Consider the following 144,179-nt stretch of genomic DNA (forward strand, 5'->3'; position numbering starts at 1 on the left):
GGAGCGGCCTGACGAGCCAAATGGCAGGCTCCCATGCTCGCCCACAGCCCCTATTGTTGTGGGGCCTCCGGGGACAACACGGGCCGGCATACCTGCAGGGTGGAGAGCTGGCAACTTCTACGGAAGGGTCCTGCTCACAGCGGCACTTGACATGTGCCCTTCAGTAATCGAAAGTGCCGTCACGGGCCTCACGTCACACAGACCCAGGGCCTCTTCGAACAATTACGTCTGCTATCGATGGGAGCGACTCTGCAGCTCTGCAGGCAGGTTACAAACCCCAATAACCCCACCGAGAGGGGGAAGACGTCACTGCGGCCCCGGTGGCCGTTTAGGGGAAGGAAGGATTGGCGAATAAGTAGGATCGTGAGAGGATGTCGGGTGAAGTGGCGGAGCTGCAGCGCTACGCAGCCATCTTGGTCGGTAGCCTGGCCACGCTCTCCAATTTATTACTGTTTGACCACTGCATAAATAGTTACACATTGCCCCTAAGTACAGCCTGGCTACTTTTGTGCAGGCTACCTGGGGGATAAATTGAGGTTTAGTTAGTGACTTTTGTGGTTCACCCTGACAAGGATTGTGTTTATTATTTTAATAGGGTTTCCACCCCTCTCAACTAATAACCCATTTTTTTTACACCAACTATACCCCTCAAAACCTCCAACCTCCTGCTTTTCCATGTCCCTTGCATTTGTAGAGCCGGAGGTCATGCATTTTCTTACCTGACTCCCAATGCCTGGTCAACCTCTAGTTACACATCAGATTTACCACCTCCATACAAGAAAATTGCAAGGAGGTGAAAAGCTGGCTGACTCCTCTCACCCCCCTTCTGACACCCCTTTAGTGATATGTACAACATACAAATCTCCTCAACATAACATAACATAACAACTGAGTAAATAGTGACATGTGTTATTTGCATGGCCAGCAGCCAAATATGACAAAATGTCTGCTATTTAGCCAGCGGCCAGGTAAATAATGACGTTTTTTCACTGTTTGCATTACTGCTGCCAAATGGTACATAATGCCAGCTATTTCACCAGCAGCCGGATAAGATAATGCTTAATGTTTTCTATGTAGCCACTGGCAGAATGAATAGTAACAAGCATTGGCATAGCCAGTAGGTGTCGCATTTGGGACCTTATAAGTTTAGCCATGCATTTTTGACATTGCAAATAACAATGCCTTATATTTTTGTTTTCATTTTTAAAACAAATAAAAAGCATTGTCACTTACAATGCCAATAGCATATACTTGCGTAAATACGAGACCTATTGCACTGCAAATGCTTGTTAAACATTGCCCTGGGCCTGGTTAGCAGAGCCCAGGATACAGTTAGATTCAGTTACCACCAATATCATTCAGCAGACAAGATTTGCTATGCATTCAGTCTTGCATTTGAAAAAGTTAGAGCTATTGGCATTGTAAATGAAAACGCCTTTTTACTCGTTTTTTTTTTGTTTGAAAGCATTTAACACTGCTGTTCTGTAACCTGGTCAATGAAAGTAATTTGTTATAAAAGACACATATACGTCTGCTGCTCTGATGACCTCCTTGCACAGATAGGCACTTTCCCTGACCACTTCTACAGACGAAGAAAAAAGCTTACATCAACACAACATTTAATCAGAGAGTTTTGTTTACTGACTTCAACTATGTCAGTTCTGGTGGGTTTTGTGCATTTTTATGTATATTAAGTTATCTGCTGCTTAGCATAAAATGCATTCCTCTGCAAAGCACATTTAAAGTGGAATTCATCAGCATGTAGGCGCTACAGAATCACAACTGAAAGTTGCAGTTGCAGGAATTATCACAGGGTGGTGGGACGGTGCAGATACTCAAACCTAGTTAACAAAGATAAAAATGTATCCGCTACTCCTAATGCCACACCCACGTACATTCACTTCCCATGTGCCTCAATAGCCGGCAGTGCAGTGCAGTGTTGCTCTTACTGTTTTAAGGCCATTAAGTCCCCGCTCATGGTTTGGCACAGTTTAATTTACTTGCACACAAGCTACACCACCACCAACAAAAATAGCTCAGTGAGTTGAATGCATTGGGTTGTCACCCTTGGTTCAGCAAGAGTTTTATTTACTGACTTTATCTATGCCAGTTCTGGTGGTTATTGCACATTTCAACCTAAAAATGGTCCCCTTGGGAGGCAGAAAGGGACTAGATGTGATAATCAAGGGATGTGGTCTGACGCTAAATGTCCAGAGCTGGAGTTCGAAACCCAGCTAGCCCTATCCGACCAAAGATTGATCTTGGGCAAATTGGTAAACATCCACAATCTGTACAAAACTAATGGTTGCGCTTTTGGCAGAATGTGCTATACAGGCTAAAGGAATCATCTATTTAAGCCACCCAAATATTCAATATTGCTGACTGGTGGAGGGGGACATATAGTTGTGAAACTGTTTGAAATGCAAATCCCAGGAGCAGGGGGCCAGTCACAGATGCAGTGTATTTCACATCACTGGCAGCATTCTAGCTTCAGGGGGGAGGGGGCAGGTGGTAAAGCATGCAGATCAGGAACGTATTAAGCAGGAGAGACTAAAGCCCTTTGGGTTTCGGATCTGCAAGTATGTTGGTTGTGGCTTGTGTTAATGCACACCACAAATTCTCCCAAAAGCGTGCATAGTGTGCTGCATATGAACATTTTACACCAAAACATGCTAATACTACTTTTCAACAAAAATGATCTACGGTGATAAAAGTCGACACGCAAGATGGTACGGAAGAAGTAGACATGGACAGACAGCTGGGCATTGCTGTCGAACCCCAAGCTCCTTGAGGCACGCTACAGATCTAGGTAGCCACAATAAAGCTACCTGCCTCATGCATAGCCCCAGCCCCCAGTCACAAGTTCCAACAACGCTAAATGACGAAGTAGGGGTGGGTGGTAATAGAAAGGAAGGAGGCAGCTTTGGCTTTCGCCCAATAATGAATGTTGAAGTGGGAGCAAGACAGCTAAAATTTCTTAGGCCAAAAATCACACAACATATATTGCAGTGACTAAACAGAATCCCTTGCATTTGATGCCTAGCGGGAGATCCTTCCGGCAGGGGTAGTAACAATTCCAAAACCCAGCGGTCATGAAAGGCAGAAAGGGGGCGACACTTTGGAATCGGACATTTAAGGACAGCCCCTCACTGAAGCAAGAAAAAGCTTTTCCATGGAGGTGAACATGGGCGTGTCAACAGTGATTAAAGCGTGAGAATACATTTTTTTTTTTATTAAACAGCCATTTACCAAAAAATAAGGTCGGATCGAGTACAAAAACCGAGTCTGCACTAAACTTGTAGCTAAATAAGTCTCTAGGGATAATAAACGGCGCTTCAGGGCCCTATTATGTTTGCAATCTTTGATATACTAATGCCAAGAAGTAGAAACAGAGCTGCATGTGGCCTCATGTCACACACGTCTCTTTCAGACAGTCCTGGGACTTTGTATACCATGGTTCTCTGCATCCATGGAACTACATGCCCATACCTCCACATGCAAAAACAAAACTACATGTCCTAGAAAGCAAAGCGCTTCTGGCTTAAAACCAGGAATGGCTGAGCAAGCGTGTCACACGTGGCACGAGGATACCTGGCAGCTGCGTGGGAGGAGCCAGTGGTAAACATAAATCCATTTGTTCAGCATGTAAAACAGGACGTAGCTGTTTGATACACGTAGATAAACCTTATGGGTACATCTGGGTTTCTTTAGTGCTAACGAGAAGCTAGACTAGAGCATCCGTGGTGCCAGGGAGGGGCAGAGAGCTGACCCATCTTACCAATAATGGAGAGCTGTTCACATGTGGCAGAAAACATTAGTGACGCAACTTTTACGGTGCTGCAGAATTGTCTCCTGTTCGTGAGACACAGGGATGTGCATTTTCAAACAGTAATGTACAGCTGAGGAGTGGAAGGTGCCCTCAACACAGCACACGTCTAAAAAAAAAACACAGATTTGCCACAGCGCCATGCACATTATTGGAGAAATGCCCATTACTGGAGCAACACACATTACTGGAGCAACACACATTATCTCCCTAGATCTGATCAAATTAATTTGATTTTAATGTTGTGTTTTCACCCATCTTGAATCACTAAGCATTCCAGGAAAAACTAGACTGGCTTGTGTGCAGCTCCCATAGCCTTTTAGCCAACAGACCAAAAAATATATAATACACTACAAACAAACACATGTGAAAGAGAGGGGCTTAACATACCGGAGTCCTTGATGCCGATCACCAGGTATAGGCCGATGAGATGAGACAGGGAAGGGAGGGCTGGCGAGGGAGCTGGCAAATAGTGTGCTAATGAAAAAAAGTGTGGCCGCCATGGTAAAATAGGAAGCGAGCCATGCGCTATGTTGATCAAAGAAAACACAGCTGTGCACCACCTGAAGCGGCCGCATGCTGCGCCATGCGAGTTACCAAAGCTCAAAGTAAAAAATAAAAAAAAAGCCAACAGAACAAAAATACACTACAAACAAACACATATGAAAGGGAGGGGTTTAACATACCGGAGTCCTCAATGGCAATCACCAGGTGTAGGCCGGAGAGAAGAAACAGGGAAGGGAGGGCCGGCGAGGGAGCTGGCAAGAAGTGTGCTAATGGAAAAAAGTGCGGCTGCCATGGTAAAATAGGAAGCGAGCCATGCGCTGTGTTGATCAAAGAAAACATAGCCGTGCACCACCTGAAGCATCCGTGCGAGTTACCACAGCTCAAAGAAAAAAAAAGCCAACAGAACAAAAATACACTACAAACACATATAAAAGGGAGGGGCTTTTTCAGGATAAACAAGCGCGGCAGGCCGCCAGCAGCAGGGGGAGGAGCGCGCGCACCTCGCCAAGGGGGCGCAATTCACTTGCAGGAGCAAGGGGATGGCGCCACGATAATTGATAACATATGGCGCCAGCCACTCGCTCCTGCAAGGAAATCGCCAAACGTGCACGCGTTGCAATAGAAAGCAATGCAACATGTGCAACGTTTTTGGGGAGGAAAGCTGATCGATGACATGAGGTCCTCTCCTAAGCAGCGCATGAGTGCTGCGTAGGCGAGACCTAAAAACGATCTGCTATTTGCTCGACTAATGGCCAAACAGAGCATTATGTATGCTACTTAGCCACAGGCAGGGTAAATAGTAACGTTTCTTTGGCAGTACATAATCTGTGCTCTATATCCTGGTAAAGACAGCAGTTTTATTTCTATCTGCACAGCTGCCTGCCAAATTGTGCAGAATTTCTACAATGTAGCCAGCGGTGGGGTCAATGGTAACGTGTCACTGCTGTTTGCAAGGCCATTGTTTAAAGAGTAAATACACTGTACTGTTTAGCCAGGGTTCGGGTAAATGGTAAAGAAAATCACCATTTACCCAGTTACCAGTTAAATAGCTGCCCCCTTTCTTTAATTATGTTTCTGTATCATTGTGGGAACACAAGTGTTGTTAAAAGAGAATTTCAAGACCCATTCGTCTGAGCAATCTCTGCTACATTTTATGTTATTTTGTAAATGTTACCAACAATTAGTTTTATGCTGTTTTAAGCATATTCTGAAACCATTTTCCTTCAGCGGCGGCCGCCATGAACAAAGGGTGATGGGGTTGCGCGGGAGGCGTTGCACGGGGGAGGGAATACAATAATTAAAATGAACAACTTTGGCTGCCGTCCGCCTCCAGCGTTGCATCTTCTCACACCGCCTCTCCTCTTCCTGCTCGCCACAGCAGCCCCTGGGACAGACTGCCTGTCCAATCCCCTCACTGATTGGTCTGAGCAGGCAGGAAAGACGCCCTGCTCGGACCAGGGAGTCTGTGGGGTTTCCCCAGCCCGGCTGCTCAATGCAGCTGGGCAGGAGAAAACCTAAATGCACGTGTGTTTTGGACAGCGGAGATAGCTAGCCAAACAAACATGAGCACTTAGGGAGTGGACTGCACATAGCACTCCTCCTCCCCCTCCCATGCCTCGGCCCTGTCCCTCCCAACACCGCTGGCTAAGAGCTGGCAATTGTAAAATAAAACAATGCAAGAACATTATTTTATTTTCATTTGCTGGCTCTGATCCAGGCAGTGGGGTGAGGCTCCTCCGACATTGCAAAGGAGCCGCCACTGTTTGCCTTTAAGAAATGCAGGGATGACTTAACGTATCTTCTTATGTTAGCCAGTCCCGGTGTTTGTTACACTGTTGATTGTTTCCTAAAAATTCCTCTAGGTAGTAGGAAATCGATGGAAGGATAATTATAGATTATGAGTATAGTTCTGGGAACCGCTGTCTGCACAGGAGTGTTGGCTCCTCACTGCTGAGCTAATGCACTTTATCAGAGCAGTCTTTTATTGTATAATCGTCTTAAGTTTTATTAACTGTTTTTATTGTATTTTATTCCTGTAATACATTGTATTGTGCTCATATGATTTTGACACAAATATCGAATAAAGGTTTATTGAATTTAATGAATATATACACTCTTCTGTTTAGCCAGATGGACGGATAAATAGTAACGAAAAATCACTATTAACCGGGTTACCAGTTAAATACTCGCAACCTTTCCTTAATTATGTTTCTGTATGTATCGTTGTGGAAACAAAAGTATTGCTAAAGGAGAATTTGTTTCTTGGGGCGGAGAGGAGGCTGCCTGAGTCATGAAGGACCAATCACTGATGCACAGAAATATTCTTCCGTCGCTAGGTGTGGTTTTGCCTGGCTACATAAACGACCGAAGGCGAGGCTCGTCTCTCCTGACTCAGACCTTGCAGTGAGAAGCTATCCGTCTGGATCACAGCAAGTAAGTTTATCATTTTTCTGCCCAGTTCGGTTTACCGATTAGAAATCGGAGCATGTTATTTGAGTTTAAACACTTTTCAGTTTCGTGGGCGGAGGCTATGTGAGTGCCCGGTCAAAACCATGGGCGTAAAGAAGTGGGCTTCACAGTTGTTACGTTTTCTTAACGGGGTTTGTTCGTCGTGAAGTACTCGAACCGTTATTTTCGATTCAAAAGGCTCTTATTTTAAAGCGGAAAAAGCTATAAAGTATTTTTTTTTTTATAATGGATGCAAACAATCGGAAAAAACTGCTGCTCTTAAACTATGAGTCACAGGAAATGAATGTTTCATTCCGATTAAAAAAAAAAGAAATAAAATGGCCGACTGTGCACTTAATTGGGAGCCTGGTGGTGGAAGACCGCCCTCCAATGGGCCCTCGGAGTTTAGTGTATGTTGGTGATTGCCAGAGTTGCAACGCCGTTGGCATGCAAACCGCTCTGCGGTGTGGGCTGCGGCTGCTCTGGAGCCGCACACTCTCGTCCTCACCTCACCTTCGTCGTCCCCGCCCATTCCCGAGCAGTCCGTTATATAATGACAATGATAGAAGGTCATGGGCTACAGAAACACTTTGAAGAGGGGTGTGGCTTTTTAAGCTTCTCCTTTTTCGCAGTCCTTCGAGACTGGTGTTTCAAGTTCACTGAGTGCAACAAAGCATTACGTGTTTTTTGGCTTCTTGACAGTGTCTACAAAACGATTTCTACATGCACAGCAAACCAAGACCTGCAGCGGAGTTGGAAAACATTTACTCTGGGAACTTTCGCTGTGCACGAGGAGGAGGCGACGCGGGAAGGAGCAAGAGAAGGCGCAAGTCTGTTTTCACTGGTTCATATAGTTTATAGGAGGAACCACCATCACAGGAACTCGTTTTTGGCAGTTCGTAGTGGGGTCAACTCACAATGAGGGGGCCCTCCGGATTGGCTCTTGAATCTGCATCCTGGCTGTAAAGAAGCCTGGGCGTGCCATGAAGATACACGCGGGATCAGGGCAAATCACCAACATATTTTTTTGAAATCTTCTGTAGAGACTCCGACAATCAGTCCAATTTAGACCTGCCTAAGAAGCTAAAGTAACACATGTTTAGTAATGTTGAATCTAGTGGGTCGTCCTGTGGCCATGCCAAGAACCCATTTTTATTGTATCTTTGATTTTATACTATCTTCTAATGAGACCTTGCATTCTCGGTCTATAGTGTAGAACGTACACACACCCTGCAATTAATTTGGGAATGGGTGATGGCATCCGCTTTCCTTCCCTCTGACTTCACATCTGTACACATAGTATACTAGTCAGAAGGGTATCCAGTGAAAGACTGTTATCAGGATCTCAATCTGGGCTCAGGCAAACTGTTTTCAACCCTCTATTACACATGTTTAAGGAGCATAAAAGAGAACCCGTTACTGGAGCAGTTTAATGTATACAGAGCCAGTAACTTCGCTTAAAATACAAAACGAGTTAAATAAGATTACCTCTGACACAGCCTTTCAGAAACCTTCTTAAATGAACCTCCACCCTTTAATCATCAATTAGTATTGTAGCTGGCATTGTTCCATTTTTATATTGCTTTTCCACCTCTTATTAAGTCCTCAAGATGCACTCCTAGTGGGCTACCACTTCAGACCCTTTCTTACAGTGCACATGTAGACGGGTGTTGGTTGCTGTATCATCTAAAGTGTACTTTTTATGTTGTAAGTAAGCAGCCCTAGAGTGTGTTTAAAACATGTTGCAGCTGGATGTAAACACACCCACTCTTAGTGTTATACAAAGGTGAGTTTCATTGTCATTCAACTTAGTGTGTGTCCCCTTTTGTTAATAATCTGAATCCTGATGGCTTTACATTGATGATTCTTTATGCACACGAGATCCACGGTTTGCATGGCAGGACAGGTGGTTTCCCTCTGAAAAGGAGATGGTTGTCAGTCCTGGCACAACCACAGGTGTTCCTCTGGAGGCACTTTTAAGCCAACAGTAACTTGCTTTGAGTCCACCCAAGGTGCAAAAGGAACGCGACCGCTGGAGGTGCAGAACACTACAGAATCTACCTAATAGCAGTAAACGTGTCAAGACCACAGAAGCACATTGAACCCACAGTGCGATAATTACTACATATCTGGGGTGAAACCAGCTTAGTGGTGTGCACTCCATTGTTGCAGCTAAATAGAACACACAAATGCACTTATGCTTATTACTTTTCAATCACTCTGGTAGGCCATTTCAACCTTTCTCCCAATATCTTTCTGATAAGAGTATATCTTAACATATCACCCCCCCCTTCTACATCTCTGTACTTCCTTTTGTTACCTCTCATTCAACTTACCCCTTCTCTTTGTCTATACCAGTTAATGCATTGTTTTTTTTCTTTCAGCGCTGTCATTATGTACACACTTCACCAACTTTCATATAAAAAGGCATTTATAATGGTCACACGTGACCATTGCTATGGACACCCTAAGGAGAAGCTAATGATTTCATAGGAATGAAATCTGAATAAATGTATGACCCATTGACATGCAGCCTTTATACTCCACTCCTGAGCACTCGCCGCTGCCCGGTCATGAACAGCCATACTCGCCCTGATACCTAGAGGTGACTCAATTCACAGTATGCACTACACAAGACTCATATAAGCTATTGATACACAAGAGCAAATATGCATGAAAGAGAAAATGTTAAATATAAACAGGGATCCAATCACTCACATGGGGAAGGTTTATAGAAATGATCATTATTCTGTCTTAAAGAACTATCCTATCATTTCATTAAGTGCAGACTGAGGTCGCACTGGTCTGACTGCCTCCACGTGTGAAAGGGGAACACTTTTTTTCTCTAAGGCAAAGGGCTTAGGTGTTTGACATGACCATTTGGCCCCTCACTGACCTATTCAGTGGCGTAGTTCCTGTGCCAGGCCATGTCTAAACAAATCCTACTATTGCAGATGAAGCCTCAATCATCTGAGGAATAAAATAAAAGCAATAATAATGCCAAAAATAACATAAAATAATTCTGAGATTTACATTGGAGTAAACTAAAATTAATAAAACAAAACTAATGTAAAATCAGTGTTTCTGCGCAGGCGGAAAAGAGAAAGCACAACACAGTTGCTGTTAGAAGCAAAGAAGCTAGTGTGCAGGATCTTCCTGGCACTCTGTGATCAAGGCGGCACCACACACAGCCTCCCCAGCTGGGGAGCCTGCTTTGAAGCACTGTCAGGGGCTGAATAATGTATTTAACCTAATGCAGTTACCACTGCGTTAAGTACATTGTCCGGCCCCTGATTATGCTGCTGCGGCAGGCAAATGCGTAACGAAGCAGAAATGCATGAAGTTTGGATTTGATTACCATGGATAAGGTAATTTGTCCTCCCTGCAAATAATACTACTCCAACCGAATACGTAACCAGGTGTTGCTGTACCTGGATGGCCTAGATGCTGGAAGGCCAAGCTGAATTTCACCGGAAGGAAAATAGGCCAATAATATCACATGCAGATTGGCCTGTAAGTGCAGCCTAGACCCTGCTGAACCCCTCCTATGGCACAGGGGACCATGGAATTCATCCCCTGCCTGCCAAGAGCCGCCTTCTGACACCCTCCCCGCTCACATGGCCCCCCACTTCATTTTGCCCACAGAATGTGGAGTTCGCATGTGGATTTGGACCCAGTTATTGCAGGTCCACTTGTTCCTTTATTCCAGGGCACAACACTTAGAATAGCATGAATTGGGTGCAAGAACGCATGGTAGAAATGCTCATTTCGAACATCTGGTTGCCCCACATCTACATCTGGCCTACTAGCAGGTGGATCCAATGTATATTGTGGTTTTCAGTGAAAAGTTAGCACAATGGGAAAACTTGGTTAGAAGACCATGCTTTTCTTCCATTTCAAAGCAGTTTGTTCCCGTTTCTGAGTAACTTGAGAAGTACTTATGATGTTGAAATCTTGGGAGTTGTGATTTGCTTAACATGAGGTATAATATTCAGGTCAAAGCCTCATCTTATCTACCTGATATGTCGATGTGTTGTTAGAACCTATATCTCGAGGTATTTTGCTTAATGGCTAGTTCCCAAAACTATTGGAGACCAACTACATGTTACTTAAGACTTTGTCCCAGTGTTGGGTGCATCATAACTCCATTTGCCAGATTTCCTGCATACATCATGTTTAAGTTGCAGTCCGCTTCCACTCACGAATGCTGAATGTCTAATTGCAGATTCTGAACATGTAATAAAAAGAGGTCACACTCTGAAAATAAAAAAAGTTCTAATGCCTACTTTAGGTCTTTAATTCCTTTAACCCCTACATGCTTTGCCTTAATAAAAGCGCACACATGGCATGGTGAACAAACGAAAACAAGTTGTGTACACCCACTTGTGTTAAATGCTATTTGTCATGTATAGATTTGCCAACATAGTAGTCATAAAGTACATACACAGATGTTTCTGGCATCTTTGGAGTTGAACACCTCATAGAATAGATATAACTTACCAAGACTTCATTGTTAACTGGTAAGGGTCTACATAATTATCGCCTATTTTAACCTCCCTGTTTTAAGTCCTGAAGAACCTCTTACCATTAACACCCTGGCTAAACAAATGTAGGTTTAATTTTACTCCACAATGTAATAACTTGAAAGGGCCACTGATGCAGACCAATGCTTATAAATGTTAAAAATGCGGTTCTGCACCCATTGTCTCCATGCATTTTTTTTGTGCTTTTTTTTCTACTGCACAGCTTTGCTATCTTTTTGTCATACATGCATGTTGGAAAGTGGGTTATTGGTAGGGGCAAATGTAGGTCTGCCACTGGCAATAAGGCCACTAACACATGATAGGACTCAGCATAGGTCTTAGAAAATTATTCCTTTGCTCAACCCTTGGTAACGTGGCTGCGAGCAGACAGGCTTAACTTCAAAGACAGGTATGTAAAGCATTTAAAAACACCATTTCAGTAAATAATTAAGACACAACACAACATAAAAATCCAACACCAAGTTATAAAAATAGGTAATATTTTTATCTTTTAAATGACACCAAAACGAAAATAATCCACTGTAGGGAACCTGATATATGAATTTTTAAAGATTAGTCACTTTCTAGTGCTTAGAAACCAACAGCGCCCCTTTAAGTCTTTTTGTTTGCTCTGTCAGGGACACCTTTATAAATTGTTCTGAAGAATTCTCACCACTGCAGTGGGCCGCCTTCTTCAGCAAGCGGGGTCCAGTTAGAACACCTTCCTGGCGTTCTGCTTGCAGGTCCCAAAGTATCCAACACACAATCCAAGGTTCTGGAATCTCCAAGAGGGTCCTTGAAAGTGTGAAACTTCAATGCTGCAATCCACTTGAACAAAACCCTTAAATCCACTGTACTCCAGGCTTGGAATTCTTTGTGGGGCTGTCCAGGTGAGCTCTGTTAACCTGTAGCTTGCAGGGAGTTTCCACTCTTGAGTCTTTTGGCAGCAAGGTAATCCACAGGGCTGTAGTTTCAGAGGGTGCAGTCTTCATAGGGCATGCCTTAGAGTTACTTGCACACAGCAAAATCTTCAGCTGGGCACTTCTTGCTTCATTCAGTTTCAAGCAGCAGATCTGGAGGGCTCTGCCCCTCTCAGATACTTATTCAAAATTCTCTGGGTCAAGCACCAGGTCACTGCTGACCAATGAGAGCAGGGCAACTCCTCCTAGTTATGACCACATCCTGTGGAGTGTGTCATTAGTTTGTCCCAGAATGCATCATCCTTCCAAATCCATAATGGCTGATTTTCCAGCAAGGAGGTAAGAGCTGGCTAAACACACCCCCTGGGATATCATGTCCATGGACCATCCCAGTAACATCTGCAAATTCCTTTCTTAAGCCTAGTCCTGACTCTGAATCACAACTGTCATTTAAAACCCAGGCCTCCCCTCTTGCCTTTGAAGAGCGTAGTTTACGACGCCACCTCCTGGCCTGGAATTCCTATAGAACAGATCACTGCCCTCCCAGCAGCCTGGCTAATCCACTTAAATCTGACCAATCAGGGCAGACCACTGAAAGGCTGAATTTGGACTTACAAACAAGAAAGTCTCATAACTTATTGTATGTACACTTTAGGAGAAATTCAACAATATAATATTGTTGGATTTACTACGACCATTCTGGGAAGTCTTTGAATGGTCCGGCTAGTCCTCTCCTATCAATATTTATTAATCAATCACTTCCTACCATGTTAACCTATGGCCCATGTGGTTTGCAATGGGGAAAATGACTTGCGCCACTTTTGTAGCACCAGGGCTTATAAAACCATATTTTATAAGTATTTCCCAAATTTCTACCGGACCCCCACCCCCTGTGCAACTAGGGGAGACTTCAGGGGTTCTGAATCTGCCGAAATATTGCAGATCACCCTTACCCAATTCTTCCAGCATCAAAGTCGAATTTGAGCACCTCTTTAAGACAATGTGGGGAGTGAAATGTAAAATTTCACTTTACCCAGGCTTCTAAACTCATTTTATAAGGGCGCTCCTTATAGATAACTGACCCCCCACCCCTGGGATACCTAGGGGTGACCCTGGGGGTCCCTAATATGCAAAAACATGGTAGGTTTTTAATTTTTAAGGGCCCCTACCCTCAAAGTCGAGTTTGGGCACAATTTAAGGTTTAAAAGCTGTCCAGGCCCCCAGTGCAGCTTTTAAACTGACCTCAGGCTTCAGCACTGCACACATGCTGATGCAGAGAATCTGCTGGCCTCTAAACTGCCAGGCCCCAGGATACTGGAGACTTCCAGGTAGTTTCAATCCCCTGCCCTATCACATACTAGGGGCTTAAGTGGTAGGTCATACCAACTACAGGGGTACCCCACCATACTATAGTGTACCCTAGTGTATGTTGGGTGTCTTAACTGTGTTCTAATGTGTTCCTTTTAGCTTGGCACGGACCCTGGGCCTGGTTAAATAGAGCCCAGGGTCAGTCCGAGTCAGTTACCACCAGTTCCATCAGCAAAAAGTTGGGGGGTGCCCAGGGCACAGGATGACTTAGCAACAATGCACAAACAACATTTAGAGAACATGTATACATGGGCACATTTGCAGAAGCACATCTTTCTGAGATGGCATCAAGGGTCCTCAATTCTCCCTATTTGTTCATATCGTCCCCTAAATTTGGATTTTATTTAACTCTGATCCTATGCTTTCAGCTACTTTCCATTCAAATACATATCTGTGCTATATATATACTCAGGTAGTCCTACATTTCCAATCCAGTGTATTGGAATTAGTTGACTGGCCAGTACCAAACTTAGGGTGTGAATGTATGTCTTTTCTCTTTTCTGGGCTTTCCATTCTGACCCAAATACAATCATCTGTATGGTGATCGTCCACATCTGCTACTCGACATCAAAAAACCACCTATTCCAATATTTCACTGCAAGAGTTAAGGACTGTATCAGGTGTATAGATCTTGCATGACTTTCAACACCTGGCTGTCCTACCTGGAGGGATGAATATTTTTGAGAACCATTAGGTGTATTAACCCATGTGAACACATGTAAACTGTGCACTTTTAAACCTAGCATCACCTAATACTATCTTAACTTGCATACATTCCCCAAGCCACCCTGTTCAACAAGGGACTATGGTAGTCTTTTACCTGTCTCAACTGTCATCATTAATACAAACTGGATATCGCATGTTTGCTGGATAGCCGTCCTCGTACCACTCCCAATGTACAAGACTCAGTTGACTGCTGGGGGAATCCTTGTTACGTTAATTGAGCCACCTCAATTGCTGTACCTCACATTGAGTCTGAGCCTCTTGACATGTAAGAATGATGTTTTCCCTAAGTAGGTTACATATATCCATACATCAACCCTGACCACTACATCACTACAATACTGCTCTGCTTAACTCGTCACCCCCTAGCTCACACTAGGGAATCCAGTACTGGTCTTAAAAAATTCCATAGAGCTCATCTCTCACAGTGAGGGCGTTGCATCCCACACCACAAACAGCTGTTACTGTTAGGAGATTCTCAATGAGCATTCCACCTTTGATGGTGAGGGAAATCCTCTTTAAAAAAGGAATATCCTCCTGTAGTTACATTTCCTCTTTCTATCCTCTTCTACCCAGGTGTTTGAGTGTTACCATTTCCTGTATTAGCCATTTAATGCCTGCATCCTTTCTCTTGGTCGCTTGACTGGGTGCAGCTGACAGTTGGGATTTGTGTATTCCTCCTAGACAGCCACACAATAGAGAGCTTGGGTGCACCTGGATCAGTCATCACTGGCAGGATGGGAGGAAGGAGCTGGACACAGCCCTAGTTGCACTTGAATAGATTGTATCCTGCCTCCACACAAATGGGTGAACACCCCCTGTAGTTAGCCTGGAGCCAGTGAAGGGAAGGCAGGAAACCTGTGCACTTAAAAAGAAAAAGCTTCTTCTGCAAAGAAGGCACCTGGTAAAATATTGAACCTCAGACACCAACTCTTTAGTGCACTTCTGGACCTGTGAAAGACTGCTGTGCTGCTGAAAGGACTGCCACCGGTCAGATGGATTTGACCTTAGCAGAACTCAGGACTTCCAGAGTGAATTCAAAGGCTAGTCTGCTGGCCTCCTGCTTAGAGCCTCAGCGACATGACATAAGTTCACAACCAACCAAATCAGCACCCAGATCCAGGTGGAGTAAGTCCCTGACCCCAAGTGGTGCTTTTCCGGTCCTGAATCCTTGGTATTTCTGGGCTCTTTAGGACCGCAAATGGTCCAGTTGGGGCTGAAACCTGCCACTCGCACACACTGCAAACACGAATTTCTGTCAACCTGACATGGTGCCACAGCATCGATTCCCCTCGCTAGTAGTGCCAGTGCGAAGCTCTGGCCCGCCTGCTCTGGATAATGGGATCTTCATGCTAGAGTGACGACCATCCGCAACCCAATGCCTGATGTTCGCGCTAAATCAATGCCTGTCCGCAATGCTTCTCTAGTCCTCGCCGTTCCCGCTACTGTGAACAGGACTCTTTGCGCTGGACTGAGAAGGTAACATTTTAGCAGGGCTAACCTGGTCCCTATCTGACCTGTGATCCAGCGCAGTTAGCCTGATCTTGTGATTTTATCCTGGTCTTGCACCACGAGTAGCGCTGTGGGCTTTTTGGTGCGTTTTTTTTACCTACATTGTTAAAATTGCTCATCTTCGGTTCTATTGATTGGAGTTTGGTCTTTGTTGGACTTGGCCCTTCTGGCATGTCCACCCCTAAAACTTGGTGTTAGTGATTTTTGGTTTCTGCACACTTTACCATTGTGTCCCAGGGTAAAGTGCATGTAGTAAGGTTGGCCTGCCCTCCCATAGGAATGCATGGGGAATGTATGTGTCCCTGGTAGTTCCTGATGCGTGGGGAGGGCAGGGTCGAGTTTGGTATGTGCGGACTCGTGTGATTAAATGCTGCGCGATGATGTGTGCGGTGTTCATGTGTCTAGTGTGGAAGTGCCACTTCCAGAAGTTGGCATGTCTGTGTAATTTATGTGAGTTGGCTGTCTGGCTTGTGATTGGCTGGAGCTGGCTGGTGAGCCTGGCTCCAGGAGTCAGGATGGGTCTGCCCCGGTGGGGAGTGGAGAGATCTGCATGATTGATGTGAGGGAGGGTGCACCTGGGACCTGAATAGGGCTGGGCTTCCCCCAAAAAATGCTGGCTCCGCCCCTATGGTGCGACTGATGACCCTAGCCTGACTAGTTAATGGTGATAGGGGCTGAGCACACCAGAGTGCTCCAAAACCAGCTGCGACTGGTTTTTCCCCCACCCTGCAGACACAGACAAGGATTTGTATGTTTATAAAGGGGCTGTGACCCCTTAAAGTTCTCTACCTTATCCTTACTTGGAGGGGGGCTGCTGCTGCTGGGCGCCAGGAGGACCGCCACTGGGGACTGCCTCCCTGCCTGGAGGGCCCTGTGAGCTGGCCCCTGGGCCCAGCCTTTGCCCCCCCCCCCCCCCCGCCCCAGCTCCATTTCCTTTCTAGACCTTGTCCCTGGGCGTTTGGGACTCCTTTGACCTGCAGCGCCTGGGAAGTGCTGTTCTCCCCCTCCTGAAATAGCTTGTTGCGCCGCTGGTGCGGTGATCCCTGCCTCAAGGGATTCCCTGGCGTGGGGATCCCCCCCCTTTTTTGAGCTTATTTGTAAGGCAGGTGCCCACCCTGCATTTTGTCGAGCCAGTCGGCCGAGTTTTACGGCACGGGTGCCCACCCCGCTTATTTGCCGACTTTCTACTGCCATCGCGGGAGTCCACCCCGCCAGGGACTTTCTTTAATTGAGGGGGCTTACCCCTCTTTTGCGCCCAGAAAACCAAGAGAATCACTGCCGCCAGCCCGGAGATCGCCTAGAAGGCGCTGTCCCCGCCTCCCTACCAAGGGCCGCGTTGCCATTGGCGGCCCTCAGTAGCAGGAAACAGGAAGCCAGACACCAGACACCCGGACGTGGGCGGGACCGGCCAATTCCTCCTTCCGCTTACCCCGGTCTGGGGAAGCCGAGCAGAGCCTCACCAACCTCCCAAACAGCAGCCCAGGACGCCTGAGACAGGAGACCGGTAAGGAGGGGTCTCGGTGTGGTCTGGGCTGGTTCCTTGAGCGGCCCCACTTGATAGCGGGCAGCTCCTACGTCGAGAGGCACAGTTTGTTTCAGAACTCCAACGACGGGGGCATTTTGTATTTAGAGCCCGGGAGGCTCCTACACCCACATTTTCGGGGGCATTTCGGGTGGTAGAGCAGCCCCGGTTGGCAGCGGGCCGTTCCCCCATCCCCCCAAACCCCCCCCCCCCCCCCAGTGTGGTGGCATTTGTTTAGAGTCCACGAGGCTCCCAGGCTCCCACGTTGTTTTGAGCCCTATTGTTTGTTCAAGAGCCCCAGAAGAACAGCCAGGAGGCACGCTGGTGCCAGGCTCCGTTCTGCAGGTGCCCAGCACTTAGTGGACAGCTACTTCGTTTAGGCTTTGCGCAATCTCCTTTGGCTTCCTGCGCAGCCTGCCCTAACATTTGGACACAGGGCGTTTCAGCCCCTGAGAGGCCAGTTGGCCTGTGGACAAGTTACGTTTTTGCCCCATGTGATCTCTGCGCAATGTGATTAGCTGCTTAATGTGATTTCTGCATCATGTGTAACGCTTTTTGCCCTATATCTCTGAATGTTTGTTTATGCTTAGGATGTTGTTTTTCCTAGTATAGGTTCTACTAGGGAGTTCATGGTTCCCTGCGTGATATTTGCCTAAAGTGTTTAGGATTGCATAGGTGGTACTTGCCTTTTACCAGTGGTTACTGGTTGTGTGCTACATTTGCTATTTGGTGCTACAGTTATTATGTTAATTGTGCTAAGCGTTATTCCTACAAAGTGCTATTTCTACCAAGTGCTAGTTCTAAAAGTGCTTATTCCTGACAGTGGTTCATGTGGCCCTGTCCCATGTATATAATCCCCTGTAAATTCTGCCCTTGCCAGTGGCACAGTGTAAAGCGTGAGTTTATTATCTAATGTGTTTGGTATAATACAAAGGCTATTTTTATATATAACCTTGTGGGGAGCCTGGGATGTTGCTGGTGGGTGCGTGTGCAAATACTTAACTTGCATTGCCTCCGGAGTAAGTCTTACTGCTTGTGTCACGCTACCAAGGGGGTGAGCAGGGGTTATCTTGGCGTGTCACTCCCTTGCCCTGACTAGAGTGGTGGTTTCTGCCTGGTTTTGGCGCCAGCCTTAGCCAACCAGAAATCCCATTTCTAACAATCTTGATCTATTAATTACATTCTACTCAATTTGCCTAAATGTGAGGGCTTTTTCTTGTGGTTTCACTGTATTACTGCCTGGAGTGCTGCATAAATACTTTACACATTGTTACTAAGATAAAACTGACTGCTTTCCTCCAAGCTACCAGAGGGATGAGCACAGGTTAATTTGGGTTTTTTCCTGTCTCACCCTGGCAAGGATTGTAATTGCTGTGTTGCTCTAATTTGAGATTACCTTTAAGAAATGGAAAGACTAGAGGCGTTTAGCAAAACAGGCACAAGTTGGTTTAATTGAATGCAGCGGCTGGCGGAGTCTTGACCAAATGCTTCTGCGAAGTCTTTCGGTGTCAATAGTTTTGACTGGTTTTAGACGCATCTTGTGAGGTACAACTAAAACAATTTCTACATTCTTGAAAAGCATCTGTCGTAAATTAACAAGTTTGGGCATCTAATAGGGACATGGATGGCTCTCGTCCTGTGGTAGAGTATTTGTGGGCCAGAGTGTGTGCGTCCGGAATGAGGGACAAACCATTATTAAGTGCGTGGTGCATGTCACGTCCCTATTATCTGAATGTTTTGATCTACATGTGGTATCTAGCTTTGTGGTTTTGTTTGGGGAATGCGAGCCTTTGGCCAAACATGTTTTAACTGGGCCCGTTGCCATGGACCAGTTTGTGGTGCAACTGTCTGTGGGACCAATCTGGGTTTTCCCTGAGCGTGGGTTTCTTTTTGTGCTAAGACACCCCACCTTTGACCTGTTATTTGATAGGTGTGGATTGCAGGACCTGTCTGACCACGTATCTCTGACTCTGGGTTGATGGGGAGGTCACTTTGGGTAAATCTGAAAATAATGGTGCAAGTTCACCGGACCCCATGAAAATAATATGCTAGTCACTGGTGTCAATTATATGGACATTCTCATTAGTTTGTTTAGTTATCATAGCCTACATTGATATTGTGTTTACAGATATTGTCAGTTATGCATTCCTAGATCATGACTTGCATTGACATCGCTTTTACTGGTAACATTGTCATTTCTACGTTGATTATGGCATACATTAATATAGTTACTGTCAATAGGGCTAAGCCCCATGAAGGGGCTCTAAGGTAATGTTATGACCTACCATCCAGCTTTTACATTGTTTTCACAGCTGTGGTACCAAAGTAATCAAATATTAGGTTTCAAGTGATTGTCTCCTTTGTGAAGCAAATCTGAAACCAATGCTTTTTGGCCTTTTCAGTATTTAGTATATCTCCACGAACGAGCCAATTATTGTAGCTGGGAGGACAAATGATACAGCCCATAGTGTGGAAATGCTTGTCCACCCTCTGGGCATTTGCCACCAAATTCCTTTGAGAGTATAAATTGACCCAGGGTGCTGCCGACACATCTTCTAGTTTGCTGAATATCTGTAGCAGAACTGCAAACCTCATTCCTTTCAGCATGTAAAATAACCAGAGTAGCATTGTTTTATCTCGGTTAACAGATACCAAGCTGGCAGTAACTTCACCCAGCATTTCTTCGATCTTCAGTGACACTGATTTTTATAATCTAGACTATATGGAAGACTATGCATGATATGTATTGCTAGGTATTTAAGGAATTCTCCTTGCCATACCAAACTTAAATTAGCTAGTCCACTGGCTTTTTATGTACAGTGTTCCCAGTGGGCATAAGTTAGACTTCTGCAAACTTGTAACCAAGCCCAAATAATTAGTAAATCTGTGTGGCTGAGTCGAGAGCTGTGGCATTCCCTGCAGCGGATTCTTAATTTGCCAAGGTGTCATTTCATAAGACGACATGCGTGCAACATTTGCAAACTTAACACTTCCTTCATGCATAGTATAACATGGAGTGTAGCCACCAGTGATTCTATTACTAAATCATATCTGGCTGTAGTAGGCACCCAGGCCATATTTCCCGGTCTAGCTTCCACTTCTCAGAGGAATGCATTTAATACTAACCCTGGCACACTGAAGAGTGTAACCGAGTTTAATCAATTTTTAAATAATGGGACAGATGAACTGTTCAAGGGCTGTGACTAGAAACTACCATCCCACTCTACTGAAGGCCTTCTCCAAGTCTAAGAAAGCCAGTGTGTACACTTCATCTGCTGCTTCTGTCAAATGCATTACATTCCCGAGCCTCTGTAAATTTAACATTGTGTGAGATCAAGCCTAGCTGATTTCAGTCATCATTCTTGATGCAGTTGCCTTTCTTAGAACTCAGTAGAATGTGGTAGTGAAGCAGCCCTCCAATATCTCTTAATTTCTTCACCACTGGGAACAGACAGGACATGTATCAGTAAAGTATTTGATATATATCTTTCTGCATTATCGTATCTCCCACGCTAGCATTCACCACATGTTAAATATTTTGTCTAGCGGCTTCACTCTTGGGTAGCCATGATAGCAGTCTACTGGTTTTATCCCTCGCTTTCGATGTGCGGTCTATATGCTGCACAGAAACTTTTCTAGCCTATTATATGCTCCTGGAACCAGGTCTCCTGAACTAGCTCATACAAAATCCTTCAATCCCAAAGTTTGTAGAATCCTATTCACCCAACACCAACAAGATACTTAACCCACTTAGTTGCAAAATAGGATGGCCATATTTGCATGCTGGTCTGACATTAACCCTTCATACAACAGTTCCTCCATGCAGAAAGTCCACATGTATCTACAACTTGTCTGCTCCGTCACTATTCAAGTCGTAGTGGTGAATGGTCAGAGAGGGTCCTTCCAAGATAGTCACAATTCATGCTCTTCACAAGTGACGCACTTGCAGCAGGGGGTAATCTCCTAACACATGGGCGACACCATGACTGCGATATTGTAGTGGAGTATGGGACTTTCACTGCGCTGTGATATATCACGGGGTCTAGGAGACAGTTCAAAGCCCCCAACCACAGGAGAGGTACCAAGTACAGGGAACAGTTTCCAGCGCTTTCTCAAAGGACAGCAGATCTATCTAGTTGGGTGCATACATATTCAGGAGGTCAATTTCCTGGCCATTTAGTTCCCCCATGACAAACTCTGGTCCTCCTTTCCTCTCAACTCTATGCATCCAAATGGGACATTATGTGCAGTTCATATTGTCAGTTGCTGAGACTAATAAAGATGGCCCTAACTTTTCTTACCTAGTTTAATATTTTTATGGGCATCTGTTGTATAAAAGTAATTTCCAACCCTTGCCGCCTCGTATATGAATGACCTCTGTATCTTATGTTAGTCATTCAGCCTCTTTAGATTCCAAATAATAGTACCACTTCATAAGTGCTTGCGTTGCTCAGTACCACACGGGGAAGGAAATAAACAGCCGGACACGATCCTAATATTATCACCACCTCCCTCCGAACTTTGTGTTGTAAAATCAAGCCTTAGGTATTCTACTCTTCCTGACCGAACCTCTCCTTCTCCCTGCCTCAACCCACCCTAGGCAATGAATCTAAGCTGTATCATTACGGAAACCTAAAGGTGGAAAACGGCTTGCTTTTCTTCTTGAGTTAGTTGCTTCCTGGCAGTTCTGAATGGAATGATCTCATGAGGAGCAGTGTCAGTACTTTTACGGGTATTTGTAAAATGCACCCGCAGAGGTATCCTGGTACTGAGCAGCTCTGTTGCAAGCCCTCCCTTGGGTCCATTTGTTGAAAAGCCAGGTCTTCAGCTTCTTGCGGAATTCAAGAAGAGTAGGACGCTCTGTGGAGTTGAAGGTTCTACGCTTTACAATTGGTGTAAGAACACCTGCCTTAATCTGTTTGTCTATGCGTTGGATGTGTGTAAGCAGGAGGCTCTGTGCAGTTTTCTGTGTGGGTGTTGGAAGGACGTAACATTATGAAGGTAGGGGGGCCTACATTATGTAGTGTCTTGAACATGTGTATGTCTGAAGAGTTTCAAATGAGCTTATTAGAACACTGGGTGTCTTAGCATAGTTGTGGTATCTTCCAAGAACTGCATTCTAAAAAGTCAAAAGTTTAGTTTGAAGTCTTGAATGTAAAAGGTAAACACACACAAATTATTGCATAGTAGATAGATTTGCTAAATTCGTTGCAGGTTTATGAAAGCTTTTGTGCACACACTTTCTGAACAGAAATGCAGTAACTCCACATGTTATGAGAGCAAAGTAAAACCAATAAATGCTTATAGATTATTAGAGAGTAGCCCTGAGTCTTTGACAATCAGAGGCACCTAAAACATTGTTCCAAAACAAAATATATACACCAGTAATTACAATGTAATTGTGTAGGTATAGTAAATACATAAACTCAATTACACACATTCTCACATCTGCAGTCTAACATATGGACTACTTGGTGCCTCATCACCAGATATCAGAGTGCACATTTGGGACCATCCACAATATATTATACTTTTGATGGACCTCTGATTCAAGCAGTGACAAATGAAAAAATACATGGATTCTGATGACCGTAAGGGACTGTTCCCGTAGCCTAATATATTTTTGTATTATGTACTGGTCTTTTTTTAAAGAATTGGTGACCTGAGGTTTGTGTGCTAATGCGGTCAATAGCCAGAATTAAAAGGTGCTGCAGTAGGGAGTTAATAGCCCCCTCGATAAAATTAAGAGCAATCTCCGTTCTTTTATGCTTCATGTTTCTTTTCTTGAACTAATACAGTGTGAAAATAAACTCCAGGAGATAATAGAATTTGGCTGCTTCCCCAATCCTACTACATTCATTATGGTTGAAGGCAATTCCATCCAAAAACCCTCTGTTTTCTATGTATCAATTGTTTTAGTTCATTTTATAACTGGTGCAGATTCGTCTTAGAAAACGGCGGCCACATCTTAAAGAAGAATCTCCAGGAATGTAGCCGCATTTCGGCACCTCTGTGTTGAATATTCCATTCAGTGTATGCAGCTCTGTCTCCCCATTATTGGGTTACTACCATTAATTTGATTAGGTGTGATCACATGAATGCCTGAAGACAGACTTGCCCCTGCTCCTTTTTGTGGGAGAAAGTTTGTCCTTAATGAAGGAATAACGTATCATGATTTTCTGTCTCAAGTAGCAGACAGTCAAAGTAAATGATGTACGTTAGGTTTCTCTGACACCACAGAGAAAGGGTCTGAAGAAGCTTTGGGTCCATTCCAACATGGTTCACAGTCTGCATAGTAAATTCACACTGAATGCTGCAACCAGAGGAGCCCACGCTGAGCTGCTTCCAAATGAAGTAGTCAGAACCACAAAGCATGCTTTTTCAATATGAGGAGTAAATTGACATGAAGCACATAGCTACACAGCAATGTGGTTATTTGCTATTGCTAGCCTATTATCTAGAAGATCAAAAAGGAAGGAAATAGTGTTTTTTGTAGTTGTCATTTGTCATTTATGAACACAAGTTCCTTTTCCACATTGTATCGATGCATTACATCTTTGATATCTAAGGCACCACTAAATGCTAAAATGTCAGGTTAGTTAGTGAATTTTGTTCTATTTTGAAATGTGAAAATAAATCATGAGTTTTTACTTTATTTCATACAGACATGAGCATTGTATCTACTTTTCTTCGGGAAGCTTGCTTTCTGGATAGTCATGCAGACATAGTTAAACGTGTAAGTATAATTATTTACATATGTTTACATAAGTTTGTTTTTAGTCCTTGTTTGAAATGAAATATTACGTATGAAAATATTATTATTCAGCAACCTTGATACTCATTGATAAATTGATGCATGATATCTATACTAGCTCCAGTTGTCTAAGTTGGGTTTGGATCATAACTTACACTGAAATAGGACATAGTTACAATGTACTATGAGTGTCTTTCTTCACAGAAAGAAAACGGGTATAAAAATGACGGGACATACAGGGTTTCAGGATGTTCAGGGTTTAGGATTTCTCATTCTGTCTTTAGTATAGAATCTATTAGTCCGACCTTCTTCCCACATGAAGGTCTTCAATGGTTTTTAGTTTTCATAACTAAAGAAATTAAACTATTAATCCAGTCTTCAGTTTTCTCATCTGAAGTTTAATATTTTCTGTTCTAACCTTGCACTTTTTATCTAATGTTTCAATGGATGAGGGCTCTGCCTAACTTTTGTGGCCTTTAAAGGGAGAAGGTGGATCTGTCATTATGGGTATCTGAATTCCATTGTGCCCTCTATCTAACCACCTTTCAATTTCCCAAGGTTGCTACTCTTCTTTTAAGTGAGAAGGTGCAAGTGTGGTGATGGATATTAGAGGGTGATTGGGTCCCACTCTGCCTGAAGGATGGAGTATTATTATATAGGGGAATGAAGGAACTACCCCCTCTACTCAGGTTTCCAATTGGTTGGTGGATGGTTTGGCCCTGCCCTAAATCCTTAGGTTGGCTGACTGTTCACTATAGCCCCAACAGCTTTGAATGGTGCACCTAACTCCTCCTGTTGTGGTGGTAGCCAGCATGGCTGTTTGGTCCAGTGATTTTAACTGCAATCCGTTGTGGCACTGATGGTCTCCTCCCACACTGATTGTCACACTATGATCTTTGTAGACCATGTACATTGGGTATTGGACCCAAGATAGTCAAGCAGTGTGAGTGACCTATACTGACAGCCAGTCTCATGTGGATGTGAGACTTTAGATCACAAACCCTCCCAATATTTCACATCCTTAAAGGGATTGCCTTGTTTAATGACATGTTTAGAAAAACTTGATTGGGAAATGTGTGTGGTGTATTTTGATTAAATACAACCAGGATTATGCTAAAGATGTAGTGACTTGCACAGCTTGTAGAAAAAAAAAATGTTCATTGTAATGGCAAATCCAACCTAGAATATTTGCTTCATTTATAGTGGCAGAAAATTAACAAATATTTGTAAAATAATATAACCAAGGCACTTTGTCTAAGAACCCTATCTCTAGGTGAGAGGTTAGTGGCCCCAAGCTTTAATGTTTGGGATGGGCATGCTCCTAATTAACCTGGGCTGAGCTCAAGACTTAGTTAGACTGGCTTGGGGTGGAGACACTGGGATCAACCATTCAAAAAGTGATACCGATAAATGTCAATGGCCCACACTAAGTTTAGTAAGAAAAATCAATAAAAGTAGCCCAGGTGAACCTTTTTACATGTCCCTTGGAATGTGAAGGATGTGAACATCTTGTCCTCTGAGAAAATGTATTCTGTTGCTTGCATCAGAAGGATTTTCCCTTAAAAAAAAAAATAATGAAGAAAAATCATAATGCGGAGGATGAACTTCCTTTGGGCCCTGAATTAACTGTTCACCCCCCACACACACACACTGGACACCGCTATCGTGCAGCCTAGAAAGGTGGTGGGGTAGTGGGGCAGTAAGCCTACTAGCCACCAGAGAGCAGGGATCTTCCAGATTGAGGTTTTACCCCTAATCTGTCTTCCCAAGTTAGAAAGCCCCCTTATGTGGCATGGAAAGAAGTGGTGTGGTAGCCCACCCGGGCATCTGGCTGGGACCGTGTCCCAGAACTGACCGCAATCTTTCTTCCTTCCCCCTCCTCAGACCACCCTGGGGATAGATTGAGGAGATGTACTCTTTATCTTCCTCAAGAGGCTGAAAGCCGCCTAGACTCCAGGGACACACCCAAACAGGCCCAACAGTCATTTCCTCCCTGGGGCCTAGAGCATCTGAAGCCTCACAATCGGGAAATCTGGATTATTATTTTTTATTTTATGTTTTTATTTATTTTTTCCTTTTATTTTTTTTATTTAATGTTTTGACATAGGAGTTAGCTGAGAGGGGATACATCCAAAGTTCCTCACTTGCACCTGTGAATGGTTGCACTATTCAAGCCACTTGGTCAGCTGTCAAACTGGGAACCCTATGGCCCTTGGACTTTCTGAAACCTAGCGACTCCGATACATTCATGGTGTTGGCTTCTATGGATCCCTCTGTTTCATTACCCAAAATGCTCTGCAGACATTCTACTTTGGGTAGGAACATGCATTTGCCTCACAATTTAGTGAGGGAAAGTTTCAGAATTTGCTCTGATCTCATCAGGAACTGGTGAAACTTAATTATCTACTTGCCACATGTGGGAGGCTGGCTCAGTTTATGGTGCACACTTATTTAAGCAAAGAACCTTGCACTAATCCAGGCAACCATTATGGTGATTTTAGTGGTCTTTGATAACCATTGAAAGCTATCAAAGCGGTACCTGTGGAGAGCAGCCTTTGGGCTTATCTTGAAGGAGTATTAAGCAGCTTGTTTTACCAGGTTACTCATGTAGTGTAAGTTGAACGAAAAAACAGTGGTGTATAAATAAAAATGTCTAGTTTTTACTCAATACTCACTATCTTTGGGTAGGAGATATACCAATGTGTTAAACACAAATACACAATAATACTTCAATAAGGTAAATAGCACAAAATACAGTAGTCTCCAGGGTGATACCAAAGTTGGGACTTGGGCCAGGAGACTCCGAGGAGCTGGGGACATAAGGAACCACCCACGGTAAGTACACAAGAATCCCATGGTGGGTGTATTCAGAGTGGAAACACAGACACATGTTCAATAGAAGTCAACAAGCAAGTCGCGTTTGCAGTTTTGAAGACCCTTCCCAGTGGACCCTGAAGAAAGTCCATGAAGGACGGAAGGTTGGAGAGTCACCCCACTGGTGGATACCCACCGGGGAAGGTGGGAAATGATGTTGGAAACTACCTAAGACCACAGTGGAGGACTTCAGGAAAGATGCTGCTGGAGAAAACTGCAAGAGTCCGGTGGAATCCAAGGGTGGATTCTTGAAGAGGAACCTCTGTAAGCAGAGGGGACAGTCTATGCCACTAAACCTTGACCAGGAGGCATGGAAAAGCAATGCTCACTGATGTTGGACAGTTCAGAAGTGTTGGCGGTGACCTTGTTGCTGCAGCAGTGCTTACCATGTGACAGAGTAAGACTAAGAGCTGTGCATGAGCTGTCCCATGTCAGAAGTTGAGAACCAAGGGGTTGGTGTCCAGCGGGAGTACTGCCAAGCCTTGGCAGCTGCAATGGCGCGGAGAGCAAATAACGATCAAAATCCAAGGTTTTTGACACAAGCAGGTGTGTCAGAGCAGCTCCCGAGAAGCAGGGGAGCCCTCTGAAGCAGTAGAGGACCCACAGGCCAAAAGCAAAGGAGTTGCATGAGGACCTTGGGCAGCTCACCAAGAAGGAAGGCCCATGGTGCAGAGGATGCGGTGAGGAAGCTGTCTTTGGCAAGAAGAGATGCTGGGGCTTCTTGTAGGCCGAAGATCTCTCGAGTGCAGAGACCACAAACCTTTGCAACAGCAAGTCGATGTGGTGCACCAGGGTTTGGTCCCAGCAGTTCCGACAAGCAATACTGGCCATAAAATTGTAAGGAGAGCAAGTCGGGCCTTTGGAGTTGCAGATCCACCACCTGTGTTGCTGAGCCTTTTGAAGTTTGTGGGACATCAGGAGCAGCAGACCTGTCAGCTTCGTTGCAGTGCCTGCAGATGCAGGCGAGTGACTCCTTCCCTCCAAGGGAGATTACTTGGTGGGTCCTTGTTGCCCGCAGGTCTGAAGATCCTGGAAGAAGCAGAGTTAACAAAGGAGACTTTCAGAATAGTGGGACCAGTGCAGCAGGAGCCTTCTTTGACGTGGTCCCGGTTCCAGGTACAGTCTAGCAAAGTCAAAGTGTCCAGACTGTCGAAGAGTGATGTGGTTTCAGGTTGGAGCCATGGTCCACGACGTATCGGAGGACCCGCCCAGAGAGAAGTCCTTAAGTACCCTAAGGGAAGGGTTCGATCAACTCTAGGGTCCCTCCCAGAGGAAGGGCTAGACAGGGGGATGATACTGCCATGCCTTTGTTCAGTTGTGCGCCAGAGAGGGAGCCAAGTCTCCCCTGAACAAGTTCAAAAACCAGTATGCAAGGAGGGCAAATTTGCCCTTCAAAGCATATTAGTGGTGCTGGCAAGTGTCCCAACCCCAGCCAAATACACCAAGTCCTGTCCAGCCAGGATGGTCACATCTCCCTGCAACAGGAAACTTCTTGTTCCTGCTTTCCCCTTCTCGAGCTTGGCTCCGTAGCAGGAGGGCAGAATTGTCTCTGAAATGCAGCAGCGCTAACTTGCTGTCAGACCCTGAAAGGCCGGTACTGGTTGTATGGGGGGGGGGGGTGGGGTACCCTACAGAAGCCCTCCAATATATGGGATCATATGTCCAATACTGGAATCTGTGTTGGGGTATGATTCCAACATATTTGAATCCTAACATGACTGGGACACTTATAACCGAGCACCCTGCCGCCAGGACTGAAAGGCTTGCCGTAAGGGTGACTTATAGGTTTTAAGTGCAATGAGCTCAGATATAAGAAAAGTTGCACAGGCTGCAATGGCAGGTCTGTAGTCAGAATTTGAGTGGCCTCTTAGGTGGCACAATACATGCTGCAGCCCATGGGAAATTCCTGGTGTACCTATACCCTGGGTACCTTGGTACCATATACTAGGGCCTTACAAGTGTTACCCAAGTAGCATTTGTGGATGTACAGAAGTACTTACCATGGTCAATTTCGGGAGAAAGCACAGTGACTGGGGTCCTGATTAGCAGGATCCCAGTCAGACTAGTCAAAACCATACTGACACCAAGCAAAAAGTGTGGGTAACCATGAAAGCAGATACTACTTTCCTACACCGCCTTATACTAAAGGTTTTTTTCTCCCATGGAGTGATGGCCTGGATGTATCCAAACCAATTGATAGTGTAGCCTTGACTCTGCATGGTTGGGAGAGGATACGGCTCCAGTCCTGCATGAAGCCATTCCTCTAGGCTATCAATCACCCAAAATCGTATAGCCAAAAAAAGGTGGTCTAGCTGTTGTATTCAGGCAAAAAATACGACCTCTCCATAAAGAATTGAGGCTCGTCTAACAAGATGGAATACACTCCAACCTATGCATTCTGGGTGACCTTAACATTTGGTTTGATAAACCCAATACGACTCCAATCACCGCACTAGACCCCTTGAACCTGCATCAGATTGTCCACAATCTGACACACACCACTGGACATATCCTAGATGTAATTTTTGCCAATTACCAAACTAGTTACCTTTCAAACTATAACTCCAGTCACATGGTCAAACCACCACTTGCTTGCTTTCCAACATAAAACAACGCTAAGCGACTCACCTAAAACTACCTTACATCCATCCACCTATCGGCTGTGGAACAAACTCAATTTGAAACACTTGGGAACACAACTAACATCTAGTACAAATATGGGAACCGTCAATTCTGTTAAAAATATAAGTGGCTACAGGAAGCTTTTGACATCCTGATACCACACAACAGAACAAAAGAAAAAAAAAGCACCTTGGAGAAACCTAGAAATAAAGACAAAACAACAAACTAGAAAGCTGCAACGTACCTGGCTCAAAACAAACGCCAAACAAGACAAACTTCACCTACAGAAAATTAACAGATTCTACAAGTCTGCAAGTCTGCTATCAAAAAAGCTACGGAAAGGTACTATTCAGACAGAATCCAAAATGCTAAATGTGCAAATAAAGAATTCTATACTCTATGAATTTCGGAAACCCAATTGCCTAGACGGGACTCCTCCTGTTAATCAAGATTTCAGACATACTGGCAAATCATTACATGGACAAAGCAGACACGTTGGACTTTTACTTAAAACAGAAACCATGCACCAGCACTAAACCACAATCCAAGAATGCTCTAATCAAGCCTCTCCATTCCTTCCAACACATCTCGCACGATTAATTTATGGACCTGGTCAAAGCAAGCAGGCCTGCCGGCAGCCCTTCTGACCCCTGTCCGCCACAAAGTATCAAGACCATTCTTTTAACCAGCTCTGCTGCTACTCCATTAAGAAGAATCCTCAACGATTCCTTAACTACTGGAATATTTCTAGAAGAACTCAAGTCATACATACGCCCTTTACTGAAGAAAACCAACTTGGACCCGCTGAACCCTGACCACTACAGTCCCATTACAAATGGACCTTTACTGGGCAAACTGATAGAGCAGCGTTTGCCCGGATGTCGCAATTCATTGAATCATTGAAGAGAATGACATACTTTCAGACTTCCAAACAGGATTCCGTCTGGGAAGAGGCCCTGAATATGCCCTCCTTGCCATCTGGGATGACCTACAGAATACAGTTGACCGCAACAGGGTTGCTGCGCTAGTCCTCTTGGACCTCTCAGCTGCCTTTGACACGGTTGACTATGACACTCTGACAAAGACTTTATATAGCCGGCTTAGAGGGAACTGCTCTATACTGGATCGCGACCTACCGTCAAAACAGAACTAATGTCATCCATACCCCACCTTTCTCGTCCAAACCGTACTCCACAAAAGCAGGGGTCCCTCAAGGTTCAATCATCTCGCCCATGCTTTTCAACATCTACATGAAGTCATTACCAGAACTGATTAATACATTTCACCTCACGTGCTAGAACTATGCAGATGACCTGCAAATACTACAACTGAAATGCCCCAAAGACACTGGAAAATCACCAATTTTCAGCTGTCTCAGAGCCTTGGATCAGTGGATGACTTGGAGCCATCTCAAATTGAATGCTTAAAACTGAAATACTCACGTGTGGCAACTGGAAAAATTACAACCTGCTTGCCGCATGGCCTGATGAACTGGCATCACTGCCTAAAGTATCGAAGGAAGTAAAACCTCGGAATGACCATGGACTCCAAGCTGTCGGTGAATGCCCAAGTGGATAAACTAGAAAGATCAAGCTTTGCTACTATAAAAAACGCTGCAACAAATTTTCCCTTATTTGGGATTTCCACACATGGTCCAGGCTAGCGTCTCCCTTCTGTCCAAACTCAATTACGCCAATAGCCTTTACCATGCATGTATCCCCTTTAACGACCATGAAAAGAATACAACGGATTCAGAACTCGGCTGCCAGACTACTCTTGCATATCAAACCACAAGATCACATCTCCCCTGCCTAGAAAGCCCTGCATTGGTTACCGGTTGCCAGAAGATCGACGTTCAAGCTGCTTTGTATCCCCTACCCAAGCAATACATGGAATAGGACCACTCTTCATCAGGAATAAAATCACCAAACTCATTCAACAAAGGAACCTCCGCTATAAAGGAGCATCTCGCCTCAAAATCCCACAATACAAAAAACCATGGGTGGCACATCCTTCTCTGTTCAAGCAGCCAAACTATGGAACTCTTTACCCCCAACATAAGATCCACCAGCCACCACCTTATCTTCAGAAAACTACTCCAGATTTGGCTCTTCCCCCACATAAGCATCATACACGAACAGAATTTACAGCATATCCCTCTGTATATAAGCATTTGTTTTCATTATAGATGTGTACCTATCTTTGTGTATTACTTTGTATGAACATGTAAAATAATTAAGAGGAAAAAATAATAATTAAAATCTTTGGTCTACATGTACATCCATTTTGCATCTACGTACCTTCGATGTACTTTGATCTGTGTGACTGGTACTTTTTCCTCCTGAAAAAGCATATCCAATGCACTACCCTATTTTTCATCCTGATCCTATATCAATATCTTTAATCTACATATACATACTTCCTTTATGTATCTATATACTTTCAATGTACTTATGGATCTATATATTTATTAATTTAATTCTAATTTAGCATTTCCAAAGCACTACCCTATTTCTCAGCCTATACCTCGCTCAATATATCTTCTAGCCCAACCTTCGACTCATCTCAAACTTCTTTCTACTACTCTTTCCAATGCACTACACCATCTCTCATCCTATACAACTATAAATATATCCACTCATTTATCCCAAACCCCATACCAGTACTAGGATCGCCAAAATAACCCTTTCTAGACTCTCTTACTCTACCCCTCCTTGCATCATCGGACACCTCTTTTTACTATACCGATCCCCTAAAACAAACCTTTCTAAACTCTTCCCTCTGACTCCTCCCCCTCCAACTCCTTTTTACTCATCCAAAAGCCTCCTCCTGCTAAGACTGGGAAAAAAAAGCCTTCTTTTTTTATCCCTCCTCTATCCTTTGCCATCAAAATTAACAGACTAACATGTTCACTTCTCAAATTCCATATTCAACTATACTAATATACTACCCAAATAACTGAATAACATATCTACTACTCTAATTACTTCATATTTATACTATTCTAAATTTCAACACTAATCCTTTATGGGTTCCGGAGTGGCGTGCTACTCGCCAAAAAAGGGATTCAACACCCATCAGGGTTAACCAGTGCTAAATGAATGCAAATCTTTCTTCCCCTTTTATCCATCCGCTATCCTTCTCACTCCAAGTAACAGGCTAATATGTACCACTGAAATTACTTCATATTTCACCATATTAATTCACCACTAATCCTTTATAGGCTTCCTGAATTGTGTGCGTCAACAAGCGCTAAATAAATACAATCCTTTGTCCTCTATCCTTCTGCTATCATTCCAAATGCAAATAACTGACTAACCTATCCACCACTTAAAATGTACTTGTGTGTTTCAATATACTAATTCAACACTAATCCTCTATGGGTCCCGGGGTAGCGTGCTACTCCTCAAAAAAGCGCCTCGACGTCTTGTCATGGGTAGTAAGCGCTATATAAATGCAAATACAATACAATAGTCCCACCATGTTGTCGTGCTTTGAAGGTTTGCACTGGTGTTTTGGAAAATGTGCAAGTTAAGCTCAGGCATTTGCCTTTCTTTAGAAGATTGACCATTTGAGATGGCTGATTCCTCCTTGAAACACTTAAAGAACAGCTGGCTGCTGCATGCATTTCCACCTGTCCTGTTTCTGTCCTGACTTTGTGAAAAGTGATGGAAGTTTACACACAACTGATTGTGAATGATCTCTACTGCACAAAGAGAATCTAGAATGCCGATACATGCACTCAGCATTTAGCCTTCTCTTACATTCCACTCGGAGCAAGCCTGCTCTCTCAATAGGACGGAAGGGCCCTCCTCCCTAATACCTAGACGTCAAGGCTACGTGTGGTGATTGAGCAGTGCCTCCTAGAATCATTTTGCCTTCCAGATTAAGTTGCAGATGTCATCTTGGGACAATGAAACATGCCTCACATCTATGTATACTGGCCACTGAAGCAGACTTGTGCAAATATTTGTGACAGAAGGCATTAGTGCTCCTAAATTTTACCTCTCCAATGTCTTGAGGTCTGCCGTGCCCCTTGCACAACAGGCACTGGCGGTGCATATAGTTAAAGGCTATTTTTTAACTGTAGCGCACCTGCCTGTCTCTGTCTGACGAACCTTCCCTATTAAAGTTGCCACCAGTGGCAAATTTTCTGAAAAGTTTACTTTACTTTGTTCTTCCAGAACAGTTCATTGTTCCTTATTTTCTTCATTACATTTCTTTGCAAGTCAATGCACAGGTGCCCGGTTCTTCTCGTAGTGATTAGTTTTGTTTGGAATACCTCGGACCTTTGTTCGTCCACCCTTCAGTTTTCTTTCCAGATATGTTGGTCCTTCACACCAGCCAATCCTTGTCCAAAATAGTTTCTGCATTTCATACAGGTCAGTCTTTTATTCTTCCATCTTTCTTCCTGCCTCCAGCCTAGAACGAGGAATGTCTGCATAGGCCCATATAGTCTGGAGGGCATTCCTGTGACCAGGAATGTGGTGGCTTACAAGGCTCTTTCCAATGCTGCCTCAGGTGCTGACAGCTGCCGGGCAGGTATGTGGTAATCCTTGCATACTTATGCAAAGCTCTACAGCCTCATGTCTTGTGCACACGGAGGCTGGTACTTTGGCCGAGCTTTGATGTAATATCTGTTTGGTTAATTGGCACAACTTAATCCCAATTGGCACAACTTAATCCCACGTATCGGGGAGGTACTCACTTGGAACTTAAAATGGTGATGAATCTGCAGAAAGATGTATCCATCAGAAGAAAAAGTTGCTTACTGTGAGAAATTGGCCTGATGTATGATCACTATTCTAGCGAGCACCTTGTATCAGTCCAAACAACCCTTATGGTGAGTGGTTGTAAGTCAACCTTATAGACAAGCTATCCTAGGGCTAGCCTGGACCCAAGCAGTCTTAGGTTTAACTCAAGAGGGCATGTGAAGCCAGCTGTTTTACCATATGCAATCCTTTTAATACCAAATGAAAGGACACCACACAAGTTATATATTATAAAAATATATGTATTTATTACTAGAATAATCCTCTGTAGTCTTTATGAGGACAGAGGCACAAGCGTTTAAACAAAGCACAGTTAAACATACAAAAGTTGCACAATTATGGATAGGGCCGATGGCCACTTAAACCATATACTAAAATAGTGGTATAAAAACCACATCATGAACAATGGTAAGGCCTAGGGCCTTGAGAATCGCTGGGGCTACACTGGACTAACTGTAGTTAGGACGGGAGCGGCCCACAGGATGTGGGTGCAGTGTCTAAAGCACACGCGTGCACCAATGCAAAGTCAATGGCACGTAAAAGTTACAAAGTTGCAGATTTGGAAGTCTTCCGACTTGACTAGCACTTAACCACTTTAAATTAGGACACTAGAGGTGTAAACCACTACAGGAGCACCGGAGTACTCGTTACCTCACCCACAGGAAGCGGGTGCATAGGTGTCAAAGTGTGTCGGGTTTCGTCGTGGAGTTCTATGGAGCCTGGAGATGAAGATGCTGCGGGCGGCTAGGAGAGAAGAGTCCGGGTGGATTGAAGATGTAGAGTACCTGAAAGCAGAGTGGACAGAGTCTCGGTCACTAGCCAGTGACCAGGAAGGAACCAGGCAATGTCGGGCACAATCAGGTAGTTGTCGAGAAGCTTGCCTCCGCTGCCACGTGGACCCAGGGGCATCAACGATGACCAGGAGTCGGACACGGACTGTCCCACGAAGGCTCTCGCTGTCAGCCGGTGTCGGCTTCCGGATTGGAGTCAACAGGCCTTGGCAAATGCAACCCACGCAGGAATCGAAGATGGCTTCTGGTTCAGATCAGCAAGATCTGATGGGCTGCTCCTTTTCAGGCGAGCAAGGGCCAGTCTGGAGCAACCAGACCAGTGGTGTAAATTCATATGTTTGTTGTCGTAGAGGCCACTAGCCAATGGGCAAGTGACCGGACAGACGCGTCGCGCAGGAAATGCAAAAGGGCCCCATGCAGCACTCAGTGAGTGTGGAGAGGTGATCTTCGGTGCAAAAGCTGCTCGGGGCTGGGGCTTCTCTGTCCCCAATGCACAGCTTCGAGGGTGCCTCGGGAGCTGCACGGGAAGCACTTCGCAGGCTTTCCAAGATGGCCGGTCTCACGTCGCCTCCACGGGTCTCAGCTTTGCTGTGGATCGGGCTGTTGGATGTCTGGGAATCCGGTTCTTGTCGATCTGTCGCTCGAGCTCCGGCGGGAGCTGCAACAAAGCAAACCATTGGGCGCTTGATGGTGCCTGCTTGCACAGGGTGGTCACTCCTTGACCACCAGGGAGATTCTTCAATCTTCCACGTCGAGTGGGATGTTGAAGGGTCCAGAGTTTTGTTTCAAAGTTTCAGTCCGGATTATCTAAAGTCTATGGACACAGCTCCTACCGTCATTCCAAATCAGGGGGCTGGATTACCTGCTAGGTCCCTCCTATGGGTGGGACCCAGGAAGGGGGTGGTTACACCCTTTTCCCTTTGTCCAGTTTCGCGCCAGAGCTGGGGCTGGAGTGCCCCAGCACCGGTTTGAACTGGGGACACCTCGTGTGCCCCAGGAAGTGTCTCGTTTCACTCGCCCTGCCTGCCTCAATCCACCATCTCCTGTCTGGGGTGGTGTAACACCTCCCTGTGACAGAAAACCTTTTGTCCAGGCCTCCCCTGCCGGAGTTTCGGTCAGCAGCAGGAGGCCAGACTTGTGTCTGTGGCAGCAGCATCCATTTTGTGATGCTGAGGCTCTGGTTAGTTTTAACCGCGCTTAAGTAAAGTAACATGTCTTCTCCCTCTAGAAGGGCGGAATGCTACCCCCGTCGCCGGAACTGGTGAAGGGGTAGTATTCCAAAGTGTATGACACCTTACACGACATGTTTTGATAAAGCCAAACCAAAGTTAGCAATAACCGCGAGGATTATAATGCACTTAAGAGTATATGGTATGGCAATACCCTGGAACAGCTATAAGGACATGGTTCCGAAAGCTGCAGACAGGCTAGAGCACCATCTCACATAAAACCAAGCACTCTGCCTCCAGGATTGTTAAGGCCTGCCATAGGAGTGACTTATAGGTGTATATGTGTCCAGATATAGGTTTAGACATAGGTATACTATATCTAAGCAAGTGTTGATTACACGACCTTGCCCCAGCTGAGTGATCAGCCAGTTGTGTCAGTTTGGATGGCCAGCCTGGGGTGGCAAAAGATATGCTGCAGCCCCTGGTAGGCCTTGGGTGCACCCATGCAATGGGTACCTATAGTACACTGTACATGGGCTGATAAGGTGACTCAATATCCAAATAGCTATGTACCTAGGGTACATAGAGTCCATTTTACAGAGAGCAGATAGCCTGGGGCCCTGATTAGCAGGGTCCCAGGCCAACTAAGTCGAAAACCAGCTAAACACAAGACAAAAAATCTGGGGTAACCATAGTCTGATATCCATCCTCCTACACTTACCTTCAGTAACCGTTTCTGGTAAATACGTGACTCTTCCACTGATTCCTCACAGAGAACTCCTTCTTTCCCAATGAACTAATGCTTTGATTAATGAGATCCCTAGTAAGCAAATTTGTAGTGTTCTGTAGTTTTCAATGTTGTGGCTGTCTTCTCCTCTGTAATCCTTGGTGGTGCACATAAACGGAACAGATGTGAGAACAAATGTTGGTGCCTAATATACTCTAGTGATGTCACGTTTGGAAAGCGGCTAAGCAGCACCTTCTGCTAGTGCTGGTGAGTCGTTGCAGGGAAAGCTATTTTCTGGACCAATCTGACCCTGGATCGAGAATTTATAGGCTGAGTAATATGAAGGAACAATATTACTAGTAGTAACATTGTTTCTGAAGGTAAATACCATTTCTTCTTTTTTTTTTCCTGTCATTTTCAAAAATGTTAACTGTATTTTGGATCTATTGAAACCAGTGGCAACAGCAGAGAACGTTTTCTTAATGACTTGTAATACATGTGCATATCCCCTTCTGCCTCAGATTGTCCCTCAGTTGTGCATGTGATTTAAAGGTATATGAAAATCATCTGTATTTTCTACGTTCTTTGACTGCTCCTACCTCTAATTACACATACAGGTGAAAAGTAAATGTTACACCTTATTCGGTACCCTTTGAAAATCTATGCAAAGGAGAACATTCTGGCAAAGATTCACTTGGTTTTGATATGCTTGAGTATTTTTCAGATTCAACCCGAATGGATCTTGATCAAATGTTTTCTCTCTGTAAATCAACATTGAAAGTAATTTTTTTTTTTTTTTAAGATTGGTCGTTCTGAACATTTATAATAAATGCTTTATCGTTTCAAATGACACAATGGAAGCTTCTGGGTCTTTTATTTGAAGATTACAATCCTAACCTGTGTTTTTGAAAGAAAAGTGACCAGTAAACGTCCAGCGTGTTAGTTCAAACATACTATTTTATTATTTTTTTTTAGGATGATGCCTCAACAGTTAAAACAACCCCTGGCTTCAGTGCTGCTACTGATGCTGCAACTCTGGACAAAGCAATCAAAACTAAAGGTACATTTTGAATGAAGATAAAATCATTTGTAGGTTTTATATGTAATTCTTGCTTGGTATGCCTCTAGACTGCTGTTAAATACTATTTAGACAAAGCCACAAACCCTCCAAAACGTAGATGTACGTGCTTCATGTGTTACTCTGACTCGCAATACACTCAGTGTTTCATACAGTTTCCGCTTATTGACCAGTTATTCACTTTAGTTCTGAATACTATCCATGTGATTTCATTTAACGTCAACGTGAGACTAGTTGTTCCTACAAGCAAGATGATGGCATCTTTAGTTAAGCTCTAAGTGCTGCAATAATGAGGAAATGCACATTTTCTAATCTGAGCATATCATGTGAGAATGTTCAAATGAATTTGGATTTGCTGATCCATTGGTGGATAATCCGACTACAGACCTAGTCGATTTGAGTTCCGCATAGCTGGACTCAAGCTGCAGAAGCACTTTTTTTAGAGAATTTCCCTTAGATCGCTTGCTGATTTTAGGGGATTAGCCTGATTGTAAAGATGCATTGATAATGAAAGTTGAGAACCTACACCATGGCTTTCTAACCTACACGGCTTATAAAATTACAGAACGGGTTCCCATACCAGGCCCGCTTCTTTCTCAATGCAACAAGCCACCTATGTTCAACAGTTATTTGATATTAATTTTAGTTATTTGACTACATTACTCCTTTAAATTCCTTTTGGTGGCTTACTTTTCTGGGGAAGAATATCCTCTCGATTCTAATCCGCTATTTACTAGTTTGAAGCCGTGTCCCTTTGATCTAGAAGGGCATCTTTGTGTTTTGTGATTTTCAAGTGTTAATAGGTTGGCCTCTTTATCTCAGTTGACCTCCTCGATTTCGTGACTGTGGTGCAAGGAGGACCACCTAAGAAGAAATAGCGATGAAGATTTACTGATCACAAACCCACAATCTACAATAATTTTTCTGGGGCAAAATTATCCTATCTGTTATTTAAAAGTGAACCCAATATGGGGATCGTTCTGTGATTATGACTAAAATAGTAGGATAGTCTTCACTAATTGAAATCCTTATGATAAAGCTTGAACACATTTGCTCATTAAAAATGAATGCACATGTTGGGGGCTGGGTGCTGGAACAGCATGCAACCGTCTGTTAGACTAGATGAACAATGTCCTATGCAAAGATACGGAGTATCTCCTGCAACGGTTGCAGGTGGTCCAGAACTCGGCCGCGCGGGCCATTTTTGGCCTTTACAGGCGTGCCAGAGTTTCTGGCCTTTTGCAGTCGCTCCATTGGCTGCCTATCCGGAAGCGGATAGTTTTTAAGGCCTTGACCTTGGCCCACAAGGCTCTTCATGCCTCGGGAGCAAAGTATCTCCAAAGGAGGCTGACCTTCTACCATCCGGCCCGGTCTCTGAGATCTGAATCCATGTCTCTAGCAGTGGTCCCTCGAGTAAAAAGGGCCCGCATTGGAGGTCGCTCTTTTAGGCTGCTGGCGCCACAGCTTTGGAACACTCTGCCTTTGGCATTACGCAGCACCTCCAATTTGTTGTCTTTTAGGAAGGGCCTTAAGACTTGGCTTTTTGCCCTTTAGTATGCTTTTATTCCTTTGCTTGGTCTGTTTTATTTTGCTGTGTTGTGTTTCTGCTACAGGTTTTTCCCAATAAAAGCGCCGGGACACTCTATGGAGTAGCCGCGCGCTATAAAAGACCCAATTAACAGAACATAACGTTCTCATACACAGTTGGGCAGTGCACTGTCTGTGCCTATTCAAACATGCAAAAAGGAAAGAAGGGGTCTGGTAGAGCATTGAATTCCCCCCCCCCCCCCCCACCCTCCCAATGGAGACCAATACTAGTGAGTCATGAAGCCAGCTTGGAAACGCACCATGACAGGAGGGTACTATGCCCCGAGCCATCTTTCGGTTTTGGTGTGTGGAAGAAAGAGTTGCTGTGCACTGTTCCGCTCTGCAAAAGGTAAGGTATCCCAGGTTTTTTACTGGGCCCCATACAATCTGGCTTTAGAGCTTTCCACAGCAAAAGAACTGCATTGGTGGCTGTAGCCAATTCAATCAGACTTTTATTCGATGCCAGCACTTCGGCTATGCTGGTTCTACTCTACCTTTCAGCTGCTTATTGTACTGTCTCACTCTCCTGGTCTGTAGACTCGGATAGCTATCCATGGGAATGCCATGGACTGGCTTAAAGATATTTTGGGTCAAATAGGACCCAGATGGTCTCCGTTGATCCTTTTCAATCTTGAAGCTTGTACATGGAGTTAACCCCCTCCCCCCACCCCGGGCTCTTCCCTAAGCCCTACATTTTTTTACCCTCTATGTGGTGCCCAGATTGTTCAATCCTGTGCCTTTGGCATAATATCATGTGCAGATACCCAAATAATCCTCTCTTGTGGCAAGATCCGTAAACTGCTGAAATGACAACTGTTTACAGCTCAATAGACAAGACCAAGATTCTGCTGAAGTCGCAGGCCTAGTAGTCAGATGATTGGGGGACTTCAGAGCTAGGCTCCGCCCCTTGCCCAAAGAAGGCAGGTAAAAATCTTGGTGTTTTGGTCGAGAATCCATGCGAGAGCAGGTTATGTACGTCTGTGGTACCTGTTTCGGTACTTTGCGCCTGCTTAAAGTGTTACCGAGGCTCCCGTTGAGGTCCAGGAAGACTTATTCAGGCTCTCCTCATGAGTCTCCTTGCCTATGGGGATTCCTTGCACGTAGCTGCTAATGAATTGCTCCTTTCCAAACTGCTCCTTTCCAAACTGCAGGTTATCTAAAACCTGGCTGCGCGCCTGGTCTGTAAGCTTCTCCCTCGCTCCCCATCGGCCTCTACGCTAAAACTATTCACTGGCTTCCGGTGAGAAAATAGTCTTTGTTGAAGCTTCTCTGTCTCATTCACAGGTTGTTGGTTGAGGGCCTGCCCTACCTATGGGAGAAACTCACTCCGTTCTGCCCTAGCAGAAACCTTCGATCAGAGGACAAATTGCTGTTAAGTCCCGATGTGTCTGTACTTCAAGATATGGCACATCCTTTCATATTCGTTCCTGCATAGATTTAGCTAGGTTTCAAAAAAACTTCTGAAGACTTGGTTATTCTTATTCTGATTGGTTGTCTTGTCTTCATTTGGTGGAGCGCAGAGCTATCCCTTCAGGAGTGAGGTGTTGGTGCTATAACAAGTCCAAGTAAAATACAGCACTAATTTGGTTTTAATAAATCTTATCAGACAGCCGATGGCTGAGATGTACCAGCAGTTTCGGTGCGGCCCCTTGGACAGTCACTACTTTATTGTGACTTCAAAAGAGGTCACAAATTTAAGTACTCCAACTACAATTCATGGTAGACCAATGTTTGCCACCAGCTAAAAATGCAAACCAGGCAAGGGCTCCTACATAAAACATGGCTAATCTACAACTCTCAGCAGTCCATTTCCCACAAGTCTGATCACGGCATGCTCCAATCTAGTTGCGAAGAGATGACCTAGTTTAATTTAAGCTTTACAAATGGAAAGGGAGCAGCAAATCTGCATATTGCGATAGCGACACAGATGACACTCGGTAGCAGAGAACACAGACTAAGATGGTGCCAGACTAGAAGACTGCTAGAGCAGTCCCGGTGCAATATATCCAATGCCTTGGGAGAACTAGTATAGGTCTGCACAGACTGCAGTGGACAGCATCAAATGGGAGTTAGCGCTCCTACTGCCCAGGGCGACAAAAATACACCGATTGTGAGGGGTCAGATGCTAAGAGGAAGCATGTAGACTGGTAAAAGCGAACACAAAAAGCCATAGATTGGTAGAGTGGACATTGAGAGTAGAAGGAAACCGAAGTAACAAAGTTTAAATAAACTGAGCGTGAGTACAGGGTGAAAAGGAATACTGCAGGTGGGAGTGTGGTAAAAGTACATCAAGGGAGAGCACAGATTGTGAGAAAAGGAACTGCCATAGAGGGAAATATGATCAAACTGAGAGACAGGCGAAGACTGTGCTTGCAAGGAGAGAGTGATGTGATCAACACAGTGAGCAACCCGATATACCCTTGAGGGCTTGTGTGTAAAGTAATAGAATGGGTAGGAAATGCCTCCAAGGGAGTTTGTTCTGCCTAATTATTTCTGCTTAACAAACTCCCTTGGAGGCATTTCCTACCCATTCTATTGCAATGAGAGAGGCCACAGATTGGGAAGAGAGCACAAATAGCAAAACCATGGTCCGGTGTCACTGGCTGGGAGAGTACACCAATCTGAATAGGAGTGCAGAGAAGTGAGAAGGAACGGTCTGGGAGGGCTGTAGTTTACTGGGTGAACCAGAACCCACCGAGCAAACAATGGACCGACAATGAGTGTGGATATTGAGGATTACTAGTGCTCCCGTTGTGGCAGAGGAAACAGACCTATAACTAACGACACCGATAGTACTCAGTGTTTGGGGGTTGGAGAGGGATACCAAGTTGGAGTATATCCTCCCTGAAACTTTATATCACTAGAAATACTCCCGTCACTTTCCATTTGCGAAAAGCGGAGGTATGTACCCTGTGTTACTGAGTTGCAATTAGGTCCAACTCAGGAGGAACCTATGAGTGTAGTGGACCTATCCAGGGTAGATAGTATACTACTTCGAACTGTGGATGGTTATGCGAACTATAACCCTGTGTAGGGGAAAAACCTTTTGTTGTTAAATTACCCTAACACACCCTAGTGGGGTCATGCTTCATCATCGGGTCACCCCGACCCCTAAAAGTCGGGGTGGGCTCAACCCCAGTGTTGGGTAGCTCTTTAGATAGATGAGGGGGGGGGGGGGGGGGCTTTAAAGATAAAAAAAAAAACCTCAGACCCCTGGTTTCCCTTTTATTCTTGGGTCTAGCTGGGCTAATAAAATTCTAAAAAACGGGTCTTGTGGGATTTTAATGGCCCGAAGACCCTAGTGCCGACATGTTTCAGTCCTGAGGTGGCCGTAAAGGTCCCAGACTTTCTTCAGGGCAAGATGAGAACCCCCCTATATGTGGGGAATAACTGGATGGGCAGTCCCTATCCTAACCGTGATGCGAGGGAAGAGTAGCTTCTCCTCGTGAAATGCACAATAGTTAGTGTCTGCGTGTTGCCAGGCTCCATCCAAATGCGGGGGCTTCGCGATTTATAATAGGACCGGAATGATGCTAGTGGTGGTCTCCATATTGTGGTCTCACCCAGCTCTAACACCTATTCCGGTCTCCGGTCCTCGGCTACTGCACCAAGAGGAAACCGACACCATGCAACAGACCAGGTACAACCATATTTGTAGTGCAAAATAAAGTATTGGTAATGCAGATTATTGGGTTAATCACACCACTTATACTGAAAGAGAATAATTCCTCAAGTCCTACTAAGCTACCTCTCTAGTGCATTCAAAACTTCACAATCTAAAGCATTTTTCATCTGAAAGGTTTTACACTGTACTTCTCTGTATAACACTTGCCCCCACCAGACCCATATCCCAATGAACTGCTTCTGCCAGTTGCTTTTAAACTGAGCAGATCCACAGATGTGACAAAAAAGCCTAGGATCATGTCTTGTTTTGTGGCGATTGAACGAAAGCCATGCCCAGATAAATTGGAGAATCTGTGAAAAGCTGTCTCACTTTGCCAAGTTTCAAATGTAAGCATCTGATGCTCTGCATATATTCCCCATCCTTCCATTCAAGAGCAGCTTTGTAGCCTCATACTGGGATGGCTGTGAATGTCTGCATAGTTTCATCTTCAAAGATACGTTTCTACCTCTGGAAAACAATCTTCTTTTGTGAATCTTCATATGTTGGGTATGACCTGGTTAAGGCTTGTCTCACTCTGCTAGTCTTGGATATACATCCCTGGCTTCATTCCTCACTCCCATGAATCCACCCACCACCTTACAGGGTCCTTGGAACCTGTGTCCGTAAGCCACTTTGTAACCAAGAAGTGCTTTAAATGTCTTTCACTTCTGAAGTGTATGGAGTATTCCCTGATCAGAGCAGCAGCAAAGCATTTGTTTCCTCTGGTCCATTCGTACCCAATTAAAAATAGGTCGAGATTTCCATCACCTTGGAACTCTAACCTGCCTGTAATGTTACCAGGCGCTCTGACTTTGGGACAAAGTCCCAGAAGTTGTAGGGACAGAAGGTGCTCTCTAGACAGTGAGATTCTATGATATTACTTTCATGTGTTCTATACAGCACATTATATACTATGACTTAGAAATGACGTTTGCCCTGCCATTAGGTATATGCAAAAACATACCAACCAGTAGACCATAATCCTGAGCAGAGCATTTTCTCCTAAACTAGAAATCCAGCTCATTGTTTATCAAGGTGAAATGTGTGCTAATTGGCTCAAAGGAATGCCCAAAGGGACTTTTGCATTGGCCAGCGATTCAATGCATGAACAAGTCTACAATGCAATCTCAAGATTTATTCTCGTCCCGAAGAAGTTGGGTTTCATTTGTCTCCCCTCCCTTCTAGTGGTGTGCTGCTTAGCTTTGATATTGACATTGGGAAAGGATATTCTCTGTATGAAGTACTTGTCTATCCAGTAGTTTTAGTGCAATCGAAGAATGTGGTTAAGGGCACGGTGTGCTAGCTCTTGGATCTCACATTAAATACATACTCAAGAAGGACAGAATGCCACAACGTGTCTCTGGCATGACTGCAACATACCTTACTTTGCGAAATGTTCAATTACGAGATGTACATCAACTGGAATGCCTGCTTAAAAGAGCAAGAAGTTCCAAGTTTTGAAGCCTAACCATTTCACCTGAACTTGGCTACATACATTATGGTGGGTGCATCTTTCTCTGTGTAGTTGATAGCAAACCAGACATTTTTTGAGGAACATAAATTCTAACAAAAAAGAATAAACGATGTCATACATTGATTCAAAGTATTAGGGTTAGGTTGGTGGTATTGTACTAGGATGCGGCGCCTCAGGGGACTGTACACCTTTATATTTTTGTTTGCTCTATCTTGGGAACGGTGCTATAAGGAGAAGAGAACCACACTTCCTCTTCTAACATAGGCTATGCCTAAACAACATTTGAACACTCCTTAGCACACGTTACAATATTCAGCACAGATTTGCACATGTGTATTCCACTCATACATAGGTTATGCACAATATAAAAATTTCGAGGTCCTCGTAATTCAGGTTGTTCTGCAGGTGTTGTTTTTTATTTTGATCGATGTTACAGCCAACACGTGTTTCGTCAGTAGGGGATGTAACCCTTGACTATTTCAAGGCTATTTTCTTCAAGTGTTCCTTTTTCTTCCTTGAGGTGATAATTCCAACCCTCGAAGGGGTATCTGTTAGGGGACTTCGGTTATTTGCCACAGTATCGGTGTGCTTTGAGGTTGCTTTCGCCGGTCTTGCTAACGTTTCCTCGAATGTCCCCGCTGCTCCGTGTTAGGTGCAGTAATCTGTCTCCAATGTTTCGCGTGTGCTAAGGAGTGTTCAAATATTGATTCAAAGTAGTTTTATAAATAAATGTCAGTTTGGATTTAAATAATGATAAAATCAATAATACATGTAAATTCAGTGTACTGATTCTGTATATTCATTATTATTCGCTATGGGCGCATAAGACATTTTTGTGGTCTGTGATTACAATGACTCCTTCTTTGATTGTAAAGTAACCTGCCTATCTGGTTACACAGACGCAACACAACCTACAATGCCCTACATTGGGTGCTTCCACTCCAGACACTTTGTAGGTTACTGCCATAAATGTAATTGCCACCTAAGGGAAGACGTCCTGAATAGGCCACCAACTCTATCAAATGCACATGACCTCCGATCTCTCCATCTCTCTCTCTGGCTGCGATGTGCTCCGGCGCATCTGACCTTGTCTCCGAGGCTTCGGATTGGATCAAGCCCACCAACGCATCTGGGAGGAAGAAACACGGTGGCTGAGTCACTGCACTCTACCCCGGGCCTGGCGCACTGTCGCACGGGTCCCCGTGAATCAAGGAACCTGGACTAGTTGGTTGTGCGTCTTTGGGGGGCGCGAGGAGCCCTTTTCTTGTGGCAGGCTACGTGGGACATCGGTTTCAGCTCTTTCTTTCAGCCCTGCCATTCCCCGCCAAGACACGTCAAACCCAGCAGAACACTGCATGCTGGGATTTGCAGTTCCTACCCACTTAGTTTACCTCAGCAGGTGACATTGATCATGGCTGGGGGGAGGAGCTGGACTTTGCACTTACTACAATAGGTGGGGCAGAACTGTGAGAGGCGTTTCCTGTTGACATGCTGGGCGCTGAGGAGGCCATACACGGCCGAAATGCATACGCCCGCCCGCTTCTGCTGCATTAAAGGTTCTCCATTGTTCCCCCCCAAGCGGCCTCAGACTCTTCTTTTTTGAAGTTTTTTGTACATATATATATATATATATATATATATATATATATATATATATATATATATATATATATATATATATATATATATATATATATATATACTCATCTCCATGTTTTTTTAAGTTACTGTTTGTGTTTAGGCAGTTTACATATATTGTTTACATATATTCTCCTGGAGACCGTGAAGGGTGCAGTTTTTCAAGTAATAGCATATAAGCTCAATTTGAGGCCAATCTAAAGTAAACACTTGCTACATTGAAAAATTGAAAAACGGCTGATTTTCATCTAAATGCATTGAAATCTCTTGATTTTTAGATGGACACATCTTCCGTAACTGCACACATTTATTGAATGGTAACATCTGCTAGTGGAATGACATTCACTTTGTGTCTTAAACTCTTACTAAATCAGACTCGCTTATCCTCAACTTTAGTAATTTTTAAGAGACTTCAGAAATGATTTACTCCGGGGAAACTCTCTACTTGGTGCCTATAAAAACTCTGCTTCACTGGGCTAAAGGACCGACTAAGGGTTCCCAAACATTTGATGGCATAACACTACTCTGGTGGGAGCTGATTTAGCCACCAGAAGAGGTAAATTAATCCAAGCCTATTGCATGCCTCACTTACAAATCCTAATGCTGCAACTACCATCTTATCTACACTCCTCCCGTCCCTAAAATGTCTCCAAAGTAAGGAAACTAGTTTTTGAGACCAAATGTTCAACAGTAACTGCCACTTTACCGTCCTACTCTGGGACTGCCCCATGATTATACCGAACTCTTCCCCTGAAGATCTAAGATGTCGAAATAATAGCTGTTCATTTAGAAAAAACCTATAAATGCATACTTTTAAGACTCTGATGTATAATTCCCTTGTCCTCTCAATCCAATGAGGAAAGACTAACACCCATGTTTGTTTCCTCTTGACCTACCTCACCCCTCAATTGCTCCACTATTCTTACCCATCTCTTGCCGACTTAATCTCTCTCAGCTCCAGTCACGATTGTTTGTTTACAGTTAAATCTACAGCTGGGACACTTATCTCATTTTTATCCGTCCCTGTAAAGCACAGATACCCCACTGAGTAAAGTAGTACTATGTAAGAAGCTCAAGTAAACGATAACTGTTGACATCCAAACACATTATAGAAGAGCTGTAGACCCTGCATTGGAGATGCCAGTTATTGTAGATCCGCGTGCGCATGCAATGGAGAACCATGCGGATTCTGACCCAAGGGGACCAAGCATTTCTTAACCATGGAAGGCCAGCACAAGTCCTGCTGAAAATTGGGTGTTCATGAACTCCTTAGTGGCTACTACTTTCAACCAAACCAGGACTGAGTAAAAGAGTGGCATGCGCATGATGCCTCAGGCTGCCCCATGGTGTTGTCCCATGTGTAACCCAGCACACTGAACATGAGCACTTGAGAGGTGCTGTTAATTGGCCAAGCATTGTTCTCAAGGAAATGGTGTTGCAACACTAGTGAATTGTACAAGGCTTGTTTAGGAATACATTAACCTTTAGACAGGCTTGTAAGGACGAATGTGAAAAACCTTCAGTGAAGTGGACCTAAGCCAGTAGGACATGCTCCCTTGTAAGTAGATGAACTAATGTCGTATCCTCTTCTGCATCCAAGCCACATTCCAAAACTCGAGTGGAGAAAAAAACTGCTTGTTAAATCTGCACTTTTTTGTCTGAAGTAGACGTGCATAAAGTATTGTCAACTGCAGAAGTAGTCAGTGAAATTGGAAGATCTAATATACAGAAGAATAATTCCTTATAACTATTTATTTATTCGGGTACAGGTAATCCAACCTTTGAATAGAAACTGATAAAATCGTCAATTTCTATACCTGGAACTTCGCTGCTTTGCCTAATATGTAGCCTAATCTTATAGCTTCGAAATGTGAACATTTAACAAATTCTAACAAGGCAGCAATATTCTAAAAGTGTAAAATAATAAAAAGTATCAAGTACTGTATGATTTCAAATCAAAGCTTGTATTCCATTGACCCATGTATAAGTATTGATGTAATGTTCTTGGTGTTTATCTGGAACCACGCAAATCGGGTACAGTATAGCAAATGGTGGACCATTTCCTTTGACGTTGATCAGGTTCCTCATGGGCAGCAGCAGGGCAGCCTTAAATTAGGCTAAACGGATCCGCTCTAGAGCAAGCTTTCCAAAGATCTACTGAACAGGTACAGCTCAGGGCATTACAGGTGCAATGTTGCATCATTAAAGCATAGGCACAGAGATACAAAACTCTGGCAAGGACCAGGGCGGTGCAGATTTCTATGCACGTTATAGGTAAACCCCAGGCAGCTGTGATGTGCGACATGCAGATAATGACTCCCAACACCTATGCAATTTGTTCATACAAAGAACACTCCTCGCGCGACATTCATTTGCATGCACTTGACATCTCCCCTTGCCTCCGTGCTAACTCTTGCATTAGTAGAAAGGTGAAAAGAGGCAAAGCTGCAGACTCATGGTGGCAGCTTCTGTCCAGGTTAGTTGATTCCTGATCTGGCATGGAAGGCCTTATAGCACTGCCACGCCTTCGATTCCCCAAGCTCCTTAGTCCAGTAAGTCGTCCAGGCTCCCCAATATTGGTCTCCTTTTCTGATGAGCTGTGCCGGGCAGACCGGGGAACAATGCTCCTAGCATCACCTCCCCTTTCTTTTGTGCAATAAGAATAGATCAGAGCTAGATGCCCAGGAAAATACTCTTGCATTAGCCCTTTCCAGCATTCTACTGTTGTCTTAAAGTGTAGACAACACTTCCTGTCTCTGTGACGGACCCTAGTTCAACTAGATGTATGTCCTTGGCTCAGTTCACATCCTAGTGCTCCAACTAGCACTGGTTGAATACATCTCCATACAGTTGCCCTACGCTGGAGCACCATTTCAGACCTGTGTGAAAGTAGCCATCCGTGCTTTTCTTGTGCCCATGCCAGCAGTTGTGCCCCTCTTATATGATGCCAACCACAAGTCCTGCACATTTACCTAAAATCACGTCCTTTTCTGGGATTTTGAGATTTCTTTTCACTATTCGATTAAGGTGCTTGGGGAAACACCTCCTGAAGGTGCAGAAGGCAAAGAATCAAGCCACACCTAAGCCTTATGCTTCTGGTCACTTGCCATCTAACTATGCAGGACTCAACATGCACCGAGTCTCCACAGAAGGATGAGCAGGGGAATACTACGTAGTGTTGGGGAAAAGTGAGATATATTTTTGGTTTTGGACACTAAAATGGAGGGTCAAATTCTTAAAACGGATGGAAATCTGCGATCCCCGGTTACCTACCTTGCATAGTGCAAATTTCAGTCTGTTTACATTTTGCTAAAATGTTCCAGATTTCGCAAGGAAACCCTACTTTCAAGGCATAAACCTGAAAACGTTTTGTTTATTCCAATTAGTTTTGTACGTAAAGACACATGTATTTTAGCATATGTGAAAAAAAGTACATAGCCACAGGTAAACTATTTTCTCCTGAACATTCTCCTTTTCCCAACCAGTTGGCCAAATATTATTTTGATAGCACAATTAATTTAAGATGCATTTGCTGCTACTCGGCCATATGTCTGGCTTAGCGATCATGAAGTTTACAATTTTATGTTGAGCTAAGCAATCCAACTGCTCCTCCGGATGCAGGCTTCTCCTTGAAATGATTGAGAAATTGGTGGCAGGCTTTCACCATAAAGCCACTAAAATGTTTCAAAAGACCCATGTAAGTGATAAGCAATGGCACAGTGAACCAATAATTTAAAGTGTTCTGTACTGACTTTAAGGTGAGATGTACGTTGCTAACTTCAGTGACATGTATACAGATCAGCTGCTATCCAATACGAACTTTTCATTTTGGAAAATACTTTTTTGGCACAAGCAAAAACCTGAATTTCCTGAAATATCTTTTTCCGAGGCAACAGATTTTCATTTCAAGTACCCTTTATTTTTTTTTTATTTTTATTTTTTTTATCCAAACCTGAGCTTGTTCTCATTATTTATACTTAATACTGTTACACGTGGGTAGGTTGTACATTTCATGCCCATGTATCGCAAGGAATGCCAGCAATATCCAACCTAGAACTCTGCCTGGAGCTCATCCCCATGAAAAGAACTCCTAATCTGCCATACATTACCAGCATAACGCCAGTGCCAGTATTGTCGGGTATGGGAGCCATCATGGTAACCATGTTCCACAAATTACCATCAGTGTGTCATAGCAGGCTTTACACCAGGGCTGACGCTACAAACACGTAAATGCTCAGTATTTGTGAAGCATAGACAATTACCTGAGGGTGTCAAGGCGCTGGGGGCCGTTGGAAACATTAAGCAAGCAATTGCCCAGAGTCACATGGTGCTGGGCTGATCTGGCACCGGGGATCGAACCGTGAGATATAAATGTATTTATAGCTGTTTAAGCACATCACTGCAACAGCCAATAATTTACTCCTAACACGATTTACCTACTCATTTACTTCCCAAATGTTTTATCCACTTTCTTCAGGTGTTGATGAAGCAACCATTACTGCTGTCTTGACCAAGAGAAACAACGAAGAGCGGCAACAGATTAAAGCTGCATACCACCAAGCCACTGGAAAGGTAATTGGATATCTTGTATTTCCCCTTTAAATGTAACGTTATTGAAAGCATACTATGTGAAACTTTCCCAAACGTAAGTAATCTTTGCTCATATTGCATTAACGTTTTAAAGTGTTAAGATTTTAAAACCTAAAAATCCCAGTGCTATTAAGCTGCACAACCTCTAATCCGTTTCCTGCATGCTTACGACCTCACTGACCTCTAAAATTACTTGACTCTCACTTGCAATATCCCTATCACCTGTGCATTAACAAGGATATTGATTTGCATTAGTTCAGGGACGCCTTTTTGGGCAGCTCTTGCTCTCTATAAATTGGGTAATTCATTTAATATTTGCCCCCCAGCCACAAAGGCTCCCGCCTTGTATATTGCCTGTATTTTGCGCTGTTCCGTGGGCACGTGCGTCCAAACCGGCACTCACGCTCTCCTTTGTGGAGTGCAGTTCAGTCTGTGCTTTGGAGTGGTGATGGGCTAAAGTAGTGATCGGTAAGAGGGAGGCATTGTTAAAACTACGGATTGACCATCTGGTTTTATAAAGCTTGAAACGGGTCTCCTAAACACAAAGCAAAGTACATAGGAAGGGGTTTACCAAGGGATGCAGGCGCCATAGCTGGTCTATAAACCAATATATTAAAGGGACCGAACAGCGTCATTTGGGCTCTAAGCAGTGATCTTCAACCCCCTTCTGGTCCACAAATATCTAAAGATAAATCTGCATCAATAGGGCATACTTAAAGAAGTAGTCCGTGTCGATAAACGGCGGTTGCAGGCAGCCATTGAGGGGTCTGCACATTGGACCCACTCTGAGCTTCAAGAGGTTTTTTCGTTTCGCCATAGTTGCTTACAATGCATAAAGATCCCCTTTCCCTGATAGCCTCCACTCTCCCCAGAAAATGTTAATAAGGGTAACTAAATGTGAGGCAGTGCCCAATCACCATTTATCCATCAGATCTGCTACAGCCACCGAACGGCCCAAACCCCTTTCTCTGCTGTTTCATCGCCTCTGTTCCACGGTCGTGCGCACCGCACCTATAACTTAAGTGCGCTCGAAGGCGCGCAGAGCCGCGTGTGGGCGTGCAAGGGCGGCGTCGACATGATTTGAATTCCCTTCATGTCTGACTGGGAGGGAGAGACCAGCCCTTGGAGAGCTGCCCAGTGGGGAGTGCCGTGGATTCACAGGCTCTTATTGTGCAGCTGGAGATGAGTGGTCCTCTTAGCAGGGAGTGCCAGAGGCCCTTGCTTGCAGCCCGGCCTGGAACATTTTTTTATTACTAAATGGTAACCTGCCGCAATGCAGAAAATCTATCTGCACGAAAAGCATTGCTTATGTCAGAAGGATAAAAAGAAACTATTTTGAGCCACCTTCTCCAGAGTACTTTTTTACTGGAAGCACGCGCGTGTCTTAGTTTCTTGTTTTTCCTGTAATTGAGGTACCGTTTTGTTTTTGGCCATGTATCTGCATACTTCGTTTTCAGTAGCTGCATACTTGGTTTTCAGCTTTGGATGCATCCGTGGGGAACACTCATTTCACCCCGCCCTTCCCCCACACCCACCGACGCACGCACACCCATTTTTCACCTTATCCATCATGGTTTCCTTCGCCGGCCTTTCACTTGTTCTTTCTGTTCTACTTGGCGCCGGCAGCAGATTGTCAGTTCTCATGTAGTGCGTCAAGACGGCTACTTGAGCGTCTACGTAGCTTTGTGCGACAGGTAATCTGTTGGGCGACACAAGGACTCGTGAAGAAGCCTTTGAGAAGTGAGGTAAAGTGATCACAGCGGTGAGTGCTACGAACTCGACCTGGTGGCCGTGCACTAAACCGCGTGCACAAAGCCACACGGGATTCTATACCTGTCCGGATGTGTCCCATCCAGCCTGGACATGGCAAGAGGAGGCCATTTCCACAGCGCATTGCATGGAATGGCTGTTGTGATATCGCCCTGTGGAACGAGTAACATTGAACGCATCTCTGTTTTAATGTTGACGCCTAAGCCCTCCAATTTAATCTGAACAGTTCCCAGACATTCTATTTGAAAAACAACTGTTCCTGAACGTTTGTGTTGCCACAGGTTTGAAAGGAGTGACGTGTATTTTACCATGAAGTGAGGTAAAGGAGATTCAGCTAAAGATTAAAAAGCCTTCTGTCCAGGGTGCCTGCCACCAGAAAGAAATGTAAATATTTGTAATCGGTTAATTAGCAAATCTGAAGTCTGCTTGGGAGCCAGTATAAGTTTTAATTGATACAATCTGGATTTTTTTTCCATTTTAAAGGGAACCAATAAAGGTTTGCACTATGCACCATCAGCCCGTTGCTAAAAACACTGTGAGGACTATTAATAAATAATCCTTATGCACTTGTTGCAATAGCCTTTGTGCAACCGAGCTTATACTGTATGTAATACAGGTTTTAAACTAATGTCTTAGTTCACTGTGCTTTGTCGCATGCTAGAACCCCTTCGCGTTATAAATATCAAGCACTATTTCCTCAGCACAATGACCGGGATTCAAATCCGGGATTGTCAAGAGTACACCCATAGATAGAGAAGTTCGGTTGGTTAATGCGCTCTCTTATGCTATCAGAAAAGTACGCTTCCCCTAGATGAATCGAAGTTGCATTTATTTTTCATTTAAGTGCTGTGCATTTTGTTTTCTATACAGTTACCTATAGGTCTAATTCAAGCTTCCAGCAAAGTAGTGATTTTACAAAAACAAAGCAATATCTTCCTTCCATTACAATTCTGACACAGATGCTCACAAATCTAAAAGTAGAACATGTGTATGTTATAAGACTATTAGTGACCTCATGGATTGCTGCTGCGTGACGTCACTCGCCAGGCCAGACTGTTTCATGGGAAGCCATTGCTGCTATACTTATATTTTGCAGATTCTTCCATTTTCACCACCAGCATTCTTTCAGACTGCTTGGGGCCACAAACCTTGCAGAAGGAAAAAGGTTGGCCTTTTTACTTTGCCCAACTCTGCAGAACTGAAACGAAGCGGAGGCGCAGTGGAGACCCCATTATAAAGACCACTAAAATGAACCCGGCGCAGCAGTCTATGGTCCAGATGTCTGCACAGTACTGGAGGTGGGAGACCTTGTCAAAGGCTGTGTGTCTGGGTAGTGGTCTGCCTCCTGGGCTGTGCTGCTCTTCCTCGCCTCAATCAAAAGGAGACAAAGAACTAATCGACCTCCTAGTCACCACAGCGGTCAAGACGATCCTAAATAACTGGAAGGACACTGGGGAAGCCTCTTTCAAAAGGTTGGTTCAACTGGATCACCTATCTACGGGGGGCTGACGCCATAACCTCAAACCAAACAGCTACATCCCACAAACCAAACCGCTACATCCCACACGAGCAGAAATGTCTGTACACTGTACCTTGTAAATACCTCAAAAGTATTTGAAAATAAAAAAGACGGATCTGACCAGCCAGCCACAAAGCTACAGATCACCGGTATGGGGCTCACCGAAGCAAATGAGTGATGCACCCCATGTCCAACAGATGTTGTGAGAGGCAAAGAAGATAAGAAGGGTTGGTTTAGGAGTTCTCACAGCCGTGATCCGCCATAAACACCAGCAGGGTAGTGAAAGTTCACCAGAGCAATGCAGGTGGGTGGAATCAAAATGTGTGTTGGCCCTTGTTCATCACTGAGGTCACATGGATACACATATAAGTTCCTAGGCCTGGGGGCTGCTGGAGCATAACATGGTCAACAACCACTTACCCAAGACCAGAGACCATGTCAACTGCTCTGACCATACCATCTCTCCTGACTGGTGAGTACCTCTGCTTTGTGTAGGTCGGGCCTTGCAGTGTGAGGGACAGGTCTCCTGCCCGAATGTAAACTGTCGCCACGTTCCCTGGGCGAAGATTTAAAATCTTCGAAGCCTGCAGCAACAGGGTTCTGTAGGCTTTGTTTCTTCCTATTCACAAGTGTTTTCTCCATCATTCTCCCAGGTAAGGAGGCATATTATGAAGAGCTGTGCTGGCTCAGTGCAGTCCAGCATCTGTTGTGCACGTGGGGTGTATACAGTTCGGATTTCAGAGTTTGTGCATGAACTTTAAACAAACAAGTGAGAAGGGGAGAGAGACCATCTCTGCTCACTGTTTCCGACTTGTGCTGTCTGCATTTCCTGCATTAATTCGGAGTGTTTGAGTAATGTATATGAACCGTAGCCATCTCACGGGAGAAGAGGGTCACTGCTCTTCGCTGACACAGCTTTTAATGAGACCGGCCCAGAGCTATAGGGGTCATTTTATGATCAGCTGAGCGCCTGTTTTATGTGCCTGCGCTTTCTAAACTGCATTCATTTAACAAGATATTTCTTTGAACTTGTGCATGATTTTCAGACCGAACCGAAAGAGGCAAACACAAGACTGTTCAGAAGCTGTGCCTTCTGAACAACCTGCTTTAACTTGGAGGAATATCCATTAAATTAATGCACTTTAGAACGGGCAAGCGTTGAAAAATGGACGCTCCTAATACTGGCTGAACTGGAAACTTGTGCAAAGGTGGGGCGCTGCACTCCTAGGTGACCCCTGCCCAGCACATGACATCTTTGCCCAGGTTCTCTCCTCACCAGAGCTGGGACAAACCCACTATACTACAGATTCAGTTCCGCAACGCTTTGCTTCGTGAGCATGACAGTGCAAGTCTATGGTAATATATCTCCTACTGAGCTGAAAGCCGCATCAGGACACTTGTATATCCTCGGACTCTATAATCGGAGTGTAGACTGCCGACTTGTGACTGTCATTGGTGTATCCAGACCCAGAGAAACAAAACCTCAGAAGAATGGAAGGTTTTATTGTACCACCCAGGAGCAAGCCTGAAATCTGCAGGTCTTTTCGAGGGCCCTCCATCTGCTGAGCTATTTCTCCCCCCCCCGCCTGATAAGAACAGCACTTCGTTAGGTATCCACAGTGCGGCAAATGAGCACTCTTTATCAATTGTCTGTGATAATGCAGAAAGTATAACCCCTAAAATGATTAGTTTTGAAAATTAAATACCAAAGCGAATTAATGGCCTAAATTTAAGACTGTATAAACATCTGAAAAATAAATACAGTGAAGCACACTGATATCCCATTTTAAAGAATAATACGGTGACAAAGGTGATTGCGTTAAACAATGCCGTCCACTGGATACAAAAAAGAATGCAATGGAAATAGAGCAAGTTACCTGAGAACGATCTGAGGGAAGATTCTCAAGGAATTTCCTCTGTGGAAGAAGCTATGTTGGAAGCTGGCTCTTTCCACTATCTTTTTATATATTATATAAAGAGTCCAGGGGATTACCTTATGAGTGGGCATTTGCTTGCAGTAGCAATCAAGGTGTTCTTCTAGGGGGTAGTGTGGTCAAGCAGCAGTAGGCTTGTCCGAAAGGAGTGTTGAATATCTGCAAATATACACCATATTCAATAAATCATGCACATGAGACCAGGAGAACACCAATTTATAAAAATAGCACATATCTACTTACCTGATCGAATCATTGTTCTCGTGTGTGTATCTCTATCTCTATCGAAATACTTTTGCATTTAAAGTCTACACCGCCAGCAGCAGCACTAGGGTTGGCTGCCCAATATTACTTTATGGGAATCGGTATTTGCATAAAGACGCTACAGGCTTTGACTGGGAGACCAGTCTGGCTGAACCAACAAGTAGGCTCTCAGACTATATATTTTTTTCCCCCACCTGTCTAGGTGCCAAAGGGCTCTGAACAAAGGGGGTTGGCATCCTCTCCTGTGAGGGTTGCCAGAACTGCATTTCCAAGGGGGTGGCTTCTTTGAAACTCCCCTGCCTTCGACTGCTGGTCAGCAGGTCATCCTGAGGGAAAGGGTGTGAACACCCTCTTCCCATGCTGGCTTTGTTTCTGATAACTTTATCCAAGGTGGTAAAGGGCAGCAGACCGACCAGAATTTCATGGGACTGGGACCGAAAAACTCTCTACAATGAGAATCTTTACTTAGTATAGAAAAAATTGCAATGCACTTTTCAAGCTGACTTCTTGACTTGTAAATATCAGCCTCTCGGTGTACTCTTGCAAAACTAACATTAGGTTTCTGAAACCCCTACTAAGGTTTGTTAATCAAAGTTGGAACTCGCTGCATTCCTATGCCAAAACTTGAACGAGTAGAGTTCTGACTTTTTAAGCAGGGCTTTGTGACTCCAGAATCCTATTGTTACTTGTACATTAACTCTACCCTGGAAGAATTATTATATTATATATATTTTTTGTCGTTGTGTGAGATTCAGCATTCGGCTGGATGCTAATTTACTGACATTTGCAATTCTGTTATCCTTTGCTCAGTCACTTGAAGACGCCCTGAAGAAAGCTTGTTCAGGTCACTATGAGGAAGTTGTTCTGGCCTTGCTGAAGACCCCTGCTCAGTTTGATGCACAGGAACTGAAGCTAGCCACTAAGGTAAGACTACATACTAATGTCTCAAACCAATCCTGGGACAAAAGTGGTGCTTCAATGCTACATTTTCTTCTGGTCTAATGTGAAATTTGCACACTTTTTTTATATATAACATAGTGGGAGTTGCTACTGTGTAGTTGTATGTGAGTGAGTTTTCATAGGAAGAAAGTTTTTTGTTTTGCTAGGAACTTTGGTGCAATTAAATCTTCACAAGGGAAAAAAAATCTGCTCTTTCCTGGAAAGTTTCTGGGTGATCCGTCATGGACTGGGAAAAAGGGAGTAACAAACGCTTTTTTTCCCCTGATGCATTTTTCATAGGAAAAATTAGACCACAATAATTGAGACGCGGCTGAACAGAATTGGACCAAATTTGGCAGAAAGTAGGCTCTTTACTCAGTGAGCTATTTGTTATATTTGGTGTAAGTCTACTCAGCTGTTTTAGATAAATTAAGGTTCAAAATATAAAGCTGTCTTTTGCCTCAGGACTGATTGGGGGGGGGGGGGGGTGAAGCGTCCAAATGAGCATTCTGATTGGTCAGGACTGCAACACTCCTGAGGGACCAAATAATTTGATTGGCATACTCAACCTGAAGAAATACGGCGTGGCTACCATTACTGGACTCTGCCCCTGAGCCCTGATAATGTTAAACCCTATAGAATGCGGCCGAGTAGGCATACCATTGCAATTTGTCAGGGGGCCCACTCAAGGGGCCAAAAATAAGTAAAAATGTTGCGCTGCCACAAGACCCAGCTCAGCCTCCTGTGGTCTTATGGGACTCTTGCAAAACTTCTTTAAAAAAAAAAAAAAAAACTATTTTTATTTAAAGCCAAAGTTGTACGACTAACCCACCACCGCTACGCGTGGCCAATGAGTTGGGCACAAGGATTGGCCAAAAGCCATGAGTAGTTGAGCGCAAATTGGTTTTCATTGGCGATTATTTCATGTTAAAGCTTAGAAATTCAGACATTGCACTACCATTCTTAAACCAGGCAAATTTGCAAGTTATGCATAACTGACATGTATAACTTGCACTGCTTATAACCTCGCGTTATATCACTGACATCTGAAATCTATGGCAGTGCAAATATACTTCCTAAACTTCCTAGGTTTCCTGCTTTTTAAATGGGAGTGCTTTTCATGTGAATATCTAGAGTATTTTTTATGAAAATTAAAATATTACTACCATCCTCGTGTATAACCCCACTTAATATTTTTATAATTTTTTTTGGTCACAAAGAAAATGTTTTTTGTGTAGATGAATAAAAAGTTACAACCTGTGAAGAAAACAACGGGCACCTGCTGTGTCCAAAATGAATTAGATTTTTATTTAATCAAACAAACCCGGTTCGGCTATGAGCATTTCTCCATGTTCGCTCTTAATGAAGCATTAGCATTGCAGGCAAATATGTGAACGTTCACTTTATATGGAGAATGTATTTGTCATGGGAGTGACTATTCAATTCAGTTGGAAACCTTGGACAAGCCCACATATATAATAATTGACCTATGGAAAAATTAATTTTACATTCAAAATGGTAAGCAAAATAATGCACTTGAGTGTTAGTCTGCTTCCTACGTTTATTTGTAATCCTCCAATTAGAGCATGTCTAAGTTATTAAAATCATGTCCACTTCATTTAGATGCAAACATTGAGAAAGGCATGTGGTCAAAACTTGTTTGATTAAATAAAATGGAATTAATTTTTGACCCCATGGTGTCCGTTGTTTTTTTCGGAGGTTAGAACTATTCAACTTGAGCCCTCCCCCGTGAAAGGAGGCACCCATCCTGGAGAACCGGCAGTAACAGGTGGAACAAGTGTATCGAAACTAAATACATACATAAATATATATTCTAGAACGCAAGCCATGTTTTCCATTTAATGCACAAAACATTTTGGAGTGTACACTAGTGCAAAAACAGCCGTAGGAGAGAAAAAGCATGCACAAACACTTACGACTTCCGAAGATTTAAGGGCATGTGCCACGTTCTCATTCCGAAGATTTAAGGGCATGTGCCACGTTCTTATTGCGATTCGAACCCAAAGACATTGATAAAAGTTGCATTTTAGAAATACCCAAAAGTGCATATCATCCAATAGTAAGGGATACTTATACCTTACCACACGAACCTACACAGGTTACACCAACATACACTCACCTCTACCACACATGCTTTATATACTGGTGCACTGACTTGTTGGTACAATATCATTTTTTCTTTAGGGAACATTTCCAAGGTATTCATTTTACATTAAACATGTTAAGTGAAAGGAGAATTCTGGTAGCTGAGGGAATGCCCGGTAGCTAAACAGGCTTTTTTTTCTGTTTTTGTTTTTTCAGCCACACCCTATGGTGAAAGAGGTATTTTTTTTCTAGTTCAGACAGTCTTTCTAATTTAAACTTGGCTGACTAGATGCATTTTGAAATTTTGCGATAAATGTGCTGCTTCAGTATTTTATATTTTAGGGGAAGGAAGTAACGGTCAGATCTGCTCTTCCTGTTGTAATGCCAGATGCTGTGGTATTGTACTAACCGTTAATTTAATTTTGTTTCCACATAGGGCCTGGGAACAGATGAAGACACTCTAATTGAAATTCTCGCATCGAGGAACAACAAGGAGATCCGGGAGATCAATAGGTGCTACAGAGAAGGTAAACTGTAAAACACATTTTGTAAGTGATAATTGTTTTAGGACATTGGTATTCACTTCCTGCAAGGTTGCTCTGCAGTTACTCTAGAGAATCAAAGTCGTTACGGTAAATTTACGCTTACTAACACTATCTCAAATATTTTAGTACAAAACTAGGAGAAACATCAAATTAATGCACTTGTGCTAGTAAGACCACGATCCGTATTAGCCAAACACGTACAAATCTGCATTTTCAGATTCTGCACTCGTTCTCCAAGAGCATGTGTATAGTGCAACTACTTCGAAATTTTACAACCTAGAATTTACATTTTTATCCGAGCAGACCATTTGTTCCTCACACGTCCTGCAGAGTTCTGTGAGGTCCATGAGATCAGTGAGGACTGTACAGTAATGGTAAAACAAAAGAAAAAAGCTCTTTAGTTGACATGTGTGCTGTACCAACTGTGGTTATCTGGTTACGCCAGACAAGGCTACAGTCTCAAGTTCAGGCCGGCCGCAACAAAGTGTGTGCCAAATACAGGGACCAAATTAGGCCCTCTCAACAAAGTACCTTAATTCTTGGTTGCAGACTGTTCGAGGTTCTGAGTTGAGGATGCGTCACGCAGTGGCAGTTCCTATGAGTAGCGTACTTCAATACCAAGTCCTGCATCAAAGATGCATCAATCATAAGTGAATCCAGGGGGCTGTGATGTGAGGCCTTACATTGAAGATGTGTTTCATAGCAGCTGTTCGGGGGATTTGCGAGGCTGCTATGTCCTGCGTAATGCAGCTGCTTCTTAGAGCTGTGAGGGCCTGTGTCTTGGATACGTCTCTGTGGTAGTTCTGAAGTGCTGCTTGGTCCTGCGTCATGGATTCCTCGCCCACAAGACTACAACTGGGATGGCAGAGCACCGTCCGGCCCACTTTCAAGGGTCCATGACTGGGTGGCACCACTTGGGGGACAGGGCTCGCAGCAGGCAAAATTTAAGTGCAGAGTTTGAGGTGGTTGGAGCCTTTTCCTGTCCCGAGACTCTGATCAGGAGGCCAGCAACTAGCCCTTGGATTTATTCTGGTGGCTCTTGGTTCAAGATGCAGGTACAGTTCTTCTCAATCAGGCCACTGAGTATCCTTCAGAGGCTTCCACAGGTCTAGATGTGTACTGAAGAGTTGGGTCTGAAGGCCCAGTATTTAGACTTGGTGTGAGTAGGGAAAGGGTCTGGAGGTTTCCACCAATGAGTGGTTTAGAATTTGAATCTGCTGCCTTCCTACCCTAACCCAGCTTGTCTGGGGGCAATAAAGATTGGTGTGAACCCCGTAGGGGTCTGCTGAGGCAGTGCCTTTGTAAGGGTACTAAGCGAGAGCCTTTGTAATGTGACCTCTCTGTTCCCCCTCCCCGACCCCTCCTTATCAAGTAAGAGATTGCACATAGTGCCAACACATATTCCCCCTTTGTCTCACTGTCTGGAAGCTATACACCAAAAACAACTGCCAGCTATACCTAGTCATGTGACCCAGGATACAGGATGGCAGCACCAAATATTTGGGAAAAGAAAACGCCAACATTCCAAAAGTTAATTCAATTTCAATTCTTTAGACTCCATACTTGACACTTCTAAGGTGGCAGTGGAAGGATGCCTACATGAGTCCCTAAACAGCAAAGTGGTCACTATAATATGGAGCCAAAGGTACACCCAAAAAATCAAAATGTACAGAGCACACAACCAAAGAGTATTATACATGTGTAATAGAAAAACTTCACAAGACTTTTAAAGTACTAAATAAAGATAGTAGAGCAACACATCCATGACCTCCCATAAATGTGTCCGTGGAATAAACCCAAATATAAAGCACAGTAACTAGAACAATGATTGAACAGTGTTTTTCTGTACAAGTAATACCAAAGAAGAAATTTCATGGCTATGATTGCTTTTTCAAAGTACTGCTTATATCAAATATAGTACTTGATTGTATTGTATAATCTCAGCGGATACAGCCAACAGGTGTTTTGTCTGGATGACTGTTTCAGGGCTATCAAGACTAGTTCTAACCTTGGACTCAAAAGAGGGTGCTTGAATACCATGGAACTGTAATCTTTGACATACACAAATATTCCTAAAGTCACATATTTCGCTCAAAGTGCCCCAGTCTGTAAAATTACTGTTACCTTATCCGTGTATAATGGAAACAGAAAATATAAGGAAAATACCCAAGTGCTATTTCCACTATTACAGCTCCATGTCAGATAGGTGCATCCTGGAAAAACCTTCCTATGTGGCCTAGCAGTTGCTGTCTTTGCCAAAAAGGTAGCCTTTTCAGCAAAGACTAACTGTGTGTGTCACCTTTGCCAAGAGTCCTACGGCCAGCAAAAACGAAGTCCACTAAAACAGGAGGGTTGAAGGCAAAGTTTAGGGAAAACCACACCAAGGATATCTGGTCTAATGGGTTACAAATGAAAAAAGGTTCTTGCATTACAAGTCAGCAAAAAGTGGAAAAATCCCCCCACCATAGACACTTCATATCAACCAGCTTTATCATGATTAAGAGGCCGATTTATATTTTGGCAGTATGGATACCCCATCGCAACAGCGACTCATGACTACTTCGTCACCACCAAACCCAAACTTCTCCAAAGGTGAAAGGGATATATAGCTCTACCCAGCAAATCGGGATGGATGGACATAGACATTTTACATTTTTACTATCTGTCACTTCCAGGCAAACCTTAGCTGTGAGGAGCAGTAAATTGATATTGATGCTTCCATCGCCGTGGGAGATTGCTCCCATGGTGAGTTGAGCATTTTTTGGGGGGGGGAGATTAAAAAAAAAAACCTATTTGATGAAGGGCTGCCTCGGCATGAAGCAGCTCTACACCTAACCGCGAAATACATTGGCAGAAACTGCCATCTGTCTATTCATAAACTTGGCCCGAAGACTGGTCCAACATTATCACTACAACACTCCACTCCTCATGCAAACTACACAAAAGGCATCCCAGGACAGCCTTTAGCATAAGACCTCAACCAAATGAAATCTAATCCCCTTCAGATCTTTTGGGCAAAATGAAACCAGTTTCAGCCGCACTTGATTACACAAGGTCCCTATTTGAAGAACCGAACAACCCACGGATGTCCGCCACAATGGAACTTCGTGTATCCAGTAACGCAATACAACCTCGGTCTAGAAACTTGCACATAAATCCTGTATTAAGATGAGTGTGATGGACGTACGGACTCTCAATTTCTTTTAGATCAAAAGGGGGGAATTATCCCTGAAGGAAGAGAACCCTCCCTCACCAAAGGTGACCTGCTTCATCATATTGGTTCCTCCTCCCAGTAGGAAATCCTAGTCCTACTGAGGGCTACAACTTCCTCACTGTGAGGAAGGAGCTCAGGGATGTTTGCAAAGAGGTTTACTAATCTGTCTGAGGTGCTAAAATCCCATATGGGAGCATGAAGGTGTAGCATGTCACCTTTGAGAGAGTCCGTATGTCCAAAACACTTTTATCCTGATACAGGATTTATGTGAAAGTTTCTAGACCCGAGGTTGTATTTTGTTACGGATTATGATTAGGGGAAGTCCTCCTCGCTAGTCTTTAAAATAGATTCCCTGGGACCCTCCCCCACCCACTTTGTTGATACAACTTCATGTATCCACCCAAGAGCATTTAAACAACCTGGCCATTTCAAATTAATGCCCACACTGTCACTGGCATCTACAAACCCTGATCAGACATCAACCATATTGTAAAATTGAGTCTCAATAACTCCATCAGCCAATCAAGATTGGGAGACCTGGTTAAAAGACTGTCAGATTAGATTGGTACTCCAGAGTCCTAATCCATGACAGCTTGTAATATTTCTCCCCCTGGGATTAAGTTAATTCTTGGATGAAATACAAAACTGGCCTTGCACCTCAAAGTTATTGCTCAGAAAATTATCTTTCGAGATCTCAACTTGCTGATGGACAACTAAGACAAAAACCCAGCATCTCAATCATCAATTTACATGACTGCCTGGTAAATCATGCAGTCTGCACATGGCCTTACTCAGGCAGCTGGTCGCTCCTTGGACCTTGTATTTGCATTCATCATTGTGTTTACTGTACAGTCTTAATCATTGTCTGATCACTTCTCACCAGTTTTGCACTATCTGCCATTTCCTCTCTAATTCAGAGATGACATTCATCCAAACTAGGATACTGAATAGTAGAATCCTTAAGAGTCTTAAAAGTTCAATCTGTAACCCATAAACTGCATACATTTTTCAAGCCAGGGAGCTGGAAATTCCATCTACTACAGCATTTCACTCACTCTATGAAAACCCTCTACAAATTGCCATGGGGCAAGCAGGAGCTGCTGTGCCCAGATGTGGTGGTTGTGGCCTTTTACTCTTGATTTCCCAGGGACCAACTTACTATGACATCTGGGCCTTTGGGCCAAGTACCCTCTCAGCGCTTGACTATCAGTGGTAGCATAGGCCAAGCAGACCAAGGCTTTTTGGGGGAAGAGGTAGGTGCAGCATGAACACATGTTCGTGATTCAAAGTACTTCCAGCAATCCCAAATATTTGACTGTCGGTCAAATACTTTTACATAAAAGGACGCATTTATATACAAACTGACAGTATAATATGTATCCCCACAAAAAATACACACCGCCTTTTTCTATGCAGCACACTAGTAGTCCTCGGGCCGGCTTCTCAAGTCCCACCTACCTGTCTAAGATTTGTTGGTGTTCCCCAGTTATGTGAATTGACATCCAAGCGAGGCCCCATTAGTGAGTTTGAGTCTCAGAAGTCCCACATGGCTTGGCAAGTCAACTGTCCCCACCTCAGAGCCCAAGTCAGCAAGTTGCCCCCGAGGCCTGGTAGCCAGGTATTCAGTCTTACCTGCTCTCGCTGGAGTGGCAGGCGAAGTGTCTGAAAATGTGTTTGCAACCCAGCAATCAACGGAGCTCTTGATTCTGTGACCAGGTTGCAGGCTTTGATAGTGCTTCTCTTGTCAAACTGTAGGTCTTTCCATACCCAGCAGCAGGTCTTGGGTGCTCCTGGATTCGGGTAGTTGTTTGTTCTTCCACAGGCCACAACCTGCTTCTTCACAACTGCACACACTGTATGTCTTTCCATACCCAGCAGCAGGTCTTGGGTGCTCCTGGATTCGGGTAGTTGTTGTTTGTTCTTCCACAGGCCACAACCTGCTTCTTCACAACTGCACACTGCCTCAGTGCTACAGCCCTTTAACTTCACCATGCCCCCCCCTTCCCAGCCTGGGGGGGTGGGTGAGAGGGGGGGGGCACGAGGGGGGGGGGGCGTCACAAACAGTGGCACACATGAGGATAATCTTCCTCCTCAAGGCACTGCGCAGTGGGACAGCCTTTTCGGCAAAGCGATGCACGAGGATGACCGCCCTCTATCTTCTCCACAGCCCCCCATGTGGCATGCAAGGGTTGCAAACCGTACCAATAAGGAAACGGACTTCCACAGGTCATGGTCCTGTGCAGGATGATCCTTCTCATCACAGAGCGGCACCAGAAGTGATATAACTTATTCGTCAGTGCGGTCTCCACCTTGCACATGGGGTCACAACAGCACACCAGGGCAGACAGCCCGATTGCTGCCGCAGTTGTGATGGACCGGAATCTCACTATCTGGTCCTGGCATCCACTCAGCCGGAGCCCCACTGGATCTTGCTCCCTCCTGGCACTCCTTCTCCTTACAGGGTCCTCTGGGCTTGGTTTAGGCATAAACTGGTGCTCATGGCTGCTGTCTCGTCACCCAGCATGGAAAACTGGGAGACCCTCGGTCCCAAGTCCTGGTCAAATCCGGCTGAACTTGTGCTGAGCTTTTCTGTGCTGATGTACAACTTTAGGTTGTATTTTTGGACATCTCAAGCTCCCCCTTTTTTTTTTTTTATCCATTTCCAGACACAAATGTAATTTAGTGTCTGTCTTTGAAGTTCATGTTTTGAGGGTCAACTGCTTTGAATAGTCCACGCTATTGTGTTTTTCCTCCAGAGAATTCTATCATGGCAAGACCATCTAAAATCATGATGGCCCCAAACATAGGCCATGTAGTTGACTCTAGGTTTACATCTGGATGTCCGCCTCAGTGAAATATGATCCTGACCGGCGTACTTCCTAATAGAGATCTGTAGGGTGTCCACTGAGGTAGTTTTATTACTTATTTGTATCGTCCCCAGTTATCGGACAGAAAAAAATTCTGTAAGATCTCCTTCCTTTGGTGGTCGAGACCACCTTGGCGATACTATCTGACCAAGGTGGGACACAATTGCCTCTGAATAATACCACAAGAAAGTGGGTGAGGCTTTTTCATCCATTTCTTTGTAATGCTCTCGCTGGGACACTTTGGCTTAATTTGAGTGGATCTATTGCCCATGTTCAGACCATACTGCTTCTGGATGTTGTATGTGTGGAGGACGTATGGTTTTTTCCCCCCCCCCTTTTTTGTGGTAAAGACTCCATGTACTACTGTCACGGGGGGGGCAGAGATAACAAAGCTTGGTGTAAAGACACACATGCTGGCTTTCATGCACTGCTCCCACAGGCATACATTCCTAAAAGCTCAGTGTAATGTATATGCTTTTCGGACCGTCTATCAGGCCTGAGGGAGGCAGAGGGCGGGCTAAGCACACAGCAGTGTAACTTCAATTGAGTGGGCCAGAGGCCCACCTCTGTGGTGCAGATAACCCAGATTGGCAATGCTACTAAAGGTATGCTGCTACCATTATGCTTGGGCTATTTTTATATTGGAAAGGGTTGTAGCCTCTCACCACTATGAGGGTAGCACATTGGGCGCCCCTGCCGGCCCCGCCAGACAATCCATGAGGTGGGCTTAGGTCATGGTTCATGTCCTCCAATGACAACTATTTGTTATTAAAATCTGAGATCACTGTAGCTGGGGCATGGTCCTGGTCCACCCATGACCACAATTTGTTTCTAAAGGTTAAGATATCACTGTAGCTGGGCCATCAGGGCAGGGGCGAATGTCCATTACCATGCTAGGGACTTTTCCATCCCAAAACTGCACAGGAGCTTTCAACATGTCGGCTTAGGCTACAAAATGCCAAGATTAAATCAAGCCACAAATTGTACAGCTATGTGCTGGCTATAATGAAATTTAAAAAAATGCTGGGACCTGGAATACAAATGACATATCTCACTGTCAGCAAAGACCATGTGCTATATTTATAGCTGGAGATGCCATAAAGCATCAATATGCATCAAACCAAATGAAACATTTGTGTACAACAAGGGATTAAAATATATAATGGAAATCTTCACCTTCCAAGGAATATCCAGCGCTGAAGAACATTCCCTGCACTTTTCAGCAACTTAAGACTGGCTATACTTATCTGAGGCGAAGATCTAAAATATTTGTGGTTCTGTAACGATGTGCGGTCATCTTATTTCACTAGTACTTCACTTGTCAACTCCTAATTCTCCTCTTTCAGATGACCACATAGAGCCTCTATCCTAACTATGGAAATCAAAGCCTTGAACCTGTTAGACACCAGCATATCTGGCTGCATGAAAAACCTTTCTTACAAAACTCATAAATTACACGGAGTATGTTAGATTTGGGGGTCTCTAGTTGGCAGAGGTGGGTACCTTTGACCAATAGGGACCCTTGTGCCTAGTCGGGGTAAGGGGCTACACTCCTAAAATATACCCTGCTCACCCCCTTGATTGGCATGAGCAGGCTTATCTCGGAGGCAGTGTGTAAAGCAGTTGTGCACACATACAGTAATACAGTGACAGCACTACAGATGGACACCACACAGGTTGTATTATAAACAGGTATTTTTATATAGACTTAACACAAGACCAAAAGACAAAAATCCACAATACTGTACTAAAAAATAGACTTTAAACTAGTAGGAAATGGCTCAGTTCTCTCAAGTTGTAAATGCAACACTTTACACTCAAAGTATTTTGGATGCATAACGCAAAGCAAACAAAAGGGTCGCAGGGAAGGTGATGCGTTGGTTCCTTACACTCAAGGGAGTGGATGCGTCCGTTCCTTACTGCTGCGCTGGGGAGTTGGTGCTCGCTTTCTTACTGTGTGGGGAGGTGATACGTCAGTTTCTTACTGCTCTCCTGTACAATGCGACAAGATGGCACCTCGATGCAATACTTCTCTCCGGTGTGATGCAACAAAATGGTGTCTTGGTTACGATGTGACAACGTTGATGCGATGCGTGCACGCCTGACGGCCATGTGGTGCCTCGATCTTTGGAGCCGTGACAGGCCCTGTGACACGCTTCTCCAGTGATGCGACGTCAACCTCTGTGGCAGCACGCTTCTCAGGTGATGCGACACGCTTCAGTGATACGATGGCGGCGTCTCGATTCTTCGGCGATACGACAATTGCTGTGGCGGCGACACGCTTCTCGTCATTGAGTCACAGGCCCAGCACAACAGAAGGCACTTCAATTCCCAGCAAGGAAATTCGGGGGGAGCTGGTTGGTGAAGTCTTGTATCTCAGACTTCAGGCAGGAGGTAAGCTTAAGTTCAAGCCTTTGTTGATTCTTATTAAAGTTGATGAAAAGAACACTCAGTCCTCTTCTTTCTTTGGCAATGAAGCAACCACTGCAGGTTAACCCCCAAAGCACAGGGGTAGTCTCCTCCTTCAGCTTCCTGGTTCTTCTCCTCAGCAAAGGTTTGTCTTGATTCCCAGAAGTGATCTAAAATTCTGGGGTATGAGTGCCACCACCCTTATACACCAAAATCCTTTGTCACTGAAGGCAGAGTGTCTGTGCTTAGTCCAAACCAGTTCTATACAGACCTGGAACACTTTGTTTACAGGACTCCTTCTTTCCTTTGACTGTATGGGCCAGGGTCATCAGACAAACCACAGGAGGTGGAGCCAGCATTGTGTAAGGCAGGTACAGCCCTATTCAGGCACAGGTGTAACTCCTCCCACCACGTACATGCAGATAGATCTTTTCAGCCCAGTGCGGACTCACCCAGTCTCCTGGAGCCCCCCAGCCACTGTCACCCAAAAACCAGACACGGAATACACAACCTAGCAGAGGCAGGCTTGGATAGTTAGGCAAGAAAAGACCTACTTTCTAAAAGTGGTATTTTCAAACACCGAATGTTAAAACCAACTTCACTAAAAGGTATTTTATCATTCTGAGTTCATGCATTCTAAACTCTAATTTCTACCTAGTTCCCTGAGTCAGTTAGGATTATAAGATGTTATAATCAAACTGCCCATTCTGGCGTATGGCGAACAGGTAGCCTTGCGATAGTGAAAAACGAAAATGACTAATTCAGCATCAGGACATGCCACACACATCAGGGCATGTCATACCTTTTACCTACAATGCACCCTGCCCTTGGGCCTACCTTTGGGGTGACTAATATGTAGAAAAGGGAAGGTTTAGGGACTGGCAAGTGGGCGCACTTGCCAAGTCAACATGGCAGTAACAGACTGCACACAGGCTCTGCAATGGCAGGCCAGAGACACATTTTACAAGCTGCTCCGGTGGGTGGTACAATCCGTGTTACAAGCCCTGGGCACACACAGTGTACTGTACTAGGGTCTGACAAGTAAACTGAACAAGCCAAGCATGGAGTCACTAATCCATACATCAATTTACCATAAGGAGAGCATATGCACTGTAGCACTGATCAGCAGTGGTTAAGTGCCCAGACTCTTAAAACCAACAAAAACAGGTCCGACAAAATACAGGAGGAAGGCAAAAAGTTCTGGGGTGACACTGCAAAAAGGGCCAAGTCCAACAGTATTGGTAATGGCTCTTAGTCACAGCTGTCTAGTGAGCAAAGCATGTTATTATCACCCCCCTTCTATACAGACTGAATGCTGAGCAATTATTAATCTGTTTCCCTTTTCAACGTTTTGCTTGGAAAAGTAAGTTACAAGACCATTTTAGGAGTATGTAGAGCGAAACTTAATTTTGTATGACCACCAGTCATGATTCATTCCATCACAAGCACTAAACCAGTGCCAGTGAGTAATTGGGAAGATAGAGCACAATAGGTCGCTAGGATTATAGTGCACTCACCTGTCCGAATATTATCACAATAACATTTAGAGTTGGATAGTGCAACATTTATGTTGGGTACTCGAAGGAAGAAAAGCCACTGCTTCTATTTAGTTGAATTGAGACCATCAAATGACAAAACTATTTCAAGCACTCCACGGACGTCGTAGTAAAATTCCAGTCAAGCAAGTTTTTATTTGTATGAAATTTGATCCTTAAACAAGTTCAATTATCTCCAATTTCAATTCACGATGATCGCAGCAAATTTCACAGCTTCCATAGCTAACACGGGTTTTGTCTGCGTCAAAGATATCATGGTAGACTTTCTCAGGGCTTTAGCATTAAAATATATGTATTTCATAACGTTACACAATGTTTGAGATGTTAGTGCCTCCACCAAAATGTTCCTCATACCAGCTTGTGTGAAGATTGGAAAACATGCAGAAGACGCCACCTTGCCACCAATCCAGTTCATGGTGCCTAATTATCGCGATCTATGTGGCTACATTCAATAAAATGACAGTCTAAGATAGTAAAGGCATGTATAAGTGTAGTACAAACAAAACCCAGACAAGGAACTGCACCTGTTAGGATGGGTGAATACGAAGTCAATGTATGCCATGATATAGGCAGGCCCGACAACGGCAATACCAGTAAATGCAATGTCAATGTATGCCATAAACTAAGCACACATAACCATGTTGATACCGGTAGAAACAATGTCTTGAACTTTGTCACTCTGTGATTCAGTAAACCAGGCCATACTGGTATATCATAGTGATATGTATGCTGTCAAATCTCCCTCTATGCAGGGAAAGGCCCAGACCTTTTTTTTCTTTTTTTTCTTAAACCACTGAGCAATAATTCCGTTTTATTAATTTATTTATTTCTTGGCTAAGGATAATCTGTAATGTGCATCGTTAATTTTTGTTCTTGATAAGACCAGACTGGCCATACTGAAAAATGTCCTCGTAAAAATGGTTCCACCATCTTAGTCCCAATTCGGAGATCTTTGATCGTCTGGAATGTCCTGCAGATACTTTCTTAGCCTTGATCCTAGAAATGGACTGCAGTGCCCCTTTTATTGCCAGAGTGTAATTGATTCAACTTTACTTTTTGCAGCATATAAATCTGAACTCTCCAAAGATCTTGCTGGTGATACAAGTGGAGATTTCCAGAAGGTCCTGCTGGAATTAGCCAAGGTATAGCTTTCAAAGCTCAAATCTATTAATATTAACCACAATAGCTCTGTAAATGTCATCTGCTACCTTCTTACTTTGTCAGCATGCAGTTCTCTCCATTTCATATCGAGGTTTTCAATGCTTAAATAAATTCACTCATTAAGAGGGCTCACACCTAAGTATTGTTTTAATGTACGCCTGTTGGCCAGTTTGGTTTGGTTTCCGCAATAACTGCTAAATAAGTTATGACCTATGATTTTTATATTTGAGAGTTTTTATTTGAATCTGATCGCTAAAAACGTCGGGTGTTTTATGCATGCCACCTTGTCGTTTTTTTGTTTTGTTTTTTCCCCAATCCTTTTTGCCTTCTAAAAATGTGTTCTTATATTTTAGGGTGAAAGGAGTGAAGATAATCGTGTGAATGATGAACTCGTCGATAATGATGCAAGGGTAAGCACCTAATAAAATTGAGTTGGTTTGCCTTTCTCCCATAGATTCTAAATAACTAGTACAGAAACTTTGCAATGGTTAAAAAAAAAAAAAAATAATAATAATTCATCGTGAGTCCTGCAGCATTCTGGTATGTTTGAAGTAGGTGCAGAATAAATGATAACAGTGTTTCTCAACAAGCTGCTAACTATTTAGGTTCTGCTGGAAAGATGTCTATTAAAACATGGAGCCATAGTATACAACCATGGCATTAGTCCACCAAAATCCATTTGCTTCATTGTTACTACCAAAACAAAGGATCGTCATCGAGTTACTGGCATTTAAACTAGAGGAAAACCTGGGCAAACTTCACTTATGCAGTTAATGTAAAATACATTTCCTCCACTTTTTAATTATGAAATCTAAGCTTGACGCAAAATCAGTTTGTTCCATTTTTATTATAAATCTAGCAAGGAGGGTGCAAAAGTATTCGCTAATAAGGGGTTCTGTGTCAAACGCCGCCTCAATCTGTTTTCAATTATTTGGTAAGTCTAAAATCCGTTTTGTAACGACCAGAGCAAAACCTATTTGCACAAGTCCTTCCTGCAGAACCACCAAAATAGTGCAAAATGGATTTGCTCTGTTTTGTCCCATTGCAAAGTTTCTGTGAAAATGCTGATGCTTGTTAAAATCATTAGTGCTTTAATCTATTTTACGGCAATATTTTTTCATCCAGGCAAATATGGACACATACCCCTTCTCTTTAAGGCAGGGGCCTGGGCCATACTTAGGCCCTCCTGAACACCCTTCTGAGCTGTCATGTACCGGGTGGTCGCACACGCCCACTCAGGCAGGCCCAACATTTCCAAATGAGACTTTCTCTCCACCATAGCCCACGGGGAGTTCTCTAGATAATTGCCACAGTCTACAGGCATGGCAGGCCTCACAACCACTTGCACAGTTCCTGAGACCCCCACTCAAAGGGAACCTGAGCCACCTCGCACTGGCTCGCTGAGTTGTCTGCTGACACTACGGGGCAGAATGCATGGGTGACAACCTGCTCTTTGGACACCAACCTGGTGCTGACAGCAGTCACACTAGCTCCGGTGTCCCTGAGAGAGAGCCTCCACCTTATGGTCATTGATGGCCACCCACTGCTGGTACTACTTAGTGTTATTAGGCAGTGTGGGGTTAGGGACCTTCTCAAAGTCTCCTAGCAAGACGAGGGTTAACACTATGGTATCCCACCACCTTGGTCCCCACAACCCCGCTCCCCAATGCCTTCTCAGGGACCCGTTGGGACACATTGCTATCTCGTATGCGACAAACCATTGCCCAATATCCTCATTCTTGTGAAAATACTTAATGGCATCTTTAGGAATGTAAACTCTACTCTCAGGAGTTACTAAAGGTATACTGCCACCAGAGTGGGAGACCGGGACACTCCTCGCCCTGATCTCGCTCTCCCTCAACATTCTCTCATGCTCCATTTTCAAGTTCAGTTGATGATCAATTCTTCTCAATGTCGAACTTCTTACTCTCCAGGCCCTTCTGACTTTCCAATTTAGCCATCTTCAAACTATGCCTCCCATCTCTCCCTGTCCTCCAACTCTTCTGGGGTCAGGCTCCTTTGTGATACACTAGTACCTGGACTAGAGGGTGTTCGATTTCCCCCCCCCCCCCCCCCTCCCCCTTCCTGCATCATCCTGCTGCCCTCCAGCTTTTTTTTGCAGAGTTTTATATAGCTCGAACTAGACCCGAACTGAATCGGGTATCGGAGCGCTTTACATAGCACCAGTTACGATACATGAGGACACTCATTCATTTTAGGCACGGGGAGATTAAGTGATTTGCCCAGAATCACAGGAGGTTTTTGGCGTCATTACCGAGACTCAAACCCAGATTCCGAGGTCGAGTGCCCTAGCCGTTAGGGCAACTCCTCTCCCCTGTCCTCAACCCCAGCGGACTCTCTCGCTTCCCACCAGGCCTTCAGCGCCTTCTGGTACTCATCCTTCCTAGAGAGACTTATCACTGGGACTGCGAATTGCTTACAAAGTTACTTCAGCTGTCTGTCAGTATAGGTATTTAATCTTTCCTCCATAAAGGTGAGATCCTCCGAAGCATTGGATGTTAGCCTTCCCATATTACCATTACTCATGGCTGCGATCAACAATTCAATCCGATAACCAACCCCAAAAGATTTGTGGCTGCGCTTTGGTCTGTACTCACTAGTGGCGTCTACCAGTTATTGTACGTGGATCATAAATGCAAGTCCTGATCCTTGCCGCTGACTGCCAATGTTAGAAATGGGGTGTCTCTGGTTGGCAATGACTGGCGACCATGCCCAAATAGGGACCCTTCTTCCTAAGTCAGGGCAAGAGAGCTACCCCTTTGACACCTGCTCAACCCTGTGGTAACGTAGCATGAGCAGTTGGGCCCATCTCAGAGGCTGTGTGTGAAGCATTTATGACCATGCACAATACGGCAGTATCGACACCACAAAAGAACACAACTCAAGTAGGTGTGTAAAAATAGTATCTTTATCTAAGGTTTAACTCAAGACTCTCAAAGCGTTTCAACAAGCTGCAATCCACGTAAATCAGTGGGGACTTAAGAATGCACTAACGTTTTCACCAGAACGTGGCACTGACTGAGTTCCAGGCCGGGGCCTATGCATCCCGTTGTGCACCAGGTACCTGCCGTTGAAAGGGGACACAGCACGCAGCTTCTCCAAGAAGCGGAGACTGTGACAGGCGTACTCCCAGCGACCACGTCTTGGCTGTACTGGTCCGCAGCGTGCACCCACAATGATTCTTTTTTTTTTTTTTTTTTTTTTTTTTTTTTTTTTTAATTCTTTATTGATACATTTTCTTTTTTCTCCCCTTGCTGGTTTTAAATAAAAATCCATATAAAGCAATAAAATCTATTGCATATACATACCCGACCAACCCCCCCAAGCTTGAGCATATACATATGAAAAAACAGTAATTGAAGAAAATAAAACATGGTAAATGATAAATAACATTTTTGTGCCTGAGTGATAACAATGAACATAAAGTGCATTTTCTCTCACTACAATTGCAAACAAAATAAGTTATATAATTGAATAATTATCAGACTGGATTCTGTATCCAACGTGTTAGTGGGTCCCATATTTTTAACCCAGTATTTTGACTTTTTCTACCTTTTTTCTGTATATAGCTCTTTCTAAATTATGTTGCCAGGGGTCTGGCTCGCCATTGTTCAAAAGCTGGAGGATTATGGTCTAGCCAGGCTGTAGCCAAACACAATCTGAATACAGCCGTAGCAATAAATATAAGCCCTTGAATTTCATTTGGCCGCTTGTCCATCTAGACCAAGTATTAGTTCTGCCGTCGTGATTTCAATTTGTATTTTAAAGATGTTGGATAAAGTGGAGATTTTCCTACGGATTGTACCCAATGTGACACATGTTGTGAATATGTGTACGATGTCTGCCTCCTACTGATTACATCGAGGGCATTCTGTACCTCTGCCTGACCCCCATGCAATTTTGTTCGGGGTATAGTATAACTGGAAGAAAGTTTTATAGTATTGGGCTTGAAGGTTGGCAGACATTAAGCATAGTTGGGATGCCTTAAGTGATTTCTCACAGGTATCCTCCACCACATCTAGTTTTTCCTTCCAGTTTGTTATAAATTTAGCGATATCATCTGGTAGGGCAGATAACAAGTTATTGTATATACAGCCAATTTTTACCCTGGCGGTAAGAATTATTGTATCGATCAGATGAATTTTCCCAAATTTCGCAGGGCCTCCCCCTTTCTTCATTAAGAAATCTCTAATTTGTAAGAATTTAAAAAAATCTGATTGGTTTAATCGAAATTCTGATTTAAGTTCCGTAAATGTTTTGAATCCTATATTGGAATAGAGATTACCACACTGTGCCACCTTTTCATGCATGCGTCGTTAAATGTTTCTGGGAAGTTGGTATTTCCCACTAGTGTAGTGTAGTAGGAAAATCTCCCAATACCCAAAAGCTTTCGTACACTGTTCCACGCTGAATATACACCCCTTAGGGTTTTAAAGCGTACTTTTTTTATAGTTGCAATTGTAGGTTAGTCGCCAGAGATGTGCTTTTGTTTCGTTACCTAATATTAAACCCTGCGGTGTCGGGATCGTCCCCTCACACTCTGCTGAATTATTCGAGGTCAGAAGAATATGGCTATACTGTATGATCGTGGCCCACCAATATATTTTTAAATTCGGCAGCGCGAGTCCGCCTCTTTCTTTTGGTAGTGTGATATATTTGAGTGCCCTACGTGGTTTTTTGTAGTTCCATATAAACTGTGAGAATAAGGTTTCTATGTTCTGGAACAATTGTGGAGTGAAATCTAAGCAAATGGTCCGAAAAAAGTATAGAAATTTTGGGAGATATAACATTTTGATGGCATTGCATCTTCCCACTAAGGTTAAATGGAGATTATGGATTCTTCTCAGATTTTTGCTCGTTTGGTTTATAAGGGGTTCCAGATTAATATTGACCAGGTTGTCTAGGTCTGACGTTATGTTTACTCCGAGATACATGGCACTGGTAACTACCCGGTCATCATGAAATATAATGTTGTTATTGATTACTATTTGGGTTTTTCCCTGATTAAGTTTATATCCTGAAACTTCCCCGAATTGTTTTGCGTCTTCCATTGCTTTCACAGCTGCGCAGGGATCACTGGTGACTATTGCTATATCATCCGCATAGGCTAGCGTCTTAGTATTGCCATTAATCATTAATAGTTTGGATTGGTGATATCGCCGAGTTAGATTCTAATCTGAGGATGAAAGGATTTATAAAAATAGCGAACAGCAACGGAGAGCACGGACATCCCTGTCTTGTTCCTCTGGTAGCTCTAATGTTACCGGTCATCTCTCCGTTTATTGTAATAGCAATTTCCGGGTTTGAGTATAGCATACGGATAGCTTTGATAAATCGGCTACCGATACCACACCTCGACATTGCTGTCCATAGGTACGGCCAGGAGACCCTATCGAAGGCCTTCTCGGCATCTAATAAGATTAGGGCCATCGGGTCTCCTGCCACCTCTGTGATGTCGAAGTGTGTCGAAGAGTGTAATGACCCTCTGAACATGATCAGTAGTCGATCGGCCCGGAATAAAGCCATGTTGGCGCGGAGATGTAATTTTATGTATGTGTTGCGCCAATCTGGTTGCCAGTAATTTCAAGTATATTTTAGAATCACTGTTGATTAATGTAATAGGGCGATAGGATCCCAGTTGTCTAGGGTCCTTGTTTTTTCGGGAAAACTACAATATTTGCCTTATCCCAAGAGCCTGGGGGTGGCCCCCCCACGAAGACATGCATCATTAAGGTTGTTATGATTCCCTTCAGTGATTTGTGGAATTTAACGTAAAATTCGACAGGGATCCCATCTAACCCGGTAGCTTTCCCGGTGGGTAAGCTATTAATTGATAGTAACATTTCAACCCAGTCTGGATTTTTTTGATTTTTTTTATTAAACTTTTTATCAATTTTATAAATACAAACACAAACAACTTGCAAGGAATAAAGAAAAAGAGAAGACAGCAATATAAACAACGTTGCATTACATGGTGCGGGAGCGGGGAAGGTCAACCAATGAGCGTATTTTCCATCAAGAAAGAGTCTCGCATGGGGGGGAAGGGCAGAGGAACAAAATGTATCCAATACACAGTAAGAAGTGGAGGAACCCTCGGGTTACGGGGACGTAGGCTCAACATCTGGGTCAGGGAGAGGGGGGGTACATACATCGCCACGGTAAGTGTTCCACTGAGTCCATATCTTCCCCCATTTTCGGGGGGTACCTCGGGAAGTATATACAGTTTTTTCCCTGAACATGCACCAGTCCATGTTTTGTTTCCACCTCCGAATCCCGGGTGGTCCCTGAGCGCCCCACAGTTGCGCAATGTCTCTTTTGGCGATCATATTGCCCAAGGTCACCCATCGAAGCTGCGATACGGAGTAGTCGTTCGGTTCCCATACATTCAGCAAGCATCTCCTAGCCTCTGGCATCGATCGCACCCCCGTAACCTCACTCATCACCTCGTGCACACTGGTCCAGAATCGCACTATCTCAGGGCACTCCCAAATGATATGTAAAAAGGTGCCCAGGAGACCGCATCCACGCCGACACAAACCATCCACAGAAAAGCCCATGTGTACCAAACGGGGACCAGTCACATACACTCTATGCAGGATTTTAAGTTGCACAAATCTAAGGCGCGCCTGGATGGCCACCTCTTTAGGGGAGGAGATCGCCGCCTGCCAGTCCTCATCGTCCAGCTCCAGCCCATCACCAATCCAGACCTCTCTAAGGCGAAACAGGAGATCAGACCTGGAGTTGATCAGTTTTTTATAAATAAGCGAAATCGTACTATCAGGAACATGTCAGTCTAGTACCCTATCCTCAAGCGGGGACGACTCTGGAATCTCCACACCCGAAGGGAAGACCGAGAGCACCACATGGCGGACCTGCGCATAGCGAAAAAACTCGCGATCGCTCAGAGCGTACTCGGTTTTCAATTCCTCAAACGTCTTCATTCTCCCCTTAGTCCAAACATCATCTATCCTGCTGATACCTATCAAGTCCCACCTATCAAACCCCTTCGACTGCCAGAGAGAGCCAAGTCTATCGGATGCATACAGTGGGGTGGCACGAGTCAATTTATCAGTCCACCCAAGTGCCATGGAAGCATGTCTCCACACCTGGACAGCCGTCCTAGTGGGGCCCGTTACGAGGGGTGATTCTTGAGTAGAGGGCTCTATTATAGTCACCCCCCGGTAACAACCATTTGTCCATCTCGAAGGCCGGATTCGGCAAAGGGCCATACATGCAGTGATTTATTGCCCCCAATTGAGACGCCCAATAATAGCGACGGATATCAGGCAAAGCAATTCCACCGTCGTACCACGGGAGCGACAGTTTAGCGATGGCGATCCGGGGCCTACCACCCCACACCAGATGTCTCTGTAAACTCTCAACCTCACGGAAATATTTAGCCGGGACAACGTCAAGTGTGTTTTGCAATGCATAGAGGAAGCGGGGCAGTGACATCATCTTAAACAATGCCGCTCTACCTAGGGGAGAGAGAGGGAGTTTCCCCCAAGCGACAACATCTGCCCGAAGGCGCTGAAGAGGGGGCAGCAAGTTCCGGTCAAACCGCAGTTCAGGTTTCAGAGTGATTAAAAATGCCTAGGTATTTAAAGCCATCTCTCACAATCGCGATAGGACAACCACTCGGCAGAAGAGGGGCGTCTCCCGACAGGACGTATACACAGGACTTCGACCAATTAATGACAAGACCCGAGTTTTTGCGAAAGGATGTTAAGACATCGAAAAGTACAATGAGGGATTTACGGGGAGATGTGAGATACAGCAGAATATCATCAGCATAGAGAGATACACGGTCTTCAAACCCCGAATTCCATCTAATGCCCTTCAGGGACCAGTCTGGATTTTTTGCCAAGCTTTCTCTATCTTCCATGGTTAGTTGTGGGGAATTAGACTGTTCTAGATATTCAATTTTGCTTTGGTTTTTATCAGTTTCTGTATACAAATCCTGATAGTAATCTTGAAATGCATTTCTTATCTCTGGTTGATTTTGTGTAAGGCCTTTATTGGGAACATGAATTTCTTTAATTGTGTTTGCCATAGTTTCTTGCCTTGTTCGTACCGCAAGATGGTGTCCTACTTTTTCACTAAGTTCGTAAATGCGTTCTTTGTTTTTAGTAAAGATATCAGCCACTTTATTTTTTGCGATAGCTACTGCGACCAGTGTTTCTTCAATTTTATAGCTCGCTTTTACTGCCTTCATAAGATCTTCCTCTGTCTTAACTAGTCTGTCCTGTAGCATTTTCATTTCTTCTTTGGCTACCCGGTTGAGGGAGAATCTTAAAGTCTCTCCCCTTATTCCTGTCTTTAAGGTGTCCAAGACTATTTCGATTGGAGCTATCCACATATTGTACTCTAGGAACTCTGGGATCCACTTATTTAGACATCGACAATACTCTTCATTCAGAAGTAAAGCTCTCAAGTCCATCGTTTCTGACTATGGCCAGGCCCTTCTATATCTATACTAAGTATCAATGGATTGTGGTCAGATAATACTCGGAAGTTTCTCTATTGTGCATTTTGATAAGATTGTGTTAGAGATTAACATGTAGTCTAGCCTAGCTAGTTTCTTATGTGGGTGTGAAAAAAAATGTGTGACCTGGATCTGTTGGGTGTTTTGATTGCCAGCAGTCCCCTAATCCATGTGTGGTACATATTTCTTGTAGTGTACTAAACTCTTGGCTTCCTTCATATAGAAAATCTGGACTTCATTGCCAGTCTGGGGGAAGATTCAGATTAAAATCACCACATATGATGGGCGGTGGCCAGTGAGCTAGTTCATTTCGAATGAATAACCATAATTCAGGGTCATCTGTTGATGTTCCATATATAGAGCAAATCATAACTTTTTTCCCTTGACCAAATAGGCATTCTGTTATTGCCCATCTCCCTAATTTGTCAGCTGTAGACCTATTAAACTGTAGCCCCCCGCCAATTGTGAGGATAGCTACCCCCCTTGTCTTTGTTGCCTGCGTTGTAGAAATAATCAGTCTATATCCCATATTTTTCAGTTGTTGTTGCTGTGACCCTTCCACATGTGTCTCCTGCATGCATGATGTTAGCACCTAATGCCTTATGTCCAATAGCCACTCTTTGTCTTTTTTTTTCTCGCATCATTGAGACCGCAAATATTAATAGTTAGGATCTTTAGTTTGGCCATTTTTTTTCTAAATTTATGGTATAGCCCTGCACTAGTATTTGTCACATATTCTTTCATTTCTGGTTGCAGTTTTTTAAAGCGTGAATGTGTCATGTTTTCCTTTTATTTTGGCTATTTTTGACACCTCGAGTAATTGTAATAACCCATGTTTTATTCGCTTGTGTTTTCTTCCCTCCCTGCCCCCCCCTCCCTTACCACCCCTTGAGGCTTCCTGAATCCGAGGTGATCCAGGTGTGGGCGTCAGTCTGGTCAGAGTGCCCGAGCCCGCCCCGCTTCTCGAACCCTGGTGTATTTAGAAATCACAAACCGTTATAAAAGTACCAAAAATAGAGAGGAAAAAAAAGGGGGGGGGGGGGTTTCTTAGTGTTTTATTGAATATTAATATATTCCTTCTTGTATTGCAACTAGTTTGTTTGTTGGTCTGTTTCCTTCTTTATCGTTTCCTTTCTTCTATTTTCTTCCCTTATACTTCTCTCTAGTCACTGTCTTTCTTTTTCCTTCTCTCCCCTCCCTCGCCTCTTCTGCTTTTGTCTGTTTTGGTGCTTTTTTTTTCCCTTCCCTCCCCTCCCTTCTCCCCTCATTTCCTCTCCCCCTTCTCTCTCTCTCCTCCCCCCTTTATCTTTCCCCTTTTCCTTTCACCTCTCCTCAAAAGAGTACTTCATTTGCTTTCTGAGTCTTAATCTTAACTACCCGCTGGTTTTTGTTGTCTCTTTGTTTTTGAGTTGCTTGAGAGAGTAATTTCTTTGAGGTAGGCCTCAGCCTGTATTTCGCTCGTAAAGCTACGTGTTTACCATTACAAATGATTTTTAATCTTGATGGTTCTTGCAAAAAAACAGTAACTCCTGTTTGCTCAAATGGTGTGATTAATTGGTGCAGCCTCCACCTCCGTTCCACTGTTGCATGAGCATAGTCAGGTCGTGCAAAAAATTGGATGCCCTTGTATTCCCTCTTACTATTGGGCCGGGCAAGATCGTATATGGCTTCACGAAGCAGAAAGTTCCCAAAGTAGATCAATACTGCCCTTGGGTATTGCGAAGGGTTATTAGTTTGCTTGGAGAGAAATAATGGAAATCGATGTACGCGCTGCACCTCCCTCTCCATTTCCCACGACTGAAGTTCAGGGAAGGCGGTTTTAAGAAGCGAGATCATGAAGGCCCTTAAATCTTTTCCTTCTACATTGTCAGGGATTCCTAGGAAACGAAGGTTGTTTCGTCTAGCTCGGTTTTCATGATCACCCACAATGATTCGGGCACTCCGGGATAGGCAGGCTCGCGGCTGTGGCAGCCCGGGCTGGTGGTGGCAATGATGGTGGTGGTGGTGGCTCTCGTTGTGCAGCTCCGTGGTGGGCTCACAGCGGCAGCAGCAGCCCACAAGACGATAGCGACAATCTTTGACAATGGTGAACAAGATGCGGGCACACTGGGGCGGCAGCTCTCCCTTAGCTACGACGGCCCACAGGACAAATCACGATGAGGCAAAGGTGTGGGCACTCAGCGGCAGCAGCTTTCTCTTCGCTGCGGCGGCCCACAGGACAAATCACGACGATGCAAAGTTGGCCAAGGTGTGGGCACTCAGCAGCAGCTCTTAGCTGGAGCGGTCCAAGCATGATCTTAACTAGACTGGCACAACAGTGGGCTCTCAGCGGCTACAGCTCTTCGCTGCGGCGGCCCATACAGATTCACCGATGATTCAGATCAAGGCATGCTCTCAACGGTGGCAGCTCTCTTTTTAGCTGCAGAGGCCCACAGTCAGCGATGGTTCTGATGGCTCAGATTAAGTCGGGCTCTCAACGGCAGCAGCTCTTAGCTGCAGCGGCCGACCCAGTCAGCGAAGGTTTACCAGTCCGCGTTCCTCACAGCAGAACTAGAGGCTCCGGATTACTCGACGGAGGCCTCGCCTGCAAGTAGGATTCCTCGCACAGGAATTCTGACGGGGAGGTGCTCAGTTCAGGCCCTCTGGTAGTTTCTTCAGCAAGCTTGGTGAAAGTTTCAAAGTCTTTCCCTCTGTTCACTCGGAGGTTGGTCTCGACATCCAGAAGGAACACACTTGAGAAGTTTCAGCGCAGTCACTGAAACCAGCCAGAACCAGTTTGGTGGGGTCGGGGAGCACTTGGTTTACGAGGCGACATCCTACCCTTTCAGAATGAGGGGGTCTGCTATCAGCCCTGTGGGAGGTGGAGCCATCAGTCACTCATCCCCATGCTCTGCATGCAGATCTTTCTCCAGCCAGGTCTGACTCTGCTGGCCCTGCTGCTCCAAAACCAGACGGCCAATACACATACTAGCAAAAGCTACAGGAAAGCGTAGGCAAGAAAATACCTCTTTTCCAGAAGAGGCATTTTTGAACATCGGATATATAAATAGTCCTTACTAAAAGATGTCGCCCTGTCCTGAGCTTAATCATATCAAGTTTGAATTTCCTATCTGGTTCCTGGGGTCAGATAGGATTATGTAAATTAATTTCTCAGCCTGCCTATTCTGGCCTATGAGAATGGATAGCTTCACAATAGTGAACCGTGAAATGGAGGGTAACTCTCTATTAGAACATGCTACAGACCTAGGCATTATGGTGATCCCAATTCATACAGTCCTCTTGCCACAGGGAGCATTCGCACTGTGGCACTGATTAGCAGTGGCACAGCGCCCTGAGCATCTAAATCCAGCCAACATGAAAGATAGGAAGAGGAAGGGAGACCCACGCCAATGATGCCAGGTCTAACAGCGCCTTTACAAGTGCACAGTTAGGCCCTCATTGAGAGTTTGGCGGGTGGCCAGCCATCTGCCAGTGTGGGTGGGTGATTCATTACCTCTGCAATCCCAGCTAACTACCACCCACCTTATTTAGTGATGGATCCTCTGAAAGCCCGAAGTTTGCACAGCATTCACCTTGTTTCATGCAGCCTCAAAGGCAAACTTCTGCTTTGGGAGTGTGCTATTCTTAAGCAAGAGTTTTTGTAAACAAAAGACTAATGACTGACACCTGGCAGTCTTCCGCTAAGATTTAGATCATTCCTCTTTTCTGTTCAGCACAGGCAGACCTTCCCTGACAGTCCTGAACAGAAGAGTTCATCACCCCACCCTGTCTTAATGGGGCATATGTTCTGCTGTACTTACTCCAACAGCACCAAGTCTGTTGGGCCATAAGGATTTCATTGGCCGAGTAAGTAGGGGCCCCAAAAACATGATTGTCCTCCATACTGTAAATAGAGCATGTAGACCAGAGGACACTGCCACGTTTTGGCCAAGTACCCTGTCTGCTAAACTGTAAATAACCCCCAGAGGGCCTGAAGTAAAGGTGCTATTTTTTCACCAGATAAATAGCTATACCACGGGGTATTTTTTTTCAGTGCCATAAATAGCACCTAATACAAGTTTCTGGGGAATAACTTTTGGATTTTGGTGTTTTAACGCACCAAAATCTGCATGTTACAGTAATTCCCTTAGGGTCTTTCCTATTAAATTTCGACTGGTGTGAAAGCTTCTAACCCTCTTGTCCCCATGCTTTTATTGTCTCGGAATAAGACCTTCAGCTCTGGCCTTTCTTCCTGCATTCACTAGAAAACAGTGTGGCTAGCCAATCTAGAGTTGAATAAACTAAGTGGCAGAACTGTCTCAAACTAGTCCCAGACCTGCCCCTTGGTAATACACAAGCTCTGCCTGCTAGTGTGGTATTGGAGGGAGGATTGACACCAAGTTTGTGCAACAAGAATCTGGCTAACTGGTGCACGTGGAAAACTTCTGAGATGCAGAACAGACCTTGACCGTGACCTTCCAAGTCAGCTGATGGAACATTAGCTGGGACGTCTGCAACTTCTTGGTTGAGGTGTGGAGGATCACCCGTTGAGAAGCCTGTCTTGCTACTGAAGTGTACTGCTGGTGGTGTCCCATTTCGAGTCTGCCTGGATAAGGCAGTGCTGGCTACCTAGTGTTGGAGCTGCCCATGGTGAGGTGAGACTGCACAAGAACGTAAAGGACTACTGCATTCCAAAATCCCAGGGTGAAAATAGTACTGCAAGGATCTGTGGTGAGCCACTGTGATCTTGGCTTCTAAAATGACTGTCATACTCTCAGCTGGGTGTTAGGTTTTTCAGCCCTCCTTCCTGGCTTGGAGACTTTGATGGGGTTGCCAGATTCAAATGACCTTATTAGCCAAGGAAGGAGCTCTGTGATTTCACACTCATGTCGTCTTGGTCTTGGTTTGCCCAAAATAAATATAAATATTTAAATAAAACTGTTTTGGGTGTTAAATCACGAGTTTCAGGGTTTTGAGTCCCCAACTCCACACCACCTCCTTAGTAAATCTTGTACTGATCTTCTTCTTCTTTGGGGGGGGGGGGGGGGGGGGAGGGTGAAGGGTTTACTTCTGGCATTTTTAGCGGAGGAGTTGATATCCTGAATATAACAGCCACATGGCTAAGAAAAAGGTGAGTTGGTTTACTCTTTTACTCCTAAATAGGACCCTTTGATTGCTTTTTACACCATTTGGGCAGAAGTGTTGAACAAATTGATTGCACAGGATGAGTTTCAGAAAGGCATTTTTTTTCAACTAACTGAACTATTTTCCTCTTTCTGTGGTTCTCAACAGGCCTTGTATGACGCAGGAGAAAGGAGAAAAGGAACAGATGTTAAGGTGTTCATCAACATTCTTACTACAAGAAGCTGTGCACACCTTCGGAAGGGTAGGTGTCACTGAGCAATTTCGCCCAATAAACATTCTTCAGATTTTTTACTTTTTTTAATGTTCATGAAATTCTTTTATTGAGTATTTCTAAATCGATTCGATAAATAGTGTAAGTGCTAAGCGTGCATAACCAGCATTACTTCATTGTGTTGAGCTTTATCCTTAGCAATAAGAATGAGTATTTACATACGAAGTCTTCAAAACCATGGCGCGAGCCAATGTTTTATGCATATATTTCAAGCATTTAAAAGTGGGTTGTGTTTTTTTTGTGTTTTTTTTTTTTTTTTTTTTTTCCTTCTAAACATTTCACTATGTACATTTGTAGATGTCCATTTATTGCACATTAAATTCCCCCACTGGAGTGCAATTGTACTTGGAAGAAGCCCCTTTCTTTGCAGCCTACACCAATTTTGGAAGTGGTAATCTCATCCTTGCGTTCATTGTCAAAGTAGAAATGTGCTTGCCAAAGGTTTGTGAATACCGGTAGACTTGTAGGTGTCAACTTTGACTGGCATCTACTGTTTGGATCCCCAACACCCTATTATTCACTATCCTCCGAAAGTTCACCTCCTTTAATTACACTTGACTGGTTGTCCTCACTACAAAGCTCTTACCTATCTGGGATTGCTTGTTTTACCATGAGCTGGATGTTCCTTTTGGGGCAGATGTAAGACTGATTTGCATGTGGTTGTTCCCATCTGCCCTGGTGCAATGAACAAACCAGCATTGGCATAGCCATTAGGTCTCGCCTTTGGGACCTCATAAGTATTTGATTATGCAGCACAATATCATTGGTGCAACATCAACTGTTGCATGGCTAAACCCTTATAATGTCCCAAAGGCGAGAGCTGTTGGCTATGCCAATGCTTGTCTTTTTAATGGGGGTGTAGAGCTGTGTTTGGAGCACAGGTCACCAAAGCAGCATGCTAGCAATCTGTTTTTTCAATGTACATCGAATCGGGGACGTCACGGATGAGTTTGAGCTGCGTTCAGACTAAATCTCCATGCTCTTTCGATATGAATATTTTTAAAGCACTTAATATGTGAAACTCGTTTCATAATAGACTATTGGGGTCACAGAGAAGTACAGACTCTGCTGTTAAAAATAAACCTTGGCAAAGCCAGTAGGTCTCAGTTTTAAAAGGTCATGGTTTGCCAATACTTTTTGGCAGTGGCATGTAAATGCATGCATCAAGCTGCATGTGTATACACGGTCCCCAAACTTTGAGTGGGTTTGCAATTAAAAGAAACCTGTTCCAAGATTGCTGCCGGTGCAGAAGCATGTTTTGTTGTGCATGTGCACGCTCGCCATGTTGTGTGCTGTAATGTCTGTGCCATGATGTAAGCATGCATCATAAAGCGCCACAGCCATTTTTTATTTACCATCCTAACCTAACAGACAGCCATGTGAGAATGATCAGCTGAAATGTAAAGAAAATTAAAGGTGCCCATGAAACGCAAGAAAGGAAAAAGATGGTCCTTAAGCACGTAGCAGCTGCTGGGCCCACTAAAACAAAAGTTAGAATGTAACACAGCCAGCGGGATGGGAATCATGCTGAAGAACCTTATATAGAGTAGGTGAGGAAAAAGCAAGCCAGGAGATAAAAAGAAAACAAGCTTTCACTGCAAAAGTCTCAAGGGCATCACTGACCAGCCACCCTCGTGCGGGTGTGTGTGTTTGTGTTGATGCAATTGACGCAGGGGCTGATATCTGGTTTTGCCAAAGTGCACTGATTCACAACCTTCACAAGAATAGTACTAGGCCCATAAATTAGAGGTGCAGTTTTCCGAATTGCAACATTTTTAAACCATTGGAAAGCCTAAAATCAAATATTTGAATCTTGCCATATTAGAGTGAAACACAGGAAGCTATACTGGTAGATAGTCCACATTCTGATGCAAATAACCTGCATACAATCTCCAAGTTAGTCAGTTTGCCATACAAATGAATGTCTATTTCAGCATTTCTTTATCGTAAGTACCTCCTAGCTACTGATAGCTTGATTTATTTACGGATTGGTTGCGGTGCTGTATGACAGCCCTCCAGCAACATAGTATTTCATATTGTTCCTTCTGTGTCTGCAATAAATGCTGGATTTTGATGCCCGTGCATGGCGCGCTTGTGAAGCTGGGAGCGATAATAGTGCCCACACCGCCATGTGCTCGCCCGCTTGACACTTACACACTTACACTTCCCAAAGAAACTCAGGAGACATATCTGTGGGAAAGAACTGCTGCAGGTTTATTTCATACAAGACCGGTATGACGTTATGGAGGGTCCTCTTACAGGCGATCCAAAGCAGGAAGCCCCTCGCTGTCCCGCATGCCTAAGGAGCCATCTTGCACGGCGAGACGATGCTCTGACGGTGCCTTTATTACCATTTTGTTATACTCCCGCCTCCCCTGTCAGGGCGGAGCGGTGGGGCACACCCCCGGTCGGTTCAGGCCCCCCGACCGCCGAAGGACTAACTGGGCGCCGTCGCGGTTTCCCGGAACCTCCTTCGGCTCCAGGTCCTTGGCTCAGGCACCCTTACTGTGCCAGGCAGAGGTACCCTTACTGTACCCTTCTGCCGCAGAGGTACCCTTACTGTCCGTCTGCTTCCAGATCGCCCTGTACTCCGCCACAGCTCTGGAGGAGGCCCCCGTCGATGACAGAGCCCCCAACACGCTACTTACAACCTGCCGCTGATAGAGCCTCTTGTATATCTAGGAGGAAGACATCCATACCCAACCCAGACAAGTGCACCCCATCGCTCTCGTAATACCCTTCAGTTCCTTCTCGTATGAGTGCATGCCTGATGAACCCCAGGCCCCTCTTGTCCATGAACTTCTGCATCGACCTGTTGACCCTCCTGCAGGACTGCTCGATTGCAACCAGTGTTCGTGCGCCCCTCCACACTTTGCGAGGGACAATTTCTGACCAAATTAGCTCAGTAGCTCCTAGCCTGTTAGTTATTGGTGCCACATCCTTCTGCATCGCCTGAACCAGGGCCCTCCTCCCCACCGTGACCAGGTCGTTCCCTCCTACATGGATAATAATATTGGGAGGACCGCCCCGTACTGCCAGGCATTGTTCAAGCTTGTACTTCAGGTGACCCCATTTCATTCCTGGAAAACCCAACCACAGGATATGTGTCTTTGCGAAAGTCAAAGTTCGAGGCATGTGGGTTGCTGAATTCATATCTATAGCATAGATCGCCGCCTAGTGTTGGGTCCGGATGATTGCACATTGTTGTCCTGGAAGAGTCTTCGAAGTATCACGAGATAGGTGGCTCCTCCCCTGGACTACAGTGCACATGGGCATCGACTCCATCCCCAGATTGTTTTTTTCCGCCATTGGGTTCGGATGTACTTTCGTTCTCTCAGTTCGGAATCGACATATTCTCGAGGCCAAAAGGCCTTTCTTTCTCTCTTTATCGTCGGTATTGTTTGCGTTCGGTGCCCAGTTCTGTTCGGACTCGCCTTCCGAGTTCGACATTCCGGGAGTCTTGTGACTCTTGGAGCTCGAGGCCCAGTCGACGCAGCAAGACCCTCGACAACGCGACATGGAACGGAGCCCGTTCAAGAAGTGTCCCGTGTGCGGATCGAAGTACCCGCACATCGACGTCCACCCGGTGTGCAACAAGTGCCTGTCGCCGGACCACGATGAAGCCAACTGTATGGCTTGTTCCAGATTTCGATTTGAAGAAAACTATTCGGCTTAGGCGCGTGGCGCGCATGGAGGCCCGGCAGTTGGCCCCGGCACCGGTGGACATCTTTGACAGCGACGAGGCAGACTAACACGACGTTCACCTGCAGATTTCGCCTCCAGCGGAAGAAGTCGAAGACGACCCTCAGATGGATGTCGAAGACCTAGACGTCGACTAGGTAGGAGACGACGATGAGGCCTATGGGGCCATGGAAGATAGCTCAGAGGACGAGCTATGCCCCGTTCGAACTCTTACTAAGGCTCAGGTCGAGGGATCGCCTATCGGCCTTACCCAAGACCTTGTGCCAAAATCCACAGCCCCGCCTCCGGGCCCGGCTACGGACACTTTGGCGGAGCCGCCATTGAAGAAATCGAAAGTGAAACCTTCGGTCTCTGAACACCCTAAAGTGGTTCAGGCGCAATCGAAACTGAAACCCTCTGATCCACCATAGACACCCTCGTCCTCCGGGGTGTCGGGACAGCCCAAGCTGAAGAAGCAAGTCGACCCGGCCAAGTCAGTGAAATCCGTCCAGCCGAAGCAGCCTAAAGACGTCTAGGTGCAGCCCAAAAAGGTCGTCCAGACTCCGTCCAGCAAGGGCGTCGAGCCTAAGTCCGGATCGGGTATTGAGCCGAAGCAGAGCAAGGCCGCGGCACCGAAGCCCGCTAAGGGCGTCGAGCCTAAGACCGGCAAGGGCATTGAGCCAAAGGTTGCCCAGGGCACCGCCACAGGCACACCTCGGACCGACCAGCCAAAGTCGTCGACCAGCGAGTCTTCCAACGTTGCTGGACCGAGGTCGTCTGTCGTATCGGCGAAACCGTCCGCTTCATTCACAAAGCAGGTCTCGAACTCACTCGAGCGTATCGGGGACAAAGCCTCGGCAGAAGACCCCAGAACGCCTTCCGCGCCGAAACAGTCGGTACCCACCTCCAAGTCATCGACGCCACTCCTCTTCAAGTTACCACCGAAGGTGGCACCAAAGGCATTCGCACCACGGGCGGAGCCCGGAGCGGAAACGCGCAGTGCTGTGGGGTCGACGCCTACTCTCCCGGCTGGGGGCTCAACGCATCGACCACCATTGCTGGAGGAACAGTCGGAACGCTTCATCGATGCCGACACTGGGAAGCTTACGCTTTACAAGCGAAAAATTACGGCGCCGACACCTTTAGAGTCGTACACCATTCCCTTGAAGCGCAAAAAGCCTGCTTCTGATGCACCAGTCTTGGTCAAACCATTGACCCCTCGGACTCAGAATTGCCAAGCCCTCGCCAACTTATTCAGATGCCGAGGATGCTGGGGATCAAGATGACGAATACAGCTTCCCAACCCACGCTGATCCTGATGCACAACAGGACCCATGGTTGGACACAGGTGACCAGGGTGATCAAGGGGATCAGCAACCCACTTTCGGCCCTCAGATATACAATATCAAAACGTCTCCCACTGAGGGTTCTGCGGCATTCAATGCCTTGATTGAAAGGGCGGCTAAGAATCACGACGTTTAACTCCATGCTGACCCTGTGGAGGTGGACTTCCTCTTTGACACTTTCAACAGCTGAGAACTGTGAAAACTCTCCCAATGCTCAAAGGGGTCCTCAAACATGCAGCGGACATTTCCAAGGAGCCCACACGAGCTAGGGTGGTCAACCCTAGAATTGAAAAGAAATACCGACCGGCACCTGGCGATCCCACTTACATCAAGGGCCAGTTGCCATTGGACTCTCTGGTCGTTTCTAATGCCCGCAAGAGGGCAAATTCACAGACCACGGGTGAAGCTCCTCCCCCGGACAAAGAGTCCAAAGTGCTTGAAGCATCGGGAAAGAGGGTAGCAGCTCAGGCGGCCAATATATGGCGTATCTCTAACACGCAGGCACTCTTGGCACGCTACGACAGGGCACACTACGACACCCTAGAGACCCTGTTGCAACATCTCCCAGACCAATATAAGGAGGCTGCGGAGATGCCTATCCAGGAGGGGAAGCTCATCTCCAATGCTTCAATAAAGTGCGCACTGGACGTTGCCGATACTGCAGCCAGGGCGATTAACACCAGAGTGATGTTAAGACGACAGGCGTGGCTCAGAATCTCTGGATTTAAGCCAGAGATCCAAACTACCATCCTCAACCAACCAGTTAACCCTGACCGATTTATTTGGTCCTGAGGTGGATACCACCTTGGATACAGAGACTGCCAAGTCCATGGGAGCTCTCCAATCCCAGCAGTTTAGGGGGAGCACTTTTCGTCGCTCAGGCAATAGGGGTGTTTCCAGAGGCCAGATGTCCCAGCAAACACAATTCAATAAAGGTGGGGCGCAATCCTCTTACCCAAAACAAAATAGAGGAGGTTATCGAGGCAACAACGCCAAGGGCAGAGCCAAGGGCAACAACAACTCCCGTTCCTCTGCCTCCAACAAACAGTGACGCCCTGTCACTGCCCCCCGACCATTCCACGCCTGTCGGGGGGGGGAAGACTCCAGCGGTTCCTGCCAGTCTGGAAAAACATCACCACAGGTGGGTCAGGAAACTTATCCAGTACGGCTATTGTTTGGAGCTCACATCCACCCCACCCAACATACCAAAACAACGTCCTATGTCCACAGAGCATTTGCACTTATTGCAGCAGGAGGTTCTCGTCATGCTGCAAAAGGGCGCTATAGAGCTCGTGCCAGTGGAGGAGGAAGGCACAGGGGTGTACTCCCTGTACTTCTTAATCCCCAAGAAGGACGGGTCCCTCAGGCCTATTCTAGACCTCAGGCCCCTAAACCAGTACATTCTCTCAGAACACTTCCACATGCTAACGCTGCAACAGGTTCTTCCACTCCTCAATCAGGGAGACTTCCTCGCAGCCTTAGACCTCAAGGATGCTTACTTCCACATTCCACTCCATCCTTTACACAAAAAATACCTCAGATTCACCATTCAAAATCGGCATTATCAATTCAAGGTCCTTCCTTTCGGAGTGACCACGGCCCCCAGAGTGTTCACCAAATGTCTAGCGACCGTAGCGGCGCACCTCAGACAACACATCCATGTCTACCCTTATCTGGACGACTGGCTGGTTCAGGCGAAGTCGGCCCAGCAGTGCGCCGCCGACATGTCCCACACCATTCACCTTCTTCACAGTCTGGGGTTCTCCCTGAACTATCCAAAGTCGCACCTTCAGCCAGCCCATGTGCGGCAATATCTGGGTGCAACCATCAATACTCTGGCAGCCACAGCTCAGCCAAGTTCAGCGCGGATCAACAACATCCAGTCGCTAATCCAACAGTTCCAACCGCAACGCTCGCTTCAAGCGAGAGTGTTCATGCAGTTGATAGGCATGATGGCCTCCTGCATTTTCATAGTCCCGCACGCGAGGTTACATATGCGCCCGCTCCAGGAATGCTTAGCGCATCAGTGGAACCAGGCTCAGGGACAGTTGAAAGACCTAGTGTTGGTCACCGGTCGGGCGTACAACTCTCTGCATTGGTGGAATCCACACAACCTTTGCAAGGGCCGACCGTTCCAAGAGCCTGTCCCACAAATCATCCTGACGGCGGACGCGTCTCTCCAGGGATGGGGAGCTCATGTACTCCACTACACAGTGCAGGGACTATGGACAATACAGCAAAAGAAGATGCACATCAACTACCTAGAACTGATGGCAATCTTCATGGCATTGAAGGCATTCAAAGTACATCTGTGCAACAAAGTTGTGTTGATCCGGACGGACAACATGACAGCCATGTACTACATCCAGAAGCAGGGAGGTACACACTCTCCACAGTTGTCTCATCTGGCTCAGAGCATGTGGAAGTGGGCCATTCAAAGGAACATCTTCCTCATGGCGGAACACCTCCCAGGCACGGACATTCAGATGGCGGACCTGCTCAGCAGGTACAGCCACCAGATGCACGAGTGGGAGATACATCCATCAGTACTCCGCCCGTACTTCCAGCAGTGGGGTCATCCACAGATAGACCTGTTCGCCACAAGGGAAAACGCAAAATGCCAAAGCTTTGCCGCCAGGTTCCCTCACCCACAGTCGCAAGGCAATGCGATATGGGTGAACTGGTCAGGCAGATTTGCGTACGCCTTTCCCCCAGCACCTCTCATACCGCTGGTGGCAAGAAAGCTAAAGCAACACTCGATGACTCTCATCCTGGTTGCTCCAACATGGGCACGCCAACCATGGTACACCACGTTTCTAGAACTCTCCGTGGTACCGCATCAAAGGCTCCACCTCACGCCCACGCTTTTGACGCAGAGCCATGGCGACATTCAGCACCCAGATCCGCAACAGCTCAACCTGGCGATCTGGCTCCTGAAGTCTTAGAGTTTGGCTACCTTGACTTGCCTCCCGAAAGCATGGATATCATACGGGAGGCAAGAAAGCCCACCACCAGAGCCTGCTATGCAGCAAAATGGGAAGCGGTTTGTCATTTACTGTGCTACACACATCAACCCGCTGGATGCATCCACTCCCAACATCATCTATTTGTTACATCTTTACAAATGCAATCTAGCATACGCTTCCATTAGGATACACTTATCCACCATTGCGGCTTATCTCCAGAACAAGCAGCATCTCTCCGTCTTCAGAATGCCTGCCATTAAAGCCTTCCTAGAAGGCCTGAAGCGGGTCATCCCTCCCAGGACCCCGCCAGCTCCTGTATGGAACCTCAATGTGGTCCTCACCAGGTTGATGGGCCCACCTTTTGAGCCTCTACATTCATGTGAGATTAAGTTCTTGACATGGAAAGTGGCTTTTCTCATTGCCATTACGTCTCTGCGACGTGTTAGTGAGCTACAGGCGCTCACTGTACAAGAGCATTCATTCAAATTCACTCCAACAGGGTGGTGCTGCGCACTAACCCTAAATTTCTTCCTAAAGTGGTTTCGCAGTTCCATGTCAATCAGTCCATTGAACTGCCCGCATTCTTTCAAAACCCAGAAACAGTTGCCGAAAGAATGCTCCACACTCTTGATGTCAAACGAGCCTTGATGTACTACATCGATAGGACCAAGGACTTTAGGAAAACACAACAACTCTTTGTTGCCTTCTCAGCCCAGCACAAAGGCAACCCCATTTCGAAAGCGGGTATAGCCAGGTGGATCGTTAAGTGCATTCAAATTTGCTATCATAAGGCTAAGCGCACTTTAACGGTCCCTCCAAGAGCCCACTCCACCCGGAAGTTGGGGGCCTCTATGGCTTTCCTTGGTAATATCCCTTTGGGAGACATTTGTAGAGCAGCCACATGGTCTACACCACACACGTTTACTAAACATTACTGTGTAGATGTGCACTCCAAGCAGCAGGCAGCTGTAGGGCAGGCTGTTCTTAAAACGCTTTTTCAGACTTCTGCAGCTGGCACAGGCGGCCGCCGTTAATGGAGGGACTGCTATGTACTCTATGCTATAGATATGAATTCAGCAGCCCACATGCCTCGAACTGAATATGCTACTTACCAGTATGCATCTGTTCTTGGCATGTAGGGCTGCTGACATTCATATCGCCCGCCCTCCTCCCTGGCGCCTGTAGCGGCTGCAGACTTTTTAACGCTTACTCTTAGCATGGCAATCGCTTACACTATCGCACTCCATCTTTGCCACAATGGCTAAAAACAATCTGGGGATGGAGTCGATGCCCATGCGCACTGTAGTCCAGGGGAGGTGCCACCTATCTCGTGATACTTCGAAGACTCTTCCAGGACAACAATGTGCAATCATCCGGACCCAACACTAGGCGGCGATCTATGCTATAGATATGAATGTCAGCAGCCCTACATGCCAAGAACAGATGCTTACTGGTAAGTAGCATATTCATTCCATCTCTTGGATGTCGCCCATTGTTCCAGCCTGGGAACGTAAGAATGGCCCATCACCCACACGCAACAGTCAGCTGCAAAGAAAGACAATGGTGACGCCACTAAAGGAAGGGAAGTTCCAAACACTGTCACATTAACACTTTGTTTATTGGTGAACACTGCAAACTCCACTCGAAAAACGTGATGCGACATAATATTAAACCTTATACTAAGCACTGCAAACTCCACTTCGGAGACGTGGTGACACATGGGAACATATGTCACATATTACAAATCACTTCGCAAATCGTAGCGGCCAGCAGTATTTAAGGGCGGCTGTATCGCTGGTAACAAGAGGATGACCACCTCCCTACCCTCTTGACTCCTTCCTCGCCCAACCCGGCCCTAAATGCGGCTGTCGCTGCCCCAATCCTGAATGAGTGGCTAGAGAATTTTTGACCTGTCCCTGACAGACCTGTCTTGGCCAAGGCTGCGCCCATTACGCGCTCCAGCTGGAATTTGGTGAGGGGTGGAGAGCATGGATTAGGAAGTGGCCTCCCAGCAGTGGCCTGATCCTCAAGTATTCCCTAACCGTGGCAACAGGGCAATATCTGCGGTCCTCCAGCGCCTGCAATGTTGTTGACACCCCCTTTCCCGCCTGGTCCGTCTTGGATTTCCGCACCCACAGTACCAGGGAGTCCCTAGCACAAACAGCCATCATGTCCAGAGCTCTCCCCGATATGTCTGACTTGGATTTGGCCACTAATTCGCTAGCACTAAAGGCGCCAAAGAACGCTAGGCAGAAGGCTGTTGAAAAAAGCTGAGCTTCGAACGCTGAATTGGTCACAGACGGCAAAATGTCCATTGTACGCTGCAATGCGGGGAATTCTATCCCAACCCTCTTGTCAGGTGACCTAACCTCTTCACGGGCCCACCCCTTCAACGCTGCCCTAATCCTGAAAGAACTCGTGGGATCTTCGGCCCCGCTAAGCTTGGTCTCATGTTTGAGCGCTGCCAGGTGGCCGCACACCCATGAATGTGCTTTGCCATTCTCCTTTGCCCACACCACAAAAGTCTCCTCCTGTTCTACCGGACTTAGCGCAGATGCTCCCAGGGACAGTGTTACTGCCCGGAAAGTGGTCAGTTGGGCCGCATATCTTCTCTGGGTAGCCTGCGCCAAAGAACGCTGTCCCATCATCTTCAACCGCTCCCCCACTGAAGGAGTCGCCAGAGTGGTGCTGGGAATGGTGTCATTGCCTCCCTCGCCTGCGGCCAGGCCTCTCGAAATCGGAGCCACTGAAAGCGAGAGAGAGCGTCAGCTGCCACATTCCTCACCCCTTCGATATGCCTTGCCCTGAACTCAATGTTACTCCGTAAACCTGCCCTGACAATTCCCTGAGCAGGCTCAGGACCATTGGGCAGTTGGCTGACAACCCATTGATGGTCTGGACCACGGCCATGTTATCCGACCAAAAGACCACTTTCCTGTTGCCCAGTCCCTCTGACCATAAATGTAGTGCCACCACTATGGGGAATAGCTCCAACACTGTTATGTTTGTGGTCACCCCCTTCTTGCGCCACACGTTTGGCCACCGCATGGCGCACCACTCCTCACCAAAGATCACCCCGAAACCTTCATCTACCAGACGCATCTGAAAACAGGCGAAGTTCCTGGCTGCTTTCCCAAGGTGCCCTCCATATCACCGTGCCATTAAAATTCCTCAAGAGCCGAGGGAGATTCCTGCCGGGAGAGAGAGGCCGAGCAATGGCGCTGCCTCGCTAAATACCGGAAGGGCACCCCTCCTCCCAGGTGAGCCCTCCCCATTGGCTTGTGATAAGGTGGGCACAGGGAGGGGCGCTAACAGGAAGCTCTTCTCGCCAGTCGTGTGGGACAAAGGCGCTGCCCGCCCATGCTCCCCTTTGGGTCGCGCGGTCAGCGGCATGTTTCCTGGAGTCCGAAGCGGCATATGTTTATGGGATTATATTATAACCATGGTGCAGCCTAACATGCCATGGAGCTCGACAGTATGCCCCAACGAGATTGTTTGTTAATCTCAAAGAAATGGACGGACAGATGGAAGGCGAATCAGGATGGGAAAGGTACAGGCATTGCTATGAAACAGTAGATTGTTAATTAGAAAGGTGTCTGAAAAGAAGAATCAGTTGGCATATACTGAGACTCGGAGCATTGCTAAAGAAAAAAGTAAACAGACTGCACTAAAAAGGGGAGCCGAGCTAAAAAAAAATAAATGAACGCAATACAGAAATAGAGCAGGTTAATTTGAATTAAAGACAAAAATTGACAGAACCTGGGGTTTTCAAGGAGAACTAACCCAGTCAAAACTAGATTGAGGTGGACAGAAACCAAATGTCTGACTCGTATATCATTGTAGTTTATCGAGGTAACCAATGGCCCAGTCTTCATTGTGGGGGGGGGGTTACACTTCAGTAGGATGGGCGTGTTCGACCCCCCCCCCCCTCCCTTCAAGTGGTCATAGAAAATAAGGCCCAAAACAGTATAACTTCAAGAGCAAAACAATGACTGTCATCAGCACCTACGGATAGTGTGAGTGGGTGACCAGACCATATAAACACCTGCCCGCCAACACCGAGGGCGAACTGTGGGACTAGCTCTGGGGCGAGCTGAGGCTCTCTGAACATCTGTCTGCGTCTGGGCATCCGAGGGGGCTCTGAAACGTGGCAGTATGTTAATGAATCTCCCCATCGGAGTGGACGTAACAAGTTTTAAATCCCGTCATGGGGGTGGGGGTGGGTGAGACAGTGGTGTACGCCGCCTTTCTGTTTTTATTGTACAAAAGCAAGGGTTCCAAACCTTTTTTCTGTGAATTACGCAGCAGCTCCAGTAATGTCCTCTTAGCAATCACAGGACATATCGAAAATGCATAAACCGGTGGTACACTATCGTGACAGTACAACGCAGGTTGTGGTAAGTTATTGCAACCATACCCCTGCACTATAGTTCATTATCATGTCAGGTGCACCTGTGGCATTATAGAAACATTACACTGTTATGTATTCTCGGCCCATTCCATTAAGGGTAAATGTTTTATATATTGCCAATAACATGTTACATGTCGATACTTTTACAACTGCTAAAATACCTCTTAGTATGTGGCACAGGCTCTGTATAGTGTGCATGTGGACGTCATTGAATTATGAAATGACCCCCGGGATTGTAGTGGATCATGGTACATTACCTATTGGTATTTGGTTGACATTGTATATTACACCATGCAACAACCTATAACTTTTATATTTCGATGGTATTTGGTGGGCATTACACCATGCTCTACCCTTTAACTTTTATATTAAAATGGTCAGCGCAAAATATAAAAGTTAATATCACAAAATAGCCAGGTCGGCTGCTCTCCTGGGAGACGTTCACAATCCCTTTGTGCTGCCACATGGTGCCTTTGTTATAACATCTATACGTAAATTGATGTGTGTGTGCACGAGCCACGTCACTCGAGCAGCCTTCGACCTCTGCTAAATAAGAGTCGAACCGACTGCCCAAGTTGCTCACATTCACGTATTTCCAAAGCTAATGGCCCATGGCCTAAAATATGAGCAACGATCTTGAGATGCAGACATTAAAAGTGGGAAGAGAATGAGGGACTCCGGAGTGTGGATGTAAAGGCCATTCTGCATACCCTGCATCATTAGTATCCGAACAGACTGTGTATCCAGACCGACGTGGCAGAGATGGGCTCGGTGGGAGCTTTTACACCGATTCATTCTCGTGTCAAGGGGAGCAATTTACACCCAACGGCAGCTGATACACACTGACCCGAAAATGTACTTAAAAGCAGCTTTGGTTCCTTTCAATGAAAATAAATGTTATTCCGAAGAAACCTTCCTCGGTGATCCAATGCTGCTCTGTATTAAATGTCAGGCTGCAGAAAAGGGCTCAAGTGGGCTTATTCTGCGAAGTCACCTATGTGTTTACATGACAACACTAGTCTGCCAGACATTCCTGTGACGTGAACTCTTATCTAGCCTCGCGGCAGGGCACCCTGTCCGAAAACCACTCCTAAAAGTCCGCTACTTCTATCGAAACGTGGTTCCCACTGGAAACTGGAGCAAAAAAAGTCAGGGGTTTGGGGAAAATAATACACTTTTCAAGCGTGAGGCATCCAGTTCGAGAAGCCCCAGCGAGGTGGCGCTCTTATTCACCTCTGCTGTTGTGGGCTTCAGAATAAAGGCGGACTTCTGTACATAAAAGTTTAATTCGGCCGGTGGAACAGAAGTTCTAGAACTAAGAAGTCGCAGCGAACACCTTGTCCTGTTCGGCTACCGTGCAGAATACTTTCTGAATAAATATAATCTAATAATTAACATGTTAGATGACGTTTGCTAAACTGGTTCTGATTAAAAAGGCTCCTCAGTTCATGCAAGGGGGGCCTTTCCAAGTGACTGACTCGACGATCTTTTGTCGATTTGTTTAAACTGAGTTAAGTCCTAATGAGTTTGGAGTGACCCCATTATCTTTTTAATAAGCTGGTAAAGTGCCACGGTAGACTACAGGGTCGGCCCTACATCCCGCTCTGACATCACAGGCCCCCCGCTTTACCCAAGCTGATTTGTGTTGCCTCTTGTCATGTCTGCCTAATGGGGCGCTCATGCAAGCCACGAGGAACAAAGCGCGGCGGCCCCAACGTGCGTGGCCAACTTAGTGGGAGCGCACAAGCTCGCAGACGTATCGCGCTAAACTGAGAGGGAGACACCCCATCTGAGGCTGCGCCTGCTGCAGTCATTAAGGGCCAGTAATTTGAAATTTTTATATTGTCTCCTCATTCACACATTTGTTATATGGCTCCAGCGGAGCAAATTCATCGCTGCAGTAAGAGTATGTATGTATGTATGTACTGTTTCCTTGCCACAAACAGAGCTGTATTGCTTCACTCCAGTGACCCCCATCGTTATCCTATCACTCTAGAGTTGGAGAAAGACAGTGGGGACAGTGGGTAAAGTGTATCTGTGGTGATGTCTACCCCAGTACCACTCCCTGTCACTCGTGCATTGAGTTGCAGTGCCGCCATTCTAAAAAAAAAAACATCTCGGAAAGGCAATCGACACTCTGGAATATTGCTTCGTGCTGACAATCAATGCATCTGGGCGCATCTCAATTAAGTTTTTAAATGAGGCGGAATGGGAGTAAAGAGGAACAAGCATTGGCCGCACGCCAGTAAAGCCGAGCGGCAGTGAAGTGGCAGCAGGGGGAGGGGGCATGGGCAATTTCCTTTCGGGAGCGTGCGACCTTATGGCGCCGGCATATGGCACACTCCCGAGAGGTAATCGCCAAGATGTGCACGCGTTGCATTACAAGCAATGCAACACGTGCACTTCTTTGCTTAAAAAGCTCTACCGATGGCATTAGGTCCCCTCCTATGTAATGCATGCGCGTAGCGTAGGACGAGACCTAAACACAATGTGCTGGAAAGCAACCCAAAGCGACTGCCAGTAGCTGAGGTGTTTGAAAGGCATTTCTTCCATTAACTTTTTGGTCTTGCCTCCCAGACAGCAAACGCTGTCTGGTTATAAAAGACTGATTGTGTGCCAAAAATAGTGGGCTTGAAACCTGTCCATTTATTACCTTTGGTTGGCTTTATTTGCAACACTCATTGGCTTGCTTTTTCTTCATTGGCTTGAATTGCCTTGTCGTCTTGTTTGTCCCTCTCTTGGAGCATAATATCTTTATCATCTTTTTGCTTGTGTCCTTTCACTGCTCACTTTTAGGGAGCCACATTTTTTCTTTTTGGTTAAGTACTTCCTGAGCATATTTTTTCCAGCTCTGTCCCTTATGTAGTCCTCCGTCCCTACAACACACTATAGTTGGTCTCTTCTTCATGTTCTGCCCACTCTCTTTCAGGTGCTTTTCGCTAGGTGTCTTCTACCATGTTCTGGTTGGCTATCTCCTTTGTGCGGTCTTTCTCGTTTGCTTCATTTCACTACTCCGCTTTACTTTTGTTTTATTTCCACCCGCTCCAATTTGGGGGGGGGCCAGAGAGCAAATTGCTTCCTCCGCTTTAAAAAAAACTTTTGTACTACTTCATTATCTTTTTAATTTAACATTCCATCTCAAATTGGTAAATAAAATGGCACCTGTAAGTGCACTACATGACGCTTGCATAAGAGATCGCACATGCGCATGCCTACTTATTGACGTGGCTACATTATTGGAACTTTTTTCTTTATTTTACTTTTGGCCATGCTGCACAGCATCTGCAAATTGTGCATCATCAAAAGGCATTGGCAATGCTAGTAGGTTCCAAAGGCTAGACCTATTTGCTCTATTTTTTTAGTTTTTTGTTTATTTAGTTTAGAGTGCAAACTTGTGCCCTCTGATAACATTTAGGGTATCTGCGCGCTTTACAGGATTAACCAGTTGGAATACAAAGGACTTGGGAGATGGGGTGGATTTGGGGTAAAATAGGTACATACATTTTACAAGAGCGAGAGGTCCAAGAGCCTACGGGTGGGATGCCCGGAGGTGCCGGGTGGATAGCATCCCCGTAAGTCCAAGGTGAGGCAGTAATAGGATATAAAACAGTCGCTGAGGTGAGTGCAATGCAAGAATTAGGAGAGGAATTTGCCCATTAGGAACGTTTTGGCCTCCTTTTTAAAGCATGCCAGAGACGGAATTCTTCTAATAGCGGGCGGGAGTGAGTTCCATATTCTTGGTACGGCCCCGGAGAAAGCCCGATTGTACTTTTTTAATTTTTTAAAATTTTTTATTTTTTTTATTTCGCAAACTTGGAGGCTGGAGCAAGAGGTTTCTGGCGGTCCGGGAGTTTCTGGCTCCTCCAGGAACCACAAGTTTCAGGCTCCTCCAGCAGGGCTCGAAAAATGGTACTAGTGTTGCAGGTCTAGTACATTAGAAAATCCCCTCGACCTAACTGCAACCTACTTGTCCTCACTCTCTGAAAACGGAGTAAAAATGACAAGATAACAGGATTTAAAGGCATTTTTATTGCTCATTCCCTTTGTGAGTAATAAAAATGCCTTTAAACTTGTTATCTTGTCCGTTTTCAAAGACAGAGGACAATAGTTAGTTTGTCTTCCGGCGAGTAGGACCTAAAAATAGCTCGTCCTCATCAATTCTTCCTCACAAATGCGAACGGGCGAGTGGATTTGTTGAGCCCTGTCCAGGTACCACGAGTTTCAGGGCAAGAAATGCAGGGGATTTAGTGTATAGAGCCTTCAGTGATACAAGCCAGTTTAAGTTGTATTCTGGCCTCAAGAGGAAGCCAGTTCAGAGCTTTCAGGTGTGGTTGAATTGCTTTGAACCGGTTAGGAGTCTGGCGGCAGTGTTGAGGCAGGCTTTTATGGGGGCCAGGAAGATCTTGGGTAGACCCGAGAGGGTAGAGCATCCATATTAGTCTTGAGATGACTAGTGCCTGGACTACCGTTTTTAGGTCTGGATTGTTGTGGAAAGGTTTCAGTTTTCTTAGATCGCTCAGGTGAAATCTGGCAGTTTTGGTCAATGAGTTGATGTGGTTCCGCATATTCAAGCTGCTGTCTAGGGTTATTCCAATGGATTTGGCAGAATCCACTATGGTTGGTGGGCAGTTTAAAGCTGTGATTGCCTTAGTCCATTCCGGAGTGTCAGGGTTGGCTTTGGGTGGGGAGATTAGAATAAATTCTGTTTTTGCGTTTAGTTTGAGCTGGTTAGAGGTGCGCCATTGGACAGTCTGCTTCAAGGCCTCATTCAGGGAAAGAATCTCCTCAGGAGAAGAGATCATCCACGATGTGGAGGATGGTGGTTTCAGTGCTGTGCCCAGGCCTGAACCCGGATTGGAAGTAGTCTAGCAGGTTGAAGTTGGTGATGTTTGCTCAACTGCTGTTGCACACATTTCTCCAGAACTTTAGTTAGGAGTGGGATTTTGGATATAGGTCTAAAGTTGTCAGGGGACGCAGGATTCAGCATAGGTTTTTTTAAGATAGGGATGACTTGACCTGCTTTTAGAGTCCGTTATCGACCCTTGAAGGGAGGCATTGATTATTGCAGTCCAACTAGGAATGATAGATGGCGGTGGCTAAGCAGTTAGAGGAGAGTGGGTCATTAAAGTGGCTGTTTGGGATTAAGGAGGGTAGAATTTTCGAGACTGAATGGTCGTCGTAAACTTTAAAGTTGGACCAGTGCACTTGGTTTTTGGGTGAAATATGGGGGGGCAGCGCGGAGAGATGAGGCAGTCCCTGAGGGGGTTGGGAGTAGCTAGCGAAACTAAGTTAGTTTACTAGGGCAGTAATTTTGTCAGAGAAGGAGGAAAATTCCTCGCGTGTTGTTGGAGTTTATTTGGAGGTATAAGTTAGTTTGGTGTTTAACCATTTCAAAGAGCTTGCAACGTCTGTTCTTGGCGTTCTCCAATTCTGATCTGAAGAATTCATTTTTTTAGAATTGAGGATATTCCTATTATAGGCATTTCTGGTCTGGTGGAGAAGTTTTAAATGGGAGGCTGAGGGGTGCTATTGCCAGTTTCTTTCAGTCTGCCATAGGGTTCTCCTTTCATTGTTGAGGGATCTGTTGAACCAGGGGTTTCGGTCTTTGATTTGAGTTCTCTTTAGCTTCAGTGGAGCAAGATCATCAAGAATGTTAGACCTAGTTGTGGTGTAGTGTTCTGTGAGGTTGTTGACCGTTATGATATATGGTGGAGGTCCGGCTCACAGCATGCAGTAAGTTTCCCGGGATCAAGGTTCTTATTGTCTCTAACCCAACGTTTTGGCTTCACAGGTTGTGGTGCTCTTGTCTTGTGGGTACCAGGTAAATGGAAGGTAATAGCGTGGTGATCAGACCAGTCACATTGGTCTTTAGATCAGCTTTGCCAGTGCTTGTTTTGATGTTTCTCACTCCCCTGAGAAGAAATGTACAAATAGTGTAATTTGACTACGGTCAACAGCAGTCCTGATATTTTCATTGTGAAAGGCATATTGTAAAGTCAATAGGTATTTACGAGTAGGTTGTTGTTAATTTGTATTCATCTCTGCAAAGAGGTATATTGTTACATGGCATCACACTGGTTTCGTAGTAGGCAAGGGTTTTGGTGTTCACCCCCTCTGAAACACTGGGATTAAAATATTTTCACTGCTATAGTCCTTGTTAGGCTGTTTTGAGACGGTTTGTATAGTGTTTTGCAGAATGCAATCTTTTATTTGTGTGTGTATGTGTGTGGGTGTGTGTGTATATATATATGTATGTATGTATATATATATATATATATATGTGTGTGTGTGTGTGTGTGTGTGTGTAATTTTAAAACTGTATGCTTGACGGTTTCAAGCATATCTGTAGTTTAGCAGGCCTGTCTGTTATGGTGACAAGCCAATTGTAAAGGCTTACCAGCCTTATTGGTTTGTCTGGAAATTTTATGTCATTCCATAGGTTTGATCAATTTTCAATTAAAAGATATGAGAATGCCAGTTGGCCTCATGTACTTATTAAGAAAAGCATTTCTAAAAGGCAATAGACTTTTAAAGTGGATTATTTCTGCACTCTGCCTAGCCTATGGGCAGGTGTTTGTGGATGCAGAGCCAACAGGGATCTTAGAGGTGGGAGGAAAGGTTGAGTGAATGTTTGGCTGCTGCATTCAGGAGGACCTGGAGCCTCTTAGTGAGTTACCTGGAGATTCTCATGTCCAGTGTGTTTCCGTAGTTTCGCTTGCTGGTGTTTCAGAGCTTGGGTGATTATACAATGGGTGAGAGGAAGCCATCTAAAGATTTTCCTGAGGAGCTTCATGGTGTTGAAACAGAAGGAGGCGACTGAGTTAACATGGCTGGACATTGAGATATTTATGATCACGTTCTGAAGGTTCCTAGCTTGGTTTCATGGAATGGGCGTGGGACCCAGTTCTGATGGCCCAAAATAAGTGAGGTGTCATTACCGAAGAATTCCACCTTTCATCTCTCCGGAGAGGATGGTCTGTGTGTCATAGGAGATGATGATGAGTCATAGGTACAGACTATGTTGACAAGCGAGGCCATGTTGACACTTAAAACCACGAGGCTCAGCGATGAGCATTGGGACAGTACACAGATCTGAATGGATGGTTGGAAGGTGTAGGGGGCCAGGCTGACAGTCTGCATGCAGCCTGTCAGGATGGAACTGATCCACCCTCTAGTCACATCAATTCGATGGCCAAATCAGCCAGATTCCACCCGACCTACCTAAGGAAACAAACCCTTCCTTGATACTCCCGACATCTATAGACTCTAATATGGCTGCTCTACCTTCTAGGGTCTACCCAATATCTCCCTGGCACCTTTAAAAGCCTGCCTCAATGCGGCCACCAGAATACTAACCGGCTCAAGGAAATTCAACCACATCTGAAAGCTCTGAACTGGCTCCCTCTGCAGGCCAAAATCCAACTCAAATTGGCATGTATCAAGCACAAGGCATTATACTCCAACTCCCCTGCATAACTTGCCCAGAAACGTGTGCCATCCGGAGGAACTGGAAACTCCAGATCCACCGGAGACCTCTTGCTCCAACCTGCACGTTTTTGGATAAAGAAACACTTCCAATCGGGCCTTCTCTGGGGCCGCACCGAGAATCTGGAACTCCCGCCCGCCATGAGAAGAATCCCTTCTCTGGCTCGTTTAAAAAATGTTGCCAAAACCTTCCTAATGGACTACTTCCTCGCCTAAATGTTGCCTTCTCATCCAGAGACCATTGCTCTACTTCCGTCAAATGCATCCCCTGGAGTACCCAGACAGTATCCACCCGGGACCTCCGGGCATCCCTCCATGGACCCTGGGACCTTAGTTTTTCGTTAAATGTAATTGCTTGTTCGTTTTATCCCTTATGTATCCAGCCCGCCTCGCCAATTCTGTCTACTACGGCTGATTCCTGTAAAGCGCTTTGATACACTAACTGGTCAAGTTCACGCTCTATAAAAACTCTAAATTGAAGAGCTGACCAGCTAGTCCCTTTAATGTGGAGGCATTGCATGAGGATTGGGTCGGAGACTGTGTCGAAGGCTGCAGAGGTTTATGAGGATGAGTGCTGTGGTCTTGCCCTGGTCCATGATGAATGTTGTTGGTAGCAGCGATGAGGGCAGTCTCAGTGCTGTGGTTTGGTCTGAATCCTGATTGAGGTGGATCCACGATGTTGTTAAAGTTGTTGCCCATCCCTTTTTATTGACATAAGATTTCCAATGGGTAAGGTAACCGGGTCTGTAGTTTACTGGTGTTTAGGTCTGCTATAGTTTTTCAGTAGCAGGAGGATGGTGATGCTTTTACATGTCTGGGGAGGTAGCAGTGGTGAAAATCGTTTGGGATCAGCAAAATGGAGGTGCAAATGGCTTTCAAGGTTTTTGGTTCAATCAGTGTGGGCAGGGGTCCAAGAGAATTCCAGAGAGGATAGAGCGAATTGTCAGTGGTTTCTGCCAGTGTAATGGTGCACCAGCAGTGCAGGGTGGTTTCTGGTATGTTCAGTTGTTGGAGGGATGCCAAAGTGGAGAAGTCCGTTTAAGCTGCAAAGTTGTCATATGTTGTGCTTATCTTGTTATGAAAGTATAGAGCAGAGCTTCTGCAAGGGGGAGATGGTTGTGGAGATGGTACAGGGGAAGTGAATCTCTTCGCTATGGAGAAGAATTTCCTTTGTGATTGGTGCTGTTGTCAATCCGTTCAGTCAGGGCTGAGCATTTGTACGTTTGTCTGTTGTGGGTGAGTCTCCATCGGTGCTCCAGCTGTTTGCAGGGGGGCTTTGAGAGCCGCAAGTTGTCAGTGTACCAGCTTGCTTGAGGTCTGATCCGAGAGGTGGTAGTGGTTTTGAGCTGTGCCAGGGTGACCACAAGAGGTGATACGGTTGTTCAAGCTGTCAATGGACCTTGCTTGGGCAGTGAGTTTGGAGTTCTGTATTGCAAGTTAACTCGAGGATTGTGTTCCAGTTTCGTCACTTGGTTTTGGTCAGAGTGGTTCTTAACTGGGAGGTTTGGTATAGGTCAAGTTAGATGAGGGAGTGGTTTGCCCTGGTGAGTGGTTAGACTTGACCTCTGTGATGTAGTGGTGAAGGTAGTCTAGGACATGTCCAGCAGTGTGGGTGGGAACTTTCATTCGCGTGAGTCCCAAGTATGTTCAGGTTTTCTAAAAGGTTGAAGATGTTTCGGGTTGGTCGGGTCCTCCTGGTGGAAATTGAGATTGTCCTCTTCGCGCTGAACTCCAGCTTCTTCATCCTCCTTGGCAATGTGGTCTGCAATGGCATTTCTGAAGTTACCTTTTTTTGTCTGGCCCAGAGCAGAGCTGCTCCCAGGGTGATGGTGTTTTGTGATGCGGAGTTTGAACGCTTGGAGATGGACTTGGTTGCAGGAGTTAGCCGAGGTGAGGGAGAACTTGATTCCCTGTAACTGCACACATTTGCAAATGTTGCATTAGGTTTGTCTGATGGGTAGCTTGTGAGAATGCTCCCTATAGACCGAAGTTCTCCTTTCAGTGGCTCTTCGACAAGTTTTATATTAATCAGTTATGGTGATGTGATAGATCTGATCTACTGATTATTAAAAGTTACAATAAAAGCAGGGGACCTGATTTATTTATTATGAGACACATGTTCAGGCTATGGGACTTTAAGGGTCGATTGTTGTTTTCCCATGTTAAAGTCTACACTATGCAGTGGCATGGATTTTCAGATTATTTTAATAGCCCAGCCTTTTGGCAGTGATTACCCTCTTTGACCTACACTGGAATACATTTGCATTGTAATCATACCTGGTAGCCTGTGGGAAGGACTGAGCTGCTTAGCTGTCTAAAAAGTTCTTGTAATCCAAAAACAAAAATATTTGTCTTGAATAAGAGCAGACATTTTTTCAATAGGCCAGAGCCAAACCGTTTCATCTGGTGAACCTGTGACTTGGACAAAGCAACATATACACAAGGAAGGAATCGCCAAAAAGCAAGACTGTCGCTGCTGAAGGTGTTCAATTGGAAGCTTGCCCCACACTACTGTGCGAAGTTCCTAGAGATATTGCTGCTGTGTAATACACGAAGCAAGAAGAACCTTTCCTCTTGAAACTAGTGGCCATGCAGATGTGACTCACTCAAAGAAAAATGCATTCTAATTTCTTTAGGTTCCACTTAAAGTTTATAGGCTAACTTTAAATTTGATTGCAATGTTGGATTTGGGTCAGCAACCCTAGAGCTGGTAGAAGGCTGACACTCGTGCATTTCCAATGTCCTATTTTGAGGACAAGAAGTGATGCATGCTTGTGAAGAGGATGGTGAGAACCAGAAGCCAAAATCTTCTATGACTCCTGGATTGGGGTAATGACTATCCAGCCAGGACTGATGAACCTCTACTGCTGAACAATCCAGGAGGCTTACTATAGGGCACCTGTCCTTCATAGTGGGAGTGCAAGCTCAGCATTCAGATTGTCTGTGAACTTTGGAGCTAATAAGTAGACTTTTAACTTGAAAACACTTTCATGTCGAACCTGCCTTCTTCCCATGAGTAATCGAAAAAGCTTGCATGCTTCATCTTGCTCTTACTTTGTGGTAACTTCAGTAACTGATGCTTCTCCAAGGCTTGGTGTGCACTGATCGATGCATATTGAATGGTCATTTAGCCTGCATTTTCTGCTTTGATCATGTGAGTTCATAAACTGCACGCTGCATTCTCGGGTTTCTTTGCAGCCAAGGACCGTGTGCTACACCTGCATTGATGTATTCACTTTTCTGTGAATATGATCATGTCCGCTCCCGTGCTTTAACCTGCGTGGCTGCTGTTCTTCTGTTTTGCATCTGATCACATGAGCCTGTTCACTACACCCTGCATCTGCTGCTAAAGGGCTGTTCTCCCACTCCTATAAAACTATTGGTTGCAGCAGGAACACTTGTATACCTGCCGTGGCTGCTGGTAATTTTTCCTAGTTGGCTTTGACTAAGGCCTACACCCTAACCAACAAATGATTGACTCAAACTGTATATCTGCCGCCAAGCCGTGTTGCCGTACACATGGCTTTCTTCAAGCCATCCCATAAAACTTTACTAGAAATTAAGTGATGTATTGAACTGTGTGCCGAAAGAACAGGCAGAAGCAGATGCTGCACTTGGCTCTAAAGTGAGGATTAGTTACCTTTTTAATAGTAATGTAATTCTTTAATGCAAATAACTGCTTTGATTCTTAGTATTGTGAGTGATACATTTGCCCCTGCACTATAGGTTGGCCACCTGCATGCTCCAAGAGTAAGCTCTGACTTTTAGACTGGGCTACTCCCTGTCAAATTTAGTGCGCGTTCAGTATGATTTGGCTTCTGTTACCAAGTACTTTGAGAATATTTACAAGTATTGCCTATTTGCCCTTTAGCCACACTGGCCCCAGAAAACTAAACTACCCTGACACCTTTCTGTTTTCCTAGTCAGATGAGGCCTTTAAGAGTTTTAGCTCCAAGTGTGCAACCCGCTAAAAAACTATGGAAACCACAAAGCACTGTTGTCTCGGTTTGAGTCATGGTTCTTCTTTCTTGCTAAGCTAATTATTCTTTTCACCACTGGGTATGTGTAGGTGATGCTTCTCACCCATTCACTACAGTTTTTATTGAGTTAAACAACATACTTAAGGAAATTCATACTAATCTATCTCGAAAAATGAAAACTCAGTACCCATTGGGCATACGGCTAATACATTCTTCAAACGAATCAAAAGTAATCAACACCTCTGTCTACGAGAATGATGGTCCTGCATCAAGTGTACTTCAAGGGTTCTCCTTTTTCTTGAACTAACCCACTCCTATTTACTTAGTCTTTCAGAGGTATACCAGCTACAGTAAACATGACATGACCAAGGCCCTGGATCTTGAGCTAAAGGGCGATATTGAAAAATGCCTTACAGCTATTGGTATGTACCTTTTATTCCAACTTTAATGCATGCTTCAAGGTTTCTCTGACCAGAGCAGTAGTACTTTGCAAATGCTCTTTATTTATAGGAATCGTGTCAATACAGTGCTCATCTATGGAATATAAGTATTGTTCATCCATTTATTGCTGGAATGTCAGCCATGATTCGATATTGTTGCTATACTTTGTCCGCACTGTAAATTTACAATATTGATTTAGGAAGTCACAAATTAAGCACTTAATATCTGCGTGTGAATTGCAGGACAGAAGTTTTGTTTTCCTGAGCCAACTCAGCATTTTTCCATCAAAGTAAATATTGAGTACCATGAAGTTGCGTAATAGTCTCACCCATTGGATATAGCTCTACTATAGAACAAAACCGTGGTAATTGCCATGTAAAAGAATATTATTCTGGAATGCAACATAGCATCCATCAAATCAGTTAAACAGTGAGGCTGATGTTACTGCGTATCAGACATTACTCCTTAGCTACCATATTTTAATGACCGACCTTGACTGCTTCTTTTATATATGTTGTGTAGAAGGTTTTTTTGAAAATGGCTGCGGACTTGGAAAGTGGTAGAATTGAAGGGTGGTGCTTTGTTATGGCTTGTTAGATGGAAAACGTTCTCTGATGGGGTACGGGGGCCATGGGAAGGATTTTACACTGTTTGCCTTATTTAACTTTGAAGGTGTAATATCTATTCATTTCTACCAGTCTCCATCATGAAAAAACTGGCAGTGTGGGACTAGGGGAACCCATTTTACCCACCTTGAGTGCAAAATCCAGGTTTGGAGGTCATTACTTTCTTATTTAGGAGTTTGTATCTAAAAGTGAAATAATAAAAAAAAAACAGCTGTCAACCTACAGATTCTATCCATCAAACATTAAAGGGAACCACTGTGGAAACAGTTTCCTTCAAGGTATGGAGATGACTTCTGGGCATGTGGTCAGTTTTAAACTTAATGGAGCGTAGCCCAGTAAGACTGCAGAGGTATGGCCCTCTGCCACCCTGACAGAGTACCATTAGTTAAACCTTAAATCAGCCCCTTAAATATGTTTTATGGCAACCTACTTATTTACAGGAATTTTCTTATCCATGATCCGTATTATAATTGATTTGACAATTTTAATATTCCTGTTTGTTGAATAGTTCTTTTGTTTAATGCCATTGAGTTTAGAACTGTACCAGTATTATGAATGTTTACAAGTATATTCATGTATTCATTTTAATTTTGCAGCACAATGTGCAGTAAGCAAGCCATCTTACTTTGCTGAACGACTGTACTTGTCTATGAAGGTAATATACTTTACTCTCAACTCTATAACCTCTGTCTGCTTGCAGATTATAACTCAAAGTAGATGATCGACCCTCTAAATCAAAATAAAAGCCAATATTTTATGAACCTTCAAAATGTTAGATTATCTGCCAGGAATGCCATCCAGCCTACAGCTTTCCAAGTGCAAGGGTAGGGTACTTGATGAATAATTCCACACAGGAAGAGAATTAAAAACTAAACCAATACAAACATGACGAATCTCCGATCATTAGGACATTTATATTCCGGTTTTTTAGTGAGTACAGAACTCAATGGGGAATAATTTCATTATTGAATGAAGAAATGGATACTAACATGTTAAAGTAAATCTCACTCCGGTACTGTAAGCAGGAGATGAAGTGGATCTCTTTGCTGCACCAGGGTGTTTCTTTAGCCAATTTCTTCATCGTGTGTGGCGCATGACTTCAGGAAACCAAGTGTATAATATACACTGCTTTTAAAATCAATTTGTGTGTACAACTCAAAGTAATTGCTGTAGTGGCATAGATACATCAATTTTTTTCCAAGCTCTATCCGTGTTTTGTTGCACCATTTTGACTGTTCCTACCGGATAAACCATGAAATAAGTGAGGAGTTCTACATCTAAATTTAAGAAATCCACCAACAGCTGCTTGGCAAAGGAATAACGAGTGTCTATTGAAAGATTAAAAAGTACCTTGTTTTGCATGGTCTGTAAAGATGTTGTATTAACTGTCAAAGGAAATATAGTTATAATCCGACTCTTGACTATTTTGCCTACATTGTATAAAACTTGCATGGGGCTACTTTATATCTCCCTGTGTTAGAGGTTTTCCATTTTTATTGAAAAAAACTCGACATTTCTGGTCACCTGCATTTCATTAGTTTCAACACTGGGGCGTGCAAGTGGCAGATAATTAATGGAACATTAAGTTACAACCCCCAAAAGGAGCAGTGTTCCGCATGCTCTGTCCAGTACAAGACAATCTGCTTAAGTTACTTGTATTGCCTGGACAGTCACATCCAGCATCGAAAATAAATAATATTTGTTTAATATGCGATCACTACACGGACAAACATTGTCCCGCTAAAAACATTTGAGGCTTTTTAAATGTTTAGTACACATTTTTAAAGTATGTGAAAAACATAATTTCATCTGATTCTTAAGGAAATTCTCAGACTTAAGAATTTGTCGTTTTTCATCGCCCTCGAGAGTGAAGATGATGATTTACTTCCAAAAAGTACCTACTTATCTCTGCGCAGCTCAGGATGTGCATGGCCTTGACCAATTATTTTGGAGGTTGTAAACAAAGTCTGCTGCTTGCTGTATTCATGATCTGCAGTAAAACAGGTTATTGGGCTGTGGTAGGACCTGCCAGCTCTTGTGTTGTGATGGCCTGGTTCAACCTTCCAGGGCTTGGAGAGATCCTGCGAGATCTCATCCAACTGCTGCACACGCTGCAGGTTTGGGGTCGAGAGAGAATAAGGGGTACTCTAGTAATACTTATGAGGCATATAGCTGCCTCGTGCAACAGTGCAATTCTTGGTATTCCCTTTACCATTCCCACCCCTGTAATAAGGAGGTAAATTTGCCTACTGATGTGGTAGGTTGGTTTGCATTAATATGATATAGCTAACTAAGAATTCCTGCACTCCAAACAGGGATCTGGAACTCGTGACAAACAATTAATCAGAATCATGGTTTCTCGATCTGGAATTGATATGGATGAGATCAAGGTGCATTACAAGCGGAAGTATGGCATAGAACTCCGCCAGGCTATTATGGTAAGTATTTTGTCTTTATTCTCTAAATTAGTTGTCTGTCAAGAAGCGTTTTAATGAATATCCCAAATAACTGATCTACACCATAGTCGCTGATGCTCATACTTCTCCTAAAACATGAAAGGTAGCAGGGTACATGTCCAGTACAGATTTCCTTTTCTGCATTATTTTTTACTTGCCTCGCTCATTCTTGTTGCGTTAATATCCGGTTCATGAATTGTATGTTAACCAGAGTTCTTTTCTTGGTCATTATAGCTCACAATTTGTAATTACTAGTATACGATATTTCACTTCTCCCCTTAATCAAATCATTGGTAACATAACCCCAAATAGCCACGAACTAAGTGCATGTAAAATATTTTTACTAACACTACTCATGCAAACTGGTCTCGATCTTCTGCGTTCTCTACGAAATGCCATATCATTGCTAACACCCACTTCCAACTAAGTTATGCCCTCCTGAACTGACCACAGCTACACACATGGCTTGCTCTCTTCAGTATCTCATCATACTCTACCATTTAGACTCCTTCCCAGTCCTGGCTCAACACTACAACTGTAGCTGCCTTTATGCTATGAGATTTAATAGCCATGTGTCTTAGAATAGGAGTGCCAATTTAGGATTCGAAGATGTGCAAGTCCTACTCTTGTTTGTTATTTCCCTCACTGCCATGGCTTTGATGCAAAATTGAATTAAACTTGAAATTGTGTTTCACCTATCCGTGACATGAAACCCATTGGAGGAATTTTCTAGCTAAAAAAATGTATTCAGGGGCGGCTGGGTGCACTTGCACTATACTACCTAAATCCAGCATACTAAATGTCTGTTTCATATGCACAAGCAATCTCCTCAATTTTGACTGATTTTGAGTAGAACACCTGTATGAGGGGGCTCGGAGAAATGACACTTGTTTAGCCTTGAGAGCGCCAATACCATATGCTAGCAAATTGAGGTAATCAACTAAGTGAACTGACCATTGTCCAACTTTGAGCAAGCTCTAACAAGGGAACTGTTTGGTCAAAAGATTGCACATGACTAGTTGGTTTCCTGACAAAAGCAAGTAATATTGCCGCAGCACCAGGGCGTTAGGTCAGTTGACTGTGCCATGATGCATCTACATCAAACCATTGTATCATTTCACTGAGGCGTCAAAAGCTTGGGGAGCAGAACGCCAATCTGCATAATTCATTAATCATTCCCTGTTGTCCTCCACAGACCTATTCTAAGGCGCTGTTCAGCCCAAACCCAATTGGGCAGAATTGTTACACTTTAGTGTTTGAGGCAAAAACCAGATAGGTTAGGTGTACTGATTTATAAGCACTGACAGTCTAGCGTTCTGTCACTGGTGGTGCTCTGCAGAACTACCCTAATGAGACCTCTCTACGTATTATCGTTGGTTTATGGATCCTGTAAAGTCTCGTATGACATCAATGAAGACGAAATATAGAATTCTTATTACCTGCTCTTTCAAATGTTGTCGGGGTTTTGTTAATTATAGGCTATTGCTGTTGAGGAGCTAAATCTGAACTGAAAATAGATTTCCACGAACTTGTTATTTCAGCATTTGTACCTTAGTTTGTCTTGTATGATTTTTATTTTTTGTTATTGTATTTGCTTTTTTGGCTGGCCTCAAGACTGCGTTGTTGACCTGATCTACTAAAAAATAAAAATATATAGAAAAATACATGCAAAGATGGCCACTGGGTTAGCTACAGAAGGGTTCCTATGAAACTTCTACCGTATCAAATTTGTTACTTGAATTAAAAGGAATTTTCTTTAAAAGTTAAATTTATCAAATATTTCTTTCTGGACATTGGAGCTTGTTTAAGTATATCACATGAATAGTTGGAATTTAAAAGGTAAGACTCTTAAGGTGCGACTCAAGGTGCATCTATCTTAGCAAAATAAATTACAGCTGGGAACCCTTATCCACCAAAACTAAATTTCAAAATCTCTATTTTGCTTATAACACGGTTAGTCATTTTATAGTGCTCATACAAAGCACACATATTGTAAACATTTTGTCGCTCCTCATCACTGACAAACCTAATAGAATCATACAGACAATGTATTACAGTTAAAGTTCCATTGAGTTGTTTACATTGCCTGCAATCAGTGCACTGGAAGACCTAACTTCATAGCTGCTGCCGTCGGCCGGCGAACGTTCGGAGCACTACCTGGCTGGTGCTGCGAATGTTCAACGGCCGATGCGGCCCCGCCCACTCTTTGGAACGCCCAGCACTGCACCGAAATAACGGCCTCAGCTAAGGCGCTACTATCCCAAACCTGCCTAACTGCAAGCTTGTGGGCATATGTATTTTTGATGTTCGGAGGTTCCGCCTTTATGTATATTGTATGCTGAAGGAAAAGGAGGGATTTTGAAAGGGCGTCCTATCTGAGCCACATGCATTATAAGGATAGATTGGTAATTAAACCTGCATACCATACAGAGGAGGAGAGGGCAGGCAAGTGCTAAACGGCTATTAATCTGTGGCATAATTGAACCTGGTATTCAATGAAAGGGGTTTAAAGATAGTCATTCACGCTTCATTGACGCTCAAAGTTAGTAGATTTTTGAAGACCTAACAAAGATCCTTTGTACTATGCAAATGGTGGTACATGCATGTATCTGTATTCCAATTGAACTCGGAGTGATGCAATTAAATGCACACATTTATATTAAAGAGGCTTGCATCAGATTATCATTTTCTCTGCAGTTTTAGGACCAACAGGAAGGCAAATATAATTTCCACAAATTAACTAGCTGGCATTTTTGAGAGAACTGCAAATTGACTATTTGCTTGAAAGCAACGCAGTGGATACAATCTGCTCCATTTTAACTTGTTTTACTTTTACTGCAAGTCTTGTCTGGACAAGGACATGCACGCTTGTGATAAAGCGATGCAGAGATCACCCTAAAGAGATGAATTGAAAAACCCCTAGGATTTATAAGAAAGAATTTGTCCTAGGCAAAATATACTTGGAGAGACTAAGCCCACAGGAATAAGGATCCATTGCAGAGGTGGCTTGTGTACAGAAACGCACACACATTGCAACAGAAAGTGAATTCTAAGAAATAGATTTCTAAAATTAGTCTAGACTCAGGAGGGCGACTCTAATGTTTGTGTTTATGTGTGTGTGTGTGTGTGTGTGTGTGTGTATATATATATATATATATATATATATATATATATATATATATATATATATATATATATATATATATATATAAAACATATATTTTTTTTTTCCACTGGTAAATAATCCAGAATTGAAATAGTCTGGCAAAAGCAATCCTGAAGCAAGGGAAAAGCTGGTGAATAGTTAATATCCATATTGTAAGAACAGTGATGGTCAAACAAGCAGGTCCCTTTTATTTGCATTTATATTGTACTTTTTCAGACTGCACAAACCAAAAGCATTTCAGAAGTTTGGTCTCTGCTCTTCATTAGCCATCACATTCTGTTTGCTGTGCTTGTTTAGTGGCTCTAGACTCTAAATCGTTTGTTTTATGCTTACATTCACAGGATGATATCAAAGGAGATTACGAAACTATTATGGTGGCTCTGTGTGGCTTTAACAATTAGATGGCCTCCTTCCAGCTGGTGGACTTCTAGCTGACCAAAGAGTTTTGCTGTCTGCTTGCTTCAGCGGTGCTCAGCGAACAATAAAAACCCAGCATTTATTCCATTAACTCTTTGCTCGGAGTTAGCCCGCGTGCCTGTAACCCCAAAAAGGCCTCCGATTTCCTTATTTCTAAGCCATGCATTCTATTTAGAAGTTGTAATTAAATTGCAATGTAAACGCTTACTTCACTTGAAATATTGCATGTATGCTCGAGATACAGCGTGTGCTCGATTTATGATGCAGCTACTGCTAGGAGCACCTCGCAGCGCTTCTTACCACCAAGGAACATGGATACCATAAGTGCTTATATTGACCTCATTTATATCATGCTTGTTTCACTATTTTTTATAAAAAATAAAACCCCTGCAAAACTAGTTTGAATCCTTTATTTCTTCCAATGTGTGGTAACTCACTCGCACCGAAATATTGTTTATCTATTTAAAAAGTAGCCTTTAGTTAAATTAGCTCAGTTTGCAAAGATGCTCTCCATCTTCAAGTGTCTCCTGTAATGCCACCACTCTAGCAGGCACAAGGGGGCGTTGAATCCCCTCCACCAGTAATAATGAAAAAGATAGCTTTTACCGGCAACAAAGGCATTCAGTACTTTGGACAGCTTGATGATGTCTTAGCATTGTCTAGCAATGAGCTCATAGCCACAATGTCTGGCTGTCAACGCTTCAAATAGGAAGTGGTTGTCATTGGAAGTGTATCATTTGCACAGCGGTAGCTCTATATACCTGTAGACTAATTTGTTCATACAATAGTTCCAATATGTGACAGTTTGAAATCTACAAGGGCCATATCTGACAGGTATATAATGGTTCCACTATATGACCGTCTCAGGAACCGGATTAGCAATATCAAATATCGGAGTGTCCTCGACAACACAGGGCTCTAGATATTCTTCTGTGATGGAAAGTTAGCCTCCCAATTTTCTCTCCCTCTTGGGTAACTTGGTACACCAGTCAATGCCTAGCTCAAAGGCCCTGTTGTGAAGGTCGAAACTCGATACAGTATGTCATCTTAGTAACAATAGAGAGAATGTTCCAGGATTTACTATTAAAAGCAAAATTCTATTAAGATCAAAATACTAAAGGGAACGGATATTGTTAGACATGGGATTTCTGGTTGGCTAAGGCTTGCGCCAAAGCCAGGCAAAAACCACCACTCTAGTCAGGGCAAGGGAGTTACACGGCAAAGATGACCCCTGCTCACCCACTTGGTAGCTTGGCACGAGCAGTCAGGCTTATCCCGGAGGCAATGTGTAAAGCATTTGCGCACGCAGCAACATCCTAGGCACACTACAAAAGGAACTCCACACAAGGTTATATAAAAATAGCCTCTGTATTATAACACATCAGATAGTAATCGCACAATATACATTGTGCCAACTGGCACGGGCAATATTCACAAGGGATTATTTACACATGACTGGGCCACTGTCCGGATTAACACTTAGCAGAAATTGGTACAAGTAAAAATAGATCATGAACCTACAACCAGTAGCCAGTGTTAATCACTGTACTCCAACTCCACCTGTCACATAAATTTGCATTATGCACAGTCACATCAGGCACGAATTGCATCCTGCGCCAACCTCCCCAGCATAAACACATTATGCAATCTCTCAGTTTAAACACATTAGACCCTATCTCCTAAGTATGACTCATATTTAGGGGCGTAAATCACAGTGAAGTATAATCTCACTAACACAACCATAAATAGGTAAAACCACCTCATAAGCCTAAACCATATCTAGAGGTATCAAACTGGGTGCGTAAAACATACTAAATGCATTACATTGCTAGCAGCACAATCCCTTGATCACATAAATCACATTAGGGCCTTGCTCCCTATCCATATACCAGCCACCCTGGCCAGCTGGCCATCCAAGAAGGGGCTCAAATGCCCTATGTCTGGGCGCGCTGCCAAGGCAGCGCCAGTCAGGGGTGCGCCATCTGCGTTGTTAGATTTGGGGGTCTCTGGTTGGCACAGGTGAGTACTTGTGACAAGCGGGGACCCTCTCCTCTAGTCAGGGCACGGGACTTACTCCTGAAAATAACCCCTGCTCACCCTCTAGGCGGCGTGGCACGAGCAGACCAGGCAATCCCCAGGGCATTATGAGTTGAGCATTTGTAACAATATACAGTAACCAGTTGACACACTACAAATGGACACCAGGCTGGCTTTATGTAAAAATATAGTATGCTTTATATAAGATTTATCACGTCTATAACATTTAAAATGTAAATGTCATGGTACTTATAGAGCGCACTGTCACCAGACGGTCACCTTGCGGAGTCGCATATGCGGTTTCCTGGCACTGATACTCATACCGCTGTGGAACCCCTCCTGGCTTTCCCTGTGAAGTGTCCACTCCTGGGCACCCCCAGGGTGAAGCCAGGCATCCTTAGCGCTGTTGGGGCCGGTGTGGAGGCTAAGCAAGCTATTGCCCAGAGTTGCAGCGAGGGGCCCGTGATTAGAATAGGCACCGAGGCAAGAATTAACAGGTTCGAGGAAATTGAGCCCGAGACCCCGCCGAGGCGGGAATCGAACCCTGGTCCCTGGCCAGAACTCTGCATCAGGGTCTGCCGCTCTAACCATTGAGCCACACTCCTCCAAGTTCCACAATACTAGCTAGCAGCAATCTGTTCTTTAGCAATGCTTGTTTAAAAGGCGGTGCGAGTCGTAGTACTCCTGTGCGACTAGTGCGGTATCAAAAGGAAATGCTTGACAGTCTCACGCGCCTCGCGGACACTTCAGTGCGCGGCGCACAGTACGAAGCGTACACAGTACCTTAGATGCTTGGTTCGTCGCGCACAGTTGGAAAAGCAAAGCGAAGGTGATGCAAGCTGCTTTTGTTGGCCTGGGTCGGTGCAAGCTCCGGCTCATTGGCGCCGGTAGTCCGAGGCTTAGATCGAGTAGCTGGCTGTGATGCAGGCGGACGGTGCGGATTGCGGGGAGTTTGCTTGTGGTGTGGCGTACGAGCCGTTCCTTTCGTTCAGGCTGTGGACGTGATGCGGACTGGGCGACATGGAGGCTAGTACGGTGCATACGGGTAGGCCCCTTTGTGCGGTGCGGTCCAGGAGCTTGGTGCGGGCCGGTCGGCACGCTTTGAGCGTACGGACTGTACGGGCCTCGCGCTGTGCCTCCTGATTTCACTTCTGGCGGTGGGGGCTGTGAGCGAGCAGTGCGGCTCTACGGGAAGGAGGAGGCAGGGTGCGTGTGGCCCAAGCGGGATGGAACAGACCAGGCTCAGGCAGAGCGGAGTCACCCATGGCGGGGCGGCCAGGCACAGGCTACACACTTGAGGGGGGATGAGGCGCACTTACGGTCGCGGCTTCCAGCGGCACAGAAAGGGGTCGAGCAAACGTCCACGAGCTCGTCAGGAAAGGTGGCGAGAGTCCAATGATCCCTGGACTCTGGTCAGGGGGCAAGCTCAGTTCCAGGTCCTTGGAGATTTGTTTGAATGCACAGATAGTCAAAGTCTTTCAGTCCTTCTCATCTCCTCCCTCAGCAAGGCACCTACTGCAGGCCAGTCCCCCAGGTCAGGGACAGTATTCCTCCTCACAGCGTTTTCCAGGTCCTTCTAGTCGGGCAGAGTTTATACCCGAAATCCTTTGTTCTTTCAGGCCAGGGGGGCCTTTGCCTAATCAGTTCAGTCCTTGAGCACTTTGTTTTGCAGACTCTGGCTTCTTCTTTCAGTGTGTAGGGCAGGGACATCAGACGCTCCGCAGGAGGTGGAGCCAGCATTGTGGTGGCAAGTACAGTCCAGGAGTACTGACAGTCTTCCCTTCTCTCTTTACAAGGTGCAGGGCAGAGACATCAGACACTCCCCAGGGGGTGGAACCAGCTTTGAGGTGGCAGAGCACAGCCCTATTCAGAGTCAAGGCCCCCCCCCCCCCCGCACCCATCCTGGTGTAATCTCTCTATTCACCACCTGTCAGCCCCAGCCTGTCTCCTGGAATTCCCCATCCGTCACACACAGAAACCAGACAGCAGATACACATCGGGGCAGAGGCGGGCTGAAATGATTAGGCAAGCCAATACCATCTTTCTAAAAGTGGTATTTGCAAACACAGGATATTAAAATAAACTTTACTAAAAGATGTATTTTATTATTCTGAGTTCAGGCATACTAAACTTTAATTTCTACCATGTTCCCCGAGTCTGTTGGCATCATAGTGTAACAATTCCAACAACCCATTCTGGCCTATGAGAACAGGTAGCCTTACAATAGTGAAAAACGAAAATGGCTGTAATTCACTATTGGGACATGCCACACACAACAGGGCTTGTCCTACCTTATACTTACAATGCACCCTGCCCTTGGGCCTACCATAGGGATGACTAATATGAAGTTAAGGGAAGGTTTAGGGACTGGCAAGGGGGTGCCCTTGTCCAGTCAGCATGATTGTACCAGACTGCACGCAGGTTTTGCAATGGCAGACCTTGGACACATTTTACCAGGCCGATTCTGTGGGTGGCACAACCAGTGCTGCAAGCCCACGAGCAGCATTTGTATTTACAAGCCCTGGCACTCCTGGTGCACTTTACTGGGGTCTGACAGTAAACCAAATAAGCCAATCATGAAAAACAGTCAATGTATACACTTTATACAGGGAGAGCATACGCACTTTGAGCACTTTACCACTGTTGACCAGTGCTAGAGTCATTAAACCAACAAAAACAGGTCTGAGAATATTGGAGGAAGGCAAAACGTTCAGAGATGACCCTGCAGAAAGGGCAAAGTCCAACATGCGCCAACCTAAACGGTGCAGCTGCCCACTACTTGCTGGGCAGCTGAGAACAAGAATAGGGCCTAAAAGCTGCAGCAGGCACTAAGTGCTGCGCTGCTGTGGAAGGCCTGGCACCTCTGTGCCACTTCTGTCCCTCTCAGGGACTCTTACTCAAATGGCGCCTAAACAGTGGAGCTGCCCACTACTTGCTGGGCAGCTGTGAAAGTGAAAATGCGGCATGGGCTCTCACTAGCCCTTTAGGAACAAAACTGTGCCCAAACGTTGGAGCCATCTGGCTGTGAAAATAAGCAGGTCCCCTCAAACACTGGGGACAGGACACAGGCCCTTAAAATAATGGTGCCACACGGTGGAGCCCTCTAGGCTCTGAGAATAACCATGTGCCTTGGAGCCCTCGGGCACCTTAATTAGGCGCAATATAGGGAGTGCGCTGGCGCTTTAAATAAGGCCAGGCTAGAGCCACACGGGCTCTTTAAACAAACATGCCCCCTAAAGCATTGGAGCGACACGGGGCTCTTCAAATACTCATGCCCACTAGAACGGGGGCCCTCAGGGGAAAGAACATGGGCCCCTCTGGCCCTCTCGATGATGATGGCCAAATGGTGGTGCGGCCCTAAACGGTGGGTCCACTCAGGATGCCCCCCCGTGCTGTAGGCGGCGTAAACACCCATGGAGTCCCCCCAGCCCTTCTCAACTTACCAGGCTGCCGTAGGGAAGTCTTCGTTCTGGATGCGGCGGCTCTCCTCTCCTGCTGTGGGGAACTCCGCTCTCCTGCTGTGGGGAACTCCGCTCTCCTCTGGTGGCCTGGGGATGCCCATGGGACTCCCTTTGCCCTACGGGGGTCACGGCCTGCTCCGGCCGCCTCCTTCACCCGGGCCCTCTCAGGTGAGCCTGCGAGGCTCTGGGAGACTTCTCTCGACGTGGGGCAGCACTTGCGGGGCTTCCCTCTCCTCACGGGAGCCCCGTGCTGCCCTCATCGCAGGTGGGCGGGACTTCCTCTACCGGCCCCGCCCCAGGCAAGGCTTGCCTGACTTCTGGGGCTGCGGCGGTGATTTCTTTTATTCCGGCAGCAAGAGGGGTAGGCTCCCGTGTAATGGAAAATATACAGCAGGGTGGGCACCTGCTTAATTACCAGCACCAAGACTGTGTGGGCACCCATAATTGAATAAAGATAAGTGGGGTGGCACCCGCAATTCTGGCATGGCGGGGAAATCCCCCCCCACAAGGGGTTCCCTCCTGAGGGACGAACAGCATCGCGCTGCACAGCCATGCTGCTCCTGAGCTAGGCAATTACGGGAAAATACAGCACTCCTCCTCAGAACCACTAAGCTCGCTGTAGGCATAAAAATAAAGCGCTCAGGACGCTAGGAGCACAGCACTATATCCTAATAGTCCTTGAAGCCTTTGGGGAGTAAGGAAGGGAGCACCAAGCTCCTCAGCAAAGGAAAAAGTCCTCCAGCCATCCAGGGGCAGGTTGTTTCAAGTTGAGCACAAGAACATCTTTCATGGAGTTACAGCCCCTTTTTATACACCAAATCCTTTGTTTCCAAAGGTGCAGGCAAGGGGTGAACCAGATCTAACTGGTTCTGGAGCACTTTGTTTTGCTCAGCCCCTCTGCCTATTCACAGGGTGGATCAGGGACATTAGACACACCACAGGGGGTGGAGCCAGTATTGTCGGGGGAAGGCCCAGCCCTATTCATGTCCCAGGTGCACTCCTCCCTGCCATCAACATGCAGATCTCCCCATTCACCACCGGGTAGACCCATCCTGACTCCTGGAGCCAGGCACACCAGCCAGCTCCAGCCAATCCCTAGCTAGACAGTCAATTCACATTCACTGCACAGACATGCCAACTTCTAGAAGGGGCACTTCTCCACTAGACACAATAAATCTGCACACCATCGCGCATCATTTAATCTCATGAGTTCACACATAACAAACTCGATCCTGCACTCTCCACACATCAGGAACTACCATGGACACACATATCCCCATGCATTCCTATGGGAGGGCAGGCCACTCGCACCACACACACACAGTGCACACACTTTACACTGGACCATACTGAAAAAGTGCGCTGAGGCCTAAAATCACCAACACCAGGTTAAAGAAACAGGCTAGGCAAAGCAAATGCAAAAAGTTTCAGGGTGAACATGCCAAAAGGGTCAAGTCCAACAGATATATACACAGTACATTTGAACCAACCAGTAGAATCTATAGAATTCAATAAAGCAAGACAATATCACCAATAAATGGAAGTGGCAGGCAATGCCTGGGTCAAATCTGAGGTGGCAAGGTGGGTGGGAAAATGATAGACTGGGATGCCCTGAGTGATTGCCAGTGGCTGAGATTAATTCAAGCATTCCATCCATCAAGTTTTTGTTGTAGTTGACACCCTAAGTGTGATGACTATTTTGAGAGGTGGGTCCTGTGCCTCTGGAACCATCTGGCGGATGAGCCCTAATTAAGGAGAAACGATCCTAGGTTCCTGTGTTCTAGTTCAGGGAGGACTTGGATTGGCAGTTGAGGCTGGACAATACTCATTGGAGAAGGGTCAAGACTGATTTGTATATGGCAGGGTCCAAACTGAGGTGGCATGGTGGATGAAAAACTAAGGACTGGAATGTGGCCTGAGCACTTGGCAGTGGCTGAGATTAATTCAAGCATTCCAGCCATCTTCACCTTGTTGTCACAAATATGCATTTAACTTCTATACCTACTTTGCCTTTTAGACTAAGAATAATTTTGGACAGCACATTGACAATGGAACACCTCCCACCTCAAGTTTCTTGCACACCCAACCAATGGCTCTTGGCCCTGTCCACGAGTGACAAATCTTTGTTATTAAACCGTGCCAGGCAATGGTCTTCTCTACAGAGTACATTGGAGTATGGCCAGCTCTGGCATATAATTCACAGACTAGGACCATGCAGAATATCTTCAGGTTGCCGAACCAGCTGTCACTCTGGCCAGCCTGCTTACAGGGCCTGTATGTGTGCAACATGGCAGGCTGAGCCCACTAAGTTTGGTAACCATTGAGGTTTTACTGGCTGTATGGGGCATCGGGTGATTCCCCAGGAAACTAAGGAGGGGAAGGTTGGTTTTGTTACTGGGGGCTGGTGTAGCAGTTTTTTTTTTTCTTTTAAAGCACCTGCTGCAGAGTTACTAGTATATTCATCAGATTTAAGGCATCAAAAGTATCAAGATAACCCTGAAGATTAATTAGCCTACTGGAGAGAGATCCGAGTTTAGTATAATGGCAGTTTTGGCTCATCTAAGGTAGTGCAGAGTTAGTATGCCTCATGTCAAGAACCTTTACAGTGCAAATCATAGAACCATATTTTATGCGCATAGCTCAGTGGGTTACTGCTTTTGTCACAGATCCTATAGTTACTTTGCAGTTAAGTCTGTCATAATCTAGCACAACAAGCGGTGTACTGCCATCGAAATGCATGCATGATACAGGTGAAGAAATTCTATTTTTTCCATCAGTTTTCTATTATCCTAATGTTGCTAGAAAGGGTTAGTTTTGGTAGAAATACATTCTGATTAGTAAAGCCAACGCTAACCACTGTTACATTGTGAATCCCAAGTTTGTACTTGTGCAGACCAAGCACTCTACAAAAAAAAGCCTACCAGTAGGGATAATCTTTGGATGTTACAACATATAGCCCTCTTTATCTTATGTGAAATTTTCTATACGCTAATTTACACACATTTTTCATAGTCTCTCTATATATGTAAGTGAGCTGTAATGTGCTCCAACACCCTACACTGGTATGAAAGGCACTTTAAATCAAATGAAAAACATGAGGGGCTCTAGAGATGAGGCACTGTTGAAGGGTGATATTGAGGGTATTAATGAAGGGTCACAACACGGATTGCCGTATGCTGGTGCACTGTAAGGTCAGCACTTACTATGCTTTAAAAGTTAGTACAATTGAAGATACAATGTAAACTGTGTTGTAGAATGCACCCCCCCCCCCATCTCGACAGGAAAGGAGTGCTTGTGAGGCAGTGTCACCTTTCAGCTGCATGCCACATCTAGATGGATCTATGGCATTGTTTATTTTAGCTGCAGGGAGAAGTAGAGTAGGTTTTTTGTTTGTATTTATCACTGACCTTCATGTGCAGACTACCCTAGCAACATCAAAAAGAACAGTTGATGGACGGAATGCTGAACAAATCAAACTAGTTCGGACCCAGCTGTATTCAAATCAATCTTAACCCTGCTCCTCATGGGAACAATCCAGTGTGAACTCCCAGGCCAGGTCTTCCCTGGACCAGGACAAGCATCCTGGGACCGGATTCATCAGCCAGGCTAGCTTGAATCCAGTGGCACGGTTAGCACTTGACCCATATCTGGAATACTCTTCCCACTTAGGGCAAAAAGAGAGGTAATGGACAGAATGCTGAACAAATAAAACATTCACCCCTCAGTCACAGATCTCGGTTTAAGCTATCTTATTTGTGCTCACCACACCGCCCCACTTCGGACCCAGCTATATGCAAATCAGTCTTGACTGCTTCCCATGGGAACAGTCCAGCCAGAACTGCCAGGCCAGGTCCTCCCTGGACCCATAGCAAGCATCCTGGGGCCAGTTTCAAGGTATCGCCCCTCATCATGGGGGTGACTGACATTGTTCAGCATTCTGTAACCTGGTAACTGATAGTAGGATGCCTATTTTCTGGTCCAGCAAGGATCTGGTCTGGCAGTTCAGGCTGGAATGTTCCCATGGAGAGTAAGATTAGGATGGCTTTGCATATGGCTGGTGTACAACTTTTACAACTCAAAACATTACAACGCATTGCGCTGGGGGGCGCTCTAGGATGGGGAATAGATTTAATTTACTATCCAACCCCTTCCCTACTATCCACGGGGACTGGAGTTGGAATAGTAAATTAAACTATTCACTATCCAGCACCCCAAAGCGCTATGCGTTGTAAAGGCATGTGTTGTAAATACCGCGTTGTAAAGGCATGCGTGGTAAAAGCATGTGTTGTAATGTCATACATCCATATGGCTGGGTCCAAACTAGAATGGCGTGGTAAGCGCAAATTAAAAAAAAAGATTTGTTCCCAGATCTCTGACTGGGGGTGAATGTTAAAAATTGTTCAGCATTCCGTCCATTTGTTAACCCAAGTGGGACAGGTATGCTCAGGCTTGGGTCTTGGGCTCGCGTTGCCAGAGGACTCCAGCTGCCAGCAACCAGAACTTTGGTAAATAGGTGGTATTTCATCTCTGGGGTACCAGTGGTAAGATTAGCTTCATGTCACCATTCTGAAAGCACATCAAGTGTGTCCTTGAAAGCACTCCACATAATACTGCCTGGTTCCTCAAGTTAGTGATCCCTCAAAGAGCCATAAAGAATGCAGGTGAAATTCAGATCAATGGAAAAATATAATGGTTGGAATGAGCCAACTGGCACAAGCTGGGGAACTTGGTTCTAACAGGCCCCTTGAAAAACGTGGCATTTAGTCCCTTTTTCAGTGGATGCAGTAATTGCATTACTTCTCTGGCTGCTGATTGTCTTACACTGTCTTCTGAACACCTCAGAACCCCTTCTATCTTACTATCAAAGTAACTGTAGCGTTTGGACCAACGATTAATGCCTATGTATCTGATGCATTGCTTGGAGTCTGATTACAATATCCAAAATAAATAAAAATAGATTTAAAACAAGTACATAAATTCCTGAATTTCACTTCAGAATTAAGTTGCAGCTTAACTATTCTGCATAAACCATTGGAAATGCGTGAAGGGGTTTCTATGATGTGGTAAGAATGGTTCAAGAGTCAATAGCTCCACAGGGCCAATAGACCAGTTCATTTCAAAGCACACTATCAACACAAATTAATTCTGTGAACAGAAATGTAATTGGAAGAATTTTTTTGTTTCAGGAGTATGGTAGAAGGTAAGGATGATTAAAGGTGAGAACAGGAATGGGATATGGTGGAAGGTACACAATAGCATCCCTGTGGCGTGCTTAGGCACGGAGAGCTCAGAGTGCCAACAGTACTGCCCTGACCAATTGCCGGAAGCGATGCCCAGGGCTCAAGTACAAGTCGAGAGGGAATTGCATGGATAGTCTGTCACATCGGTCCTCAATTGAAACAGGGTCTCCCCACCCCCTCCCCTGTGTACTCTTCTGTGCCTCTGCATTCAAGGGAGGCTGTTGGTCATGCCTTTCACCCCTGTGATCTCAAATTGCATCGCCCCTCTTACAGCACCTTCAGTGGAAGGAGTGGATACATTACTTATTGGTAGTCCTATCTATGAGCATCATGGATACAGCCCTTTCTGTAAGGCTACGCTCCTGAATGGAAAATGACAACTGTTCGCAACGAAAAAAAAAAAAAAAAAAAAAAAAACAAACCTAAGGACTCCCTCAGTCTATGTTCACTGTCCATTGCTCCTGATAAACACCCTTTCCCTGAACACCTCCTGACCTATGACAATCTCATTCAGGAACAAACCGGCAAAGATTAGAGGAGACCGTGTAGGACTGCGTTGTGGAAGCCCTTAGCATGAGTAATGATTACTTGATGTACTGGTATTCGCATTACTCTAATATTTTTTCGTCCACCCAATCCTTCCCTCATGAGGTGTGCAAAAACCCTGAATGCAGGCAACGTCTGCCTACCAAAAAAAACTCGTCTCCATTCAGCTTCAACTATAAAGCACCACCCCTTTCAAGACTGTTCCTAAGTCCAGTCCTAAAGCCATGCACAGTATGGAGAATGCACAACCAGAAGCATTGAGAGAAGAAAAAAAAATGTAAACAAAGACATTAATGGTAAGTAGTCAAAGCTTTACCTTTTCATCACTTCTTTGTCACAATTGTTTGATCATTAGGAGCTGCCAAAAGTAGGCATACCCTGCACTCACTGTTCACCAAGGCAGCTCACCAGAAAGGGAACATTCCAGACTATTAGAAATTGGGTTGTAGGTTCCCTGTGGTATGAGCCCATGTCAAGCAACATCCACAATCCTAGTCCAGGTATGAAGTGGCCAAACTCTAAATGAACCTGTGCTCACCCTGTGGTAACAGTCCGGCTTAAGTTAAAGGCAATGTGTAAAGTATTTGTTCCAACACTTCAAACAGTAAAGCGGTGAAAACACCACACAGATTCCACACCAGATTAGAAAAATAGAACTTCATTAATGAATAGAACAAGACAAAAATCCCTTAAGTAGAACTTGAGATACTAAATTTTTAAACAAACTGTAAAATAAGGGCTTACTTGGGATATCTGGTTGCACTAGAATGTGACAAAGTCAAAAGTTCAGGCTGACCGTGATGGAATGTAGCGGTACAAAAGGGGGTGGTGATGGACGGAGCATCTGAAACAATCAAACACTCGCACCCAGTCAACAGATGTGGGTTTAACCCATCGCTGTTCTTTAGCCCACTCTGCCACCCCAGTTCAGACATGTCCATATGCAAATCGGTCTGACCCTGTGCCTCATGGGAACAGTCCAGCCCGAACTGCCAAGCCATGCCTTCCCTGGACCGGAATCCAGCTTCCTAGGACCGGTTTCTGGCATTTCAGCCATCTTCAGCCAGTGCTTGAATCCAGTGGCAAAGTGAGCAAGGGACTCACGTCTGAGCATACCCTGCCAACTTATGGCGAACAAACTGGTACTAGGAAGCTTGTTTCTGGACCAGGGAAGGCATGGCTTGGCAGTTCGGGCTGGACTGTTCCCCATGATGCTCAGGGTCAGACTGATTTGCATATGGCCATGTCTGAACTGGGGTGGCGGAGTGGGATAAAGAACGGTGGTGGATTAAACCCAGATCTGTTGTCTGGGTGTGAGTGTTTGATTGGTTCAGATGCTCCGTCCATCACTACCCCCTTTTGTACTGTGTGATTGAACGTAGGCCAGATACAGGAACCCAGTGAGGCCCCCTGACCAAAAGTACCTTGATCATGGCTGCATTGACGTCAAAGAAATGGACCTCAGATGAAGTGATGCGTAGGTGTTGATCCATGCAGTAGGAGTAATGCCCCCGTCTGATGATGCTTTGGCTCTGATTAGTGAAGAGCTGAGATGTGGAGATTCACCATCGAAGGAGATGTGGAGACCCACCATCGAAGGAGATGTGGAGACCCTATGCACTGCTGGTTCCAAAATGGTTCGTCAGGCCATTCCAGTGAGCAGAGGCAATGTGTCTGTTCTGGTTATGCAACTGAAGCAAAGTGCTGTTTCTGATACAAGCACCAGGGGTGATGTGCCAGTTCTGGTCCACACAACAGCCCCAATGCGCTGTTTTGACAGAGAATGCATGGGTTTTGCTGAAGCAAGCACCTCAGGCCTCACTTCCAAGGGTCTAGGACTGATTGGAGAAAATTGGACACTTTAATATAAAGAATTGTAGTAACTCTACTATCAATATCAGGAAGGTCTTTTGTAGCAGTAGCAACAATTTTCCATGATCGTCCCTCCACAACATTTCACTGCCTATCTAAAATGTGAAAAAGGCTGAACACTTTGTAATGATGCTCAATTGGTTTTCAAACAACGTTTGCCTAGTAAATTACCAAATTCCTACCTAATATTTTTAAAGCCAAAGTTTTAGGAACATAATTCAGCCTCTGAGGAATTTATTATCATTCAATAGGATTACTATTGGACCATTTAAATAAAAAGGATTGCAATAATACCAGTTGGCCTCAAGGAAAGGTATATGTTTGAATTACGGACTTTTTCTTGCACATTGTCTCGACGTATAGTTTTAAGCGACAACATTTACAGTGTTTATAAATTTAAGTTATAACATTTTCTTAGCAGTAAGCATTTTATATATGTGATTTGTATTATATGATGTTTTGAGGATGGATTCTGGGTTTTTCGTAAACAATCTTATGGATTGTTTTTTTTTTGGCCTGCTGTTAGGCGATGAGTACGATTGAAATCACTGTTTCTAGTGAAATTCAATATATTCTGAGAACAGCAAAAAAGGCAAAGAAAATAGTATGTAAAATGTTAAAATATGTTATAACAATTTTTTCTTTTCTTTCACAGATCATAATTCGAAAATATGCAATTTACCACAATTTAGATAATAAAAAACAACTGAATAAAATGTGTAGCGTTTTTTTAGGTGTATTCCTGTTGAGTTAAGTTTGTCTTTAAATGCACATAATGGCGTGTGTTTGCACACAGGTGAGAAAAGGGGAAATGGATGGAGTAGATATGTGCCAGAGAATTCCATTACAGATAGGTATCAAATAGGACACGCTTCAGAGCACCTGTCTGCAACACACATGGTATGGTATTCAATAGAGTGATATGGTGGACTAGTAGGGCCCAGGGAAGTTCAGGATTCGAAGAGACAAAATTCCTTAACTTAAAACACATCAATGAGTGTGTTTGCACACGTCACATCAGGCCCCATCACTTCCCTTCAGTAATCTGTAAACGTGTCCTATAAGTTTGCCAAAACGTAAGTACTTATAAATTTATCTTGTTCTCTGTTTGTAGTACTGAAATTTTTGTACTTATTATTCGTATAATAAGAATTGGCCTAGCCATTAACCCTAGTACAAATTAATGTCTTCGTATACTATGAATGTACATCATGTTTGTAGCACAAGACACTATTTCATATTTACAAAGAGAGGAAAAGGCAGTCTGTGTACCTTTTCTTCATGTAAATACAACCTTATTATACATACTACTTTACGTTGAAAGGGCATTCTATGGGTGTTGCTGTGCGTGTTTGCACAGAACACTCATAGAAGAAGACACATCTCCAGATTTATCATAAATCTGGATGTGTGTGAATGCTGCAGCATCCTGCAATTGGTGTAGCACGGCACAACAAGGAAAATTATTTTAATTTCTCCGAATTTTTTCTCTTTGAATGTATGCTAAAATGTACAGTATACATTGAAGGAGAAAAATGCCTTCACAAATTGTTTTTGTGCAGAAAGGTGTGTCTTTTTGCGCAAAATCAAACTCCATACGACAGATATCCTTGCGCCATGGTGCAAGGGTGCCAATATCACCACATGGCTGCAATTTAAGCAGCAGTGCAGAGGGAAGCACAAACTTGCAACATAGTTATGTACATATGTTACATCCCTGTGCTTCGGAAGTACCACAGCACACTGTAGCTAAACACTTTACAGTGTCATGCTGCAGCACTTCCTTATAGTTCTGCACTTATACATTTACCATACACCACAAATGCATTCTTTCAATTATCCTCTAGATATATGTTCATGTAAACTTTCACACACTAGCATACAAATGTAGCTCTTTTTTTAACCAGAGTAGTTCGTTTTTTTAACAGGAAGAAAAAGTCAACAGGACAAACAAAACCAAAAACTTTGAGGAGAAAAAAAAACTAGCATCGAAGGTTATCGATGGCACGACAAACAAGGTCCACTGACTGCTCCCTGTAACAAATTAAACGATTGCATTGCATGCAATGCATCTTCCCTTTCCCAAATTGGGGATGTATATCTGGTGCTGATGTAGATGATGTAGATGGTGATGCCCCAGAGGTGCTAGGTATAGCTGGTGGTGCAGGAGCATTTGCACGCAGCCTTCTGCATTCCTCACGTGAGAAGTTTACTGGATGCAGTGAATGCAGGTGTTTTCTCATGCTAGCAGTCCCACATGAGTACTTCTTGTTTGGGTCTCCTCTGGAGAGCACCGCCTTGTAGAAGTGTTATGAACCAATCAAATCTCTTTTTTTCTGGTCACATGGGGTCCCCGTAGGGTGCGCGCACGCAGCTTGCACCCAGCGCGACTTTGCGAAATTGAATTTAAAAGTAATGTAACTTTATTAAAAGAAAAAGAATATTATTTTTATGTATAGCTCAGATAATGTCTTGCCTTAATATATATATAAAATATATATATGTTTTTAGACATTAATATTTTTGCGGGAGTCGCGCACACACCGCGTCCAACATGCATATGATGTCATGCGCAACCGTACAACCGTCTTGTAGTGTAATTCGTACATGTCACGTATGCGACACAAGTCGCGTACCAGTCGCATAGCGATCGCGTAGGGAAAGTCTGTCATTTGAGATGTCATCAGTGATGTCACGGACCATGTCATGAATGATGTAATATGTGACATCATGAGCAATGGATTGCGGGCGCGCGAGTTATAGTTAGTACAACTAACTATAGCGGAGGAATTTCAACGATTTTGTATGAGTGAAATGTCCAGCTAACTATCACACCCCTAAAACCTATGGTTTTTTCAGTGAATATATATATATATATATGTGTATGTATGTGTGTGTATATATATATATATATATATATATATATATATATATAACAATACAAAACAAAATTACTGCAAAGATTGTGATGGTTAATTCTTCCAGATTGAAAACCTGGCCTCATAAATTAGCCAAATATTTTTTTTTTTATGCATCACGAAGGATGGGCGGGTAGAAGCGCCGGACAGAGCAACATGGAGCATGGAGGAGTAAAGAGAAGCACACTAGTGGGCCGGAGCAGCCCATGCAGGTATAAGCGGTGGGGAGGGAGTGGGGGGGCGGCGGCGGGGGGGGAGTCGATGGACCACGAGGGAAATATATATTTTTAAAAATAAAACCACTTACCTTGTGCTCGCTGCATCTCTGAGTCGGCGATGTGCAGAGTGCAAATTAAGTGTTTTTATGTTTTTGCTTTTATTTTCCCTCGTCATAGTCTTTCAACTCCCGTCCACCCTGCCCCAACGCTCTTAACTGCACGGGCCGCTCCTGCTAGGGAGCCAGCTTGAAAATATATGCACTCTCATGGAGTGCTCAAGACAAGACAAAAGCACTTCCCTAAAAGTAAGGAATGGAATGACGCAAGTAAATTAGGAATGCACCAGGGGAGGCACGGACACAAAGAGGACAAGGTATGCCATTAGATAAGAACCATGAAAAGTAGAGTAACTGTATACCAAACCCAATGGTAAGCAGGGGCTGGCTGCAAGCCCTTCTATGCTCTTGGTAAAACCACAAAATGACAATTAGACAGCTGCGTGAGTATTATGCATGTATGAGTAATTATTTTTAAAAATGGAAACCCATGTTTTATGAATCAAATGACTTTACACTTGTTAAAACTTTAGAAGTGTAAGTTGAACGTGCAAGCGGCTTTGTAATTCTGTTCCTGAGTGCACTTTCTCATCTCTATTTTCTTTAGCCTTAACTGTGCATAACATAATTAGAAAGATGCTGAAACATATAAATGTGTAAAGATTCACACTTGATAGCCTGGATTGCATACTGCTAGGCAACAGTATGGGCCAACAGAAGTTTATTTGTTTGTACAAAAGTACCAACAGACTAACTTCAGCGATCCCCTGTGACTTAAACCTATGCAAGGAGGAAACGGAACGTATTTGCTTAATGTTTAAATATTGGTCTCTATGGAAACAAACCCGTTCTTTTGATTTAGGGTATTTCCCTTAGCCACATTTTAATGAGAATGCCTTGTCAGCTGAAACTCATTTGTGGTTTGGCAGCTTCAACTTTAATCGGAGAATGGACTGTACACAACATGTGAATGAAAGAAGCATGTGGCTCTGTGCAGCGCTGTCTTGCAGTTCTTGTGAGCATTTGCCTGCAAACATCATGCTGATGCTATGGGAAAATGCATTGATAGGAATTCTTCACTCCTGCGAAGAGATAGTCTTAAAATGTAAAGTTTTGCCGTATATGTCATCTGCATATCTTTGAAGCTCTTCCGCCTCCTGCATTTTGTTCTCTCCAGCCTACATACATAAAACAGGCATTACTTTGTTTATAGTAAATATACCAAAAACCATGAAGTGGCCAGGCAGATAGGGTGAAAGACTTCACTACTTGGGAGGTGACTTGAAGCATTATGAGCCAAGTGCAGAACCTTGATTGAATCTCTCTTGGTGAGCTGGAGACCTTGTAGTACTGGGGGAGTTTCAGAACAAGTAACAAGCATTTACAATGCAACTGTCTCGCCTTTGCAAAAGTTAGAGCTATTGGCATTGTAGATGACAATTTTTTTATTTATGTGTTGGTTTTGAAAAAAGATAAATAAATGGCATTGTCATTTACAATGCCAATAGCTTAATCTCTCGCAAATGCCACACACAAACACACAGACCCACACAGAGCTCTACCCACAGAGCCACACACACACAGAGCGCCCCACACACACAGAGCGCCCCACACACACAGAGTGCCCCACACACACAGAGTGCCCCACACACACAGAGTGCCCCACACACACAGAGCGCCCCACACACACACAGAGCGCCCCACACACACACAGAGCGCCCCACACACACACAGAGCGCCCCACACACACACAGAGCGCCCCACACACACACAGAGCGCCCCACACAAACACACAGAGCCCCACACAAACACACAGAGCCACACACACAGAGCCCCCCACACACACAGCCACACAGCGCCCCCACACACACAGCCACACAGCGCCCAACGCACACACACAGCCACACAGAGCCCAACACACAGCCACACAGAGCCCAACACACATACACAGCCCAACACACACACAGAGCCCAACACACACACAGAGCCCAACACACACACAGAGCCCAACACACACACACAGCCCAACACACACACACAGCCCAACACACACACACACACACACAGACACAGAGACAGAGCCCAGACAAAGATCCTTGTGCGCACAGCCAGTCACTGGACTGCATAGTCATATGCAAAAAAACATAATTACCTCAAAGATGGAAGTTCTCAAAAGTGCAGGCAGTATTTACATATATATGGCCACTCCAGGTGTGAGAATCACAAGGCCAAGAGAGTAACCCTTGGGCTTAACCAAATATTTTATGGAAAACACGAAGTGCATCTAAAGTGCAAGTCACGATGAAGTTATAAATAGAAAATATTCCTTTCTAGATTGCACCTTTGCCAGATCCAATAGAACTCCAGTGATTACATCTGACCTTGGCAAGCTGGTGCTATGGTTATTTTTTAAATCTTTTTTTTTTACTGCCTTGATAGTCCAGAAAAATAAAAAGATGAAAAAAAGAAAATATACCACAAGCTAAACAGGTGACCGTACAATTGCAACAACAAAATTATATTAAACAAATGTACCCTTGCATATAATTCTGATAGAACAGTGTCGTCCAAGTGCTCTCTAGCAGGCAAGGGTACTCGGAATAGGTACAGAATTTTATTTTTAGTTTTAATGCACATCACAGAAAATATGATTCTTAGTGCGCAAAAGAACGCACTATTGACTTTGAATCTTTAGACCGGTTTAAACACCAAGTAGGAAATGCTGTAACTCATAGTGCCGACCTGTCCCCTAATGCTTTATGATGTAGTGTGAAGACACAAAACCTGAATGGTAGGGTTACAGCCCAATAAAAGAAGAGGGGAAACACAAGGCACATATGTATATATGTATGTATTTTTTAAGATGTTCTTTTATTACATGAGGCTTGTGTTGTGAACAATTTAAGCTGCCTATATGCACTACCTAAAAAAGAAAATCTTTGTCAGGCACACACAAAGCGGACTACAACAGGCGCACACAACAGACAGCAGCTGAAATAAGACACCGGGCTGAGTCCCAAAATACCCGGGGCTGCAGTATAGTGGGTATAGGAGAGAACGGGCGGGTGAAAGGCATGGGGGTTCCCAATACTGGTTAAGAAGTATGATAAATAACCAGTCTGGAGTGCTAAGCAGAAGACAATGGGCCCGATTCACAGAACTAACTTAAGACAAAATCCTAAACTTACTACTTTTGGTATTGAAAGAAGTTAGGATTTTGTCTTAAGTTTGTCGTAAGACCGACTTAAGACAAAATTCTAACTTCTGTGTATACCAAAAGTAGTAAGTTTAGGATTTTGTCTTAAGTTAGTTCTGTGAATCGGGCCCAGTGTCAACTAAGCACTGTTGCAGCCTGCTTGTTTTCAAATATATATACGGATTTTATTTTTTTACAATTATCTGAGCACTCTCATTGGTCACCCAAGCTGAAAGGCAAGTAGTTCCAAAAGAATCAAAATTCTATGTATAAGATATAGTTCCTCCTGATGGTTGCATGAAACAGAGTACGCAATGGCCCATTGTTAATATCGGACAGTTCCTTTAATGATAATTCATTTATTGTAAAACGTGCTTGAAGCCAACATGTTCTATTCAATTACAACTTCTTCAGGGCTTATTTAGTGTTTGTGTTCCCTCCCATATATCCATATTTATGTGGATGATCTGATATGCTGCATTTATTGTATGTAAAAAAGAATATATAGGCAATTTGTTTTTGTTCAACCACCAGGAGGATCTGTTTATCATACATACAATTTTGATTCTTTTGTAGTTACCTTTCACATTGAGTGACCAATGAGAGTTGGGAGTTAATTTGTAACATTCATAGTGGGCAGCCAACATTGTGGTGTCTTGGAACAGGGGATTATGGTGGCTGATCTCTTCTCTGGCTTGTGCACCAGTCTTCAAATACTGAGTGTTTGGACTGCTGTTGGCAATAGTGAAATGTGCAGTCGTTTGTGCCTCTGATACTACAGCGTCCTGCTATCGCCATGGGCAGAGGGAAACGGGTCAGTGACACCGTGTTTCCCTGAGCAGAAGGACGCTCTTATCTCACCACTTATGTGAGTCACCTCTCGCTGCCCTGAGGCTGGCTGGCTAGACGCCGGCATCCTGGAGGAAGCGGCGGCGACGGCTGCTACTCGGGACTGTTTTGTTTGCACCTGGAGGGAGGCGCACTCATGTATACTTGTAGGAGGAGGCGACGCGCTACATAGCTTCTTAGCGCTCAAAGCTGCACACACTGAATGCGATGCTAGCGTTTTCTTCCCGTGGGGCATGGGGGGTGTTGCACAATCCCAGTGAGGTTGCGGGTGACACGGGGGCTGCTGGAGTGGGCCAAACCTACCTCTTGAACCCGCTCTCTCGGGGTAACAAGAAAAAAACAACAATAAGCTCCATGAAAAAAAATGGCGGTGCAAACATACTGGGAAAGAAAAACAAGAACAAGAGCTGCTCAAACATAAAACATCTCCCGGGAACAGAGACACGGACAGCGGCATGATGAAAAAAGGGGCGGGACTTAAAAAAAGACACAGAAATGCCCCGAATTGCGTCGTGACGGGGAAAGAGTGATTGACAACCAATCTCTTCCAATGGCTAGCCTCCATTTATGGAGCTAGCCAATGGAAGAGAGAGGCGGGACAAAGCCCCACACTGTACATCAAAAGATTTCGCCTGCGCGAGCACAGCTGCGCAGTGCTACGGCCAGGCGAAACCTTAAAAGCTGGAGCTTCTGCACACAGCTTAGGAAAAGAGGAAAGTAGGACAGAGGAAGGAAGAGGGGGGAGGCTGAGGGGTGGGTGGAGGGGAAGGGGGTGTTGAAGGAGGGAGGAGACGTGGGGTGAAGGCGGACCCAGCCCTGCATCTTCTTCTGGTTACACGCCGGTACATGCCATATGCAAATCAGTCTTTATTCTGCTCCTCATGGGAACAGTCCAGTCCGAACTGCCAGGCCGTGTCCTCCCTAGAACAGAAACAAGCATCCTGGGACCGGTTTTAGGGTATCACCCCTCATCAGCTAGGCTAGCTTGAATCCAGTGGCACAGTGAGCAAGGAACCCATGTCTGGGCAGAATATTGGACACTTAAGGCAAACAAAGCAAACGCAACAAGGTGATGGACGGAGTGATGAAACTTTTCAACCACTCACTGCTAGTCAAAAGGTCTAGGTTTAATCTATTGTTCTTTTGCTCACTATGCCACCCCAGTTTTGACCCAGCCAAATGCAAATCAGTCTTGACCCTGCTTCCCACGGAAACAGTCCAGACGAGGCTGCCAGCCCCTCCCTGACCCGGAAACAAGCATCCTGGGGCCGGGTTTGGGGTATCACCCCATATTAGCTCAACTAACTTGAATACAGTGGCTCAGCGAGCAAGGGACGCACGTCTGGGCATACCCTTGGCCACTAAGGGCAAACATAGCAAACACAAGATGATGGACAAAGTGATGAAACTTTTCAACCACTCGCTCCTAGTCAAAAGAGCTCGGTTTAATCCATCGCTTTTTTGCTCACTATGCCACCCCAGTTTGGAACCTTGCTCGCTGTGCCACTGCCACCATGAAAGAGCAACGTGACCGGCTTAATAGGCCACCAGATTGGGACCAGGAATTATAGGCACTCCTCAGAAAGGTTTCTGGACTTAAAGAAAAAAAAACAGAGGAAGAGGGGCAAAGTAAAGATTTCCGTCAATCCTGAAAACGCCAAGGGCACAGATATCATGACTTTTCTGAGAACATTTCGCTCCTCTCTATTGGGTGAAATCTTCTTACTTCCATTGAAATCTCAACGAAAACATAGTGTGTGGACTGGACTCCCCACAAATAACAATATGCAGAGACTCATTCTGTTCAGTTTACTCTGATCTCAACTAGGACAACAAATCATAATGGCTGCCAAACTCTTTTCTTTACGAGGACCACAATATGGTAGAAATTAGAAATTCTGCGAGCTCGAGGATGTAGTTGCTGTCCTGAGCACCTTTGGGAAGGCCCCACAGGTACATCTTGAACTATATATACTGTTTTAACGGTAGCCACTCTGTCGGGGCACTAGGCTCCACAGGGATGAGCTGGAACAGGTGAACAAACACTGCAAATGGACTGGATATAGTTGGTTATGAAGAGATGGAAGGCCATGGACCACCACTCTGAGCGACAGGCAACAAGAGGAAAGGCAGAAGTCCAGGTCCTCCCACAAACATTGCAAATACCTCTAGTCATGCTTAGAAGCTTTCTGGTTTGAAGTGGAATGAAGGTGTAATAACAGTTATTGGATTATTTAATTGAATTGGTTCCATCAATCCTCCTCTAAGTTTGTCTCACCTCTATGCTAGATACTCTGTGAGGTAGAATCCTGCTTTTCTATGGAACCTGGTACATATATCCTGAAGAGGTGGAGATAATTGTATGGAGTACTCAGAATTATAATGGAGCTAGAGCACTTTACTGTTTCTGAACATTCCTTGTTTTCTCGTTTTAATAGTAGATTTGCTATCCACGCAAATTACTAACTTGTATACCCTGTCTCCTCTCAGCTTCTTATGGTTACCCTCACTTTTTGCTAAATGTAATACAGTTTAGACGAGTATGAATAGAATCCTGCTAATCAGGACCCCAGTCGATCTGCTTTTTCCCTAAACTGTATGTCATGTACTTAGGTACATTCTAGATTGGATACTGGGGTACCCTTGTCAGTCCCTAGTATATGGTACCCATGTACCCAGGGCATAGGTACCCAAGAGGCATCTCATGGGCTGGAGCATGTATTATGCCACCCATCAGAGGCCATGTAATATGGAACTACAGGCCTGCCATTGCAGTCTGTGTAAGTTGGTGACTGCACCACTTACTTAAGATATAGGTTTACTATATCTAAGGGTCACTGCACTTAAAACCTATAAATCACCCCTCAAGCAGGCCTTTTTTTAATCCTGAGAGCAGGGTGCTTGGTTCTAAGTGAGAGGGTGCCCCTGCACCCTACGGAGTCCATTCTCCCAGGTTGTCTGTGACACAGCCATATACGATCTATGGAGGGGCATTATGCAACCACATGATGACCAATTCTAAAGTGGCTGAAACAAACCCTATCATGTTTGGTGTCAAACATGTTGGAATCATAGCCCCACACCAGTAACCGGTGTGGGAGGCATGATTCCACCCCTCAGAAGTGAGCTTCGTTGGGTCCCTGGTGGACCTTGCCCTGGTGGACCCTGGCAAGGAATGCGCATGCGCAGGCTCCCGCGCAAGTGCAGTTTCAAAGAAGAAGGCGCGATAGACAGGAAGAGATGTCCCCACGATAAGGTAAGTGTTTTAACTCTTATTTCAGCTTTAATCTTTTTAATATTGCGGGAGGGGGGCGGGCGGGTGTCACGTAACGGAAATTTGCGGAGAAGCACGGAAATTGATTCAATTTCCGTGCCTCTCCGCGAAAGTCCATTACGCGACTTCCGCCCACCCCTACTCTTCATCAAGGAGGATCGACTACGGCAAAATCTTCTTTAATAGTTCTTAACGGTCTAGCTGTCTTAGGTTTTAGTTGTTTTTTTTGCCTTTATTTGATGTATCCAGACCCTGCTCTTGGATAAAATTAAAATCGCCTCACATTAATATAATACCCTGGGCATTTATTAGCAAATCGTATATCTGATTCAGGCCCAGTATTGCCAAAATTCGCCCATAGTAATTCAGCAACACCAAGTCTACACCGTTAACTGAAACCTCAGCTCAGATCCACCTAGCGCCTACATCTCGAATCACTTTTCCAAGCTCCCAATCTAGGGCGGTAGAGAGTAGAATCGCCACACCCCGAATCGCAGTGTGATGAGGCAAAGTATGCATGAGGATATTTCTTGGGAAGTGTGAAATTAGGGAGATTAGATTTCATGTGGGTTTCTTGAAGAAAGATCACCTGCGGGGAAAAAGAGGCCATCCAGTTTAAAATTGCTCCTCTTTTCCATGCATTTGAAAAACACTTACATTGCATGTAATTACTTTCATTGATTGGGACATCCCTCAAACTAGTGCCTGGCACCTTGACGCCGCACACCTAAACACATTATGTCCCCTCCTTTGCCATACTTCCTTTCGAACAAAGTGGTACAAAGGGGAGTGGTGATGGATGGAGCATCTGAACCAATCAAACACTCACCCAGTCAACAGATCTGGGTTTAATCCATCACCGTTCTTTAGCCCACTCTGCCACCCCAGTTCAGACATGGCCATATGCAAATCAGTCTGACCCTGTGCCTCATGGGAACAGTCCAGCCCAAACTGCCAAGCCATGCCTTCCCTGGACTGGAAACAAGCTTCCGAGGACCGGTTTCTGGCATTTCAGCCGTCTTCAGCCCGGCTTGCTTGAATCCAGTAGCAAAGTGAGTAAGGGACTCACATCTGAGCATACCCTGCACCTTCGCAACACAACACTCTTTTTGGAGTTGCCTGACATTACCTAGTGGGGTAACATCCCACACATCTTCCCTGCACACTGATCTTAATTACATTCCTGACATGGTTCTGATTCTTATTTTTACTTTTTACTTGTCTGCTACTTCTACACCCATTTATTTAAGCTTGAACCCCCCAGCCCCACCACCCTTGCTCTCCCCAAACTACCTGAGGGAGCCCTTACCTCGCCTCCTCAGTCCCCCCATCGTACTGGGGCGCATTGACTTGGTGCCTGGTTGCGCGTCTATCCTCTCTCCCCTCCCCAGTGACCAATAACATACAAGTTGCCCCTTCACCAGTCCCCAGGGTAACTCTTAAAGAATAACCCATGCTAAAAGTGTGTAAAGTGTTAGCCTTCTCAAAAAAATGGGAAGTACCAATATATATGAGCCCACTTGCACTGGTTTTCCGGCCATGATCCATAATACTTAAAAGACTAGGAATTCCCGAGACTACTCGTCATAGTCCTACGAGAAAGAGTAGGGATTAGCTTTGCAGAGTTCCATAGCTATTCAAAAATTGATTACCACAAGCTTAACTTGCCTGTGGTTAAAGATTACCATGTCTCCATCTATGCAGAGATGAAACTAAAGTGCCGTAGTGCAAGTGAACACTGTGCGTAAAGTGCAGATACAGTAGGGGAGTGTTACCCTCTAGAGGACATGGAATCCTTAGAGCACAGCGAGGTGGTATGGCCACATATAAATGACCCCCCATAGAGGAGAACCACCTAGGATCATAAACTGCCCAGAGTTATAGTGAATAAAGTGCCTAAAGTGCTAGCGGAAAAACATCCACAAACTATGAGAAATATCTCCAGTTCGCATTGCTATTATACTCCCAAAGTTCTGAAGTCTAGATTATCTGCTCTGCTTAGATTATCTTTTCCAATTCATTTTCAGATCATTCACTAGACTCTGCCTATATATTTGCCTTCCCCCCAAAAATATAATAACAGCTGGTATTTTGACAAAGCACTGCTCTCGGACCAAAATTGGATTACCGAAACTCGGGGATTCATACAATGGTTTGAGGCGGAATACATTAACACAAAATCAGGTTTTATGGTTTGGGAAGTTTTTAAGGCCACATTTCGGGGCAGGGTAATTGCATACAGGGCAATTTTTTTTTAAACTAGATAGCAGAAAATCCAAGCTCTTCTGAATGCTTTGGAAAGGGTAGAAGTTATGTCTAAGCCCTCGGGAAACTCTGAGGAAGAAACTCTGTGGCAGGATTTTACAAAGGCAAAGGGGCAACCTAAATTTATTTTTTACCCTGGAAGCGATCTCGGGAAGTAACGCATTCAAACAGAAGGTTTACGAAGAAAGCCAACACACAGGCAAATTCTTAGCCTGGTCAACAAAAATACAACAGAGGAAGCAACTAATCTCACAAATAAGGGACCCCATGACCACCAATCTGACTACCAACAAAGATGGTATTGCCGAGAACTTTGTGGTACATTTCGAGAAAATATATGTGGTGACTCAGCAAATTAGCACCCAGGCCCTTGAGGACTATCTCAGCTCAGTCCAGCTAGCCAGGGTTACTGAGGAAGGGTGCAAGGTTCTGGCTGCACCCATCACATCTATGGAACTCATTGATACTATATAAGAAATGGCTAGTGTGAAGGCAAGTGGTAATGATGGGATACCAATCGAGGTATATAAGGTTTTTAGCGATGAACTTTCCCCCATGTTAGTGTCCTTGTATAACCAAATCATGGATGGCTTGCCTGTCCCTGATAGATTTAAGGAAGCAGTCATGATCACTATCCTGAAGAAAGATAAGGATCCAATGGATCCAAGTTTCTATCGTCCAATCAGTCTATTGAACGTGTACTACAAGCTTTTCATGAACATTTGGGTGAAGAGGATCTCGGGATGTGCGCAACACGTGATACATTCGGACCAAACAGGATTTTTACCTGGCAGAGCAATGGCGGCAAATACTTTCTATCTGATTCAAGCCATTGATTATTTCTCAGCCAGGAAGGACAGTGCAGCTATTTTAATGATGGATGCAGAAAAGGCATTCAGTCTGTTGGATTGGCAGGCTCTTTTTTCTATTCTTCAGAAGTTTGGTTTTCCATCCCACCTGATAGAGAATCTATATGGTAGCAACTGCGAAAATAATTATTAGCTCAGAGCAGGTGGGTGAAGTATTGATAAAACAGGGTTCTAGGCAGGGCTTCTCCCTTCCCCCCCTAATATTTTCGCTTTTATTGAGCCACTGGCAGAAAAGAGCCGTCTATCTCGGCTCCCCTACCACGAAGGACAAAACTTAAGCTCTTTGCTGGTGATCTGATTTGATATTTAAACCCAGAGAGGGCAAATATCTAGTTGGTGCTCAGGCTAAATGTAAGCATTTACAGAACATGGGGATAAAATATCAATCAGTCCAAAATTGTGCTTCTCTTATTTAATTCACTAGAGGCTGATCTTCCTGAAGGGCTAAGAGTTATGCCATCAAGACCAATTCGATATCTGGCCCTATTGGTCACAGCAGATTTTTCGCAACTGTTTCATCTAAACTACATTAAAACACTCAATAAAATAAAAAACATTTAGATAAATGGTCGCTTTTACCTCTGACAATAGTAGGTTGAATCTCTTTTGTAACAATGGCAATCCTTCCCCTGCTGATAAGCCGTTTTGTATGCTGACGCTTTCATTGGGAGCATAACCACCACAACACGGACATATCTACGAGGATTCTCGGCAGCAGGAGCAGTAATTAACCAAGCCGGGCTCACCGAGGGGAACAGGATAACAGCAGCAGCAGGGCCGGGACTGCGAGATCCAGCATTCCAAGCGCTTCAACCACACAGCGCTGCTGGGGTCTCTTCCCGCCCCTGCCCCTCCACAGGTTATTTACGGCTCGCGACCCCCGCTTCGCGGGAGCTGCTCGCAAGCCATTTTGTATGCTGACACTTTCATTGGGAGCATAACCACCACAACACGGACATATCTACGAGGATTCTCGGCAGCAGGAGCAGTAATTAACCAAGCCGGGCTCACCGAGGGGAATGTGATAACAGCAGCAGCAGGGGCTGGGACTGCGAGATCCAGCATTCCAAGCACTTCAACAACACAGCGCAGCTGGGGTCTCTTCCATCCCCTGCCTTCCCTCTATATA

At 44.8% G+C, this 144,179-nt stretch overlaps 1 protein-coding gene across 1 annotated transcript; it reads left to right on the plus strand.

The window, feature by feature from the left end:
* The first annotated feature begins 6,670 nt into the window (after positions 1–6,670).
* Positions 6,671–116,647, plus strand: LOC144818403 (annexin A1-like). Its single transcript, XM_078675777.1, has 13 exons — positions 6,671–6,766; positions 24,015–24,085; positions 38,034–38,118; positions 50,977–51,071; positions 57,387–57,500; positions 60,058–60,148; positions 71,275–71,354; positions 71,727–71,783; positions 85,151–85,244; positions 109,470–109,565; positions 110,807–110,865; positions 112,526–112,648; positions 116,174–116,647. The coding sequence occupies exons 2-13, from the start codon at positions 24,017–24,019 to the stop codon at positions 116,231–116,233; spliced, it is 1,023 nt and encodes a 340-aa protein (XP_078531903.1). The 5' UTR covers positions 6,671–6,766; positions 24,015–24,016; the 3' UTR covers positions 116,234–116,647.
* Positions 116,648–144,179: the final 27,532 nt, after the last annotated feature.

The sequence above is a fragment of the Lissotriton helveticus genome, chromosome 2_1 (genome assembly GCF_964261635.1).
Source record: "Lissotriton helveticus chromosome 2_1, aLisHel1.1, whole genome shotgun sequence".
NCBI lineage: Eukaryota > Metazoa > Chordata > Amphibia > Caudata > Salamandridae > Lissotriton > Lissotriton helveticus.

Bases quoted from the DNA above. Each gene is read 5' to 3' on its own strand.
- LOC144818403 (XM_078675777.1), top strand. From the start codon at position 24,017: ATGAGCATTGTATCTACTTTTCTTCGGGAAGCTTGCTTTCTGGATAGT. The intron at 57,501-60,057 runs GTAAGACTACAT...GTTTCCACATAG, and splicing joins AACTGAAGCTAGCCACTAAG to GGCCTGGGAACAGATGAAGA. The intron at 71,355-71,726 runs GTATAGCTTTCA...CTTATATTTTAG, and splicing joins TCCTGCTGGAATTAGCCAAG to GGTGAAAGGAGTGAAGATAA.